At 32.1% G+C, this 144,179-nt stretch overlaps 8 protein-coding genes, 1 long non-coding RNA gene and 3 other non-coding genes across 18 annotated transcripts; 7 read left to right on the plus strand and 5 right to left on the minus strand.

Moving 5' to 3' along the window:
- Positions 1-69: 69 nt before the first annotated feature.
- LOC114167573 (WD repeat-containing protein 74) lies at positions 70-8,056 on the plus strand. 3 transcript variants are annotated; one of them, XM_028052672.1, is made up of 13 exons: positions 70-249; positions 727-900; positions 982-1,097; positions 2,463-2,492; positions 2,602-2,738; positions 3,374-3,553; positions 4,434-4,497; positions 4,626-4,733; positions 5,002-5,155; positions 6,142-6,231; positions 6,498-6,553; positions 7,032-7,089; positions 7,517-8,056. In XM_028052672.1, the coding sequence occupies exons 2-13, from the start codon at positions 819-821 to the stop codon at positions 7,783-7,785; spliced, it is 1,344 nt and encodes a 447-aa protein (XP_027908473.1). In that variant the 5' UTR covers positions 70-249; positions 727-818; the 3' UTR covers positions 7,786-8,056. The 3 variants fall into 3 exon arrangements, with proteins under 3 accessions (XP_027908473.1, XP_027908474.1, XP_027908475.1); XM_028052673.1 differs by having other exon boundaries at positions 730-900; XM_028052674.1 differs by having other exon boundaries at positions 761-900.
- Positions 8,057-28,934: 20,878 nt separating this feature from the next.
- LOC114166240 lies at positions 28,935-30,803 on the plus strand. Its single transcript, XM_028050945.1, has 3 exons — positions 28,935-29,303; positions 29,550-29,605; positions 29,816-30,803. Exons 1-3 carry the CDS (start codon positions 29,154-29,156, stop codon positions 30,423-30,425), a joined length of 816 nt encoding a protein of 271 aa, XP_027906746.1. The 5' UTR covers positions 28,935-29,153; the 3' UTR covers positions 30,426-30,803.
- A 2,270-nt stretch (positions 30,804-33,073) lies between these two features.
- TRNAA-UGC lies at positions 33,074-33,146 on the plus strand. Its single transcript has one exon. It is a non-coding gene; the product is annotated as a tRNA-Ala (tRNA).
- Positions 33,147-34,351: 1,205 nt separating this feature from the next.
- TRNAA-UGC lies at positions 34,352-34,424 on the plus strand. Its single transcript has one exon. It is a non-coding gene; the product is annotated as a tRNA-Ala (tRNA).
- Positions 34,425-34,752: 328 nt separating this feature from the next.
- TRNAA-UGC lies at positions 34,753-34,825 on the plus strand. Its single transcript has one exon. It is a non-coding gene; the product is annotated as a tRNA-Ala (tRNA).
- Positions 34,826-50,441: 15,616 nt separating this feature from the next.
- Positions 50,442-51,199, minus strand: LOC114167227 (E3 ubiquitin-protein ligase RHA1B-like). The gene has a single exon (XM_028052246.1). It carries the CDS (start codon positions 51,081-51,083, stop codon positions 50,571-50,573), a length of 513 nt encoding a protein of 170 aa, XP_027908047.1. The 5' UTR covers positions 51,084-51,199; the 3' UTR covers positions 50,442-50,570.
- A 10,217-nt stretch (positions 51,200-61,416) lies between these two features.
- LOC114167546 (E3 ubiquitin-protein ligase RHA1B-like) lies at positions 61,417-62,023 on the minus strand. The gene has a single exon (XM_028052648.1). It carries the CDS (start codon positions 61,965-61,967, stop codon positions 61,485-61,487), a length of 483 nt encoding a protein of 160 aa, XP_027908449.1. The 5' UTR covers positions 61,968-62,023; the 3' UTR covers positions 61,417-61,484.
- Positions 62,024-73,340: 11,317 nt separating this feature from the next.
- LOC114167064 (TMV resistance protein N-like) lies at positions 73,341-80,206 on the plus strand. 2 transcript variants are annotated; one of them, XM_028051987.1, is made up of 6 exons: positions 73,341-73,537; positions 76,311-76,758; positions 77,013-78,108; positions 78,203-78,484; positions 78,572-79,627; positions 79,733-80,206. In XM_028051987.1, exons 2-6 carry the CDS (start codon positions 76,472-76,474, stop codon positions 80,192-80,194), a joined length of 3,183 nt encoding a protein of 1,060 aa, XP_027907788.1. In that variant the 5' UTR covers positions 73,341-73,537; positions 76,311-76,471; the 3' UTR covers positions 80,195-80,206. The 2 variants fall into 2 exon arrangements, with proteins under 2 accessions (XP_027907788.1, XP_027907787.1); XM_028051986.1 differs by lacking the exon at positions 73,341-73,537 and adding an exon at positions 75,532-75,830.
- A 1,187-nt stretch (positions 80,207-81,393) lies between these two features.
- LOC114165582 (sporozoite surface protein 2-like) lies at positions 81,394-83,020 on the minus strand. Its single transcript, XM_028050169.1, has 2 exons — positions 82,768-83,020; positions 81,394-82,454 (listed from the first exon to the last, which is right to left on the minus strand). Exons 1-2 carry the CDS (start codon positions 83,018-83,020, stop codon positions 81,394-81,396), a joined length of 1,314 nt encoding a protein of 437 aa, XP_027905970.1.
- A 4,552-nt stretch (positions 83,021-87,572) lies between these two features.
- On the minus strand, positions 87,573-91,864 carry LOC114166109 (ferric reduction oxidase 2-like). Of its 2 annotated transcripts, none has more exons than XM_028050772.1 (8): positions 91,608-91,864; positions 91,419-91,521; positions 89,884-90,081; positions 89,509-89,743; positions 89,085-89,412; positions 88,753-88,996; positions 87,943-88,649; positions 87,573-87,856 (listed from the first exon to the last, which is right to left on the minus strand). In XM_028050772.1, the coding sequence occupies exons 1-8, from the start codon at positions 91,813-91,815 to the stop codon at positions 87,714-87,716; spliced, it is 2,166 nt and encodes a 721-aa protein (XP_027906573.1). In that variant the 5' UTR covers positions 91,816-91,864; the 3' UTR covers positions 87,573-87,713. The 2 variants fall into 2 exon arrangements, with proteins under 2 accessions (XP_027906573.1, XP_027906572.1); XM_028050771.1 differs by having other exon boundaries at positions 89,884-90,084.
- Positions 91,865-97,180: 5,316 nt separating this feature from the next.
- On the minus strand, positions 97,181-99,829 carry LOC114167423. Of its 3 annotated transcripts, none has more exons than XR_003600223.1 (4): positions 98,563-99,829; positions 97,998-98,430; positions 97,528-97,619; positions 97,181-97,360 (listed from the first exon to the last, which is right to left on the minus strand). It is a non-coding gene; the product is annotated as an uncharacterized LOC114167423 (long non-coding RNA). The 3 variants fall into 3 exon arrangements; XR_003600222.1 differs by having other exon boundaries at positions 97,998-98,083; positions 98,281-99,829; XR_003600221.1 differs by having other exon boundaries at positions 97,998-99,829.
- A 39,910-nt stretch (positions 99,830-139,739) lies between these two features.
- LOC114167301 (UDP-glucose flavonoid 3-O-glucosyltransferase 7-like) lies at positions 139,740-141,485 on the plus strand. The gene has a single exon (XM_028052356.1). It carries the CDS (start codon positions 139,850-139,852, stop codon positions 141,293-141,295), a length of 1,446 nt encoding a protein of 481 aa, XP_027908157.1. The 5' UTR covers positions 139,740-139,849; the 3' UTR covers positions 141,296-141,485.
- Positions 141,486-144,179: the final 2,694 nt, after the last annotated feature.

Genomic DNA, 144,179 nt, shown 5'->3' on the forward strand with positions numbered 1-144,179 from the left:
TAAAATTTTAAATGATAAATGACAAATTATATATAAACTAAACCATAAAAGATTAATAGTCTAAATAACCTCATAGAACAGTTTTTGTCCTCGCGCCTCTTATGGGTGGTGCTGTGTCATCTCCCTCCTTCTACTCCAAATAAACCCTAAATAAACCCTACGCCCATTTTCTACTCTCTTTCTACTATTTCTCTCAGTTTCTTCTTATCAATCATTCTTGTTTCCAAATCTCATCATTGCTTCTTAACAGTAAGTATATATATGATTTTCTATGTTTTTTATGTTATTATATGTTCCCTCTGTGGTTGGGCACTTCTCTCTGTTATTGCAATGTAACTATTGTATATGTATATGCCTAACTGGTTTTTCTTATAGTGAAATATTAATCATTTCTTATAATTTGTCATGTATGGTTTGCCTAACTGTTCTTTAGCTAAACTGCGTGTCTTCTATCACATCTACTACTGCATCTATTGGTTAAGTTAATTATCAGCAGGTTAATTGAACATTGGTTTTGTTTTTGATGTTTAGTTAAGTAAATAGATGATTTTGTTTTTGATGTTTAGTTTAGTAAATAGATGGTTTGTCTAGGTTTTGGAAGATACTTTTGAGAAGCCATTTGATGGGGGATTTTGCACTCTCCAAAGTATCAACTCAAAACTTTGTATCTTTCATGTTGAATGGATATTCACATAATTGTAATTGATACTCAATCTGTCTTTTCAGTAGGATAGTCACGCCTTGCTTTTATCTAATTAAGCTTAAGCTGCTGCCTTCAACGTTGCCCTTTTCGTCTCTACATTACTTGACTGTGAAAGATGCCTCGGACAACCACTCTGGAGTGTTCCGGTTGCCCTCCTCTGCGCGCTTTGACATTTGACTCACTTGGTCTCATCAAAGGTGTTGCCTTTTTCAAATGCCATTTTCTAAGTGTGCCACTGTCTTTTTCTTATCTTTTTTTGGTTTGGCTTGTGTTTTTAGTTGTGGAGGCCCGTGACAAGCAACGGGCAATTCCTCAGGTTGTAGAGAGATGGGGTGAACCTGAATCTTCCAAATGTGTGATGGCTGTTTCAATGATTGATCGCAACTCTCAACCTGTATGTATTGACAAAATGTTTTCTTTTTCTTTTTTCTGTTCTGAACATGTTTATTGTTTGAGTATTTATTTGTTTGTATTTCTTGTCTTCTAATCTACATGAAAATTGGGAAATGTAAACTAAGATTCATGCAGTCCTTAACTGTTGAATATAGTGGGAGTTGGGGTGAAATAGAGAGAAAGTGGGAGATAGGGTGAAATAGAGAGAAAGTGGGAGATAGGGTGAAATAGAGAAAGTAAGTGAGATAGGAGTAAATCATGTTATTGATACTGGTCGAATGTGTTATTTAGTACATGTGTTATGCAGAACAACATTCTCTCTAATTGAGGATTATTTCTTAGGAAAATGTTAATGGGTGTCACTTCCTAAATCCTGAAATACTAATTCCTATGATAACTACTTGTTTTGTAACAAGTGTTTCATGAACTCTTTTAACATGCAATGCATGAATTTCACATTAGCCTAATACAATATCATTCAAACCTTATTCATTATGTTGGTTGTTCCACATTGACTAGAGTTATGACCAAATTATCATATGTAAGTGGATGCTATCGCTACCTTACAAACCAGCTTTTGAGAAGTTGAGTTTAACTTAAAATTCCATTTTCTAGAAGGGTATTAGGCCTAACCTAGCAAAATTATTGGTCCTATCATGTCACCCGCTATTGGGCCACTATTGGACTACCCACAATATCTATTCTTGCACTTTGAGATGATCAATTATTGGCATGAGGGAGTGTGTTGGAGATCCCTTGTCAATTAGAGAAATGACCAAATTATCGTATGTAAAAGAATGCAAATTTCACCTTAAAAGCAAGTTTGATGAGATTGAATTAGGCTTAAAGTCTACCTTCCATAGTATTATGTCGGGTTTTGATTACATTGATCATTTCATGACATTCAATTCTACTAAAACCAAGTGTAAAGTAAAATCATTTAGAACGTCCTTTTTTGTTATTTCTTGTAGTATTTTAGACATTCCTTAGTCCAGTAAATCTATCTATTTTCCACCTGATCCACCCTTCTCTTCGAGTATACTATACTTCTTGCAATCACCAAATAAGTTTAGTTGAGTTGTCATCTTCTCCTTAATAGGTGCTGCTTGAACTTTCATTTAAATTCATTCATTCCTAATTTTGTTTTTGGAGTGTCAACTGCCAACTCACCTGCTTCAGCATTCTCATTTTTACAACATTTATCTTTACTTTTTTTGCACTCAAGTGCCCCGCATTAACTGCCCAATTACCATGTAACAGTATTGTGGTCTTCTATCTGTTTGGTAGGAGATTTCCTTTTATATGAAAGAAATGAAACCAAAAAATACAACTCTCATTTTTCACCCTATCATTTCTTGTATTGCAGTTATTAGCTGTAGCAAGGAAAAACAATGAGGTAAGTTGATTCAATGTCTATACTACTATTGATTGTTCTGGAAAAAAAGTTTTTTTTCAATGTTAGTTATTGAACATTTAGTGCTTGGCTCTTTATATTCATTCTACAGATTGAAGTTTTGAGCCCTGTGAATGGAGACATTCAGACCACAATTTCGGATGCGAGTGGTCTAGATGATCGCACCGAAGAGAATAACATTGTTGGTTTGCATTTATTTGGAAAACAAAACTCAGAATTAGATTCCAGGTATATAAATACTTGCTGTTTGACAGTTTATTTTAAGAACAGAACAAGAGAATGTGATAGGAGCTTAGTATCTTATATTTGAAGAAAATAAGAAATTGTCCTATGAATTCGACGGTTAACCTGCATAACTTTGAAGGTCTGCTTCTCCCAGTTCCTAAAGGCTTCAAGTATCTCACAAATGGCTGAGATTTCTCCTCTTAGGCAACATGAGTCGTTTCTTTTATGGACAATTGTCTGACTATTTGTGTAACTAAGTATTGGGGAACTACCATAACACTGAAGGCATTGGTTAGTTGATCAATTAGTTTTGGGTTTGGATTTCAGGCATTAGAATTCCTTGGGAAGACTTAATTCTTGACCCTTGATACTTGACAGGGTTGGAGTAGGGGATCCAATTCAGATTTTGTCACTTTCTTTGTGCTAATGTCCATATTATTAACCTGTATCTGTTAGTATTTCCATAAATATAAGTAGATCTTTAGTTTCCATGTACATGCACTCGTTCTTACATGTTTGAAATGAATTAATTTCTTGCATTATGCCCTTATGTATGTGTTATCATGTCTATGGGCTATCAGCAACTTGATTTTGTGTTTGTGTACTTCCTAAATTATTTGGATGTGGTGGTTGTTTAGGTATTGTACTCTACTTACATGCACAACTAAAGGAAATGCTAGCATAAGGTCCATTGAACTTGCTGATCCATCTACAAGATCTTCCTGTATTGACTCTCCAAAAACATGGAATGTATGCTCTGGTGGTAACATCTTGTGTTGCAAGGTGGACAGAGACGAGAACTTTGCTTTATTTGGAGGGTGAGTTTATTTTTCGTAAGTTTGGCAAATAAACTTAAAAGTTGGATTGAATACAAATGAGTATTAAACAGTTTGAATTCGGCTTTGATAATGAAACCTTTTTGTGAATATAAGTGATGAACAAAATACAAGACAAGTCACCAGGCATGGTAACAAATTGGAAACTAAAAAGATGAAAGGGTATTCAAATAACGAATTGTTCTTTTTTGAAGATCAGTCATAGGTATTTTCCTGAAATAATTTTTTCAAAGAAATTTCTTTTTCAAAAAAAAAAAAAAAATCCTCTTCTACACTGGCACAAACCCAGGATAAATCTGCAGCTTTATGGGCAAACCTACTTCATGTAATAAATTCTAAGCAAATTCTTCATAATAGATGACGTTTGACTCAACCAAATAGTAAAATGAAATAATCACTGCCTTTGGAGTTTGGTGCTTCTGAAATGTGTATTTTTCGGAAATAAAGACTTATGTGGCCTCTGCTATCCCTCCTACTTACTTTTGCTTAGTACAATCTATGGGCCATGTTTAAACTTGGGCCTGAAATATATGACCTCTTCACCTTGATTTGTTTGTGGATGCTAATTTCAAGTGGCATTAAGGACGGCGAGCATCCAGTTACCTAAATTTGTATGAAGTTGAATTTTTACGAGTTTGAGGAAGCCAACGAATCTTCAATAGCAGCTTTTATTATGGAAGGCTCATAAAGTGAGAACCTTAAAGAAATATTCAACCTTACTGCAGAAGCATTAATTATATAACATGAAAATGCGTACCTGTTAACATAATCCTTGAGAATCTAAACAAATTGCCACCAAAACAGAACTGTTATCTCTACATTTTTTGAGCTGAGAAATAATGAATAAGTACTTTGTCTGTAGGAAAGGTGTCGAAATTAACATTTGGGATATTAACAACCTCACTAAGATCTGGAATTCCAAACCTGTGAGTCATTACTTCAACCCTACTTTTCGTCTTTTTATTAATTATTAGCTTATCTTTCTCCAGTTTATCTTATACTGGTGCACAGTATTTTCAGTGCTTAATTTTATAAATTCTTTTAACCTATGCAGCCACCTAAGAATAACCTTGGTATATTTACACCTACTTGGTTCACATCTGCTGCATTTCTTACGAAAGATGACCATCGAAAATTTGTTGCTGGCACCAACAGCCATCAGGTAAAATTAATTAGTGGATTTGTCTCAAATTCTAAAATAAATGAAGAAATTTAATTTTCTATGTATAATAATCTAATAATGCATGGAATAATCTTCTTTGATATCCTTAAAGTTGTGCTAGATACTATATTAAACTACAAATTTTTCTTTTTCATAACTTTTTTCAATTCCGAAAGGGATAAATTCTTAGTTTCTGTTATTTTTTCCTCGAACACCCTCAGTAAGTTTTCTCATTACTCTTTATTTGCAATGCTGGTCTTTTGAATAGGTCCGCCTTTATGACATATCTGCTCAGAGGAGGCCTGTTCTCTCATTTGATTTTCGTGAGACACCAATCAAAGCACTGGCCGAGGATATAGATGGCCATTCAGTCTATGTAGGGAATGGATCTGGTGACATGGCTTCTTTTGATATACGCACAGGTATCACAAAATGGGAAACTTGTCATTTATTTTGGGCACTATTTACTTTATCAGCGTCTTGTTTATTCTTTATACAAAAATACTTTTTTCTTTTGGACAATGTTGTACATTAGTTATGTGTTGCCAACAATAGTTGGACCTTATTTCTTAAGAAATGCACCAAGCACTTCAAATAGCGGAGTTGTACACTTTTATCGCAATTGATATGAACATGAAATTTGTGATTTCCAAATGTTGGGCAGTTAATTAATTGCTTTAACATTTCCCACTTTAGTCCGTAAAACAAAGGGCAACATTGCTTCATGCTTATATTTACTTTTATTGAGGACAGAATTCAGTGAACTTTTAGTTTAGGTTAAGCATAAGATAATGAGGTATCTATATCATGACCAGTGCTTATATTTTTGGGATTCAGTTTAGGCTTGCGAAATGTCATTTTTATGCCTCGTGCAACCTCTGTGCTGGTGATTGTTTCTTCTTTAATTAGGTTTCTGTTACATGTTCCAAGAGAAGTGGTCTCTCAAAATGTGATTCCTTCATTTGGCCTAGTGGGTAGTCTATTCACATTGCAACTACGATATAGACTCCTGGTTGTCAAATGGTGCGACTGCATTAACTTAGCTTCAGTTTGATACGAACTTTGTATTATTTTGCTTCCGATGTCTTGGATATCACCTATTGTAGAAAAGTGGCAAAAACTTGCTTTGGTGACTGTGTAAAATCCTGTATAATAAGCTTTGTCATGGAGGGTAGATTTGATGGAGGTTAGCCTAATTGCTAGAGGCCATAGGAGACCGTGAAAATCTACACGTTAAATTATTAATAAGGATTTATAGGTCAATATTTGATCTACAGACATGTTTTATTGCATGGAACTGATCTTAATTAGTCAGCGAAGGAATGCTTGTTATTGCTGTTGTCTTTTTTGTTGACTGTTTTTTAATGAGTGCTATTTTAATTGTTTTTAACAAATAATTATATTGCAGGAAAAATGCTGGGAGGTTTTTCTGGAAAATGCTCTGGAAGCATCAAATCCATAGTCAGACACCCTGAGCTACCTATTGTAGCTTCATGTGGTGAGCGCTACTCTGTACTTTTCCATAATATTGCATTTTCTTTTAATTATGGGGAAGCTTCTCTGTTGCACTGTTTGGATCCCTAAAATTTGTTTACTTGTTTCTACAGTTGTTTTAGTTTTGCGGAACAAATTTATATATTACGACATACTATCTACCTTTTAGTAGCTGCTGCATCACCTTTTCTCTGGATGAAAAGTTTCTTGGTCTGGGAAAAATATATTAAGGTTCTGTTATCAATTCAGCTTCATGATCTTTCATTTCAGGACTGGACTGCTATTTACGCCTTTGGGATACAAAGACAAGACAGCTTCTTTCTGCTGTAGGTTTTATACTCTATTTCTTTGTCCATTGCACCATGCTATATAGTTCATGTTATTTGGATGTGTAGGTCTGGAAACTAAAATAGATTTATTGATGTGTCCATTTGAATTTCTAAACTATTTATTGGAATATAACGTGACCTTGTTATGAAGCCTATAAACTAAAGCCCATTAACCTGTCTTAAGATTAAACATATATATTCTAATAAGGACTGTTTTGTATTTCTTTTCACCTATTCATTTCTTTAAGGGTTGTGAGGGCCAGGAAAAAAGATGTTACATTGTGAAGAAACCCAGTTTTTTTATGGCTTTGAAATGGAAACCTGTCTACACTTTAAACTAGGATCTTCAATGGCTGTTAGAAATGTTTGTACTTATTTTCTGCTTATAATTGTAGGCATCTGTAAGTTTCTTTTTTTGAAGTAATTCTTTATTCATGTAGTCATAATCATTTATATAATTTCTTACTGGTTGCAGGTTTTCCTGAAGCAACATATTATGCATGTTCTTTTTGACTCCAAATTTGACCTTAAAGGTTAGTATTTCTCTTCTTTTTCAACATAGTGTTAGATGATCTTCATTGAAAGGAACATAGAAGAAAGACATCGGAGTTTAGTGTCACTGGTTCTTTATTCCTGGAGCAGTCCACTCACTAGTGTCACACCTTAGCATTAGTTTGATAAACCGCAAAAAAATTGGATCTGAAATAAACATTGGTTACGGGGATACAGATATTAGTATTCTCGGGACATTGTAAAATTATCTACTTGATAAGAGAGTCCTGTATAATTTAGTCATAGGGAATGAAATGGATTTGCTGTTGAATATTAGAAACAGTGACTAAAAACTCCCTTATTGTAGCATATGAAAGAAGCTTAAAATGGTAATCATGCTTCTAAATTTCGAATTAGTAAATATACAATGTTTTATATCTAATTTTTTGTAAGCAAATCCATGCTCAGGAGTGGATTCTTCGCTTCCTAGCAAGGAAAAAACTCAGACAGAGATGATACCAAGTGAGGAAGTTGAAGAGTTGCCTTTAAAAAGAAAAAAATCTTCCAGAAACAAAGAGCACACTGAAGATGGTAGTGAAAGAAAGAAAAAATCTAAACATAGTAAAGAGCGCAAGAAATCCGAAGGAAAAGATGAAGGTGAGAAGATTGGATCAAGAGATGAGCGAAGAAAGTCAAAATTGAAGAAAAAAAAGAGTAGCTCAATTTCAGAGTTGTGATTTGGATAGACCAAGATTAATTTGATACAAAGGTTTCAGTATTCTCTCTTTTCTTTTTCTTTTTGATCTTTTTGTTTCTTGTTCCATGTAGTTTATTCTTTTTGCCTACAAATTGATGCTTCAAATGCTCATACCATTTGCTGTGTTTACATGAGCAAAATGCATAGCTTCAAGTGTATCAGTATCTCTATTTCAAGACTTTGATAAGGTTTTCAAGTCTATTTTACCCATGGACCATGAAATTGGTGGTTACTTTGTTTGTACTATTTTAGTTAATGAGATAAATTATATATATATATATATATATATATATATATATATATATATATATATATTTCAAATTCACATTCTCAACATATAACTATTTTGTATCCTTTAAATGATTTTGAAGTGTTGCTTGTAAACTTAAAATGTTATGTTTTTTATTGTTTGGAATATCATTATAAAACAATTGAACTATTTTATCAATTCATTCTAATCTTAGTCCATAGCTATCCCTAGTGATAACACAACTCCTTTATTTTTTAAATGAACATCTATTTTATTTGCATTTCTAATATATGCCATTTATCCTTTTCTGTGAATTAAATAAAAGGTACTTATCTCTTCTATTTTATTTTAAATACTATGTTAACTAAAACTTAAATGAAAATTATGTAATTTAAATATAGTGAACATATACTAGTCTCTTAAAATTATTGATTACGTGTAAAAATTGTAATAGTTGTCGTTTCGTGTACGGATTTGTATACATGGTATATTGAATTATTAAGAAAATGACTATTCATATAGTAGGCACGCATATAGACCCTTTTTGCTAATATTACTAAGTAACGCATTTATTTCTAATTAAAAAAATGACATCATATGTTTTAATATATAATAATTAGACTTTTCAATTTGTTGTTTATAAAAATTCTTTAATTTTTCTATTTTAAAAGTTTGACTTCTGATTTTTATAATTTTATTTAGTATGGTATTTTGGAAATAAAATGTGTTATTTATTAAAAATATAAGTGTAAGGAGCGAGAAAATTGACATTTTAGAATTACTAGTGGTCGTAAAATGATGAGACTCGATTATTTTAATATTAAATTATCAATTATAAATAGAAAATCTTATAAATAAGTTTTATTATTTTAAAATATGTTATCTTTTTAGAAATAATAAATAATTTTTTTAAAGTTCATTGACTTTTCTCTGGGAGGTCTTCCTCTTTGTTAATCAGTTTGATGATTAGAGACTGCCTTAATGTTTAAAGTACCGAGTTTTACAAAGGTACCTGATCAAAATTTTAAATAGAATAAGTTGGTTTTCTGCCTTTCGTCTTGGTTCAGCCGATTTCGTCTTGCATGTAGAATTTTTTGAGTTTGCATGTGTTGTCTTTTTTCTTGGTTCAATATGTTTTTGTCTTGCATGTGGGCTTTTTTTGGCTTGTATGTGCTCTTTGAGGCATCAATATGGTCTTTGTTGATTAGTAATCATAATAATATGTCATGGTCATTTTTGTGATGTTTATGTATGTAGCATCATGTGGAACTAAAGGTGTTTTGGCTGTCTTAGAGTTGTGTCAAGTAAGGGAAGCTAGTCTGTGTTTATAATTTGGAGAACTTTGGTTGAATTGAAATATGCATGTTGATTGTTGTGATAATCTGGTTTTGGGTTCTTTTGAATTTAGTGTTGTGAAATGTGTTAGTATATGCTATCTTGTGTTGTGGTGAATATAATGAAATTGAGATTTTTTTTAATGAATTGTGATTTGATAATGAAATTGAATGAGAGAATTCTAAATTGAGCAATTAGCTTGATTGGTAATGAATGAAGCACCGAAGGTTGGAGATGTAGTGGCAACGGAAGTGGTTTGGTGAAGGTTCCTAAGAGGTTAGGTCAACTTAAGGAGGAGGGCTAGAGGAGACATCTAGGAGAATGCTTTAGCAATTTGGACTCTCAAAAATGCAAGTCATGGAGTGATCTCAACATGTATTTGTATTAACAATTCAAGAATAACCTTATAAAGATTGTGGAGTCTCTCATTTATAGTAGAGAGCATCTCCTAAAATGAAAATCAAATGCAAGATTAAATGGAATGCAAATGTAAGGTGGCCATGTGAAGTACATGTGTCTAGATCAAGATCCACAAAGCGAATCACATGATATGTGGCATGTGCTAAATGTGCAAGTCATGGCTAAGGCTAGATGCAAACTTGGTCTTGACTTTTGTAATTGGGCTTGAATGGCCAATTGCAAAAGCTAGATCAATTATGATTATGAACCAAAACTACTTCTAGTAATTTTACAATTTATTTTCAAAGCATGGCTTAAACAATTGGCCCAAAAATAGTCTAATCTAATGTCTTGACATGTCTCTTGTTATTGGGCCTTTGATTGGGTTTAGGCATTGAGGTGCATGTGGGTCATGGAATGGGCCTTGACATTGGCCCAAGCTATAAGCCTTAGGGGTGGATTCATCAATTAGTACCAATTATAAATTGTTTTGCATATATATGAACCAAAGAAGAAGTGAAAGGTGCCAGTTAGATTCAATGAATCAAGTAAGAATTTTCCCATTCAATTCTGATTATTGCAATGGTGTTGGTGTTAGGCGCCAACTTAATTTTCCAAGTCTGGGGAAGTTTCTCTCTAGGTCGTTGGGTGTCAGGTTTGCCATTGGGCGCCACTTTTACAAAAAGCCCTTGGACTGGTTTTCGTTGGGCGAGCTTATGCCTCCTTAGGTTAAATTAGAATCAGGGAGCTCCCTGACTCTCTGACGTTGGGCACAATCTCATTGTTGTTGGGTACCATTTCTATTCTATGAAATTTGTGGATTGTTTTTCATAATTGAATGATATTATTGGCCATATTGATGTATTTGGTTATTAAAGTGAAAAAAGTGGTATGAATGGATGGCTTGTAGGGTATTTTTAGGGAGGAAATCCCATTGAAGATGTTTCTTTAGTGTACACATTAATGTGGGTGTTCAGGGTTGAAGGTTATCCTGAAATTCTAATAACCATTCATACTCAGGAATAGTAAAATAAGTTATGTAGTGAGAGTTGTAGGAGGTTGTAGTTTAAAGGTTTTACCCAAATCATTGGCAATGCTTTACAGAGTAATCGAGGTCATCATAAGTGTAAAACTTCTCGAGATTTCACATTAATGCTTGTATGTATCCAGATAATTAAGTCTAGAATAGTTTGGTTGTATGTATGCTTTTGTATGATATTTGACTAACTCATTGCATTAAAGATGTATGTCGTGTTGTTTTATTTTCTTTGCAATGATCGCTTTATTAGTGTGAGCAGATGAAGTTACTAGTTTAGAGACATCTCTTATGGATGAGCATCCAACTATATGAGTCAACGGCGATATTGTATTATGTTTAGTATAGTTTCGAATAAAATCATAGTATTGTAGCTTGAAAATGTATATATCTGATATATTATTATAGTATTATCTTTTGGATTATTGTACTAATATACGTTATACATTTGTTTATCTGATCTAAATACTCATAATGAAATGTTTATTTTAGTAGTATTATACTATTAAAATGAAATGTTACATCAATTAATAATGTTACCTATTTTTTTGTGTTTATTGTCATGAATAAATCAATTATTTCCTAACTTTTATCTTATTTTATCTCAACTTTAGTGTGTTTTATATTATTTTATGTTTTAGTTGTCTTATGTTTATTTTGCCTCTATTAAGTGTGTTAAGTGAATAGAGAATAATCCTAATAGAAGAAAATAAACAAGAACTTGAGAAAAACTTATAAATGGTATACTCCTATTTTTTATTTTAAAAAACATTTTCATTTAGTTTCTATATATTTAAGTTTTAAAAATATTACACGTACTATAATATAATTCCCTTAAGAAGACATTGTTATTATCAATAATTAAGATTAATTAAATTTTAAATACCTTATAAATATAGGTATGTTTAACTAAATTTTTATTAGAAAAAATCATCATATTAAATTCTGAAAACTTTTTTTTTTTCATTTAAGTATTTTATTTTATTTTGGTGGTTAACGAGTCTAGTTTTCTCGTCTTCTACTTATTGATCAATATAATGATTTTTCTCATTAATCTTTTTCAACTTATCGATTAACTTATTATTGAATACGCAACAAGTTAGTTGACCATTGAATTGAAGGTAATTGGAAAGGAAATAAAGAAATTGATAAAAGAAAGAGAGACAAAAAGATAAAAATAATGATCTTGTCCGGTGGCGGACCTTTATTGGAGCAGGGGTGAGCCATGGCCCCCCTTAATTTTTTAATTTTGTTTATATTATATATATATATATATATATATATATATATATATATATATATATATATATATATATATATATAATTTTTTTAAATTTTTTTAAATTTTCAAATTATATGTAATATATAGTGAAATAGAAGTTTAATTTAGTATTTTTATTTATTTTAATATAACATTTAATATTAATAAATAATAAAATATAAAATCAAATATAATAAAAAATAAAAATATTTATTAACATATTTTTTATTTTTTCATTGTATTTTTAAGTTTTTCACAACTTATTATGATCTCACACTCTCACATCTTTTTTTTTTTATTTTGAAAAAAAAAACAGTTAAATATAAATTTGTTATTTTTGCTCTCATTTCTCATTTATTTATTTTTTTCATTTGTGAAAAAAAAAGGTAAATTTTTGATATCATCACTTGATAATTAAATATTTGTTTAATAGTTAACATTATTTTTTACCATATGAGTCTTATATTTTTTTTTTATGATTATGAGAGAAAAAAATGATTGTTCTATGTGTTTTTTTATAACTATCTTTTATTTGAAATTTGTTTGTCATTGATTTTTTCTTTTAGTGACTCTTAATTTTTCATTTTTTAATTAAATTATGATAAATTATTTTTTAATCTTAAACTTAAAAAAGAAATAGATATATTGATGAAGAATAAAAGAATGAATTTATTTGTTAAAAGTGGTAAAAAGAAAGTTATCCGTGACGATGAAAATAATTCAAATTCAATATTTTATCTTAACGTATCTTGAATCATGATACAAATGATTATATTGTTCAATTAGAGGAACATGTTTTATATTAATTATTTGGAAGGTGTTTATATTTACATTGAAAAAGAAATAGTTGACAATTTTAGTTTTAATTCAATTATTGATGAGTTCAAAAATCTGAAAGAACGAAGGACAATGCTTACGTGATTTCTTTTGTATGTACAATTATAGTAAATTATTTACTCGTTTTTATTTTAATTGTATTAGTTACACTAATTAAATATATAAATTTTGAATTTTGAATATATTATTTTGGCTCCCCCAAAATTATTGGTCAAGATCCGCCACTGATCTTGTCATCTAATTGATGACAAAAATCAAACAGAAAACATAATTAGATAAAACTAAAAATAAATTAAATATTTAATAAAACACAATTTTTAATAAATATATAATTAAAAATACTCAAATTTATAAATTACTTACCATTTAATTAAACCCAATAACTTGCTTATTTTGAAATTTGATATCCATACACATTCACTCATGATAACAACAACTACTTTAATAAATTAATAATCATAAAAAATTAAGAAAACATATATGTAGTTTAAGAGAATATAAAAAACTATAGAGAATGTTAATCGGTACCTCAAAATAGTAGTTGGTTTAATTAATTATAAAAATTTATAATTAATTATGATATTAAATAAATTTTGATGTAGTAATTATTAATACAGTTTTAATTTATTTAAATACAAAAATTTCATAAAAATTATACGGTTATAATTAATAATTTATTTGATGTATAAAAAAATATAAAATGATTAAATAATAAAATAATTTTAATGTTGTCGTAACATTTAAATAAATTATATTAAAAATATGACTGTTATAAAACTTTTTTATTAAAAAAATAGTATAAGATTCAAATAAAATTTAAAATTCTATATAATAATATTTATTGCTGTAATTAATAATTATTTGATACATAATGATAAATAATAAAATAATAAAATAATTTTAATATAGTTGTAACATATTTAAATAAAATTACATTAAAAATATAATTATTATAAAACGTTTTTTAAAAGAAATATAGTATAATAAGATTTAAATTATATAATAAATTTTATAATGAAATGACTAATTCAGTATCATATTAAATAATAAAAAATCATTAAATAATTTATTTTAACAAATTAATTTTTTATTTAATAATGTAAAGTGTTTTCTCAATCATAAGTTATCATTATTCAATGTTCTTTATTTTTATTTTTAACTTATTTTACTATTGATAATGATATGTTGATAATGAAATGTTAGTGAAAATATTTCTACAACTTTTCTTTATTAAATTCCAAATGTTATGATTTTATTACGTAATTAAAAATAAGATAGAAAGTTAAATAGAAGATGAATAAATTTGACGACTTTAAATTCTCTTATTTAATTAATTTAAAGTTATAATTATGTTAAAATTATTTTATTATTTTAAGGGTTTTTTATGCATCAAATAAATTATAAATAACGGTTATATCACAGTTATATAGACATTTTTGTCTTCTAAGTATACTAAATTATATTAATTATTATTGAGGTTAAAATTCATTTAATATAATAATTAATTATAAATTATTATAAACTTTAATACTTATTAGTTATATTTAATGACTGTTCTTAGAACACTAGTTAGCGTAACTCAAAGTATTATTGGTCCATTCTCAATGCTCTCCAAATATCATTTATTTATTTATTTTTTTGTAAATTATTAGGTGGTGTAAAATTTTAGTAATCCCAACTAATCTCGTCATTTCTTGGAACCAAGAAGGGTCATTAATATAACATTTAATTGAGTGTAGTATGACATGTAAATAAGTGTTATTAAGTAAAAAATATATATTGATAGAAAATCATAAATACTTTGTAAAGAATTTATGGATTTAGTATTTCATTGAATCCGGATTATATAGATGAACTTCTTTGTAAATACCAATTCATAAAAATTATTTCGTATTCACTTCTTTAAAATTTGATATTTCTTTTATAAAAAAAGTTAATGATATTTCTTTTATAAAAAAAATAATTATAGCCTTTTTTCTTTATAAAAATAATCATTATTTTCTTTATCCAAAAAGACCTTAGTATTTCTTTTCCAAATGATTTCCAAATGTGTTTTCTCAGTGATGCTATTTGTATAATCGACTATAATAAAATACAATAAAATACGTAAAAATTACACAAATCTTATTATAAAAATTCAAATTATTATAAAAAAAATCATATTTTATTTTTAAATTAAACCATATATCTATTTTGTCTCTACATTTTATAAAAATCACGTAATACAAAGTGTTTTTGACGTAGTGAACGTAATTTATAGTGGACTATGATACAACTATACAACTTTTATCTACAATTTGTTGAAAATAATATTTTATAGAACTTTGATAAAGAATATGAGGGTGCAGAATGAAATATATGGATGTGCAAGAAGAGCCTCTGGGAAATTATTCAGCATACCCATCACTCAACCATCAATTTCTGCTAACAACTTTTGACCTAATTTCCTCTCTTCAGATATGTATGGAGTGCAGTGAGAAAACATGGGGGTACAGGAGGAAATTCCTTCAATTTAGTTAATTTTTTTGCCAAGGAATCTTTACCCTTGGGCTTCTGTTGCAACAACTACCTTGGGTGAAGCCCATTTACAGCCCAGCCTGGTTTTTTTTGGACCAAAACTGTCAGACTTAATTTCTCTTTCATTGCCAATTCCTGGCAAATTAAGTGAGTGATAGAATTCGAACTATTTCCAAATCATATGTCAAAATTCAGAATACAAGATATCTGTTTTATTGAATTTTTTTTTTATATAATTAACAGTTTTTTATTTTAGGTTTAAAAAGAACAAATCGAAATCTACTAGTTAAAATATTAGTATTTTGTTTAGACTAAACTGGATAAAGAAATGGAGAAGAAATAAAGTGAAAAAGTATTTTATTGCATAACTAGAAATAAAATGAAAACATTAGAAAAAATCATCTTTACTTATTTAAATAAGTGGAACAAATAATAAGCCAATAATTTTATATTAATTTAAAATTATTTTAGTTCATTATATTGTTCTTAAGGTAAATGATTTATTGTTTGAAATTCAATTCCTTATATTTTTCATTTCTTTCTTAAAGACTTTTGTATAGATTTGCATTTGGCGCATTAAAGAGCTGTTTTTTTTTTCACTTTATTCTTCCATTTTCCTGCTCGTCCATTCTCTTTACCAAATAATAGTCAAATTTATTTACGTCATATTTTTTTTGGATAAAATAATTTGCATGTCATTTTTTTAATAAAACAATAAAAAAGTATAGTTTTTCAATTATAGTTTCACTTGAATTTTATTAACATCTATTAATTATTCTAATAAATATTAACGTCAATCTTATTTCATGTGAAATATCCGTAACCTAATATTAAAGATACGGATTAAGAATAATGATTAAGAATAATGAGTAATGCAATTTTATTTTTATAAAAGTTTATAGTTAATAAATTAATTTTGTCTTCAATAGGCATTAATGTATTTTTATTTTATTTAGAGGATAAATACGTTAATAAGTGTTATAAAATTGTAATATTCAAAACAAACAAGAAAAATGAATTTGAAAGAGTGACAAAAATCAATATGAAAAAAGGAAAAACTTTTCCATAAAAAATGCAATCTTTCCATCACAAGAATTTGGAAAAGGCAACAAACTTCAAAAAAAAATTCTTTTCAAGATTTAAAGATTGTACCTTTTAAATATTTGAAGCTTTCACATTTCAAATTTTCATTGAGAGACAAAAAAGTATTTTTCTTACTTCTTGATAAAGACGTTAGAAATACTAAAGTGATTGTTTTGTGTTTAGAAAACTATTGGAGGAATAAAAGACAAAATGTATTTTTATCCTTAGAAAATCTGTTATACAAATTTATACTATTTTTATTAGTATAGTTAATTATTTCACATTTCAAGATAAATGTAGTGAAATCAGATCATTAGTTATATAACAATGTCTTATTTTAATTAGAATAAGGTTAAAATATTTTATTGGTTCACGTTTTTGTACCAAAATCTCAAATAAGTCATAAAATTTTTTTAGTCACAATTAAGTTCATATTTTTGAAAATGCGTACCAATTAGATCCACTTTGTTAGTATGGTATTAACAATGTTAAGGATGTGTCACGTATCAGCTCCTATTTTTTAAAATTATATATATATATATATATATATATATATATATATATATATATATATATATATATATATATATATATATATATATATATATATATATATTTAAAATTATTCATGCCACGTGTCACGTTAGTATTGTGCCATGCGTCAAGTCAGTATGGTGACACATGTCAAGTCATTGTTTGAATATCAATTTGGTCCATATATTTGTTATTTTGATTCCATTTCGGTCCATAATTTTTTAAAAATTTTCTAATTTCATTCCTCCAAATTGAGACCAAATTTAACTTTTATATAAATGTTATAATGATATTTTTATTATATATTTTAACAATATTAAGTTTACTTAAATTTATATTTTACATTAAACTTTACTTATATTTTGTTTTAAAAATTTAAATATATTTATTTTAAATTGTTACAAAATTTTTTTAAATAATTTATATACAAATGTTAGAATTGGTTTAAAAATAACAATTTTATAAATTTATATATAATATTTTAAAATAAATAAATTGAGTTTAATGTAAAATTTAAATTTAAATAAACTTAATATTGTTAAAAATATGTCATAAAAATAGCACTTATAATAAAAATATCATTATGATATTTATATAAAAGTTAAATTTGATCTCAATTTGGAGGAGATAAAATTAAAAAAAAAAAAAAAACTGGAATGGAATCAAAAGAACAAATATATGGACCAAATTGAGATCCAGACAATTACTTGACACGTGTCACCATACTGACTTAACTCGTGGTACAATACTGACATGACACGTGGCATAAATAATTAAAAAAAAAAAACTAAAAAGTTACAAAAAATGAAGAGCTGACTAAGTATCACATCCTTAACATCATATAAACGGAATATACTTAATTGGTACACATTTTAAAAAATATGGACCTAATTGGAATTAAAAAAAAAAATGTTAAGACCTATTTGAGGTATTGGTACAAAAAATCTGGACTAATGAAGTATTTTAACCTTAGAATAATTAACTATTTCAAATTTCAACTTAAATGTACTGAAATCAATGATCATTAGTTATACATTAACCGATATCTTTAGGCTACTATTATATATTTTTCCTTAATATGGATTATGAAGTTGTGTATTTAATATAATTGAAAAAAAATGATTAGTCTTAACATTATAATTTTATGAGTTTTAGTACTCATTAAGAATAATTAATAAACGTTGAATTGTATAAAAGTTTACAATTAAATGTGACATTAGTCAGAAGATAAAGTGTCCATAAATATTATATAAGTATCATTTTAATTTATTTGATGCATAAAAAAGTTAAAAAATAATAAAATGATTTTAAAATAGTTATACCTTTAAAATAATTAAATAATAAAATTAGTGTCATCAAATTTAACGTCTCTCTGATATTGTTTAGTAAAATTTTATAATTAATTTTTTATTCACCTCTCAGTTTAATTTTCTATTTTATTTTTAATTACACAATTAAATCGTAACATTTTGGATTTAATAAATAAAACATAAAAAATATTTTCACAAACATACCATAACCAATGAGATAATCATAATCACTTCCAATAGTAAAATAAATTAAAAAAAAGGTTGAATAATGATAACCTCTAATTGATGAACTTTTTTGTATTATTAGATATAAAATTAATTTGTTAAAATAAATTTTTTTAATTATTTTTATATTATTTAATAAAAATATCATTACAAGTGAGAAAATCATTATCACCTACCATAGTAAAAACAAAGTTAAATAATGACAACATGTGATGGGAAGAAAATTTAATATTATTAAATATAAAATTAATTTGTTAAAATAAAATTATTTATATTATTTAATATGATACTAGTCATTTCCATTATAAAAATTATTGTATAAAATTCTAAGTTTAATTTTAATCTTATTGTACTATATTCCTTTAAACTAAATTAGTATTATAATATTCATATTTTTAATGTAATTTTATTTAAATATATTTCAACTACATTAAAATTATTTTATTATTTAATTGTTATATAACTTTTTGTATATATAAAATGAATTAACAATTATATACAATTTTATCCTCTGAATAAATTGAAATCATATTAATAAATATTAATATTAAAATTTATTTATTGTCACGGTTAACCGATTAAATGATTACTCACACATTGTCAAGTAGAATATCTATTGACGCAATTAATTACAACAAAAACCCAAAACTTTTGTTGTTTCTACACAGAAAACAAAAATGAAAAAAATACATGTGTCCATAAAAAAAAGAAAAAACACTCTCAATTAAGCTAATACTATATACACTCTTCTCTGTTTCACTAACACACTCCCCTCTCAATTTATTTTCCCTAAGTACCCCAAAATACCCCTTTGTCTTTTCCACATTTGCCATCATTTTCACTGTCTCCCACCCACCAAATATTCCTTTTCTTGTCTATGAACCCAAAAGGGTGAATAACACTTACAATAAAGGTGTCCACTTGGTCCAGCCCATAGGTGGCCTTGGCCCATGTGAATTAGGACAAAAAAAAACTCACATTAAAAAAAAATCTCCATCAAAGAAGTTCATAAAGGCAAAAATTTCACAAAAGTGTTGTAGGTCAGGATCAACCTATAGATTTTATCTTTAACATGAAAAATATATTATTTTTTAAAATATATTATTATCTATGGGACAAATCCGATGACCCGAACGGGTCCAATAACCCAAACAAAAAATAATGATCCGAACAGATTCAACGATCCTGACAAGCACGACGACTCGGAAGGACTTAACCACAAATACAACAAATACTTCTAATTCACAAAAATGCTTAAATGAGTATAAAATATGTGCAATATATATTATCTTAATTTTTTTAAATAGCGATAGGAAGATAAATGATAAAATGTATTTGGTAAATTAAGTCATGTTTGATACTCTCAAATTCTCTCTTTTAGTCTATTACTTGTTTCTTTTAAATCAAAATATATTTTTTTATTGTATTTTAGATTTTATATCTAAAGTAGCTAATCTATCGACACATTTATTGCTTTCATGAAAAAAATGTGCGAAACTTTAATTTAGTCATAAAGCATATCCTTATATTTCTAAAGTACCAAGATTTAAATAATACTAGAATTGTTAAAAGAATTAACAATTAGTATAAACTCATTTTTTAGTCACAAGGAAGCACTTCTTTCTAGTCACAAGGAAGCACTTCTGACAACAACCAACTCAATAGTCGTCAATATAGCACCTATGAGTTCAGTCTTCAGAACAATATCAATTTTAAGATAAAAAAAAAAAAAAAACTTATATTTTCATTTCTCTTTCCTCTAAACATACTGCACAAACCACAAAATCAATATATCCTTAAACAATATCATCTATATTACATTCTTAAAAACATCATTAATATTTATAAAATATGTTTTAATTATTAATTATACTAAAATAATTTAATATAAAAAGATAATCATTTTTTTTAATTTATTTAATTAAAAATATTAAATAATCAATTAAAAACTTTAAAAATACATATATAATCAAATTTATTTTATATATATATATATATATATATATATATATATATATATATATATATATATATAAGTAAAAAATATAAAAAATACCAATATATCTATATTCTGGATAATTTATAAAAGGGGTGATTTCTTTCTTATATTACCTGATCTATTTTTGAAAAGATTATGGATAAAATTAAATTGTATTTCGTGTATAGAACTGCATTACATCGAAATTACAATATTTTTAAGATTAAAATCTCTAATAATATTAACAACTTCGTATTACTTCAATACGAAGTCGTGTATTTCGTATACAATTTCTTCGTATTAAAAATAAATTCACTCCTTTTGAAAATTAACCCTATATTCTCCATTGACAACATGTCATGTCGTGATCTATGTATGTGATTCTTCGATGTGAACTCAGCACCATAAATTTGAGAAGTCCTCTCAACAAAAAATGGTTGGTTCAGTAAATATTAAATCTATATTTCATAAAAGTACGAGTTCCAAAATACTTTAGTTTTACGAGTTTGTAAGCCTTAAATTTATGTTTAATACTTAGGTTTTATGAGATTGGTTCATGACATAAAATTAAAATTCTGGATTTAAAATAAGATTCTATATCATAAAAATAAAATATTATTATGTTACTCTCACAAAAAAATATAGTTAACTCTAACATTAAATTAAATGAATTTTGATCTCAATAATTATTAATACAATTTTACTTTATTTAAATAACAATAAAAAAATGTATATAAATGTTATACAAATGTAATTAATAATTTATTATTCATTAAAAAATTTATCATCTTATCATCCACACATATTTAAAACAAACAAGGAAAACAATAATTTAAAGGAATGACAAAAAGTAATACATAAAAGGAAAAAAGATTTCATAAAAAAATATAATCTTTCCATCACAGAAGGATTTAGAAAATACTAGAAATTTCATAGAGATTGTTTTTTGCAAAAATAAAAAACGTACATTTCAAACATTCAAATCTTCACTTTTCAAACCTTTATATTTTAAGTTTCACCGTGAGATACTCTTTAAGCGTCGGAATTTTTTTTTTATTGTTTCTTAATAAAGATTGTGAAATTTTATAATGTTTATTTTGTGTTTAGAAAATGATTGTAAGAATAAAAAAACAAAAATATAATAATATTTTTGTCTTTAAAAATGTTATATAAATTTATATTATTTTAATCAGTCAAATTAATTATTTCATATTTCAACATAAATACAGTTGAATCAATAATCATTAATTATACCTTAAATAATGTTTTATTTTAATTAGTGGAGTTAATTATTCCAAACTTCAATATATTAATATAGTATCATATAAATATAATTAAATATTTCTTTAAAATCATTATTAGAATTTGATAATTATATCATATTCTAAATTAACCAAAAATCACATTAAAAATTATATTATTTTTAAATGGTAACAAAATATATTTCATGTTACTTAATTAGTTTATAAGAAGTATTTCATATCTTAATTAATAGATTAATTTGATTAAATTATTACTAATTTAGTATTTAACCTATAAGTTAAAGAAAGGAGTTTGGAATACTATACATCTTTTGATAATAGCAACAGTAATGTAAATTATTCATACAAATCACATTCATATAAATTTATATTTGTATGTATATATTGATCCAATTATATGGTTCTTTCAATTTAGTTTTAAAGTTGAAAATATATGATTCCTTAAAGTCAATGTGATTAAGTGGTTTTCATTTTGACATAAATAGAAAACATGTTTATTGAAAACATGTACATTGGAAACCAAAATGTATTTGGTCCAATGGTTGGAGTAATGCATGTGATTGGTGGAATTGTTGGTTTTTCCATGCTGCTATAAGAGAAAGTTTTGTGCTACACTTTAATAAACACATTCATTACCATTAAATTTCTTCTAAATTTTGTGTGATTCAAGAGTTCTCAGGAAACTAGTAAATTTGCTTTATGGGATTGTAAATACATTTATTGGAGAGAGGTATAGAGTGGTCCTCTTAAAATCAGTCTTGTCGTTTTTTTTTTTTTCAAGTACCAACTTCTTTTTACAAAAATATTATTTTTGGAAAAATAAAATTAGGGTTAATCGTGTCATTTGTAATGAAACAGCTATCTGATCATCATTTAATGTTTAATCTCAAATATGGTATATATATTTTGAAAATTGATGTTAAAGATCTTGTGATAACTAGAAATAATATGAATTTATATTATATAATATAAATGAGTATAAATATTATCTTACAATTGATATATAAAATTAATTTTAATTTAAAATTCATCTTTTCGAGATTAAATTTGATAAGCTATTAGTAAGGGAATATCTTTGAAGATTTTATTTCTTGTGTGGAAGATGCATCATCATACAGTACCTTCTGTTCAAAATTTTGCATGAAGAAATATTATCCCAATTAATTAAATACATTACAAGGAGTGTGGTTTTGAAGATGAAAGATTTTTAATTATATTATAACATATTTGAATAAGAAATTTAAAGAGGATAATTTATTTTTATAAAAAAACGAGATGTTTTTATGATAAAAAAATATGTTGTTAGATAAAATTCTTTAAATACAATTTAAATTTTAAAATTTAAAAAGAGTAATTAGGTTAATAAAAAATTAAATTTTACTTAAAAAAGTAAAAGTATAATTTTTTTCTATTTTTAAATTTAATTATTTTGTTTTCGGATTTTCTCTTCAACATTATTCAAATAGTTACTTTTTTAGTTAATATTAATTAATATTTTTCTTAATTATTGTTGATAAATTTTTTTTAGTTAAATTGTTAAGAATTTTTTTATTGTTGTTGTAAATCATTTTTATTTCTCACCCGATATTAGTGAGAGTTTTCTATATCAACATTGCAAAATCTATTTTCGATACGCGTAAACTAAATTTTTTATTCACATTTGTAATGGTTTTTCTTTTAAACCAATACAAACGTTAAAACATGGACAACTTTTTTAAACAAAAGAAAATATATAAATAACAAAATTTATTTGCTTTTTATTTATATATTTTTTTTTTATTATTTATTTAAATTCAAACATTAATATACTGTTATTGAAAATGTATCCTCGTTCATTTGAAATCATCAACTGATATACAACTTTGAAATAACTATAATAAAATTTAAAATGTTTGATTATAGAATAATTTATTATTGGTTGACGGTATAATTATTATTTTTTAATATGGTAATACATAATACCTATATTCTTCAATTTAATCTTCATTTTTTAAAAAATTTAACCAAACTAATAATAATTAAATAAAATAAAATAAAGAAAATAAGTGTTAATTATAAAAAAAACAAAAGAGATAAGTATGCATGTTAAAATTAGAAAAAAAAACTAATGTAAACACCATTTTTAAAAATCTTAAAAAATAATAATGTAATTTTTCATAAAATTTATTATTATGAAATATATATCGTAGCCATGATAAAAATATTTTAAAAAAATATCTCATTGTATTAGAAAACTTTTTCTGTATGTTGAGCGAAAAGAAAAAACTTTTTCTGTTATTGATTCAAAAGACATGACCACAAATTTGGACTTTGTGGCCCAATTTCAGTTTTATGCAAAAGCCACACGCACCGTAAGCGAGTGTCTCACATGTACTATATTGTTTTTCATTTTTCTTATAGATTTTTCCTTTTTTGCACCAAACTCGGGTTCATAACTAAATTTGACATGTGACAACACGTAAGTATGTACAGACACATTGACAAAAGTGTTTTAAAACAGCATAAAACTTTAAGAAAATAGATATACATATTTAAGTTACATAAAATTTAAGAATGCAGACTAAATATATTTAAAATTATAAATATTTTTTTAATAGTAAACTGAATTTGAAAAGATAAGAAATAAAATATTACTCACGTCCTCTCAAGGAACATTATTTATTTATATAATTGAAAATAAATTATTACCATGAAACAAACGTATTATACATGAAAGAAAAAAAAAGTATAAAATATGAATTTTTTCAATGAAAAAGTCACATGATTGATAAAAAAGATAAAATTAGTAATATATATAATATATTATGTCAAAATAATGTAGTGTTTGTTTTAAAATATTTATAGTAAATAAACTCACGTTACAAATATAAAGTGTTCGTTTGTAACATAGATGCAACAACATATACAGATCAAACAATGTACGCTTTTCAATTAATTTTTTTGGAAATAATTTATGTTTTTAGTAAACTATACATTTCTTTTGTCTATACTTGCAATATATTTATTTTAGAAACTAAAATCAAGATATCTGATATTGTAGCAGAACTTCAAGAAGAAACGAAGATAATTAATGTTCTCTTGCAATATCTTTCTTCTAATTGTTTACATAATACATTTTAAAACTGCAATCTTACTAATCAAAATAGTAAGATATAATATATCATATAAATTTATAATAAGTATTCTAAAAAATGATTTTTTTTACACGATAATTGATTTAGGAACAAAGCCAACCCCTTAATTAATTATCTTATACCTGTCATACTAATATATATAAACATTCTATGTTGACATTCAGTCTGTTTTTTTTTTCTCGAATTTGGACTTTTTCTTTATAATTTTTGTTGTTGTATTTTTTAAAATACATGGATGATCACAGATTTTAAAAATTTAAAACATATTAAAAATATTTTAATATTTAGTTAATACAATAGATTCTAATAGAGAATCTTGAATCTTCTTTCTCATGAAGATCTTCACCACTAGAATGAAAAAAAAAAAAATCAACAACAATGTAGTCATGATAGACAATAACATGAGTATTAATCAAAGAAAGATTGCAGACAGTATATGAGGGTGCATTATTGTGTGTATGTAATCGATGTTAAATATTCCCACGGTGATAGTGAGCTGAGAAGGCAGTTACAAGAATCTGTTTGATGTGTGGAATTTATGCATCCTGCACTGAGAATTGAAGGCATTGAATGTGATATATGATTTTATATGGTTCTCTCTTTGACCAATAGGTGCAGGATAGGTAGCTAGCTCCACTTTAGTGAATAAACAAGTAATCCCAGTAATCATTCTGTGATTGCAGTACAATGGTGATGTACTTTCTCTGAGAAACACTGACTTGTTGTGGCAGAAGAGTAAGATATATAGCAAGCCACAAGGACGAGTTCCTCTCTGAATCAGACACACTCAGGCATGCAAACAAGGATTATCAAAGATAGTCATTACTTGTCAGTTCTGAGAACAAGTGTTTACACACACCAGGATCAAAGTTTTACACCTTTTATGAATCAAAGTTATAAAGTTTAGTCTTTCAACATATACTCAAATCTTTTAATCTTATGTTAAGCAAGTGCTGGTTTCATCAAACACTACTTTGAGAAAGCACAAGGATAAAGAAGAAGGGTGTGTGGGTAAGAACACTATAATCTCAGAGAGCACATGTGTTGGCAGTCAAAGCAAATCAGTGTTGTTTTGCAAGCCAAGTTGAAGACTGAGGACTCTGCCATTGCCCTGCTACTTTTGCATCCATTTGGTAAGTGGGGTTTATAAAACAACAAACTCTTTGCCTCAGATTTTGGTTGCTACAAGATATGTTCAAACAATGCACTTCAAATCCCACTTTATCTCGCAGTTTTGGGCTAATGCAGATGAATTTCTTTTATGTAATAAGAACTATCGAAAAATTGTGATTATGTATTCCTTTTACTCATCGTTATACATCACAAGCAGAAAGTATAAACAAGCTACAAATTGTTCACAGATACAAGCATCAAACACCAATTTATGTGAGAAATATATTTACAACCATAGCCTCTCTTATATCTGACACCCAATACTCTTACTTTTATAAAAAAATGTTTTGTTTTATCCCCCTCAATTCATTGTGTTTATCTCTTCATATTCAAACATATATGTTTTGCTTCGAACATTGCATTTGTATATAGGTTATCTAGGTTTAGGGTTAAACTTGAAGCACATTATTTCCTTATGTTTTTAGGTTATATACCATACTTAGGGTTTGAAATTGCTTATTTTGAACCTTCATATTTCCTCGTCCATCATTGCTTCTGAATAAGATAAGACACAAAACGTGTTTATTTGTGTTATCTCTGTTGCAACGAGGAAACAAGAAAATAAAAATACTTATACATACAAACAATAGCAAATAGAGAAATTATCTGAGCTTAGAATAACTATAAATGTATATTTATTTACCTATAATTTTCGTGTTTAGCTTTGGGTGTTCATTTTACTATCAGCAATTTCTCAACTCATATTTAATCTGTAGAGTAAACCAGCACCCACATAAATTCAAACATTCAGTGAAACTCTGTTTTTTCTATTCGTGCATAGTATTTTCTGCAGCTATAAACAGAAACAACAGAGGTCGGATTTATGGAATTGTTGGTGTTTCTGTGGATGTTATCTGCTGCCACGAAGTTCATGAGATCCTAGAAATAGTGCCGACTGCTGAAGTGAACAGATTTCATGTTTTCTCTAGAACATCATTATTTTCATCATCATCGGTACAAGGAAAATTGCAAAAAATTGAGAATTGTACCTGGGAAATTGTGGAAATCTTCCCTAATATATAGGAAGGGAAAGTAAAAGAGCATATCCTATTCTGCGCATGTAAATTATGGTCAAAATAAAACAAACAGAGAAGAAACCCTGTTTCTTTAGATGGATAAATAGTGAGACCAGGCAGCACCAAGCCAGAAGTTATATATATAGTAAAAAACGATAACTAAAACACAGACAGGGACATCTCTGTGCCATTCCATAAACCAAAAACCAACACCTCTGCATCTTCAGTGTTGACATGCAGAACCATAATCAGACACAGAAATCAAACAAATTCAAGTGAATCGTATATGTTCTTAATTATTTTAGAACAGAAAACCTTAATCAGGTCAAGATTAGGGCTAATGAAACTCTGAGAGGTAATTATATGTAAGGTTGCACACATACGAACTTCTACGTGGAAGAGTTGCCATGTTTTTATTTTGGATCATGGAATTTCTTTGTTGTTTCTGAAATAAAGCATATTTTTTTGTTGTTACAGCGATCTCTTTCCAAATGTTGTCGTCATGATTGTTAAAATCACTTTATGAACTAAGCCAAATATACTATTCGGTATTAAAAGGGTATATTTTGTAGCTATGGAGAAAAAGAATGTGTATGATGAAGTAAGATGGTGTGTGATGCAGACACGTAGAAGGGTTTGTTGGAAGAACTAGAGTTATGGAATTTGTTTTTTGTTTTTTAATTATTGGGGGAGACTGAGGAAGAAAAGAGAGACAGAAAAAGAGATTAAAAAAAGTGTGTGCTTTCTATTATATTACTCTTTTTAGTCTTTACCCACACCTGCTGCACAAATTGGCTGCAACTCTTTTCATCTCGTGTGCCCCACAAAGTAGTGCTTATGTTTAGTCATTTTTACAGAAAAAGGATCAGATATATATACATATAGTGCCATACACTTGCAATGGCTCGGATCACACAGCTTGTGTGTAATAAATACTACTCCAGAGACAGACAACTGAAAAATGGTCCTTTTTTATAATTATTCTGTAATTAATTAATTAATTATTTATTTATTTTATTTAGTTTGTTTTAGTTCCAAGGCATGCTATAAAAGGTGAAAGCTTTGAATAAATTCACCAACTGTTTTAAATGTTTTGGGAAAAAGAAAGAAAAATGAGAAAGAGTGTAAAAAGATGGGTTAAATGGAGATAGGAAGGAGGGAAATGCGATAAAAGACATGTCCTATAATTGTGTGGGCAAGGGTCGAGGTTTCGGTGCCACGTATGTGGTGTTGCAATTGCGAAGATGAAGGTGTTTTGTTTTGGTATCAGATACCCAAAGTTTAAACTTTTTCATGCAGCTTAAGTCTATTAGTTTCGTTTTTTTTTTCTTTCCATCATCAGAACCGTTCATCCTTTTAGGCTAAAATGGGACCCTATCAAGTACAATGGTCCAGCCAATTTTCCTGTGGGCCAGTCTTGTTGGCCACTCCTACCGCACGCAGGGCTATGATTTCCTGCGTCTAACATACGCGCCTACATTTCTAACTCCCGAGAAAATTTGTATAATATATTAAAACACTTTTTCTTGGCTGTGAATGTGAATGCTATTGCGAACAAACACGTATATTAATGTATTAATGGGATTATCCATCCACATTTTGTTGATTGAGGGTGGATGGTTGGGGATGCAGGGGGTGCAACTGTGGGGTGTGTGTAGGTGATGAGTCCTAAAAAAGAAATAAATAAATAGGGTTTGGACAACGAAGAGTGACGTGGTTGTGGGTAGCGGCAGGGGTTCCTTTGGGGGAGTAAATAAAGGAAAAACCTAAGGGTAAAATGGTCAGAGGGAAAAAGAAACAGAAACATATGAATGGAAGGGGAAGCAAGACGAAGGAAAAACCCTGATTATCGTGGAGGTGAGGGAGAGAGTGAGATCTGTGAGAGAAGAGAAAGGAAAGAAGCAGTGTCGATGCCCATTCCATTCCTCTGAGATTGCAGAGAATCCATATATGTGTGTATCGTAAAGGTATCTATCGGGGTGAGAGAAAATCTGGGTGATGAGGATCCGCAAGAACGCGAAGCTTTCCCCTCTTCTGTTCTCGTCGTCGTGCAGTGTAGAAGGTGGTTCCGTTCCGGTGGAGACGCACGTGTGCCAGCTGAACCAGTCGCCATGGGATGTCATCCCCTTTCACTATGACTCCTTCCAGGTTAGTTACTCCCTCTCCCAATCTCTTCCTTCTATTCCTTTGCCTCCATTTTCCCTCTCCGTTTAGATCTATTTCCCGTTTAGGGTTTTCCTCTTCTTCCATTTCTTAGGGTTCCCCTTTCTTCACACACGCTAAATTCTCCTCCTTTTCTTCTTCTTCGCTTCTAACTCCCAATTAGGTTTATCTCTATCTCTATCTCTATCTCTCCCTCCTTTCTCACCATTCCCCTTTCTTCATTCTCTCCAGTTCGACCACGCCACCGCGCCAAACAACAATGCCCATTCCTTCGCCGCCGTTCAAAGGTACGCATGTAATCCCCACTCGGTTAGGGTTTTCTTTTTCATACACAAACTCAAATTCTCTATTTTTCTTACCAATTATTTATTTATTATTCCTCCTTGTTATCGTGGTCATGCATATGATTATCGGGGTGGTGTTAACCATTGTTGTTATTATTATTATTATTATTATCATTATCGTTATTATCGTTGTTATCGTGGTCGTCGTCACAGTGTTGATAATGATAACGATAACGCGCGTCTGGTGGTTGACGAGGATGATGATAATGATAAGGTGGTGGCGCGGCTGGATGCCACTGTGTTGAACCCTTGCCAAGGGATTGACGAGAAGGGTTGGGCATGTAAGAATGAAGCCAGACAAGGGCAATCATTCTGCGAGCAGCATTTGTCTTTGTCTCTGCTGGCTTCCTACACCAGTAAGAAATCGCAAGGTGGGACTCGCCGCGTGAAGACCCGGGGGGGCGCGGGGAAGAAGGCGGCGGGAACGGCTGCGGCCAGCTCGAACCCGTATGAATTCTACTACTATTCTGGATTCGGACCGTCGTGGGGGAAACGGAGAGGCGATAGGAACGGGGAAGGGAGCAAGAATAATGTGGTTGGGACTGAGAATTCGACGATGGCGGAGCCGGGTGGTGGCGGCGATGATAATGCGGGTGGCGGTGAGGTTGGTGGTGGGTCGGTTTCGGAGATGGAGAATGAGGGGATTATTGATTATGTGGAGGATGATGATGACGAAGAAGAGGTGGTGGTGATGGAGGATGATAGCGGGAAGAAGAGAACGAGGAAACCTGTGAAAGCAAGGTCGCTGAAATCCCTGATGTGAAGAAGAGCGAAGATTGGAGAGTGATATAGTAAGATCGAGGGTTGGGGTTGAATGTGTTTTGTGATTATCGTAATTTGTTCTTGTCTTTTTTATTATTTTTATTAGTATTATTTTGGGTGTTGTGTTGTTGGAATGGGATATTTAGGGTTATGAAAATAATGGTGCTAATTTTGGGTTCACATGAGGAGGAGGGGGAGTAGGGGTGAGGTTAGCCTTGCCAACATGAATGACGGTAGGGGTTTTTTTCCAGTGTGAATGAGGTGGACCGTAAAAACTGTGTGTGGGGTTGAAAGGAATGGGTGTTTTGGTAAATTGTGTTTTTTTAGTGTATTTTTATTTTTCACTTTAATATTTAATATAACTTAGCTTTATCCAGAAGGGGAGGATTGGACTTTATAAATTGGCAGTTATATCCATGCATAAATATACTGTGGGCCACTTTGCAGCATATTTTGAAAGTTACTTCTTTTCTCCGATTTAAAATATCTTTTTAATTCTTTTTCTGATACTCCTACCTACCCTTTTATTTTTCAAGTAATAATTATGATAATCATGAAAAAAAAATGAATTTTGGATAATGATTAATTTATTTTTTATTTAGACTCTTTCTATTAAAATATTGACGAAGATCTAAAGGATGAAAATGTAATTATCGAATTAAGATAATTAACCGATAAACTCAATAGATCGCATGTGCCCTGTTAGTGGTTTCTTTTAATACTGTCTAATATCTTCGCTAACTTTTTGCTTGCGAAACATGTTTAGTTTTAAGATATCATGTATAGTAAAAATCATATTTATTTAAAGTTAAAATTTATTGAAAACCTTTTATTTTGGAAGGAATTTCATGTTTTTTTAGAAAAAATAATCATATGTTAAATGTAATTTTTTTTAAGAAATTAGTTTTATTTTAATTTTTAATGTACCCATCGTATGGAAATTTATCTTTTGTATATGAGGTTAACGGTATGAATAAAGATTAAGATGACAATGTTTTAATATTACGCTAAGTACAAGTCAATAGTATTTTTCTATTAGCCAATTAAAATATATCTACCTCTTTCTTAATTTTAATAAAGATGTTATTAAATACTTCACACAATAATATTTGTTAGGAGGTGAAATGGAAATAAAAGTTTTAATATGTATTAAGTTGTTAATCAATGACTTTTTATTAAAATTCATACAAAAATATATTAAAATATGTAAAAATATGTATTTAAAATTTTCATAGGAAAAAAAATTATGTTTTAAATTAATCTAATGTTAATAAACCAGTTAGTATTTATTATTTAAATTATAAAACTTATAAAATAAATACCAAAAAACTAATTTAATTTTTTTTCCTATGCATAACATTTTTTTTATAAGCGATAAAGTGTAGTATAAGAAAGTATGATGAGAAGAATTTGTGGTTATCTGCTTTTGTCAGTTCAAATTGTGACACTTGGCCACCCTCCATTGCTAGGATCTGAACATAGCAATAACTTATGCACACGTTTATCACTTTTTCAATTTTGTCAAAATCAATTTGAATTAATTTTATTATTATTTTCAAGTTTTGTGACCTTATTTTATCCTTAAACTTTCAGTTTTCATATAATTTATAATCAATATTCCATTAATACTAAATCATCAAAATAGTTAAAATAGTGCACCATTTAACGACGGTGAAAATTGAAAAGACAACCTCAATAATCGGTTCATAAAGAAGTTACTCATTGCCTTGGTGAGCACACAAAGCAGGGAATGTGTGAGAAAGGAAGCATGACAAAAGTGTGATCAATTTGCAATTGCCAACAAATTCAATGACCAAAGCATTTACCTAAAAAACGGAGAAACCTTTGCTGCAAAACTTCCCGCATGAGATATTCTAAGAAAGGGTCGTTATTGTTGGCAACATTACTTAACATTTATAATGCAAGAGAATGATTTCATGATTTTGACCAAAGTTTTGTTCTCCAAATAAAAATAAAGAGGAAATAACAAAGAAATTAAAAAAAGAAGAGGAAAATTTGTTATAATAGAGGAACAAGAGCTCATAAAATACCTATTAAGTAAGAAAAGAAAGTTAAATATTGTTTGATATAGTATTATAAAATATGAGATAAAACTAAACCATGTAACATATATAATGTGAGACACTCGTAAGTTACCTATTATTGTGGTCTTTTTTTATTTTCTTATTCAATTAGTTTGCTACAATTATGTAGCATGCTCACTTTTGTTATATTATGCATGCAATCAGCAATACTATACACTCATATTACCATTTTCATTTTTGAGAATTCATCATTACCGATTAAAAACAAAAACAAAAACATGACACACTAATTATTCTTAACAATCCCTTTTGATGTAATTTTTATGGATTAGACATTCCTCATATATAACAAAGATATTAGTCTTTCAAATTACTAAATTTTAAAGATAAATGATATTTTTCTAGTGGATTGTATATTAATTTGAAAAAAAAAATATTTTGAATTTAATTATATACACGTATGTTATAAAAAAAAGAATTACCATATACAAATAATCATTTACTAGTGTTGCACATATTCAACTTTGAATTCTTGTTAAGAGTAGTATCAATAAATTCAAAACTGTAGAATCAACAATCAACGATTTTAAAGATGCCTTCCAAAGGGGATGTAGCTCAAATGGTAGAGCGCTCGCTTTGCATGCGAGAGGCACAGGGTTTGATCCCCTGCATCTCCATTTGTGTTTTGGTTTTAGCTTAACAAACATCTCGTCAAATATAGCTTCTTTTTTTCTTTTTGGTTTGACAAACATATCATCAAATGTAGTTTTCTTAATTTTGTTTTTTCTTTCACACTCAATAGCATTTTCAATGAAAACTATTAATCATGTTTCTAAAACTCTTTAAAACGAAGATTAACATACAACTAACATTTAGAAGAGTTTGGCCAAGCAGTCTCCGAGTGTGCATTGACTTGAACTCTGATGTGTGATTGAATTCTAAATGACCACGAGAGAAAAATTCACCTGCCCAGACTCTCTTACGCTCACCTTAGTAAGAGGTTTTGTGTGGGTATTTGTGAGTAAAACTTATTATGTGATAATTATAATCCTTTTGATAACATGTTTTTCTAGTATTTTTAGGCCTATGAATAATAATACATATTGATGATTTTGTTATTTCGAAATGGATTCTGCTTTTATTATATAATATACTATATCTATTGAATATTTTCTTTTCCTTATTTCATGGTGGTTAATTAACTATGTGAATCTTATAATCAAATCCTTCATTTGTTGGACCTTTATTTCAAGGTATACAAATATTAATAAATATGGGTCGGTTGGTACACACCCATATTAACACATTTTGAGTGTTTTCTGTGTAATTAATGGTGAGACTCTAGTAAGGTACGCATTATCATGATAATTTTTCTTTACTTATTCCATTGGTTAAGCTAAAATTATGTAGCATGTTGTTGATAACAAGTTTATGTGTGTGAACAATTCTAACTCACTTTTCTTATATTATTCATGCAATGAACAATACTATTTATAGTCTCACATTACATTTTTCATTTTTGAGACTTCAAAATTACAAATTTAAAAAAAATCATGGCAAAATAATTATCCTTAACAAGGCATTTTGTTGCAATTTCTACGGATAAGACATTCCTCATATATAACAAAGATATTAGTCTTTTAAATTACTAATTTTTAAAGATAAATGATATTTTTTAGTGGATTGTATATTAATTTGAAAAAAAAACATTAATTCTTTTGAATTTAATTATATACACGTATGTTATAAAAAAGAATTACCATATACAAATAATCATTTACTAGTGTTGAATATATTCAACCTCGAATTCTTATTAAGAGTAGTATCAATAAATTCAAAACCGCAGAATTAACAATCAACGATTTTAAAGATGCCTTCCAAAGGGGATGTAGCTCAAATGGTAGAGCGCTCGCTTTGCATGCGAGAGGCACAGGGTTCGATCCCCTGCATCTCCATTTGTGTTTTGGTTTTAGCTTAACAAACATCTCGTCAAATATAGCTTCTTTTTTTCTTTTTGGTTTGACAAACATATCGTCAAATGTAGTTTTCTTAATTTTGTTTTTTCTTTCACACTCAATAACATTTTCAATAAAGACTATTAATCATGTTTCTAAAACTCTTTAAAAACGAATATTAACATACAACTAACATTTAGAAGAGTTTGGCCAAGTAGTCTCCGAGTGTGCACTGACTTGAACTCTCATGTGTGATTGAATTCTAAATGACCACGAGAAGAAAATCCACCTGCCAGACTCTTTTACACTTTTAATGATGCCTTTCAAAGGGGATGTAGCTCAAATGGTAGAGCGCTCGCTTTGCATGCGAGAGGCACAAGGTTCGATCCCCTGCATCTCCATTTCTATTCTTGTTTTATCTTGACAAACATCTCGTCAAATGTAGTTTCTTATTTTCTTTTTGGTGTGACGAACATATCGTCAAATGTAGTTTTCTTCATTTTATTTCTTTCACACTCTATAGCATTTTCAATAAAAAATATTAATCATGTTTCTAAAACACTTTAAAAACGAAGATTAACATAGAACTAACATTTAGAAGAGTTTGGGAAAGCAGTCTCCGAGCGTGCATTGACTTGAACTCTGATGTGTGATCAGCACAAGAGGAAAATCCACCTGCCAAAACTCTCCTACGCTCACCTTAGTAAGAGGTTTTGTGATAATTATAATCCTTTTGATGACATATATTTCTAGTACTTTTAGGCTTATGAATAATAATACATATTATTGATTGTTTTGTTATTTCGAAATGGATTCAGCTTTTATTATACAATATATTATATCTATTGAATATTTTCTTTTCCTTATTTCATGGTGGTTAACTATATGAATCTTATACTCGAATCATTCACTTGTTTGGACCTTTATTTCAAGGTCTATAAATATTAATAAATATGGGTCGGTTGGTACACACACATATTAACACACTTGGAGTGTTTTTTATCTAATCAATGGTGAGACCCTAATAAGGTACATATTATCATGATATTTTTTCTTTTCTTATTCTATTGGTTATGCTATAATTATGTAGCAGGTTGTACTTGTTGACAACAAGTTTATTTGTGTGAATAATTCTAACTCATTTTCCTTATATTATTCTTGTAATGAGCAATACTATTTATATAGACTCAAATTATAGTTTTCATTTTTTTAGAAAAATAAGATTATTACATATAAGAACTAATATATTATTTTAAGATAACTACACAAAATCATTCTTATGTAAATAATAGAAACTTATTAGCTTAGAAAAAATAAATTTCAAGAGGATGTACAAATAAATGTTTTTTGTTCTAGAGTCTCACTTTACAAATAAGCTTTCTTTAAATTATCTATCATACACACTAATATTTTAAGTACTTTAAAATTTGATTCTCTCTTGCTTGCATAATTAACGTAGTTTACTTATATCTCATTGATAAGTTTGTTTCATTTGTCATTTTTGCATGGATACACTTCATTTTATAGACATCTTAAATTGGACTATTGTAACTTCATGATGTTGTTGTTTGTTTATGTGTCAATGTCTTTATAGAATCATGCTTGATTTTATGGTGACACCTTTTGTGAGAGCACTCAAAATATCATATAAAGGAAATATTTTACTTCTTTGCTATTTTGCCAACACCATATTGAACATGTAAACTCTTATGGTTGGTATAATTGGGTGTTGACACTATGTAAGAACATCTTTAAGATGCGTTTTTTGTCAACTAACATAACTTCTAGTCATTCTTACATTATTTTGATTTGTTTAATGTCGAGAGGTCACATTTAATCTTTTGAATGTCTTGTTAGAAACTCATCACTTGATATGTTATTATTAAAATATGGGTGTTTTAGGCATGATTTAATTTCAAATTAAAAGTTGGATCTTATCATATTAAAACTAGTTTATACCTAAACACATATATGAATGAATTGAATTGGGTATGCTATATCGACTTGGATGAGACTAGCCATACCTAAGATGATATGTTCGATAAGTTTGTGATTTATAGTATTAAGTTCAAGAACACATTTTTGAAAGAAGACACCCTTCATGGCTTGAATGACATAAATTGCATTATCATATTTTATTTTTTGTTTATTTTTATTTTTTATTGATATTTTATTATTATCTTTTTGGATATTTTAGGCTTTATTTAATAAATTTGGAGAAGATAAGTATTTGGTTTATATATGTAATATTTTGCAGATAAGTGAGAATATCAAAGAAATTAAGAAAAATATCAATAGAATTTAATTATCAAAGTTATTAGTAAGATGAGATATTGATAAAGTTAGTTACTCTAATACAAATTAATTACAAAGTTGCATGTCCAATCCAATTCGAAAATGAACAACCATTTTGGGAAATAAACACCCCTTTTGGGGTAGAGAGAGAAAAATAATTCTTTTAGGGAGAATGACACTTGACCTAAAAGGAGAAAATGTAGAGGTACATTTTAAAGGATGGAGGCATTCATCTTTATTCTTATTTTAGTATTCAGAATGTTAAAGATTATCTATCTCCCTTTCCCTTATTCACGGGATTGTGTGTAATGTATTCTTAACTCTTCTTGAATTCTACTATTAAATATAATTTTTTTTCATCACTCTTGTGTTCTATTCTTGTTTTAACTGCATATTCTAGATTGGTTGCATATGTGAGAGTACCTGCTGATTGAAATATAGTTTGGTAAACCTGATTAGGATAGAAGAACTAATATATTTCACATGCTAGACATAGATATGAAATATTTAGTCATTCATAACAACAAAATCTTGATAATTAATATGAACTTATAATAGAAATTGCTAGATATAGGGTTTTTATTATTCAAGTTTAAACTTGCCAGTAAGACACTACAACTTGTTTCAAATGTGTGAATGCTAGTGAAGAAATTAGAAGTATATTGTTTGGTGTTTTGTTTTGAATTGAATCATGAAACCCAATTCTAGTGAAGTCTTTTATCATATATTGTTGCATAACATATGTTTGACAAAAATACAAGAAGAGTTTTGTTTTTGTTTTTGTGAAATTTGTTGTTTAATTGAGTTCTGAATTACAAGAGTTGTAAACTATTGCACTAGTATTTTGGGAAACGATACTTGAACTTTCCATTTTATTACTTGTGCGATTTGGTAACTTTGGTAAACTAAGATATTGTTTTCATTGGTTAAAATTTTGTGGAACTTCATAAGCTTTCTGTAGTTGGTTAAATGTCATTTTAATTACACAATTTTATGATATATGCAAAGTTAAGTTTCGTACTATTTTTTAATACAAATTAACTTAAAGTTTAACATACCTATTAATTTGGGTGTTCAAAAAAAGGGTGCAGTTTTATGTTGTGTGTTTTTTGTGTGGGAATAATGTTGAATTTTTCTTTCATTTGTTCTTTCACTTTTCTATTACTTTGCAAACAGGAATGGTTGAAGAAAGTTTTTCTGGATTTGTAGCTTTTATCTTTGAATTTGGTTAAAGTAATTAAAGTGATTGTCATTACTACAATTATCTAGATGATTTGGAGAATAAGAAAACATAGTACATTTCGGATTCCAATTGCTTTTACTTTTACTACTTTTTAAATTAAAGAGTTGGTGTGTATGATTGAAAATAAATCTAACAAACATGAGTAATACTATCTCTGATTTTTTGTGTTGAAATTTTCAATATTCAAAAGGGAGGTAGGGTGGTTTCATTTATATATACAATATTTCGTCTCCTAATTAGCTTAAGGTGAATATTGATGGTGTAATCAGGGGTTGTCATAATTTAATTACATCTGTTGGTATTTTTAAAGAAAATCAGGGTGAATGTGTGGGTAGTTTTTTCGCTTTTTTTAGGGATGCAAAATTATATTTAAGCTAAGTTTGTGGGAGCCATTTATGCTTTAGAGGGAGGATTTTCGAAGGCTTTGGTTGGAGAACGATTTTACTTTAGTTTATCATGGTTTCTTGGATTGACGAGTGATTCCTTGGAATCTTGTAGGAAGATGACACGTGTTGCATTTTTGTAAGCATATATAATTCAAAATTTTTCATATTTTTCGTGAGGGGAATCATTATACTTTTGTTTATGGAAAATAATGTAAGTGGTTTAATGTTTTTTGCCTCTATGTATTTATTTAGATTATTTTTCATAATGTATATAATTTGTCTATGTTTATTGAGTGTAAAATGAGTTTGCTGTGATCCTCATGCTTTATATTAATTTTTTTATTCTAATAAATTTTCATGGGAGGACAAATAATTGGTGGATTTTGAGACATTATCATAGTTGAGATGTCAAAATTTATAATGATTCTTAACATAATTTATCTAAAATAGATAACAAAGGAGAAAATGATAAACATTTGATGAATTTTTTTTTCATACTTTTATGTAAGTAATGAGTGATTTTATCTACTTAAGAAAAAAATAGTATTTTTGACGGTGAAGGACTAGGATTTTTCTTAGAAAAAAAAGGTATAAATACACATTTGGTACCCAAACTTTTTCGGAAAGTTCAATTTGGTACCCAAACTTTTGGTTTGTTCAATTTAGTACCCCAATTTTTTAAAGAGATTCAATTTGGTCATCTCCGTTAAGTTGGAGTTAACACCGTGTCCGTACAGGACACGTGTCAAGCGATGAAATTTTTTATTTTTTTTTCAAAAAAAATAATTTTTTTTCAAAAAATTTTAAAAACTGCCACGTGTCAGTTTATCATCGTGCCACGTGGCAGCTTACAATCATGACACGTGGCAATGTAATAGTTGTTTTCAATTTAGTACCCCAATTTAAATTTTTGGTTCAATTTAGTACCCAATTTTTTAAAATCATCCAATTTCGTCATCTTCCATTTGAGACCAAATTAGTAAATAAGTTTAATTACAATCAATATATACATGTTACAATAACTTTTTCTAATATATACATCAAATCATTTCACCTAAATACTTAAATTATTTTATTTTTTACATTTTAACCTTTGTAATTTTTTATACATGAAATTTTTTACACTTGTACAAAATAAAATAATTTGAATATTTAGGTGTAGTGATTTGATGTATAAATTCAAAACAATTATTTTAACATGTTTATATAAGTTATAATTAAGCTTATCTACTAATTTGGTCTCAAATAGGAAAGGACGAAATTGGATCATTTTAAAAAATTTGGGTACTAAATTGAACCAAAAATTTAAATTAGGGCACTAAATTGAAAACAACTATTACACTGCCACATGTCATGATTGTAAGCTGCCACGTGGCACGATGATAAACTGACACGTGACAGTTTTTAAATTTTTTGAAAAAAAAATAATTTTTTTGAAAAAAAGTTAAAGAAAAGTAAAATTTTCATAGCTTGACACGTGTCCTGTACGGACACGGTGTTAACTCCAACTTAACGGAGATGACCAAATTGAATCTCTTTATAAAATTGGGTACCAAATTGAACATTCCTAAAATTCGGGTACCAAATTGAACTTTCCAAAAAAGTTTGGGTACCAAGTATTTATACCAAAAAATAAAGACAATCTTTAAAAAAATAATAATAATTAAATAGGTAGAAATTGTTTCTATTCTTATATAAAAAATAGTCAAAAGTTGAAAAGTTAAGGAAGTAGTTGTTAATTTCCATGATCAAAAGTCTCCCAAAACAAAACAAAAATACAAAAGTAATAAAAGAAAATATATAAGTGGTTTGACGAAAGTATTAACCAATTTTAGTTTTAATTTTAGTATAATTTACAAACTTTAGTTTCAGACAATACGATCACCATAGATAGTTTTTACACATAAGTCTTTGTTTGGTTCAGATCATTAAAATTGGTTACTCAATCAATGTGAGTTATTCATAATTTTTTGAGTAAAAAATATTTCCCCCACGAACAACTCTAGTAGCTTTATTAAATATCCCTTAATGAGTAATAAAATGTTTACAAACATATAAATTTATTATCAGTAATATTTACATGATTATATAAAGATATTACGTTCAAAGAAAAAGGATTTTTTTTTTCCAAAAAAATTGTAATTTATAAATTTTTAAACAACTCCTTTAAATGTTATCAATAAATATAAAAAAATAATCATTCAAAACATTTCATAAATAATATGAACTGATTTTATTAATTCAATATATATCTAACATCCTAATTTCAGTATCTTAAAATTAATAATAAAATTAATAAACTAGAATGTTTCATCTGAATATTTCATTATTCATTTATCATTGTTAGATAATTTTGTTTTTAGAAAAAAATAAATGATAAAATAATTATTAGAAAGAGAATATTAATCATGAAAAAATAATTTAAATTTTTCTATTTTATATATTTAAAGTTTTTTATTTAGACTTATAAAATTGAAATTATTTAAAAAATATTCTTAAAATTTATAATTTATTTGTATCAATATTTCAGTGTGCAATTTTAATTGCATTGTATTTTAAAATTAATTATTTTTATTTAAGTTTAGATTTCAAAGACTTCTTTTTAAATAATTTCATTTTAAATTAAGAAAAATAAAATAAAAATATCAACAAGCATAGATAGTCGCAAGTATATAAAAAAATTTGCAACTGTTTTTTCACATAAACCCAATAGTAATGGAACATACTTTTATAATTGGACAAGTTCTCATCTAATTACTAGAGGAACCTAAAATTTCACTTTGAAATAACTCAATACATACACTATGTTAATAAATATAACTTTTTACCACCCTAGTAATAGTCTAATTACATTATTCACTTACCTCTAATCACATATAAAACATTGATGTAACTCATTTAATTTCATGTAAAAATAAAAACATAATATAATAAAATATGTTGTAATAGATAACCTTTGCAGTTTTTATATAATAAAATATGTATTTTCTATTTTACTTAAACTTTCCTTTTCAAATTCGTAAAATATGTTGGTACAATGTTGTTTTATTTTGTAAGCAATTACCATAACAAATTGTCATTTAAATTTGTTTCCTGGAAACTATATGAATTGCTTATGTTCTGAATTTATAAGTTGCCTCCAATATATTTTGTTTACTTTTATTTCTAAATAATCTTAATACCATGTTAAAAACTATTAATAATTAATAAAACACTCTATTAAAATTTAAATTATTCATTATAGATTTAAAAGATGTAATTTTTGCTATCAACTTTGGTTTTTACATAGTACAAGACTACAAATATTAAAATAAAACTAAAAAAAACTGTGTATACGCAAAGATGTAAAATATATTTAAATCTAAATTGTTCTTACCAATTCAAACAAAATAAAATATTTATTTATGATATATCGATTATACTAATTAAAAGTCCTTCATTGAAAACGAAAAACACTTATACATTATGCAATATAACAAAATCATGTTATTTTCTTCTTCAAATAATATCTTTACTAGAAATGGTGGTTATTAAAATAAAATAAAATTATTTTTCATAATATGTTAGTAAATATGGCTTACAAAGTTGAATTAGATATTATTTATCTTGAATGTAAAAAATAATAAATTAATGCTTAGTTAAATAATATATTTAAAAAAGATACTATAATTATTTTAGTATAAATTATTTTTATTACTATGATTATCTTAATTAATATTTATGTTTTGTATTTTAACACTTAATAAATCATAAAATTAATAAAGAATATAAAAAAATTAAAAAAATGTTTTAACCTAAACATAACATAAGTCTACAAATCTTTTTAATGTAACCTTTTCATATATTACAAACAAGTTACAAAAGGTGAATAAAATATTTCTGTAAAATTGAAGAAAATTTTGAAAGCATTCAGTATAGCCAATTTTTCATCTATCTATCACATGCTTTTTGTGAAAAGATTTTATCAACCTATTGTGATTTTTGCAGAAGATTTCATAACATATTAATTTCTTTTTTTTTATAATTCTTACAAATTTCACAATTTGAATATTTAATTTGAGAAGTAAATGCACAATTACATGAGAAATTTAGATAGAATTATTTTCAAAGCATTATAATTAATTTCCAAAGTATGATTTTGTAAATTTTTAGTTCATTTATTTTCAAATAGTTTATCCTTCTCCTTGAATTACATTAAATAAATTATTATAATTTGAATATGTAACATTTCATTCAATAATATAATAGTACTAAATAAATATCATATCATTGATATTCACAAAACAGAGGAAAAGAAAGTATGACTATTCTACAAAAGATGTGATGAAAAGATTAGATAAATATATTAAAAAATAACATATGGTTCCTCGAAAGATTTAACAAAAAGGAAAAAAAAGTTGATGACTAGACTGCTGCATCCTCTCCTTCCTAATATGGATCAATTCTTGCTTGCTCACGTCAATTAAGATGGTAATTAAGAAAAAACAAAAGGACAAACCATAGGTTGAACAAACAAGGAGAACAAAAGAAAGGGTAAGCTACCTGAAAAAGAAGATAACATATATAAATTTAAAGCACAAAATCACTGAATATAAGTTAGATCTAAATACAAGTTAAATCAAATTCTTCTAGACTCAATTTATCCAAATACACGCACTTGATTAAATTTGTGAAGCTATGCATTTGTGGTGGTATTACACTACTCTACCGAACTCTCACACACAAGGTTAATCCATGTTACGGTTATAAGAATCTCGAGATCATTTTTATGACATGACCTATTGCCACTCTCACTACCTAACCATTCTCTTCTATATGAGTATGAATGATTAGTAGAGTTCAAGATATCTTAATAAGATGAAACAATTTTGTTTGATTTAATCCGAGTGAGTTGGGTTCTTAGTGGGCCGAGTCCAATATTGACCCATATCAAAATTTCCAATTCTTTTTTAAATTAACTCGGCCGAACTTGTGATAGGTAAGGTTGACTCGCAGGTTATAACCCATTTTGACATCTCTAGATATGATAGATAAAAAAAAAATATTTTGATAGATGAAAAAGTAAGATTACAAGTTTACTCTTATAATTAAAATTATTTAAAATAAAAAGTAATTAATTAAATTTAATTGAAAATAAAATATGAATAATTAGTTTTTAAATAAAAAATTAATTAGTGTAATTAATTTGAAATAAAATTTAATTGGTTAAAAATAATTTTAATTAAATATTAAAGTCTAATAAAATTATATTATTTTAATTAATTATTCACTACAAAAAATATCACATTCACTACATTAACTAACAACATTTGATCACTAAAATTAATTGTTAATGAGACATTTTCTTGCAATGATTATTATTGTTATTAATTTTATTAGTATTTTATTTAGATATTATATTATTTTTTCATTAATATGATTTTTAAATACTTTTTATTTCATTAGTATTATTATTATGCACAATAAAATAATAAAAAAATTAAGGATATCCTGAAAGAAACAAGTCATTCTCTTTTCATTTGTAGAAACAACAAACATGCTGAAACAAACCCGGGATTAAAGATGAGGAAATAATGTTCGCACTGTATTTGTTTATTTTCATTCATAGTCTAAAAAGCTAAATTTGTAAGTATTTGTATATTCTTAAAAGATTTCATAGCAAAAGGAAAATGAACTACTACATTCCATAATTAATAGGTCTAATAACCACCTCAATTAGGATATAAACCCTATTATATCAATACATGAAATAATCTAAGTATACAAACAATCACATTAAAAGTCAAAACTAATCAAAAGTATTACCTAATTAATGTCACAAATAATCCGAAAAGAATAATAATAGGAAGTGTTTATGAAAGTATATCACCAAATGCTTTCAAGTGATAATTATCCAAAAACTCATTACTAAAAACACTTTTTAATTCTTAATTCTTAAATATTATTTTTATCAGAATGAAAAATCAAATATCAAATACATATTAGATTTGTCATATATAATATATTTAATTTAAAAATGGGGATTATATGTCACTTTATAAAATCATATAATATAATTGAAATATACAGTATTTATTAATTTTTCCAATTTAATAATATTTTGCATATAACAAATATTGTTGATATAAATCTTAAATCTATTAAATGTAGTATATTTGTTATTGTTATCTTTAAACAATATGTATTCGAAATTCACTCAACCAGAAATAATATTAAAATGTTTCATTTAATAACTTTGACACAAAAATAAATTTATATATTACAAAATATCTTCACTTCAAATATATTTGTTATGTATAGTGAAAGATGAAAATGAACTAACAAGACTTTTACGTAAATATAATATAGAAAAGGCTTTTACCTAAATATGATTTATCCATTTCAAAATTTCAAAACTCAAATACCACCTACTAGGCAGGTGACAGGTTTCCTTTAAGTGTGAACTGTGTTCCTTCATTAAATTTAACTATTTCAAATGCTAATTTTTTTTTTTTATGAAATATTCTTAAATGAGCTAATTATCTATTACTCAAATGAGAACAAAGTTTTATGTTATAAAAATTTAAATCATGAGACTTAAAATGTCACAGAAGCAATGATAAAAATATAGACATTAGAGACAAGAAGATGGATCTCTGATTTGTTTATAAATAATATAATTTCAGACATGTCTTTCAAATAAAACTAAATTTACAATACTATTAATTAAAAACATATTTATATTTGTTTTTTGTTCTTATCATGATTTCTCTTTTGTGTCTGGAGAGATCCTTTGTTCTCATTGATGGAGACAAGAGGGTTCTGAAATTGATCTCCCCAAGAGATGAACCTTTTACACAGACAATGGTGAAAGGCAGAACCAGTAGATTTCATAGGGTGTAGTCACAATAATAATGCCTCAACCTCTCAAATTCAACTCTGTTCCTTTAAAACCCTACAATTATTATATCATTCAACTACTTCAAAAATAAAAATCTGTTTTTTACAATTAACCTCGTTCTTCAGATTCCAAGGCTAGGGTTCAGAGGTTGCTACTTTTTTCCCATTTACTTTCCTTGGGGAGTTCATAGTTCTAATCGGAATAGAGGGAGAAATATGGAAGAACAGTGTCAAACTTAACTGTCTTTGGGACAAAAACAACCTAATAAATTAAGAAATGCTCACATGATGTCTGTTTATTAAGCACATGATGTCTGCATACTAAGCACACTCGTCTAAAATGTTAGAATCTGCCATGACAGGACAAAACTTCAGCCTTGTACAGAAAACTACTGAAACCTACAACATGAACATTCACATGTTCAAAACTAAAATTACATACTAAAGGTGTGAGATATATGTGCATGAATCCTCCTCAAAATTCTCTCTTCATCCTACACTGAACAAAAAAAAAAGGTTTAGAACTTAATTGTAAATGGGATTTTAACTCAAAGATTCTTCATTTGAGTTTTCTCTTAACTCATACTTCACTTTCCAACACCATGAGTCCAAATTTGATCACATAACTGCAGGATTTTCGTTACATTCTTTATTTTCTCTCTTGCTGAATGATTTCTTTCCACATATGGAACCCAAACCGTTAGTGTCCTCTGTATTTCACAACAATATTTGATTGTAAAATGCTTTCTATCTCTGTTCTTGTTTTTGTCTGTAGTTTAAGGCTCAGTATCTATCAAATTGAGGATTCCAAAGTTAGGTTGTGGGAAATTCATTATTCCTCTGTCAAAATTCTCACCAAATAATTGTATAATGCAGATGAACATAAGAAAAGCATAATATAAGTTTTATGCATGATGGCAAATAGGAAAATGATAAGAATCCAAGTTTGAGTCAAAGTCCCACATTGATTAGAAATGAAAAAATGAAGCATCATAAAGACTCATAAATCTATTGCCTTACTGTTTTAGGTTGAAAGTGATGTCAATGTCTTATACGGTCAGACTCAGGTCTCATTGGTGTTGTATCTTCCCAATGAACTTTCTTCTTAGACCTAACAAGTGGTATCAGAACCAATAGTTAAAACTGGTTCAGACAAGTACAGGTCCCTATATCGAAATTCATCCGATAGTTCTACTTCGCTTAAAATTTATAGTTAGGTTGGTAAGAAGTGATTATGGTTTGTTAATTAATCATATTGAGTTGTGGAAGGAAAGAAAGAAAAGGGTTTTGAGATGGTAGTTTGGAGATAGCAAGTGTCGCTTTCTTTCAATTCATGCTGGCACTGGTAAACATCATCTTCGGTTTCAGCCAACATCACACTTCAAGTGTTGCTCATTTCTTCATAAAACTTACCCTTTTAAGTAGCATTAGGTAACATCAATCAGAAAGTTAACACTACAATATTCAACTAAAAGGCCCTGTGTAACAGGATTCAGGAGAAGAATATAACACCCAATAAAGTAAACAGATAGAGCATCTCTATTTTTTCTTCCCCATGTTCTATGTTTGCTATTTTAATAACATTTTAGGAAGTTAAAAGAGTTCTTATTGGCATATGAAATTTAAGTTTAACTCCTTAATTGATATGAGATTTTCATTACATTCCTTTTATGTCATGGAGTTTGGAAATATAGGATGCCTAATTGATTCAATCAACCAACTTGATTCAGATAAACGTGTAAATGATTCTGAAATTATTAGAACAAAACTGAATTTAAACTTCATAACCTCATAAAATTAGTTATATTTATAGATCATAAATAGTTTTTATCTATGATGTACGTGTATAGGATACGACACGTATTCGATACGTCGATATGTTTATTTTCAAAAATAATAGGATATGATACTTGATAGATACGTGATATATGAATATTGAAAAGTATACAATAGTATACAATAATTCTTACAAACAAATAAAGATATAATTGTTAATATGTGAATCCAAATTTTCTAATTAGAAACCAATTATTTTGGTAGTCAAAACATGATAGCTAATGTTAGTGACCAATTTAAAAATCAATTCATAATTGAAACTATTTTAATTATCAATTTAGAGAACAATTATAATTTTGTTTGAACTATTTTAGCTCTCAATTTAGTTATTATATAATGACTAATTATTTTTTCACTAAAATTGGTCACTATTCAAAGATTGTATTATATTGTACTAGGACTTTATAAATTAAATACTTCATTTATAAATATTGGTAAAGTATCACACACGATATGTGTTAGACACGTATACACGATCCAAGTTGAAGTATTGGTACATCATAAGTTTCTATCATCTCACGATATTATTTTATAATGTTCAATTCAAACTAATAGAGATGAATTAAATAATGAAAATTTTGTTATGAAATATGGAAAATCTAAATGTGAGTTTGAGTAATATATTAAATAAAAATAGAAAGTTGAGTACAATATAAAATAAAAATTTATAAATTTATTGTCTTAAAAAAGTTTTAAGTAGAAAGTTTTTGTTAAAAAGTTATATGAGTTAAATTCCCGGCTTATTAGTTTGTCTTTCCTCAAAGCATTTTCTAAATGTGTATAAATGGTATGTATTTTTTTTTTGACAGAGATTAACAATTTTAATCAATAAAATAAAAACTATTTTAGTGCTTATAGAAAAAGGTGTTTCATTTGATTTTGGTTTGGTTGACTTACTCATTTTAAAACAAAATATCATTATCCTATTTTTAATTTGGTTTTCAGGTGATTTTGAAGATATGTTTTTATAATTATAAATTTTTATGTTAGAGAATAATTTTATAGTTTTAGTCCTTCATATTTCTTGAATAGATTTCACTAAAAACTTAGTAGTTCTATTGTTTCGAATTAGCATCCAAAAGACATAAATTTTCACATTTCATCTTAACCTATGATTTTTTTTTATACCGTTGAATTTTGAAGTTTTGGTTAGCGAGTTTATCCAATTATAAGGGGTTTAGAATTGTCCGGAATATATCTTTTGGATCAAGTCCATAATAGGTACTGATCTTGTTGGGCTTGGGCTTGGACATTGATATTTTATCAGTCCAAAGCCCTGATGAAAGCCCAAGTTGATAGTGATACATACTTACTGTAATAAGAAGATTAAGATTTTTCTAGAAAACAATTTCAGTAATACTACCAGCATAATTCTGAAACTTCTCCTTTAAGAAGTCTAGAAAAAAAATTTAAACAAATTAAGAATCTTTTTAGTAAATAATTTCTACTGTTTGAAAGTTTGTTTAACTTCTCTGGTACTTATTTTTGACAGCTACTTTCAATTTTGAATTTTAACATTAAAATCTGCAGTACTTATTATTACTATTATTATTATTTACAAATTAATTGAGATATTTGTAGAACATTATGATACAAATATTTTATGTTAGTCCAGCTTCAACCCTACTATAATTAGGTCATGTCATGTCCTTGACACTAGAAGCACAAATGTCGAAACCAAAATTCTGTCTGGTAACTTGTACTAACATCGTAGTAAAAGCTGTCTCAATATAATGTTTAATTAATAAGGGATTTTACTTTATCGTCTGGAAGAAACAGAATCATGATATTTTGAAAATATAAATTAAATTAAATTAAATTCATTTGTCACATGATTCTTCTGTTACTCTTTTTTTTTTTTCACAGATGGCATTGTATTTATATTTATTTAAACTGAAAATAAGAGATTAATATACATTGAGACGCGTTTGGTTAGAAAGTTTAAAGTAGTGTAGAAAAAATAAATCTAACGTATTCATTCTATTATAGAAAATGATATCATAATTAAGGACACAGATATGAAAATATATTTTCTATAAATAAGTAATTAAATATAATCAATCATTTGGTTTCTTATTTTTTTTTATGAATAATATTGGTTTCTTCTAGATTGCCTTCGTTCTTTCTATCATTATTTTCCACAGAAATGGTTGCATAAACTGAATTTAACACTTTCTTCAACTACGTCACACTTAGAACTCTGACTATTCAGAGTGCAGAAAAATATATTAATTAATAGAACAATATCATTTGCACACGCCTGTTATTGCTAAAAACAATAAAAAATATTATCTATTAACCACTACTTTTCTATCTCTGAATATTAATTTGGATGTATTGAAAATTAAATAAATCTTAATTCTTCAAATGTAAAGCATAGGTGCAAAACTAACATTAGTTTTTATATATTTAATATATATATATATATATATATATATATATATAATTAGAAATTTTCTAGTTCTAACTTCAATGTTGTAATTACACAAGTATTGAACAAGAATTGAACAAGCTACATTTTGCTCTTCAAATCACACAAATATAAAAAAGAAGAAGAGAAGAATGTAGTTTGTATTGAAAGGGCTATAATTACTTTATAAGAACATAAGTAAAAGTTGTTTATACGAGTTTCTTGTAAATAAAAGTAATATTTTAACATGAATTTTTTAAGTTAAAAGAGTTTGTTATATATAAGTAAGAATTTATATATTGTGAGATTTATATTTTTCTATTATTTTTATTAATAAGGAGTTTTCCTAAGCAACTCATGTTGTAATTTTCCATTAAAGTAAGAGAAAAAGAAAAGTGAAAGCCACCAACTGCATGTCAAGTCCTTCTGAAAATTTATAAGCCGAAAGCTACTCCCTCCTTTTTAAAAAATTGTAATTAAGAAAGAGAAAAAAACTGTTTAGTCTTTTTACTATTTAAAAAGCATAGAAAATAAATTGTTTGTTCAAGCTACAAATAAACAAAAAGATTACTCTTAGATATATCTGTCTAAACCACTATCTATGGATATAGATATTTTCTAACACTTCCTCAAATCTAATGTTTACAATAACCAAACAAAAACTATGTAAAATATTCTAATTTAAAGAGACGTTTTGAAATTGAAAGCTATGCATGTAGAAAGCTTCCATATCATCATTCCTAAAAGATTGATATAAATTTGTATTAAAAAATTATGAAGCTTCAGAAAAGTATTAGGAATCAATATAGTATAATTAAAATAATAATTTAATCCTCTACTAACTACATGGTACAGAGATTATATTCAATAATACACGAGCCGCCACTATAGTAGTGGATGAAATTTCCATAACACCACTAATAATTAATAATTAATGATAATTATTATAGTAAGTGAAAAAGTGTGTGTATCCATTGCATTATGCAATGGTTCAAAATTTTCTTTTATTTTTTAGCTTTGTTATGTACAATTCACTTTCATGATTGATTATATAGAAATAAAAAGAGAGAAAAAAGAAAAGTTGAAGAAATCGAGAATCAGAAGGAAGAAGTGTAATCGGAGTAGAACTCGTTGATTCCAGAAGCAGCCCAGAGGCGTTGATTATAATCATCAAGCATGTCATCAGGCACAAAGGGGGTCCTACATAGAGGGCATGTTTTCTGATCGTGATCGATCCAACGGTCCACGCAGGCGCGGTGGAAAATGTGTTTGCAGTTCCGCATGCAGCGAATCTCCTCCTCCTCGGAGAACTCGAACAGACAGACGGCGCAGGCGCAGGAGTTTTCTCCGGACTCTCCGAACTTGGCGACGGGAAGGATATCCCGGATGAGTAGCGCCGACACGGAGGGAGGCCTGGAGACGGCGGCGGTTGCGGCGGTTGCGGCGGAGATGCGGGGGTCCGGCCATGCGACTTCAGTTTCGAGGAAGTCGGAGAGTCCGAGGAGGTGGAAGAGAAAGAACACGAAGTTTCGGAGGAGGCCGAGGAAAGCTAGTGTGTGAAGGAAGGGGTTGGGGAAGAAGACCTCGGCGTAACCCACCGGAAAACCCATCGGAGAAGAATATGTTGATGTCGGAGACGCGGTTTTTGTGTGTCTTTAGAGAGAGAGAGAAGTGAGGAACAGAAGCTTCGATATTGGGAAGCGAGTGTGGAATATATAATAGTGGCAGCTTCTTTATATTATTATTATATATAAATAAATAAAAGACTTCAAAATACGTTACCATAGTGCGTAGGGCAATTATTGAAAGGTCCCTTGCCAACTACGCGAATATAATCTAACTATCACATATTTATAGATTTCATTAATGATTTATTTTTTTAATAATTTTATTTACTTCATTTTAAAATAATGTTACTTTTTAATGGTATTTTTATTCGCCGTATTTACAGTTAAGATTCGAGTTTAGTCTTTAAATCATTTACAGTATGTGTTAATAAAGATACACTAGATTTGTTTAGCTCGGTACATTCTTAGAAAATAGAATAAAAGATTGATTTGATGAAATACTAATTGTTTGTTATACTCGCATAGATTGAGCATTTGTTATCAGAGGTTAATAAATGATGTTATATATTGTTTGTTGTAAATAAAATAAGTGTATAAAACAATTAAAAAGTGATAATTAAATTAAAATTATATATAAGTCTAATTAAATTAATTGTATAGTTAAGATGTGTGTAGGTTATGTTTGGCTAAGAAATAGGGGTTTGCAAGTAAAGAATTAGGGTGATGTTTTTGGACTTGAGCTGTGTTTGTTTTTTATGTGTGGCGAAAAAGAAATATAGTAAGGGTTGGACTACTTAGATGGTTTTATAAAATTAACTAAACATTCTTAAGTTTATTTTTACTAAATATATAATGAAAATTAGTTAACAAGTCTTGGAATGAATATTGTCGTTATATTCAACACGTTTGTGAGATTAATTATGGTAATCATGTAGTTTTGGTGTTTTGGGATAAATGTTGTTCTATGTCCATTATTGGTCATCTAACAAAGAAGTTATTGATAATTATGAAGAATTAATATTGAACTTAAATACTTTTTTTGTTTTTATTTCTATCGCATTTATTTAATTTAGTCTTTTTTAGGCATTCAAATAGGTCTAATTTTTGATAATTTTATTCATATTATGTGTCAGTTCCTTTTGTTTATTTTTTATTAATTTTAAAAGAATTATTCACATAACAATCTGTGTCAATATCACCGATACGTGTTATTTATTTTGACTCCATTTAATTCATGTATTCTTTATTTTTTTCAATTCAATGTCAATTTTTGTTAAAATATAACAATTTCGTTGTTTTTGAATTGAGATCAATATTTAATTTATTAATAATTGTTATACTAATATTTTAATTATAATTGAAATTTTTATTAATTATTTTTTAAATTCAATAATAAATTATCAAATTTAATTATAAATTGAATGTAATTTTAGATTAAATTATTAATTATTAATTATATAATAATTTTAGATTAAATTTTAATTGAAAATATTATTTAATTGTTTCAATTAGAGTCAATTGTTATTTAATTTTAAAATATTATTAAAATATAATTATTAAATGTTTTCTTCTAACAAGTATATTCTACATACACTAATATTTTTAAATTTAACATTTAAAAATATTACAAATATTAGAAATAAAAAAATACTAATATTTTTAAAATAATCATTTAAATTTAAAACATTTTAGATTTTAATATCTAAAACACAATAGATAAATTAAATGTTTTAAATTTAAATGTTAATTTTAGAAATATGAGTATATTTTTATAAAATATTTAATCATTATATTCTAATAATATTTTAAATAATTATAATCTATTTAACAATTGAATCTAATAATTATATTCAATTTACAATTAAATATAATAATTTATAATTTAATTTCAAAAATAATTAATATAAATGTCAAGTTTAATAAAAATATTAGTATAATATTTATATAAAATTAAATTTGGTCTTAATTTGGAAGGAACAAAATTGACCAATTTTAACAAAAATTAGGACTAAATTGAATAAAAATAACAAATATAAAGACTAATTAAACAAAAAGAAATTACACAACCATGACATGTGACATTGACATTCACATGTAGCACGATATGTGGACAATTTTTTTAAAATTTAAAAAAATAATAAAAGAAACAGAATTAGGACGGACATGCATTGTTTACAAACATCAACTATTTAAACACTGCTAGCAAAAATGACCAAATTGATACAAATTATCAAAAATTAAGATTTAATTAAACATTTAATAAAAAAGATTATCAAATTGAATAAAAATAACAACTAAAAGAGTATTTAAAATTTGTTATTTAGAAGAGATATATTAACGATACAACAACCTCTTATAATATATAGGGTTCCACCTATGCAACCTCCCAAATTTGAAGACATTTTTTACAAGTCTTTTATTTAAAGAAAAATTCATTTACTTGTCAACATATCATCGGAAAACCTTATTATGTATTGCCTCATGCTCAAGTCAATGCGAGGCAAGAAAGAGTCCTAAGGATCATGACCATGTGATCATTATGTAGGAATAATCTAACAATTGTGGAGGTGCGACATTTTTTTATTCATCCATCTGAAAAGAGAAGATCTCAAAATTTTCTTTTTAGTAAAATTATGTTTAATTATAATATTTCTCTGTTAAATTAATTATAAAATTATGTTTAAGAAATAAGGTCTCAATATTTTTTAATAATAATATACCTTTATTAAATATGTTTACTCAAAATACTTAAAAAAACTAGTACTAACATATCTCTATTACATTAATTATAATATTAAGTTTAAGAAAAGGAAAAAGCCTCATTTTTGTAGTAGTAATATACATGTATTAAACTAATTATACATTATATTTAAGAAAAAAAAAACTAAAACAAAATTTTAGTACTAAAATATTTCTATTAAATTAAATTTACGTTTGAGAATAACATTTAATTAAATTATTAATAGTGTATGTTAATTTTATTGACATTAAAAATTATATTTAAATAGTTAATTTTATTTCAAAAATTATAATTTTATTTTGGAAAAATATAATAATTATTTATTTCATTCTTTTATAATAAATTTTGATTATATATATTTTTTTATTTTGTGTGAATTTTATCACCTCTTTATCTTTCTTCAATTCCAAAGGTAGAGTTTTTGTATACCAATATTTTTATCCTCAATTCAGGTTATTATGTTTTTTCTTTATATTTATATTTATGTTGTTGTTTATATTCTATTTGTTGAATTTGTATTAGGATTATAAATGCATTTCTTTTTTTCAAAATTTTATTTTTAGATATTTTTTGATTTATTAATTTTAAGAGTTTTTTTCATATATTTAAACAAGAAACAAAATCTTTTCTACATAATAATTAATTAGGTTATGATTTAGCTTTTTATGAATAGCAAATAGATTAGAGCATAAGAATTAATAAACCACAAACATTACACATAAATAATTTGTTAGATTTTGATTTATTTTCAGAATTAAATATCTTAAGAATAAATTTTGAAAAATTATAAACCAGTTGATATTTTTAGTTATATAAAAACAATAAATTCTTTTTCAAATACATATAGAATAATGTTAATAATTTCATCATTTGTTTTCGTCCAAAAGAATTTGTCAAAGTTAAAGATAATAAAATTTATTTAAGATCGATAATGTTTCCAGAAAAATTAAACGAATCATCTTTATTATTTATTAAAAAATAAATATTAAATAAAATTAAATATGACAATTTAATAAAAAAATTGTATAAAAAAATATTTGAAAAATAAATTTTAAATAAAAGACCTTATCTTTTAAATTTGTTTTAGACTTCCAAAACTTACTCCTGATTAAAACTCAAATATCTTGGGAATGATTATTTCACCCTTTAAACTTAGAAACAATTTTCCTATAAAAAAAAAATCTCAAACTAACTAATATATACATCTAACGTATAATTATAAATACGAAACTAACTAAAACAAATATTTAACATAAACAAAATTTAATTCTATAACATTCTATTTAACAATTCTAAACCATTAAACAAAAACATTTCATATATGATCAAAGCACAACATAGAATACTAACGTATAAATCTCATATTACAGATATCCCTAAAATAAGATAATTTAGAGTATAATAGTATACATGATAATCTAAACCACCATAGAATTTTCAAGGAGACATCACTAAAACTCTTAAAGGCAATGACTAACAACAACATCATTTCTCCCCTGTACTTACCCTACTACCAAATCTTCAACTGCTCACACCATTCAAGTAATCATTGCAAAAGAAAAGAAACACAAGAAAATAAGACATAATAGAAAGGGTAAGCTAACATGTTTTAAAAGATCAAATAATTTAGAATACACTTATATAAAGCATATAAAATCTATCACTTTATTTCATGTAAAGACTCAAAACGATGATTCAATTATTTGGATACAAGCATTGATGTCGAGTCTTGGTAAGTTATGCACTTGTGGTGGCATCCGGTGCTCTACAGAACGATAGATATTACCACACACAAGTCACACAAGTTTAGTTTGTTAACACCTTTGGTAAAGGTAAAATCCCTAGACTAGGACATCCTGCTCCTCTCACCACATACCATATTCTTCTCTATTTGAGAATTTGAATGGTTATTAAAGTGTCATGATAACTTTCAAATGAACTCCCACATCAATGCTTACACCACTACAACCACTACCAATCCTCCTTGAATTATCATCAATCAATCTCAACTCTTCTGCATATAGAGAATCTCAATTACATCTCATATATCAATCATGTAATAGGCAATAATCCACATTTACCACAAAACATCAAAGTTTTAACATAGAAAATGACTACTAGATTCTGATATATTCGCTAAGTGAAAACTGTACAAATGCCCACTCGCTCAGCAACCAAATGACTTACTTAGGGAATTATTTACTGGAAATCACAGAGGTAAATTCCTCCAAAATTTGCTTAGCGAAGGTATTCTCGCTCCACGAATACAAAGTCAGTAAGCTCCTTGACTTTGTATTCGCTCAACAAGTCTGTATAATTTTATAGAATCTAATTCTGCATAATTGTGCCACTTTAGCCTAGTCTAAGCAGTCTAGTAGCTATTCCAACTACCAAAAACATGTCAAACTCAAAATTCAACACAACACCAGTACTATCTATCTGGTCTCAAATACAATACTAAAATATAAAAGATTCAAACTAAGCACAATCAGACCTAAAATAAAAAATATACACATCATATATTATACATATCATTAAACAAATAAAATGCACAGGCAAATCACAGTATCATCATACAATTTATTCAATCAACAACTCTATAATTCATAAATAATGTCATTATAACTTTCCTTTTACTTGTGAAACAACGCAGACAATCAAAGAGAGTATCAATCCCCTTTCAAACCTAACAAAGCCCACAACTCAACTTAGGAACAACAAGAACATGATCAGGGAATATCATCAAAACCATTGATCAGTGGAAAAGCACGAAGGAAACTCAGATGATACATGCGAGTTGAAATTTTTCACACGCACAGAAATCCAAACTAAATAAGAGCAAAAAAATCAACTTACTCTGTTTTAGAAATTAATCAGGCAGAATTAGAGGACTCGTCTCAAATGTCACTCTAACGGTCTCTGATCTTCAGACAAATAAACATATAAGTGAGAAATTTAGAGAGAATGGAGAAAGTTCTTGAGAAAATGTTTTTTTAGAAATTAAATGTTTATATCTAATGAATCTCGTTTATAGATTTTTATTTATACACTAATATTTTAACATTAAAATAATCAAATATTCATCATCTTAAACACTTTATGAATTATAGAGTACCAGTTTTTAAATTCTCACAAATTATCACTTAAAAGAATACATCCTTCAATTTCTTCTACGTAATTTAAAAAAATATTTATTTTATAAAAATTTTACTTGTATAATTAATAATTCCAAATAGTTTACACGACAATTGTAGCGTCCCAAATAAATGGATAAAAATCAATTTAAATAAAACGCCACATATAAAATATCCAGAGAGTATAGAAATTTGGAATATGACGTACACAGTACTCCAACATATTCATAACAAAAGGAAAAGGCTCCACAGGCCTAAACGAGGTACAAAAACTCGCCAAGAGCGAGAGAAACTACTACTACTACTATTAGGCTCTAAAAGTTGAGGCCCCCATAGTGAGCCTGATAGTCGTCTAAGATCTCATCAAACCGCAACATCTCTATTATTATTACCACTGCCAGAGGTTCTCACATCTGCTCACATTAACAAGGTTAATGATCATCGCAAAGGAAGAAACCACACACAGTCATACAAACAAGCAAGGGTAAGCTAGTGAAAAAGTTCTCATATCATACACTCAACATACAGTTTCATATACAAGTATAATTGGCATACATCCACATAAGAGGCACCAAACCATATAAGACACCAAAACTTGACCATCCGGATACGTTCAATGAGGCACCACCACGAGACAGTGGAATTACGTCCTAGCAGTGAGGCGTCACCACGAGGCCTTCGTGGAATTACGTCCTGGCCTTGAGGCACCACCATGATACTCGCGTGGAATTACGTCCTTATCTCGAGGCACCACCGTGAACTCCTCCTTAGAAGGGTCCACATAATTATGTCCAATAGATGAGACACCACCATGAGCTCTCACTACAAGAGTCATGGAATTACACCCTACTCACACATTGAATATGTTTCACCAACCAATCAGAAGTTCCCATAATACTAACATCATGTATAACAATCCCATCATGCAACTCATGCTTTCCAATTCATATAACATACAACAACATACCATTCCCACCGCAACCTCATATATCAATGATGGCATCATCCCTCAACCCACATAGTAAAGCATTTGGATCAAATAAGCAATCACACAGCAGTGCACCATTCAACAATAGTACCAAACTTACCCCACAGTCTCGCTCAGGCTAACAGATCCCGCTCAGGCGAGGAAGGTCCTCTCGCTCAGGCGAAACCCTTCTCACCTAGGCGAGAACGCAAAAGGGTGACAGTGGACTCTGCGAGGTCTCGCTCAGGCGAGCCCCTTCTCGCCTAAGCGAGATTGTACCTCGCTCAAAAATGAAGCCAAGTCGCCTGGGCGACCGCTCCCGCAGAAAGACTTAGGCGAGCCTCTATTAGTCTCGCTTAGGCGAGGCATGCTCGCTTGGGCGAGAAAACCAGTACCCGCCACTGTTCTCTCGAGTAACAGTCATCCACACACATCCAAACAGTTCAACATGCATTTTCAACCGATTATATTCACACACAAGTCGTTCAATCATCATATACTCATCAAACAAGCAGATTCTACCAAAAATATGGTAAGGTCTAGCTTCCCTTACTTGGAATTGGCTAGAACAGGGGTTTGACTCCAACAGTGGGATGCAACAGTACAAGGAAGGGATGGGCGAGCTAGAATAGAACCACGAAACAAGTCTTAACATAAACTTACAGCGAAACCCTAACTGAAAAAGTGAACAACGAAAGGAAAAAGGGCGTATGAGTCGTAGAGTACCTACGTGAATCAATAAGATGAACTGAGCTCGCTTGAATGAGATAGAGTAAACCCTAGCAGAGCTTCTGGGGAGAGGTTAGGGGCTTGACGACTGTGATTTCTGTGAATGAAGAGAATAGATTAGTCTAGGGCAGACTTAGGGTATGGTCCCCCTTTTTGGGCCAGCCCTAGGCCCAACCAACTTTGGGACAACCCTTAAGGATTTAGACAAAAATAACTGGGCCTTACAACAATATATATTAATTTTATATTTTTATGATAAACATTTAATCACATTTTTTTTCTCCATTTTAATAATGTCTTTGTACACAAGACATTTGGATTGAGGAACTAAAGAAAACTTCTTTATATTATACTAGAAAACACATGCTCCTACAAGTATGTTCACATTTTTTTAATGATAATAAACAATAATAAAATTATAATTATAAAAAATAATTATAAATATATTTTTTAATTTTATTTTAGATAATTATTTATTTATTTTGTATATAATATTTTATTATAAGTATTTATTTTAATTTAAAAAATTATTAAATTTACAAAAAAAATGAATTTAAAATTTTTTAAAATTTTAAAAAAATCATCTAAAGAATAAAATGGGTAAAATGTTATTTAATAGAAAGTTAACTTAAAACAAAAAAAATGTATAGAATCCTTTTCAAGTATGTATGATTTTTTAAATATGCATGATATTATATTAATAGATGATGATAATGTAATGTTTTTAAGTTAATATATAAAATAAAATTATATTTATTAAAATTAAAATTAAATATAGCAGAAAAAATGAGAAAATAATCATTAATAAATAGATAAAAAGAGAACGGTCAATTTTCAAAAATTTAATAAATAATTTTATTTTAAAAGGTAAATTATTATTTTAAAATGTGGATACAAAAAATAGATAAATAAAAAAAAATAATAAAAAATCTATAAGAAAACCCTTTGTTTTCTTTTTAGAACGAACCAAGAAGTTAGTAATTGTCTAACATAAATTGAGGTTTTTCTTCTTCTTTTTTTCTATATTTCTGGATCACCCTATTATTAGGGGTATATATTTCCAAAAGTATAATGGTGGTTGAAAATAAAAATACAAATTTAAGTCTTAAAAGTAAAAATGAAAAATTAAACTTTTTTTTTAATAATAGAGACTTAGAATAGAACTCTATTATTTTAAAAATTAAATTTTAGGCTTTAATACTTTTTTCGTCCTCATTTTCGTAGTGTTTGTTGCGGACGGTCCTCATTTTGACAAAATGTTTAAAATGGTCCTCATTTTTTACCAAATGTTTAAAATGGTTCTCATTTTCACAATTCATATTTTATTTGGTCATTTTCTGTGACGCCGTTTAAATCAGTAACGAAGCACTGTATAAGTGACATTGTTTGTATTACGTTGCATTGGGGTGTGTTACGTGTACTGTACATGTGTGGTAATTTAGAAACCATGCAGAACATCACAACAATTCAATCACAAACAAATCCCAAAATAGAATTACGAAAATCCTAACCCACGAGCAAACACAACCCAAAAAACCTTAAATCTACTTATCTGGTTGATGATGGTTAACTGGAAAATTGAAATGAAGAGCACGATTGCAATCCAACTCAAGCTCTAATTGCAAAATTTCCGCCAAATTGAAAAGTTAACATTAATCAGCCATCTGTACAGTACATGTAACACAACCCAATGCAACGTAATACAAACAGTGCCACACATCACAGAAAATGACCAAATAAAAAAAGAATTGCGAAAATGATGACCATTTTAAACATTCGGTCAACATGAGGACCATTTTAAACATTATGTCAAAATGAAGATCATCTGCAATAAACACTACGAAAATAAAGACGAAAAATATATTTAAGCCAATTTTATGAGTATTATATCTTTAAAAGATTCATATTTTATATATATATATATATATATATATATATATATATATATATTGGGAAATGAGAAGTTCTGTTTATGTAGTTAGTTAATAAAAGTTCTCAGAATATTTTATTCTCTGGAGTTGAAAGTCTCTTAGAAAATGTACATGTGATTGATTAATGAAAATATTTTAATTTTGTGTTCAATATATAATATAAGTCACTTTTGTGATCCATTATGCAATGCAAGAAATTTAACTGAAGCGTGAAAAAGGTGTTAAGAACTTTTTTATTTGAAAAATACAAGTATAACTCTAATCTTTATAAAAATAAAAATAAAAAAAAAGACACCACCAGCTTTTCCCAGTTCCTTTGATTCTGTATTTACTCTTTTTAGGTTTAATATATTATCATCTTACCAAATTTATTATTCAAGATTGTTTCAGCCTATAATAAAGTTTTATAATAAAGTTTTCAAAATAATGTACATTTTAGCACTAAAATTTTGTATTTATCATTGTCATATTTACCATTAGTTATTATATTTGCCATATTTACCATTAGTTATTATATTTGTCATATTTATGATTAGTTATTATATATCTTCTCCTTCTTATTCTTATATTCACTGCGATGTTTATTTTTATTCTCACATAATATACGTTTTAACTTATTAAAATACTTTTAGTTTATTAAATAATATATTAATTTTTTATTTCTTATTTTCATAATTCATTTCGTACAGAAATATTTCTTTAATTTTTTATTAATTATATAACTTTTCTCAAAAAATAGATTTATTTGTGTGCACTGCCGAATGCATGAATTACTAGTTCATAAATAACACAAGAAATAAATAAAATAAAATAAATTAATATGTCTTACTTTCTTGAACTTTTACAAAAGTTTAGAATTTTCTTCGTATAAAATATTTAAAATTTTTATTTATATTAAATTCAAAATACATCAAAATTTACAAAATAACACAAAACTATCATCTAACCTGGAAATAAATACAAACTCATACTTTCAGTATCGTGATTGGTTACAAAGGGAGTCCTACAAAGAGGACACGTTTTCTGACTGCTATTGATCCAACGGTCCACACAGGTGCGATGAAAAACATGGTTACAGTTCTGCATGCGCCGAATCTCCTCCTCCTCGGAGAACTGTGACAGACAGAACACGCAGATGCACGCGTTTTCTCCTGACTCTCCGAACAGGACCACAGGCAGGAGCTCCTTGATCACATGCGCCGATACTTCATGAGTTGTGGTGACCGCAGCAGCAGAGGTGGTGACGGAGGTGACGGTGGAAGTGGTGGCAGACGTAATTGCAGAGTGCTGATTTCGGAGGAAGTGGGAGAAGCCGAAGAGATTGAAGAAGAAGAATACAAGGTTTCGGAGGAGGCCGAGAATGTCCGAGAGAGAAATGAAGGGTTTTGGAAAGTATAACTGTGCACAACACGCAGGAAACCCCATTGGAGAAGAATGCGTAGCTATTCTTCCAACAAATATAAAAGGGCAGCATTTATAAGTGTAGCAGCAGCAGCTTTTATGTATGTGATATAGAAAAACGAAAACGCGGTTACACATGTCACAGTAATTAAATACACGCGTCAGGTTTCTATTGGTGAAGACCCAGTTACATGCAGTGGTTGAAATAAATGTTTTTAAGTTACCTAGTTCTTTAGAAATAAAAAAATTATTGTATATATAAATTAAAAAAAAAACAATTTTTATTATTTTGAATGAACATTAAAATAAGATTTGTATTTGAAGTCAGTGTTTTGTAAACCTCTTAAAGATGCTCTTTGTGGGAATTGTTGTGTAGTGGAAGGTTGCAGAGGTCTTATTGAAGAGAAAGTCATTTTTATGTTTTTGTCATTTTTTGTTTCATAATATGGAGATAGGTGGAAAAATCAAATAAAACAGGTCCTGTCTATTTGGTACAGTACTTGACACACACGTATGTATAATTTTTATGGAGTTGTTTTACGCATGTTGTATTGGCTGTGAATAATGTGAATAACAAATATGAGTTTGTGATGGTTGGATTTAAATACCTGCATCGAATCACATCCTTTGGTTTGAAAAAGGTGCAATAGCCATAGATGTTTTAGCTTTGGAGTAATATTACACTTTTGAAATTTGACATGATGTTCTTGACAATACATATGCTACAAGCGTAGAGAATCATTGAATGGTCAATTGAAAGGTCTTTCAAATAGTACCTTCCAATTCAAAAGGTTCATAGTCACATACAATGCTAAATAGTAATCACAAAACCTAAAGGTCTTCATCTTTCTTGTCAAAATATTTGATGCCAGGTAAAAAGGGGAAAAAATAGTGATCATATCTTTGATTATGAAGTGTATAAATAAAAGACGATTAAAGTGTATAAAAGTTGATTTTATTTATTTTTAATTCAAGTTGTATCATTTTTCAAATATTTTATTTGAATATGAAGTAAAATTTAATAATTTTAAATTATTAGCTGTTTATGTTTTTAAATTATTTTTCGATCCAAATAAATCCTTCTAAACTTTTTTTTTTCTTCATTGATTCTCATTTTATTATTAATCAATCAATTATTAATTATTGAGTATTATTCGGATAATAATGAAGTGAAATATGTGTGTATAATGAAGTGAAATGTGTGCTTATGTGTATTGTGTGTATGGGAATGGTGCGTGCACTTGAAGCGTGTGAGTGCGTGTCCATTTCAAGCGTGTGCACAACACATGTGTGTGTGTGTTAGTGTGAGTGTATGTGTATGTTTGTGCGTGTGAATGCGGGTGCGTAGCGTATGTGTATGTATGGGTGCATGTGCAGAGCATGTGTCGAGGTGGACATATGTGGATGGGTGCGTGTGTGTGCATGTGTTGTGTGTGTGATTATTTTAAAAATGAAATTATTCAAAATGATTCAATTTTCCTTCTTTTATAGACTGATGTTACCTCATCCTTATGTACTCTTTTGTCCATTGAAGAACACCGTCACAAGATTTAGTGTGTTTGTTTTTGTTGATGTCGTGTATGTAGACAAATGGATTTGCGAATAGATAAATTGTTTGTTTTAGTGGATTTGAGGGTGAGAATTTACGAGTGAGAGTCATATTTGTACCTTGCATTGTGTGGAGTTAAGCGAGGATTTCCTATGTTTATGATTGTGATCACAAAATTACCCTTCATCCTTTTCTTTTGTACTAAATTATTCATTACAGGTAAGATGTTACATGATGCCGCATAAGTACCAATTTTGTGATACTCGTATAGAACCAATATTCACATCAATTCCCAATTTAATATAATAATAATAATAATAATAATAATTATTATTATTATTATTATATTAAATTAATATATTTATTTTTTAGTTTAAAATCAATATATTAAAATTGAACTTTTTTAAGTATAAATAACAACTTGAATTTTTTTTAATATAAATTATGCCATTTATATTTCAATTTATATCACCTTTATTTTTAAAGATAAAATGGTAAACATTTAATTTTATTCATTAAAACATTCTTTTTAATCTATCATTTTCATCACATCATACACAAATTTCTTTTTCAAATCCACTTAAATTACATCATTTTTTTCTTAATCCAAACAATATCATAATGCTTTTGTTCTCTTAAATTCATCTTATCACTCTCTCCGATCTTTTCCTTACTCCACACTCACCTACTTAGAAATTGAATTTGCATTGAAAAGTTATTGCTTCACTTTCCCTATTTACTAAACTACGTCTTCCTTTTAGTCTTATCAAACTCAATTTTTAATTCATTGCACAATACTAACTTTAGTCATATAACACTTGATTACTACAATGTAGTTGACAACACAAGTCAAAGCAACACATAGATGGAACATCTAGGGTAATGTTTGAATGATAAGAGAAGAATCAAAAGAACTTTCATACAAAAACACACCTAATCACATGACTAATGAGTGTGCCATAAGAAAAGCACAAGTTTTTTTAGAGATTTAGTTATAATTCTTGTGATATATTTGCCTTGCCTATGGCTTTGTCTGAAAACTTTTTTTGTCTCTGTCAAACAGATAGTCATATAAATTATAGCTACAGGTGGAACATTCTATTAGCAAACTGTCACTGAATACTAAATTAAATTGAATAATGATTGTGTTTGTACTATCTCTCTTTTTTATTTGCTACAACAACTATGTGTTAAGGAGTCTAAATTATATAGCAATATAGTAAAAAAAGAGTAAAAGTAAATATTTTATTAACTAGAATATAATAAAAATTGGTATAGAATTATTTTTAATTAATTAGAAATCTTGGAATAAGATATATATTAAATGTTTGTAATCAGTGCTATTTATACAATGTGTGAGATAAAAGCAATAAAATATGTGAAAATAATAGCACTTGGCAATTCAAGCATCTTACATCACCTGATGGTTAATAATAAATATTCTGATGCATGAAAAAAAAAATTCTTAAGTCACCTCAGTGGATCACTGTGTTCCGATTGGTAGAAATAAAAAAATAATAATAAAAAAGTTGTAGTAAAATAATTGATGGCCATAATTCAGGTTGTTACTGCAAAAGGTAAAGCAAGAAAATGAAGAGAGAGATGGTGAAAGTGATGTTTTTGAATTGAGGGAAAGAGAATCTACTGTGAGATGAAAGTTTGAAGGACATTTGATTCATGTAATAGAATAAATTAGATTGAATATTAATATATTTAAAAAATATTTTGTAAAAAAATATATTTTGAAAAAAAATATCAAAATTTAAATTGATTAATTTAATTTAATTTATTATTAATTATTGTTTATATTTATATATTTAATTATTTATTATGTTAGAATAAAGGAATAAATGTTTTATTGTATTCTATTTAATTTTAATAGATTTTGTTTATTTGATTATGAAATTATTTTAAATAAAGTTTTGAGTTTTGAGGTGTTCTTTTTTTTATTGAACTTCTCTTTATTTTGCCACATACTTGATACTTTCGAGCTTTATATTATTAAAGCGGTAACTCCTAAGTTAAGTAATGTCTCAATAATATTCAAGTAAGATGTGTTTAACTTAAGTGATAATTGTAGGTTAAGCGAGAGATCAAAACAATTTTATCTCTGTAGAAGGATCACAAAAGCATTATATTTATTGCTTAATGTGACGGCTTTTTCTAAATGTGATATAGTCTAATTTTTAATTTAATTATTATTTTAAGATATAGTTAAATTATCCTTGAATCTTAACAATAAAAGTGTGTATGTTTTTTTATTTGAATTTGTCATTAAAATTAATTATCAATATTTTGATTATAAGAAATTTAATGTTTAAATTGATCACTTGTATGTGAAATAATATAAGAATTGATTTTAATTAGTTAAATATTGATATAAAATTGACTTATTAAAAATTATTATTACCATCGACTTTATTTTGTGTTCGTTTCAAGAGATTACCTGTTTATGAGGATGGATTAGAAAATGATTTGAGCGTTCATTTCAATACATATCAGAATGAGGAAAGGTGATTGTTTATGGGATGGAGTGATTTTTCAATTCTGCATTGTTTGAGCTGATTTGAGAGGATAGTTTAGGTAAATACCATTTTATCCTCAAATAAAAAAAGTCATGCTTTCACTTGGAATCAATTCATGAAAGACTCAAGGGAAGAGGGATATGATCCCTTCACTTGGAACCGATCCATGACGGCTTGGAATTAATCTACTAGACCTTGGGTCAAATCCACCATAGCTTGGAACCGATCCAGTGATAGAGGATCTAATTTCGACCTCTGCAAAACCAATCCATTACACCTTGTGAGAGTGGATCCAATCCTGCTTGTTTTGATCACACATGGATTACAAAAAGAAAAAAAATATATACATCATTTTCATTTTTATTAAAACATTAATTTTTATCTTAATTTTATTAAGGATAGTTTGGTAATTTTAATTTTATATATATTAAAATATTTTTTTTAATCTATCACATCAATCAAATCACTCATAAACTTTTACAGACTTTATTTCTAAATTCACTCACTATTATCTCTAAATTTCTTAATAAAAAAACAACACACAATTTACTCTCAAATCCACTTAAACCATCCGTTCTCTCCCTCAACCCTATCTACTCAACACATAAAAATTTTAAGCATAAAAAAAATCCTAATAGAAAGCTAAATAATAAGAGTGACCTCAAATTATTGTTGTGTTATCACAAATGATATCAAGTGTTTTGAATCTCAATTCTACAAAAATTACACTAATCTGTTAAACCTTTTTAAACTTTTTATAAAATAATAAAACACTAACCCGAGAAAGGAATTACACATAGTTTACTTTCAATTCATTTAGATTCATGAATCAAGTCTAAAAAATCAATTTAAATCGAGTTCTGAATTTGTTCTAGTACACCGAAAAAGAAATTCCACATTCACTAAAACATTTTGAAATTAATTTAAAAACTAATAGAACTCTTTTTAAAGTTGATACATAAACTATAATTTCATAGTAATCTCTATGATATAAACTTAAATTGTATAAAGTCTTAATTTTCACAATCCCTTCCACCATTTCAGATTTTACTAACAAGCTTCCACATTTTAGTTTTTACAAACAAGCGATTACGATTCATATCACACTGCTAAAAAATCTCATATTTTCTGTCAATTTTGTTTTGAAATTTTTTTCGTAGGAAATACTTAAAAATTTTGTTATGAAAATCTTTTTTTGCAAGAAATTACTACCAATTTTCTTGTAAAATATTTTGTATAAAACACTTTTCACAACAAATTTGATAGGAAATACTTGCAAATTTTATAATTTTGTAGAAAATAATTACTCACAAAGGAATTACTTGTCAATTAAATTTTTAGAAAAAGTAACAGAAAAAAATCTTTTCTTGCAAATTTGTTAAAAAAAATTGCAAGAAAAATCTCATGTAAAATGAGAATTTCTAGTAATGTCAAACACTTCATACCAGTTCCATCTCATGCCAAAATCACACCTCCAATATTGACAATCATATTTAATTCAAAACATTTACGATACAACACACAAAGCATCACTAAAATTGATCACATAACCTAAACATGCAATTATAAATCGTGCTTCCCAATTTTACAACTCAAATAAGTACATAAATTAAATCATACAATTTCAATTTTTCATCTCCAATCAATTACTTAAGTCATCAAAATGTACGATAGCAAAAGTTAGCTTCCCTCATCTTAGGCAAGGATGTTTTCTTCAAACAAGTATTTTTCTAAAACATCAAAACACACACGATCACCAGTTAAACAATGAAAATTTCAATTAGAATTCTAAGATTATCATTAGGATCTAAGAACAATAGAGAGTAACTAAAAGTCAAATATACAACATTAGAGTTTACATGCGACTCAAGACCTAAAATACCTAAAACAGAACAAAATAAGAATTTATATTATTTAATTTTATGATCGTTGAATTTTGTAGAACTTTTTAGTATGACCTCTAATCTTCAATCAAATAAAGATCTGAGTAAAAAACTCGAGAGGAAATGTTCCTAAAAAAGAATGATTTTTGTTATTAAAAAAAACACACACACATATATATATATATATATATAATCATTTTCTAAGTTTTCACACAATTATAATTAAAATTAACTGATAACACAACGCAAATAATAAATTTAAAATATAATATATACATTTTAACAAAAGTTATTAATTTTTTTACAATATAGACTTTAATTATAGAAATACATATTTGTCTTATGGCAATTTATCTTTCAAAAGAAAAAAAAGGTATTTTAAAAATTAAAAGCTAAAAATAACTAATTTTGGAACGACGAAATATAATTCCCTAAAACAAATAGGTGAGAGAAACTTGGCAAATTCTTGTAGGACCATGCTAAAAAGCCTGCACCTGTCTTACCTAATAGTGTTACACATTATTAGTAATTGAAAATTAAAATAACCACATTATAATTTTTGCAAAAATAATGCTATCAATACTACTGTGTTAATTGGTTATAATTTCAAATTAAATAGTTCTGTACTTTAAGCTCTTTTTAATATAATCTTCCTATTAAATCAATATAAACGGAATAAGCAAGAAAAGTTATTTCTTACAATAATATATTCTAGCCAACTTAAATTAATCAAAAGATTAAATATATTTTAGTACCTTCACTTTTATTAATTTTTAATCAAAATTTAAATTAGTTTACTTTTAAAAATTTAGTTCAATTTAATTCTCCAATTTTGGAAGTACATAAATTTAATACTTTCAACATTGATTAACATCTTCTCGACTCTACATTTCATTTTCCAATCACATTCTATTTCGATATCATTAATATTGATGCTTTATTTATATGGGAGTGGTAATAAAATTTAAAAAAAAAGTAAAAAAAATGAAATTGTTTAAATTAAATGAAAAATATAAAAAATTAATATATTTTTTATTGGTAATATTTTAACTTTATGATATTAAAAATATAGTTGATTTAATTTAAAAGTATATTTGATTATGTATTTAATTTCTACATAAAGATATCGTTTGTGAAAAAGGGTTTAATATCTTATTTTTCATGTTGTTTGATGATTATGGAATACGTTCTGCTTAACTTTCAATTTTTTCAATTTTTTTTTGTTACACCGATATTTTAATTTTGAAAAAATTAAAATAATTATTTTAATATTGAATATTAATAATTTAAATTATAATATTATTATATATTTATATTTTTGAGTTAATATAGTATAAAAAATCATTTTTAAATTATTTCAATTTTAATTTAATATTTAAGTGAAAAATAGAGATGTCAACTCAATCTGTCTTTACTGATTTGATGAATTAGACGGGACATACAAAAAGCAATTTGACATATAAAAAACTTTAATGTTTGTTTTGCTACCCTTACTTATTTGTAAATTGAATGAGTTTTCATAATAATTCACACCAAACAACTGATTTAGACTTTAATAATTTGAAGAAATTAAAAAAATAAAGGAGGACAAAATTTGCATGCAGAAGTGGTTTTTCCGTGGATGGAAACTTAGCCTACCCAAAATGGCACAAAGCACTGTGGGGAGTATGAAAAGAAAGATTGAGACAGAAGTGGGACTACTAGCACACCACGAATGGAGGGTGGGCCCAATTGAAGGAGGGTGGGCCAGGCCCACCGGAAAGTCCATGAAAGGTCCACAAAGGTAGGTGAACGGTGAAGGAGAGGAGACAGCAACAAAAATGGACGGTGGGTGATGAGAACCCTAGCCAACCAGCACAGCATCATGCGGTGCTGAGGAGGCCATGACATGATCCTCTTCATCAAAATGGAAGTGCCACAAGTACATACTACAAAATACTCATCTAAAAATAAAACGTATATGATTTTTTTTTTATTTCATATCAAAGAATTATGTTTTTTTTTATCTATTACTTTACATCCTTAAAGTTTATCGACATTAATTAAACTTACACTTTTTAATTATATCCTTTTCGATGCTTAAATTGAGATTATTTATAATTTACAATTCAACTAATTAAATAAATGATGAATTTTGAGATTACCAAGAAACCAATTTGCCTTTAAATAGAACCAACAATATCTAAGAATTGCACTTTTGATATGGAGCTAAATGAGATAATTTGGTGATTTGAAAGGGGTTTTTTGCTTTATGTCGTATATGAATATAAATAATATGAAAAATGAGTAATGGTGAACATGAATGAAATTGAAGGGACCCAATATGCAAACAAGGTGTTTGATATATGTCTCCCAAACTCACTTGCCATTAACATGCACACTCACATGCTGAGGTATTATTATCTTATCTTCTCTAAGAAGTGGGATACTACATCTTTGACTCTTCGTTTCGATCTTCCAAAAACTCATTTATTTTCTTTTTGTGGTTCTCATATCCTCTTTATTCTCCTCTTCTTAACTCTCTAGATCTCTCTTTTTTTCTTCATTTTGATTTATCTTGTTTTCCAATATCACCTTCATGTTGTTCATGTGCTTGGTTTAGTGTTTGTTGAGTTAGGGTTAGAAATATCAAAATGGATTTTAACCTGTGAGTCAATTCGACTCATCACAAGTTTAAGCTGGGTTGGGTTGAAAAAAATCCAATTTTTTCAAAAATAGGTTGAACTGAGTCGGCTCACTTAACTCATGAGTTAAACGAGTTTGAGTCGGGTTGAAGGTGGTTGACCCACTTAATCCACCAACATCTTTTTACAATTTTATTTTTATTTTTTTATAATTATTTAGTACTTCTAATTATATAGATTCAAAATTTCATATTTTTAAATGTTATAATTTTGCTTAATAATATTTGAATAGTTTAAATGTTTAATAATTTGTTTGTCATGTTATATCGTTACATATGTTGATACTTTAAAATTTAACTATTACCTTTATAATAATATTTCGAGAATTAGGTGAACATTTTTATTCCACTATAATAAAAAAATAAATTAAGTCAATTCACTCTCATTATAATGCAATAAATATATAAAATAAATTACAAAAAAAGAAAAAATATTTATAAACGAATCAACCCACTAATCCACTGACACGTGATGGATCGGATTAACTTACAAAATTTTGGCTCACAAAAAAAATGAGTCGCGTTAAACTGACTTTTTTTTAGCTCAGCTTGTGATGAACCAACTCGTATGAACCAAATCGACTTACTTTGACACCTCTACTCTACTGAGACTTCAAAATAATATTAGGATTTCCCCACACTTGATGTTGTCAAGTAATACATTTGTGAAAGATGATGAAGTGTCACCATGTTCATCATTTGCTTGTCCTCTGAGTATTAGAACCTTAATGACATGACACATTAAATGCTGAGGTAGATTGTTAAATGTTAAGTAAATATCAATGTGGTTATTTTGCTAGGTCATTGGTAGACATTGGTGGAGGTTTATATTATATGTCTTCTGAGTTCTTCATATCTTCATCAATGTTATGCAATGTTCAGTCCCTGACTATATTATTCATCAATAAATAATCGTAAAAAATCTTATAAAAAGAAGATAGATAAAGTTATTATTTTAAGAACAAAATTTTTCATATACACTATTTTTTATTCTTTTCAATCTAATACACATATTTTAACTAAATTTTCAAACCTTTTCTCTCTTTTTTATTCAAATTTTTTCTCTTCAAAATATGTTAAATAAGTGAAAAAATATAATCTCCATTAGAAGAGAGATAGATATATAAATATACATAAACTTGTTGACACAAAAATTAACAAGTATTTATAATGGGTTCATGTCTGATAGTTCTTGGTCTTATTCTTGTATTGGGCCGATCCTACTACATTTTTGACAATATTTTTCTGCACCTCCATATGTTAATTCCTGCACCCCCATGTTAAAAATTTTCCAATTTTACCTTTTCAGGATTATGAAATAAAACAAAAATGAATTCTAGTTATACAAATGACTAACTCTTAGATTGCACTATTTGAAACTTATTTAACTTTTGGATTGTATAATCTATAAATTATTTGGTTTTCATATTACATAATTCAATAATAATGTATAATTTAAAAATTTAGTTTTAATGAAAAAATAACTTCCAACTTAGCCATACATTTTGTTGAACTATGGCTAAGTTGAACCTTACAATGTGCATGGTTTCTAAGGCCTTTTAGGTTAACATGAATATTCAATGCCACTTGTCTTAAAATATTAATAGCCAAATCATAGTCTAATCTAAGTGTAAAGATAAGATATGTATCCCACAAAAGATGCACCAAAGTTGTATTGGGAAACGTCATTTTCCTCAAATTTAACTGAAGACAAGAGAATATTATTGGATTAATGATGTTTGGAAACAATGGTGAATGTGATGTTAATAGGATGGTTAAAATGGCAATGGGTGGTGATGGTGGTGGCCCTCTTAGTGCAATACAATGGATGACCATGATGATGATGATGATGATGACAAAGGGATAATGTTGATCACCATTATGGTATTAGTGATAGATGGGCATTTGAGCATTATTGGCATTTGGATGGTGTTAATGCTTCCCATCTTCTAATATGGTCATGTCATTGGTATTTGGCTATGTTAGATACACTATTGATGGTGAAGTGGAGAGAAGCAAAGTGATTTTCTTAATTTTTTTTTATAATTTGTGTTTATGGATAAAATGCTCATACCACCATCAATGTGTCTATCATATTATGTATAAATATATTTGACATTGCAAGAAATTATTATAATATTAAGAACATAGGACTTTACTCAGTATTAAGAACCATATATTGACAACTAGGTGTAACTTTCAAATTTTGCATCATTTGCAACCCATAATTTGTCGCTAGAGGATATGCATCTTTTATTCAAATAATGAATTGAAAATGAATTTATTTATACCATATTATCATCTGATGGTTAATTAAATTTGGACTTAAATATATATTTTTTCTTTAAATAAAAATTAAAATTAATTCGTTCTCAAAAATTTGAATCAATTATATTTTTTGGTTAATATCGAAGAAAAATAAGTTAAAATGTATAAAAAATTTATGTAAATACATTAAACGTTAAATAAACTTAAAAAATTATTAATAAATTAAATTAAACTAAATTTTTAAAGATAGATTAATATTAATTTTTACTATAAAAATTAAGAGACAAATAAATAGGTAGGGAGACAAAACGCTTGTTATAATAATAAAAATTTAAAACCTTCAAAATATCAACTATATAAGTTTAGAATTCAGATTTTAGAAATATGGACGTTATCTCTGCGGAGTTTTATGCGTAAATTATTATTTTAAAATATAATAGGCAAGATTATTATTACTTACCTGATTAATTTTATTTTTTCCCTCATATTTGAAACTACTTCTTTTCTCTCACTCTTTGATTTCTAATTCCCTCCCACAGACTACACAACGGTACTCCCTCGCCGCCGTGCCTGAGATCAGGGCCCCCACCTTCTTGAACGGATCAGCAACATTTAATAGAGCGGAGGTACTGTAAGTGAGAGGCGTGCCGTTGATTAGTGAATTCTTTGCGGCCGGTGTTCGCAAGGTTTGAAATTCGAAGGCCATTTCGATTCGCTCTAATATTATTCCACAATATAGATATATCGGTGTATATAATTTAGTTCTGTACTGAATTGATGAATGCTTCGGTGTTGCTTTGAAAATAAGTGTTTATTGTGATGATCTGGTACTGCTCTTGCCGTTCTTGAAATGAAAGAATGTTGGTTTCGCTTTGAGATTGTGGCAAGGGTTGCAGATAATATCATTTGTGAGGCTAAGTCTGTCGGACACAATTGAATCGCGGCTATAGGTTTTGACCTAGTATTAAGCCCTCAATCATAATCATTGGTATCAGAACCAAGGTTATGAATTCGATTCTGTGGGCAATGATTAAGGGGATATCGTTGCGAATTGTACTGTGAGGGAAATCAAGTGGGCCAAGTCACAAGTGTGGGATTCCTAATATGAGAATGATCGAGGGGAAAATTGTTGCATATGATATCAATCTTCCGATGACAAAAGTCAAGTGGGCGTTTTCTTTCTAGTATGTTTCAAATAAGTGGCTTGTTGAAGGATTTGTTATTTCTTCTCTGCTTAAGGTCATATGGAATCTTATATCTGTGTCCAATTGGATTGATTTTGACCATTGAGGGTTAATTAGACGGTCGATTGGATTTGAAACTAAAAGAGGATGTTATGCATCCCTTTAATTATATGATGTACCCAAAATGTGATCCAAATCCAAAGTATTGGAGAGTCTGGTGGCTTATCGGTGAATTGTTGACTCATCCATTTTAATTTACGATAACTTTTTAAGAACTGAAAAATAAAATAGGAAACTGTAAACCTCCCTGAAGGAGGCCATAGTTTTCCACAAATAAGGAGTTGGGTTCAAGTCAAACCCAAATGGTTTAAAATAGCTTTCAGAATAGTGAAACCTAAACTAGTTTGTTGAAATGCTTTCAGATATCAATGTCTAAAATAAACATGCTCTTGATTTGATGAAATGCTTTGTGAGTTTGGCGTGGATGCATCTTTACTACTCACTATGTGACAAGTCTTACTTTAAAAGGATCTTCTCTTTGTGGAATTAAGATTTTTCTCTTGTACTGCATTCATTGATGATTTTGCATTGTAAGATTGCTCTGTAATATATGCTTTAAATGTTACGGTTGATTTATGTACTCTCGAGTTTCAGCATTGCACACTGAGGATGAGAATTTGATATTTATATTCTGGGGAGGTGAGATATATGTTGAAATTCAATCATTTCATCCTAAAAATAACAGGTCATCGCTAAACATGAAAGTTCTACTATTAGTCAGCACTGTACTTTCTAGTTTTAAGGATTTAGCTTGATTGATTCAACCGTGTTATTTATTTTGTTGGGCAACTCCAATGATAAGAATTTCCAAATTCATGCAGACATGTCTTCATGAATCTTGATATGAACTTGATTAGGAGCTCGAATTACTTTGAAACAATATCCAAGTTGGTTGAGCAGTATTTGCTTTATACGAGATAATGACACCACTTTTATTTACTTGAATGTTCTTACCCTCAACAGAGGTTCTTCTTGTGATTAGGAAAGGAATATGAACCAACATCATTCGGCTATTTTCTTTTTTGTTTTAGAAGCCAGAAGCAGTCATTGGCTCAGAGTTTGATGTATACGGTATATTCTTGCCGTTTCATGGTGCTGGTTAAATTCCTTATATTTTGAATTGAAGGCTCTTTCTTGAGATGCATTAATTCGTGTAACAGGGCAGTATGATCTAAGAAACATTTGCTCAAATCTGGCATGTCAATTCGTGTTCTAGTGCAATTTTGACCTTTTCAATTCTACTACAAATTTGAAGAAAAGATAAAAGGAAATAATTTCTAACACGAGGTATTATTAATGGAGAGTGAAGAAAGAATGATGTGAATAAAAGAAACAGACGAAATCCTTTTATGAAAATTGAGAAAGACATGAAAAGCTGTTGTTTTTTACATACAATTTATTTACGATTTTTACGTTAATATTACTCATCTGATTTCTTTTTACTTTTTTATTATTTGGAAAAATATTATTATCGCTAGAGGCATGTTTTAGGTAATTGGGTAAAAATAAACGTTTCAAAATTAATGCTACCTTAAAATCGAATCTTGAATCACTATGGCAACACAATGCCTAGAACATGCAACACGTAAAAGACCAAGAAGGAATAGAGGAACAGAAGACGAAGAAAGATGCAACTGGGAATGGTTTGAATCTTGATACCTTGCTTCTCCACTCGGAATGACGCGATTCTGAAGGTTACTAATAGTGATGGGAATAAGGAGAATGAATTGCGAAGGTATAGAATGCAACTTGAAAGCAATGATGGAATATGAACATTAACTTTCCAAGCTGAAATAAATTCCAATCACCTTTGCTTGATCATCGAATTTTGTTCTTAGTGTAATAGTGCCACTTAGATCATCACACTAAGTCACTTTATTTATTTATGTTCACATACACATATATATTACGGAACATGGCTTTTTTGTAATGAGAATAGTACGAGAGAATCGGCATAATGGTAGTTGTGAAATAAAAGTAACATGAACCTTTTGATGACTTCTATTTTATTAAAGATAAAAAACACATCTTGCAGGGTGTTTCCTATGAAGACTTTAGTACCATGTTCACATTCTAAGGGTCAATTGGTCAACCCCCATCATTTCTTTGTTTCTACTTCACACACACATACATAAGAAAATAAAAGAAACAGAGCTTTAGCAGAATCAGCATCATTGCAGGGTTAGTGATATTTCAATGGGATCTACCAATGAAGCATCCTCTTCATGGTCGAACCATGTTTTCTTGAGTTTCAGGGGTGAGGACACACGCAGAGGTTTCACAGACCATCTTTTCGCTTCACTGGAGAGAAGGGGGATTAAAACTTTCAAGGATGATCATGATCTCGAGAGGGGCAAAGTTATATCAGTGGAACTCATGAAAGCCATCGAAGATTCCATGTTTGCACTCATCATTCTCTCACCCAACTATGCCTCTTCAACATGGTGTTTGGATGAACTTCAGAAGATTGTGGATTGCAAGAAAGAAGCTTTTCCAATCTTCCATGGCGTAGACCCCTCTGATGTGAGGCATCAAAGAGGGAGCTTTGCCAAGGCCTTCGAAGAGCATGAAGAGAAATTCAGAGAAGACAAAGAGAAGGTGGAAAGATGGAGACATGCCTTGAGACAAGTTGCAAGTTACTCTGGATGGGACTCCAAGGATCAGTATGATTTCTCATTCATCATCACTCAGTTTTATTTATTATTTTTGTGTTATTTAGATCAAATGATATGGTATCATCATTTTTCTAGAGGAATTCTAGAGGAATTAAACAAGGGAATTCTAGAGGAATTTTTTTATCACTTAACCTTGGATTTGCAAAATATAAAATGATAACCTCTTTTCTCTATTTATTGCTACACTACTTTATGACTATCGTTAAAATACAATTCTTCTTTTTGTCCTTCTCTAAATACAGGAGTGAAGCAACACTGATTGAAACAATTGTCGGACACATAGAGAAAAAAATAATTCCTAGACTTCCATGTTTCACAGATAATCTTGTCGGAATTGATTCACGGATGAAAGAAGTGATTTCACTCATGGGCATAGGGTTAAATGATATTCGCTTCATAGGAATATGGGGCATGGGAGGCATAGGTAAAACAACACTGGCTAGATTAGTCTATGAAAAAATCAAAGAGAAATTCAAGGTTTGTTGCTTTCTTGAAAACATCAGAGAGTTGTCTAAGACAAATGGCTTAGTTCACATTCAAAAGGAAATTCTTTCCCATCTTAATGTAAGAAGCAATGATTTTTATAATCTTTATGATGGGAAAAAGATAATAGCAAACTCTTTAAGCAACAAAAAGGTACTTCTTGTTCTTGATGATGTAAGTGACATAAGCCAATTGGAGAATTTAACTGGAAAGCGAGAATGGTTTGGTCCAGGAAGCAGACTAATAATCACAACTAGAGATAAGCACCTGCTAAAGACATATGGAGTGGATGTAACCTATAAGGCCAGAGGCTTAGCCCAAAATGAAGCCCTTCAGCTCTTTTGTTTGAAAGCATTTAAACAAGATCAACCTAAAAAAGAGTATTTGAATTTGTGCAAAGGAGTGGTTGAATATGCAAGAGGCCTTCCATTGGCACTTGAGGTATTGGGTTCCCATCTTTATGGAAGAACCTTTGAGGTTTGGCATAGTGCTTTAGAACAAATAAGAAGCTTTCCACACTCCAAAATCCAAGATACACTGAAAATAAGTTATGACAGTTTGGAACCTCTGGAGAAAAAAATGTTCCTAGATATTGCATGTTTCTTTGTAGGAATGGACATAGATGAAGTGATGAATATCTTGGAAAATTGTGGTGATCATCCCAGAATTGGAATTGACATTTTAACTGAAAGATCTTTGGTAACCCTTGATAGGGTGAGCAATAAGTTGGGGATGCATGATTTGCTACAAGAAATGGGTAGGAATATTGTATATCAAGAATCTCCAAATGACCCAGGGAAACGTAGTAGGTTGTGGTCTCAAAAGGATATTGATTATGTATTGACAAAAAACAAGGTAGGTTCTATTGACAAAAAAACAATGTTGTGGTCTTTAAGTCTCTGTTTCATCCCATGTCCCTAATTAAGTTATTTTCCATTTTGTTTTCTAGGGAACTGATGAAATTCGAGGCATTGTTCTGAACTTAGTTCAACCGTATGATTGTGAAGCACGCTGGAACACAGAATCCTTCTCCAAGATAAGTCAGCTAAGGTTTCTCAAGTTATGTGATGTGCAGCTTCCTCGTGGCCTCAGCTGCCTCCCGAGTGCACTAAACGTTGTACATTGGAGAGGATGTCCTCTGAAAACCCTGCCACTTAGTAATCAACTTGATGAAGTTGTTGACCTCAAATTGCCTCACAGCAGAATAGAACAACTTTGGCATGGGACAAAGGTAAAGACCATTTGTCAAGAGTTCTTTGTAAATGAATAAGTCAGAGAACTAATATAATCTTTTGTTTGCACTATTAATTTTTAACAGCTTCTAGACAAGCTAAAGTTCATCAATTTGAGCTTCTCAAAGAACCTGAAGCAATCCCCAGACTTTGTTGGGGTTCCAAATCTTGAATCATTGGTTCTTGAAGGTTGCACAAGTTTAACTGAGGTTCATCCATCCCTTGTACGCCACAAGAAACTTGTTAGTTTGAATTTAAAAGACTGTAAAAAGCTCAAAAGTCTTCCAAGTAAAATGGAGACGAGTTCCTTGAATGATTTAAATCTTTCTGGTTGTTCTCAATTTAAATGTCTTCCAGAGTTTGCTGAAAGCATGGAACATTTGTCAGTGCTTTCTTTAGAGGGGACTGCTATAACAAAGCTACCCACATCACTGGGATGTCTAACTGGCCTTTCTCATTTGGATATGAAGAATTGCAAGAATCTTGTTTGCATTCCAGATACCATTCATAAATTAAGATCTCTCATAGTTCTGAATGTTTCTGGCTGCTCAAAACTTAGTAGTTTGCCAGAGGGCTTAAAGGAAATCAAGTGCTTAGAGGAACTTAATGCAAGTGAAACTGCTATTCAAGAGCTACCTTCATTTGTATTTTATCTTGAAAACCTCAATGATATCTCATTTGCTGGGTGCAAAGGGCCTGTATCAAAATCGGCAAATGGATTTTTTCTCCCCTTTAAGTGGCTGTTTGGGAATCATCAAACTTCTATTGGATTTAGATTACCACCTTCAGCACTGAGTCTACCCTCTTTGAAGAGAATAAATTTAAGTTATTGCAATCTATCTGAAGAGTCATTCCCAGATGATTTTTATTGCTTATCTTCATTGGTGATTCTAGATCTCACTGGCAACAATTTTGTTAGCTTACCAAGTAGCATTTCCAAACTGGCAAGGCTTGAGCGTCTTATCTTAAACTACTGCAAAAAGCTTCAAAGGTTGCCAGAGCTTCCATCAAACATGCGAGGATTGGATGCAAGCAATTGCACTTCATTTGAGATTTCCAAATTCAATCCATCCAAACCATGTAGTCTTTTTGCATCACCTGCAAAATGGCATTTACCAAGACAGCTGAAAGGCGTTTTGGAGGTTTGCACCTTAGTTTTATCCACTTTCTAAAACTGTGTGTGTAACATATGATCATCCATTCTTGTTGCTTATTCAAAATTAATTATGTGTGTTACTAACATGCAGAAACTGCGTCTTCCCAGAGAAAGATTTGACATGCTTATCAGAGGGAGTGAAATTCCACCATGGTTTGCCCCTAATAAATGTGTTTCATTTGCAAAAATATCAGTCCCTCATAATTGCCCTATAAATGAATGGGTGGGATTTGCTTTGTGTTTCCTCTTAGTAAGTTATGTTGTCCCTCCTGATGTGTGCCATCATGAAGTTGATTGCTATTTCTTTGGACCTCATGGTAAGGTTTGTATCAGCTCCAGGTGTTTACCGCCCATGGAGCCATGCGATCCTCACCTTTATATTATCTATCTGTCCTTTGATGAATTGCGTGACATAATTTGTAAAGGCGGTGACTGCAGGGAAATTGAATTTGTACTGAAAACGTATTGTTGTCATTCACTTCAAATAGAGAGGTGTGGGAGTCGTTTGGTATGTAAACAAGATGTTGAAGATATTTATGGAAATGGTTTGTAGGTTTTATCCTAATTCATGTAGTTCTGATACAGACGGTGCTTGAAAATACTTTGATTACTTGAAATCAAGATCTCAGATAAATCAGTTGCAATTATGTGTCTTGTTATTTCTATAGAAACTTCTCATTCTTCGTATTTGTAGTTTGATGCAACAGCAAGTCTCAATTACAGATAAAATTTCAATGAAACAGTAACTTCAAACAATAAACTAGAATTGGGAACAAAGTTTGGGTAACTGAAATTTATTTCTGCAATCAACGTCTCAGAATTCAACAATTCAAAGTATAACCAGCAACACAATGAAATTCAAATGTCTATTAACCGCAAAATTATGATTTGCTCCTCTTCAATGCCATACCTGCATTGAAGCATAGAAGGTTGGTGATTGTGAGTAAAAGAGTGAGATTGAGAAAAGAAATAGGAAGGTCACGGGAAAATTTAGATAGAATAATCAGAGGAGAGGATTTTCATACTGCATAATCCCTTCTTAGAGGTGTCAATTCGGCCCAGCCTACAGGGTTAGGCCCTGACCCATGTGGGCTAGGGCCAAAAAAGCCCACATTGAAAAAAAGCCCTCAACAAAGAAGTCCACAGGGTCAAAAACCCTACAAAAGCCCTGTGGGCCAGGGCCAACCCATGGGCTTTCATCTTCCACATGAAAAATATATTCCTATCTGTGGGACAGGTCCAACGAACCGGACAAGCACGACGACCCAAATAGGTCGAACGACCCGGACCTAATCGATGACCTCAAATAGAACGACAACTCGAATGGGCCCGATGATCAAAAAAGGCCCAACGAACTGAACGAGCCCAACGATCCAGACAGGCCCGACGACATGGATGGGCCCGACGACCAGGACGGGCTCGACGACCCGGACGAGCCCGACGAACTGGACAGGCGCTATGACCCAAACAAGCTCGACGACCCAAACAGGCCCGACGACCCGTATGGATCTGATGACCCGGATGGGTCCTACAACCCAGACAGGCCCTATGACCCAGATGGGCCCGACGACATGGATAGGCCCGACAACCCAGGCGAGCCCGACGACCAAGACTGGCCATACAACCTAGACGGGCCCGACGACTAGAACGGGCCGAACCACCCAGACAAGCCCAACGATCTGAACGGGCCCGACGACCCAGATGGGCCAGACGATCCGAACGTGCCCAATGATCCAGACAGACCCAACGACCTCAATGTGCCCGACGACCCGTATGGACCCGATGACCTGGACGGGCCCTACGACCCAAACAAGCCCAATGATCCAAACGGGTCCGACGACACGTACGAGCCCGACAACCCGGACATGCATGACGACTTGGACGGGCCCGACAACCCGAACGAGCCCGACAACCCGGATTAGCCCAATGACCCGGACGGACCCGACGACCCGGACGGATTGACGACCCAGACGGGCCGGACGACCCGGACAAGCCGGACGGGCCGGACGACCCGGACGGGCCAACCAACCCAGACGGGCGTGATGACTTGGACGAGCCCGATGACAAGGACGAGCTTGATGACCCGAACGAATCCAACGGCTCGGATGGGCCCGACGACCAAAAAGGGCCCAATGACACGGATGGGTCTGACGACCTAATGACTCGAACGAGTCGGACGACCTGGATGGGCCCGGTGACCCGGACGGGCCCGACTACATGGACGAGCCTAATCTGATCGTTTGACCTGTTTGGATCATCGGGCCCATCTGGATGGTCGTGCTCGTCCAGGTCGTCGGGTTCGTTCGGGTCGTTGGGCTTGTCTGGATCATCAGGCTCGTCGGGGTCATTGGGCTCGTTCGGATCGTCAGACTTGTTTGGGTTGTGGGGCCCGTCCGGGTCGTCGAGCTCATCCGGGTCGTAGGGCTCATCCAAGTTGTCGGGCCCGTCCGAGTTGTCATGCTCGTCCAGGTCGTCGTGCCCTTCCGGGTCGTCAGGTCCGTACGTGTCTTCGAGCCCATATAGGTTGTCGGGCCTATCTGGGTCATAGGGCCCGTCCGGGTCGTCGGGTTCATACGGGTTGTCGGGTCCATACGGGTCGTCGGGCTCGTTCGGGTCGTTGGGCCTGTCTGGATCATTGGGCCCGTTCAGATCGTGAGGCTCGTTAGGTTCGTCGAGCCTGTTCGGATCGTTGGGCCCGTCCGGGTGGTTAGGCTCGTCCGGGTCGTCGAACCTGTCTAGGTCGTATGGTCCGTCTGGGTCATCGGGCCCGTCTGTTTCGTCGGGCTCATTTGGTTTGTCGGCCCTATCTGGGTCTTAGGACCCGTCCAGGTCGTCGGGTCCATACGGGTCATCGGGCTCGTCCAGGTCATCGTGCCCGTCAGGGTCGTCGGGTCTGTTTGGGTTGTCAGGCCTATATGGATCATCGGGCCCGTTCGGGTTGTTGGGCCCGTTTGAGTCGTCGGGCTCATTAGGACTGTGGGCTCATCTGGGGCCTTGAGCTTTTTTTTTGGCCGGGCTTTATGAAGAGTGGGCCAGGGCTGGCCCATGGGCTAGGGGCCAAATTGATACCTCTACCCCTCTACACGTAGTACTTCCATTTTGTATTCTCTTTCTGGGCTTTGTCACTTTTGCGCACGTCCTTCCCCACTTCATTTGTTGACACGTGGCCATTACGAATAACAACTTCATTCTCTTTATTTTTGCTAGCCTCATTGTTTGTTACATTACTACCCCCTATAAAAGCAACCTTGTCCTCAAGGTTGAAGTGTGGGTAAGCTCTTTTCATTTCCTTAGTTTGCTCCCACGAATTATCTTGCTCTAAGGCAGAATCCCATTGGACCAACACTTCAGAAACCAGTTTGCCATTTTTAGTTACCATTCGAGTGTCTAGTATTTTATGGGGCCTCATCACTAGACCAAATTCATTCGTTGTCAACAGTAAAGGAAAGTATGGTTGACTATGATCCCCCCAAAATGGTTTTAGCAACGAGACATGAAGCACAAGATATATTTTAGCAGATTCTGGTAGTAGAAGTTTATATGCCACAGTGCCAATCTTTTCAATAATTTCAAATGGTCCAAAATACCTCAAGCTCAACTTCTGATTCTTCCTTAAAACTATTGAATGTTGTCTATAGGGTTGTAATTTAACCAAGACCTTGTCCCCCACCTGCAACTTTACATCTCGTCGACGTTTATCAACCTGCAACTTCATATAATTTTGTGACTGGTGCAACTTTGCTTTAAGCTTAATTAAAAGCTCATCTACCGCTTGTAAAGACTCTCTGAGGTCGGTTGCATCATTAGTGTTATATTCATACCTCAATATAGCGGGTGGTGATTTTCAGTAATCTGCCTCTACAACTTCCTTCAACCACTCATGTAAAGGCTCAGACCATGCCATATGAAAAATTCTAGATAAGGCATCAGCTGGGATATTTTCCTTGCCAAGGGAATATCGAATTGTAAAATCATACCCCAAAAATTTGGGAAGCCATTGCTACTGCTCTGGCGTTTGAAAGCTTTTGGTCCAACAACTCCTTAAGGCTTTTCTGATCGATTTTAATAATGAATTTGTGGCCCTACAAGTAGTGTCGAAACTTAGCCAAGGATTCAGAGAGAATAAAATTCTCTAACATATGCGGATTGCCTTTGCATCTTTGCTGATAATTTCTTAGAAAAATAAGTAATGGGAACGTGGGATCTTGTCCGATTACCATCTGGGAAATCTGTCGTTGGTTGTAGGTGGGTCTATGCTATCATAGTTGGCCCTACTAGTACTGTTGACCGTCTCAAAGCTCGCCTTGTTGCCAAAGGTTACACACATATCTTTGGTTTGGATTATGGTGATACCTTTTCTCCAGTGGCCAAGATGGCCTCTGTTCGCTTATTCATTGCCATGGCTGCTCTTCGACAATGGCTTCTTCACCAACTTGATGTCAAAAATGCATTCCTAAATGGCGATTTGAATGAAGAAATTTATATGGAGCAACCTCCGGGTTTTGTTGCTCAGGGGGAGTCTTCTGGATTGGTATGTCCTCTTCACAAATTTTTATATGGCCTAAAGCAGTCTCCTCGGGCCTAGTTTGGAAAATTCATTAGTGTTCAATAATTTGGCATGTCTCACAGTGAAGTGGATCATTCAATTTTTTATCGTCACTCTAGTGCTGGATGTATCTACTTAATAGTATATGTTGATGACATTGTTCTCACATGAAGCGAAAACCTTGGCATCTCCCTCTTAAAGCAACATCTTTGTCGTCATTTTCAGACCAAAGATCTTGGAAAACTCAGGTATTTCTTGAGTATTGAAGTAGCACAATCCAATAGTGGTATTGTCATATCTCAGAGGAAATATGCATTGGATATTTTGGAGAAAACTGGGTTAATGAATTCTAAACCTGTAGAAACACCCATGGATCCTAATATTAAACTTTTACCTAAACAGGGGGAGCATTTCTTAGATCTTGAACAGTATAGACGATTAGTTGGAAAATTGAATTATCTTATTGTTACTCGTCCTGATATTTCCTTTGTTGTTAGCGTGGTGAGTCAATTCCTTAATTTCCCATGTGAAGAACATTGGAATGTAGTCATTCGCATATTAAAGTATATCAAAAGCTCTCCTGGAAAAGGTTTACTATATGATTCCAACCCTGATACAAAAGTTGTATGTTATTCGGATGCTGATTAGGCAGGATCTCCTTCCGACAGAAGATCTACTTTCGGATATTGTGTCTCGATTGATGGTAATTTGATCTCTTGGAAGAGTAAGAAACAAAGTGTTGTGGCAAGATCTACTGTAGAAGCAGAATAAAGAGCTATCACTTTAGCCACTTGTGAACTTGTTTGGCTTAAGCAATTGCTTCAAGAATTGCAATTTGGAGATGTCACTCAAATGACACTCATATGTGACAATCAGGCTGCTCTTCACATTACTTCTAATCCTGTCTTTCATGAGATGACCAAACACATTGAAATTGACTGTCACTTCATTCGAGAAAAAATCCTATCCGGGGACATCAAGATCGAGTTTGTCAACTTAAGTGACCAGTTAACAGATATTTTCACTAAGTCTCTTCGAGGATCTAGAATTGATTATCTTTGTAATAAGCTTGGTACATACGATTTGTATACACAAGCTTAAGGGGGAGTGTTAGATGATATAGTATTTTGTTTAGTAGTTGGGCTCAACCCATTATGTATTTCTTGGCTTGGCCCATTATCATTATAAATAAACTATCCTTGGTGTAGGGTTTACACAAGGGAGATTAATCCCAAAACCTCTTTTTTCATCTTATTTTACACCTACCATCACGTTAAAACTTGGGCATGTCTCCATTGAAATGTTCAAAAATTGTGTCACTCTTGATTGCAAAAAATTGTCTGAGCTTCCACCATCAATCAACACTTTAATTGGCATGGTACCAACATGCACCACAAATTTAATTGTTCTCACTCCTAAGTCTCCTTTTAAAGCATTAAGAGACAAATGGTGATCATTTGTGCCTACGACTTCAGAACCATTGGGTTGTACTTCTGCCATCACCACGGGGTCACCAATTTCTCTTCCACTAATTGTAAGAAATATAATTGGAGGTTGGGGCATTTGTGATTAAATGAGAATTTTTCATCACAAAAATAACATAAGCCTTTTTCACGTTTGAGTTGCATTTCTGTTGGGCTGATGCATTTAACATTAGGAGTTTTGAAAGGTGGTCCTGAAGGATTAGGTAATAATGATGGTAACATAGACTTTGTGGTAGGACTGGTGCTTGGAGGAGCCTTGTTAACCGCTGCAACACTAAAAGAGGTAACAAAAGAAGGGTAAGTATCTCGAGAAGTATGCGTCACAGGAGATGATTTATTTGGCTGATACTTATCTTCATAAAGCTTAGCCAAAGCCACTGCGCGCAATAATGTCAGTAGGGATAATGCCATCACATCCCTTTTAATATCCACCTTCAAACCACTGATGAAACAATTCAAAATGGCAGCCTCTCCTAATCCTTCAGATCTTTTAGCCAATGACATGAACTTCAAATAATATTCTGATACTGAACCTTGTTGATGCAACTTAAACAACTCTGACATGGAACAGTCAAAGGGAGAAGGCCCGAAGTGAGACTCTAAAGCTCGTGTAAGAGTTTCCCAAGTAGTCACGACATCTATTTTTTGGAGCATTTGAAACCAAGGAACCACATCCTTCTCAAAATGCATTGAGGCAATTTCAACACGATCAACATCGTGGGTGTTGTGATTATTGAAAAATTTGTCAGCTTTGACTATCCATTGTAGCACGGACGAAGTTCCATCGAAATGGGGAAACCCCAAAAAAATGTCTATGCTTGGTGAAATTGTTGTAATTGGAGAAACCCTCATCGTGGATCCTGAGTTCGCTGTACTTCCATGATTGTGCGCAGAACTCAATAACAATTGTTCCAAAGCTACTTTAATTTCTTCCATCGTCGATTCTTGTGCCTGAGTCTTCGCCTCCATTGATTTTGGAAGTTGGTCCACCATTACCGCTAAATGACAAATATCCTCCGCATCGGTACGAATTTCGGCCTGCATATCCTTCATTCTTGTGTTTTCCGCCAATGAAAGCACTAAATGCAACAGCCAATCTTAATCACAGATAAAATTTCAATGAAACAGTAACTTCAAACAATAAACCGGAATAGAGTTAGGGTAACTCTGAAATTTATTTCTGCAATCAACGTCTCAGAATTCAACAATTCAAAGTATAACTAGCAACACAATGAAATTCAAATGTCTATTAACCACAAAATTATGATTCGCTCCTCTTCAATGCCATACCTGCATTGAAGCATAGAAGGTTGGTGATTGTGAGTAATAGAATTAGATTGAGAAAGGACATAGGAAGGTCAGGGGAAAGTTTAGAGAGAATAATCAGAGGAGAGGATTTTCATACCGCATAATCCCCTCTACACGTAGTCCTTCCATTTTGTATTCTCTTTCTGGGTTCTATCACTTTTGTGCACGTCCTTTCCCTTTTCATTTGTTGACACGCGGCCATTACGAATAACAACTTCATTCTCTTTATTTTTGCTAGCCTCATTGTCTGTTACATTTGAACTCAACTTTTGTATGTTTTGTTGCAATGATCCACACTAATGAGGAATCAAGATATTAAAGGAAACTCCTTTCTTGAAATTGTTACTCATAGGAAGGCTTTAGCACGATATTTAGAGTTTCTGATATAGTTAGTGTTTCACAATTAGTATCGTTTTATCTATTGAAGGGATTGGTTAATGAGATGGTGTGATTTATTCAGTAACTTTTCATGTAATTACACGTGTCTTGATATTTGAATAGAAATTTCCCGTTATCCATATTTGTAGTTTGAACTCAGCTTTTGCATGTTTTGTGAATATGATCCACACTATTGAGGATCAAATATTATAATCTTGCTCATACGAAGGCGAAATTATTATTGACAACAGTTTTCACTCATTCAAAATATAAAACAACAGAATTAACAACTCCTTCAAGCTACTTCCAGAGATTGGTCACTCATTTTTACACCCCTTATAACAGTATGAGTAAAATCACCAGCTAAAGCTAATAGACTCAAAATGCAGATTCTCGGCTAAACCAGATGAGGAGCAAATGGCTGCAACCTCATGCCTCATTGTTTTGGGTCCTGAAGCAAGAACTCCCACACTTGACCCTTTGTGTTCAAATAGGATCCCTGTAAAAAGAAAAAAACAAACTGAGTGATTTCAAATCCATTCATGATTCCCTAAGACACAATTAAAGAAGTTGGAGGTGACTTACTTCTTAGGTCAGGTCTTACACCATAATGCACATTGGTGGCGTGAATAAGTGACTGATATGGAAGACTTTCCAGTTCTCTATCTACATTGTAAACCATGGAGTTTGGCGACACTGTTGGTGTAGACCCTTCCATGTTCTGAATCTGCTTTCCTTGTCTAGCATAATATTTCTTGTTCCAAAGAAAAGCAGCAGTACAAACACTTGCTATGGACACACATATTACTAGCATGTTAAGGAATGCATTCAAAGGGTAGGAGAATATTTGATTTGAGTTATGATCAATAGGGAAAATGTAGTAACGGGTAATGATCCCTATTAAGATAAGGAAAATGACGAAGGAGGATGAAATTATAGCACCAAGCCAGAGCCAACTGTTTGGACCTAATGTCGCGTGCACTGGTTCATCAGATGGATTTGGCTTGAACCATCTGATTTGAGGGTGAATAGGGTCATCTGCTTTAGGCTCCTTGTCCCTTGTGATGTAGGCCTCAATTTGCAATTCCAAATTAGAAATATCAGAAGGGGTGCCATTTATTGGGAGGATCAACTCTAGCATTGACAGAGAAGAAGAGTTCTTGAAGGCACAAATTAGGAAGACTTTCGGGGTTTTGCATTTGAATGCAGTGTTCAGATATATTAGCTCCCGAATGATGGATATAAAAGGTGTGATGCCACTTCCTCCACTCACCATCACAAGACTGTCATGCCTGATGGAGAAAAAACAAAAAATTATTATTACGTGAAAGTCAAAGAACTCATCTCTGATATAGCATTAGGTTTGAAGTTGTGTTTTGGTTCTAGGACACAAACCGTAGATAGTTGGTTGAAGCAGGTCCATAAGGACCTTCGACAGACACAGAAAGGTGATCTATGGTGGAAGGAGTTGAAAGCAACTGGTATAGCTTCTTGGTCCAAGGTCCTTCACTTTTAATAACAACACTTAGCTTGTCTCCCTCCAAATTACTATTAGAAGTAACAGTAAATGGATGCCACTGCAGCTTGGATATGCTTGGTACATTTATGAACATCACACTTGTGGGGTTATAAGTTAATTCTGCAAAAAAAAAAACATGTTACATTAAAAGTCTCAATAAATTAGAGGTGTGTTGAAGATACTGAGCTAGGATCATCATGTTAGTTACCATGGCCCTTGGAGAAGTTGAGTTCTACAGCTTCACAAGGCAAAACCCGAGCAGAAACCAGACGAACTTGGCGTCTTGATTGCAGAAACCTTAAGTAACGATCAACCATGAAGAGGTAGAAACCAGGGAGCATAATGAAGGTATAGGAAATGCCAACATGAAAGACGAAGAAGACTATGAAGAGGATGTAGAGGTGATGAGCGTAATAGAAGAGCTCAAAATATGTTCGCCTGATGCGGGGAATGGTTGCAATCCATAGCAGCAAACCAGAAAGTAAAGATATCTCTCCGGCCACAATTGATATATCGTTTTTCTTCCATTCCAGCATCTGCAACGAGAAAAAGCCATGGCCTCATCATCTTAGTACACACAATACTATAAAACAAAAAACAAAACATTAAATTCAGACATGTGATTAACTAACCGCAGACATGTGATTAATGATTGCCCAATGGATGATGAAGCTGAAACCGTGAGCAGTGAAGAGTAGCATGGCAATATGTCCAAGCCAAATATGGTACTTGATGCAACTCTCAGAAGTGAGGCCAAACAGTGGCAACAAGCTTGAACCACGAGCCACAGGAAAAAACATGAATGCCAGACACATGTTCCCAACAACACCAAGCATTAATCCAGCAGCGTCTAGCTTCTCTTCCCATCTATATCAGCAATAACAATCAGAATGCTCAATTTAGTTGTTAGATCCGTCAAATAAACTGGTTAAAATATACCAATATTTGTTAATGCACTTTTATGTATAGAAATCAAAGTCTAATCAATAGTGATAATAAAAGTTTACATTTTCTCGCCATCCTGTGCTGCTGATTCAGGGGTGATTCTTGCAAATTTGTTTCTTAAAGAAATTGCATAGGACCAGACTAGGAGTGCAATGAACATGAGAAAGAATGCAAACTCTGTGCCAGAGACAATGCCGAGAGGGCCTTTTATAAGCACTGGACGCTTCCATAGGGCTACCTCAAGTTTCTTTGAGTTGCTGCTGCTGATGATGATGCACAAAACATATATCCATGTGAAAAGTCAATTCTCAGAAATACAAGAGTAATAATACTTTGAAAAAAAGGTTATTTCACACCACGACCATTTAAAAACTCTTAGGTAAAATAATATTAAAAAAAGTTAACTTTTACATATTTAGAAGAAAGAGAAAATGAATAATAATAAGAAATAGTGTTAAATGTAGTAGAAGATGTATGGTGTCAAAATACCAGTGTCTCGATACTTTTACACCCAACATTTTTCTATATTTATTTAACACCGACTTTCATTATTTTTTCTTTCTTTTTTATTTCCTATACAAATACAGAGTTATTTTTTTTTATTTTATGCTTAGAATATGTTGTAAATGAATCTAATGTATATATAATGTATGTCAAATGTAAAGGTAAAATAGTTATAAAAAAAAACTTTATACTTGTATTGGAAAAAAAATAGTGAATGATATGTAAAAAATTTGGCTTTCAAAGTACTTATTTGGAACTATAATTATTTTGAGGCTTATTAAAGTATTTACTCACATCATTTTTCCAGAGTTGAAAAATTAAACATTTTGCTGAAATAAGTATCTATAAGATAAGAAAATAAGTATGTAAAATTAATTTAACTTTTTTTTTAATATTAAAATCAGTTTGTGAAGAAACTAAAAAAAGGAACTTCTTATAAATTAATTTATAAATAAGACATAAGTATTTTTTAACAAATAATTATTTATTATTTCTCATCATATAAGTATTAATATATATATATATATATATAAACAAAATAAGGCCTTGACTTTTGTTAGAAGAGAAACTTTTATCAGGTTAACCGTCAAAACTATAATAAAACTTAGGAAAATAATTTTTTAATTATTAAATTTTGACAATTTTCTCTTATAATTTTATGTGACATTTTTTAAGTGATTTTTTATTTTTTATTTTTAATATTCAAAAATCAATTAAAAGATGTCACCTCATATTATAAAAAAAATTGTCAAAATTGAGTAGTATTTAAAACTTATTCTGCTTATCTACCATCTTTAAGTGTTTTTAATGATTCTTTTTGTCTTTTCTGAAAATCATGTCATTTTTAGTACTTTTTTTATGTGTTAGTCAAATAAAACTCCAATTTGATAAAGTAAAAAAATATTATAGAAAATTTAATAATATTATAAAATGTCAGTTAGCTTAAAAAAGTTAGTATTTCCCTCACCTTGACAAATATAAAAGCACATCCGCAAACACTTTTTTAACAGAGATCAACAAACTGTGATGTTAATCTTACAATGAACCCTTTATCAAAAGATTATAATCAGAGTAAGTGGTGAAAAAATGGTACCTTTCCATGTTGGAGTCATTTGCTTTTTTGATTATGTGGAGGTAGACACACCCCAAAGTAGCTATGAGCAACATTGGGAATGTGTACATCAGAAGATAAGCACCTGCAATGAAAACATTACAAAGATTTATTTATCAGCATAAAATAATCAACCCTTTTGAAATTAATAATTGAGTATATTAACAACACCTTTTGAACCCAAATAAGTTGTATTGTTAGTCTTTGCTTTGTATATAGGAAGCCATCTTTGTCTAAAAGTATTTGTGGAAGACATTATCCATATGAAAATCCAACCCAAGAACAAAACCAGTACCAACAACCTTATTGCAAATTGAACCCTGTGAAATTTTGCTTGAGAGGGTGAACTCTTCACCTTCACCACAGTTTCTTGAGCCATTTTGATTTTGGGTGACAAAGAAAAGCAGAGACTGCAATGAAGAGAATCACAGTGGATGACCAATTTATAGTTCAAGAAATGGAATTGGTTTGATTTGACAATTATGCATAAATAAAAACATTAGGCATGAGACACCAACAGGGTAAAAACAAAAAAGCATGTTTCATGTCCCTTCTATGGGAATGTAGAAATTAATATAATTTTCCTGCATCATCCTCTGTGGACCCAACATCTCACATGAGAGGGTTGACATGAATTGAAGATGAATTGAAGGTCAACAACCATTTGAGTGCTATGAATAATGCCAGATAAGAAAAACTAGGGTTTCAACCCCTTTCTCATACACACACATAACCTTAAAAAAAAACTTCGATGAAAACAAAAGAAAAACTCCACACCCAAATGTTAAGATTACCGCTACAACAGACATCATTGGAAAAGATAGAGAAAGTTACTGACTTTAACGAAGATCTGTAATAGAATTCAATAGGGACAGCAACGTAAATTGCAACAAAAAATGCTTGGTGAATGTTCTGATCATTTATATGGTATTTGACACTATGGTCTGATCATTTAGATGAAAACAAAAGGAATGGTGAATGTTCAGAGACAGTGTTACCTTCAAAATGCAGAGCAAATAAACACAGATGAATTTGATAAATTTGGATTAAATGAGTTTTTGTTTTGACTATTGTGTGATAATAAGAACCATGTTCTTCATGATACGTGCCTGTTTGAAACCATTTTTGGAATTGGGAGTTTCTGAAGCCTGTGGGGGTGAAGTGTAAACAGTAAAAAGAACAGTAGTGGTAGTAACGGTTTTATTAGTCATGTAACAGTTTTATTCATAAAATGTTTGTTTGGTCCCTTTGTTACAAAAGAATAAAATAATATTAATTAGGCGTAAGAGTGAAGGGCTATTAACTTTTATTTAATACAAATTAAATCATTTGTCTAGATATTTTCATTTTCTTATAATAATAATAATATATAATACATTGCTGCTGATAATATATACTAGTTTTTGTAAATGGCAATAATCAATAATCAATGAGTGCTATGTAATAATTTATATATGAAAATACAATGTTTTTAAAAAATTATGAAGTGTAGAAATAAATTAAACAAACAATAAAAAACATACTGTTGTTATTTTGAGAAGCATTTTTGTTGTATTTCATTTTGTCTTTAATTGTTTATTTTTTTATCTGCAATAACAAACACAAAAAAGATCACTGATAGGAATGTTAAGCTATACTGAAAATATAATTTCTTTAAAAGACAATTATTTTTCTCCAATAGATAATAGAACATACAGTATTATATATTAATTGCATAAATATTCGTTTAACTTTTACTCACAAAAATATTTAACAATTAAATGTTCTTATAAAAATAATTACGATATTTGTGCTTAGTACTTTGTTTGTTAAACTACATCTAAATTTTACTTTTTACTTACATAAATTCATTTATCCATTTAAAAAAGATACTGTAAAAAATATATAAATTAATTAATAACTACTAATTTTAATAAAATACTAATAATAATACAAATAATTATTATTATTTCAATATAATTAATTTCTTTATATAATTTTCTTTAAATATATAATCATGTATACTTATAAATAGAATATTTAATAAAAAATTTAATAATATGAAAAAAAATTAAATAATTAATTGCAGTTATTTTTATAACAAATTAATTAAAAATAGATAATATTATTTTATAGTAATATTAAATATAATAATGAATTATATTATTAATAATATAATATATCAATTAATACTAAATTAAAGTTATGTTTAATATAATTATTATTATATTTGGAAAAACATTTATTTCCTACCTTTTTTTTCTTCCAGATTTTTTTATATATATAGAATTCATTAGTACGGTGTTTTGATGTTTTCGAGGAAGAAGTGTTCATTCAGACGTTATAGTTTAAAAAAAATCTAAAATTGTGTCTCCTTACTAATACATATAAGATAAGTAGATTTTTAGCTGGATTCCATGATTTGATCAATTGAGTTTTCAGTAACCCCTTTATAATATTTTTTTTTATTTTATATATATTTTTAATTGATTTTGGATCTCTTGGTTTGTCTGTTAGTAGTGGTAGAAGGATTGGTCTTATTATAAATATAATGATTGTCGGCGGAACAATAAGAATGATTGTAAACCTAATTTTTTTGGATTTAATAATGTTTAGATGAATTGTTTTACATGTTTAAGTATGCGTTTGATTTGAGTATTAAAAAGTTATTTTACACAGGGTACGTCGAATGGAACAATAAATTCGGCCTCCTTAATTTTAGTTATATAATAAGTTGTAATAAAAAAAATCACATATATTTAAGATGTATTTCTTAAAATATATAAAATGAGGGAAACTTATATTTATACAATATATGTAAATACAATATATTTAAAATATGCAATTGAATAATCTTATATAGAAAAAAATATTTATAATATCTTTTGTTTAAGAAAAATAATATAAAAATTGTAAACTCAGTAACGTAACAATAAATTTGAATATAAAAAAATAAAATATGAATACAAATAAATATATATATATGATAAAATATTAAAGAAATTATAAATTAATGTAGAAGCTTAGATTGATTTTCTAAAAGAATATCATAAATAATAAGATTTTTAATATAATAATTAACTTAAAGATTTCTTTACGTAAATATTTGTTTTTAGGAACCTAATATAATAAAAATTAAGTTTTTCAAGAAAGAAACAGACAGAAATTCTAAATTTTCTAAAAATTTATTTGATGTCAAAAAAATATATATTTGAAATCATAAAAAAAAAAAACTATTAATGTATTTTTTAAATCCTAATTTAATATAAATTTAATTTTTTGTTCAAATTTTAGAGAACTTTCTTAAGTGTTGTTTGAATGTAGCTACATTTTACCTAAAGACAAAATATTTTCCAAAATCTCGCCACAAAATATTTTTTGGCTTAAAATCATAATTATTTATTTTTTTGTCAATTTCTTTATGCTTTAATTTTGAAGTCCATATCTTTGAATGTATAACCAAAAATTGTAGAGAAAAGTTTTTTTTTTTATAAGAAATAATAAAATGAAACAAAATTATAACAAAAATAGGAAACAAAAATGATTGTAAATTCTCCTCTAGAATTTCTTCCACATACCATTACGGATATCTTATTGTTAACAATAAAAAAAGAATTTGTTTTTGAAGTGAAATTAATTAAACAATACTATGGTTTCAGTTTCCAAAACTTTTATTAAATATAAGACATATTCAATTAAAACTTCAAACTTGGCACATATCAGTATTTGGCAGTGTATTGAGTCCCACAAAGCATAATTGCTCACGTTGATAATTGATGCTCACATAATTGGAAGATGTGTGTTTGCAATGCATTATGACAAAAAAAACCTAAAATATTAATTGCTTTGTTCAAAGAAGAAAATGAAAAATTAATTGTTAGAAGAAAAAAAAATGATTTTGATGACTGAGAAGATAAGTATTGGAAAAAGAAGGTGAAAAGTTGGTGAAGGTAGTCTTGGAAAACAAAAAACTTTGTAGTAGTGACGTTGACACGCTGAATTAATTTTTTTGGGAAGATGGAAAGTAGATCTTTACTATTGAAGAAGATAGTTGAAATTATGCAAGAATTATTTTTATGACTTTTTTGAAGATGCAAAGTAGATTTCTATTACTTGGCTAGAAGGAAAATTGGATAACATCATTGAAACTTGATTTTTTATTTTGAAAGTTAGCAATATCAACTAAACTTTTACTAACATCATTGTCGCATATAGTATTTTGGATCTTACACAAAATGAGGAAGAAGAAATGTTGAAAGACAACAAACAACGAAAATAACACATTATGTATTTGTGGATTTGTGAAAGATAAAAAACAAATGCTAAGATGATAGATTTACCAAAAATAATAAATTTTATTATTTTAGGGATGTCCATCCAATACAAATATTTTGTAAAAAGAAAATTTTTATTGTTCATTGCATTCTAATGCTAAGACAAAGAAGTTTTACAACGTGAAAACTTTTTCATTGGCACTTTGACAACAAACTTTATCATTTGAGAATTTCAAAATGGGCATTTGGTCCCACAAAACTGTTGGTCTTCATAATAAATAATAATAATAATGCATTATAAATACGCACAATTTTCTTGTTTATTATGGATCTGCCTGTTGATATGCTTCAATGCATTAAGACCATAAAAAATGAATTGCTTCTAGTGACAATTAATGTTGTGTGAATTAATGCTTGGTGAGAATAAAATTAAAGCCCCAATTATTAATTAATTTTCATTATATTACTTTCATTAACAATGTTATTAATCATTAAGCAAAGCATTTCAAACACATATTTTCATAATCTGGAAAATTTAAAAAAAAAAATCACATTTTCCAATTACAACTTATTGTAAAGAACTTTGATGTGGATGCTAATTTGTTATACTCAACTTTGAAAAAGAAAAAAATCTATGCCTTCCTCCAAAGCATGAAGAAGGAATGAGTTAAGATAACAATTAAATGCGGACAACACTTACCAAGATGTGAGGGTTTGACATGTAGTTGGACTTTTCAGTTACCAATATAAATTGAAATTAGACTTTTGAATTATTGAAATACAAATTCAATTAATAATTTTAATAAAAAAATTAAAATAAAAATGCCTAAATAAAAATAAATAAAAGATTAAAATGTCACCAAATAATACAAAATACTAATTTCAAATCCTAAAAACAAACTTTTTAGTTTATTAAACTATCAAAAACTGAGTTTTGAATTTTGCCAAAATCAATTAAAGAAATAATTATCACTATATAAGTCAAACAAATTTGAAGCTCAATATTAATATTTAAATAATTATATAATAAAGATTAATTGATTATATAATAAAAATAAATCTTCAATCACCAATGACATTGATAAATATAAATATACGTTTATTTGTTAATCTTAAAATGTTTGCTATAAGTACTATTGGTTATTGTTATTAATTGTTACTATTATTATTATGATTATTAGTATACAAAAAATATTATTGAAAAAAATAAGTATGTCCTTTTAGTATTGAAAAAATATTTACTTTGCGCTATTTATAGTGATAATTTCTAATCTCAAATATTCTGTAGGATTCTAAAAGATTGAACATTATTTCGGATATACATCTCTATTGCATACATTATTACTTTGCATATATCATTATTGCATAAAAAAAAGTATTTACAGATAATTGAATTAAATTAAGTTAAATTGAATAATGTAATATATTATTATACATTATTATTAAATGGTAAATAACAAATGTCAAATATTAATAATTATATTTCTTATATTAAAATTAAAATAGCAAAATACAACTCATAAAATAATAATCCTAAATAATAAAAAATTGGTGTGAGAAGACACCACGAGAGAGCATTGACTGTTGCATGCTGCAGCCAAAAGGTGTGCGACAAGAAATCTGTTGTTATCTTTTCACACTTGAGTATGCTTTGGAAGATGCAAAAGTTACCTAAAACATAAAGAACAAAAGTTTTTCAACAATCCACGTATTTGAATCAGTCATAAAAAAATACTTTATACTTTAATTTCAATTTTAAAGTATCTTCGGTAATGCATAAGGAAAAAATATCAAAGTACTTATTTGACCAAAAAAGATTTTTATAGTCAAATACATACCTTTTCTTGTAAATGAACTGTAATGAAACCATCTTTAAATTTTGCAGCTAGTAAACTTGGTGTAGTGAGTGTCCATTGATATATCTATATGTCTACAAGAGATTTGGTAAAGAAGACGATGTAACAAATATATAATTATAAATGTAAAATAAATCCAATATTATTAAAGAAATGAAAAATGAAGAATTAAATAATTACATTTAAACTTATTAAATATACAAAAGGTACACTTAGTTATAATTAATTACCTTCAATGATAATAAGTAGTCTTAAACAGATGATCGATCCACCAAATTTAAAAATATGTTGAGGAATTAAAAATTTAAATCAAAATTGAAGAATAAAAACGTAAAAAAACAAACAACCAAATCTTAGAAAAGAAGAGAATATCATAATAAAAACGTAGAAAAAACAAACAACCAAATCTTAGAGAAGAAGAGAATATTAGCCAAAGTATGAAACTTGCGCACCTTTATTGTTGTCGTCAAAGAATGAAAGGTTAAAAGATTCAATCTTTACTATGTAGAAGAACGAAAATACGAACAACAAAGTAAATCTGAGAAAAAAAATACCAATCAAATAGATAAATGCAACAAAGTAAAGTAGATTTGAAAACAAAACATTTATCTAACAAAAAAATAGAACAAAAATAAGTAGATCTCAGACAAAAATATCCATAAAAAAGAAAAATAATAGAAAAAAAATAAGATCTGAGAAGATGGTAGAAGAACAACAAAAATTAGAAGTTGTTACCTTGTTTTAAGTACAATGAAGGTCCTAAAAAATCTCAAAGGAAAACATCAACAACAAAAAAAGTATATCTGAGAAGAACAAATCCATCCAACAGTAGATCTGAGAAAAAAATCTCGTCCCAACACATTTTGTCAACAAAGAAAAGTAAATCTGAAAAATCCACCGAACAAAAATAAGTAGATGTTACCGAAAAATATCCATGAAAAATAAAAATAATAAAAAACAAAGTAGATTTGAGAAGATGGTAGTAGATATGAGAAAACAAAAATTAGAAGTTGTTACCTTATTTTTAGTACGGTGAAGGTCCTCAAAAATCTCAGAGGAAAACATCAACAAAAAAGATATGAGAAGAAAAAATCCATCAAACAGTAGATCTGAGAAAAAAATCTCGACCCAACACATTTTGTCAACAAATAAAAGAAAATCTGAAAAAATTCACGAACAAAAATAAGTAGATCTTACAGAAAAATATCCACGAAAAACAAAAATAATAGAAAACAAAGTAGATCTGAGAAGATGGTAGAAGAACGAAAAAAAAAATTCTTGTTACTTTTTTTGTATTCGTCAAGTTGCTCAAGGCTCTTAGAGCAAAACATTACCAAAAGAAAGGTAGATCTGAGAAGAAAAAAATGCATCGAACAATATACATGGAAAAAGAAATCTGAGAGCAAATAAACCATTCAAAAGAGAAATAGATCTGAAAAAAAAAACTAAATCCAACAAATCTCGTAACAAAAGAAAAGTAGATCTGAAAGAAAAACATAGATGCACCAAAAAAATAAAACAAAAATAAGTAGATATCAGAGAAAAATATGCATCAAACAAAAAAATATAGAAAGAAACACAAGAAGGTAGAAGAAGAACAAAAATGAGAAGTGGTTACCTTTTTTTTAAGTCTCGTGAAGGTGCTCAAGAATATAAGAGGAAAAAATAACCAAAAGAAAAGTATATATGAGAAGAACAAATTCATCAAACAGTAGATCTGAGACAAAAACCTCGATACAACAAAGAAGATTAGTTAAATATGGTAGAAGAACGAAAAATCACAGAAAATGTTACCTTTTTTTGTGTTCTTCACGTTGCTCATGATTCTGAGAGCAAAACATCAATGCAACACAAAAATAAAACAAATACAAAGTAGATCTAAGAGCAAAATCGAGATCAAAACTCGAGATCCTGCAGAAAAGAACCAAAAAGATTATTTTTTGAGTAGATATGAATGTTTGAGTCAGAAAGATAGAGATGAAGTCTCGTAAAACAAATACAAAGTAGATCTAAGAGCAAAATCGAGATCAAAACTCGAGATCCAACATAAAAGAACCAAAAAGATTATTTTTTGAGTAGATCTGAATGTTTGAGTCAGAAAGACAAAGATGAAGTCTCCCCATGGTGTGGTGTTCTGTGTGAGTGAGAAAGAGAGAGATGAAGCTGAAGATTTGGTGTTCGCCATGGTGTGGTGTGTGGGTGATCCAGAGACAGATGAAGAAGTTGAGAGGTTTGAGAAAGAGAGAGAAGAAGCTCTGAAGAGGTTTGAGAAAGAGAGAGAAGACAATGAAAATGTTTGAAGAAGAGAGAGAAGAAGATGAAGGGGTTTGAGAAAGAGAGAAGTTTGAAAGAGATGATAGTGTGTGGGATACGGAGAGATGAAATATTTATTTTTGATTTATTTTTTAATCTTCAAAATTATGAGAAGATGACACGTAGGGATGGCAACGGGGCGGGGCGGGCACGAGTTTCGCTATCCCATACCCATCCCCGTAAAATAAATTCATCTCCATCCCCATACCCAAACTCAACGTGTATTAAACTTTTGACCCATCCCCATCCCCACCGGGTAACGGGTATAATCTCGTACCCATACCCATACCCATTTTCTTACTACTTCAATATCAATTTTAATTAATTTTATAAAATAATAAAAAATTTATGATAAAGGAAACATAATATTATCAAATATTCAATATTAAAATGATGATTGTTTCTTCGATATCAAATACTTTAAAATAAATTATAATTGTTTACATTTTATATAATAATACCAAATAAAATTTCATGAGAACTAAAACAATTATTAAATCTGCAAATATTAATGAAACATAATTGATAAAATTTAAAAATATTTTTTAAAAAATATTAAAGAAAAACAAATATTCAAATTAAAATATATTTTAAATGTTTGTTTACTTCAATATTTTAAATTCTAATAAATCTTTTTTTATACACTAATAAAAGTTATAATACATCATTTGATCAAAATGATACAAAGAACATAATTGATATTTTAAATTTTGTTTACTTCAATCTTTTAAATTCTAATAAATATCTTTTTTATACACTAATAAAAGTTATAATACATCATTTGATCAAAATGATACAAAGAACAAATAATAATCATAATAAAAGTTTAAAATAAATTATAATTGTTTACATTTTAGATTATAATACCAAATAAAGTTTAATGAGAACCAACACATTTATTAAATTTACAAACATTAATGAAACCTAGTTGATAATATTTAAAAATATTTTTTAAAAATATAAACGAAAAACAAATATTCGAATTAAAATATATTTTAAATGTTTGTTTACTTCAATCTTTTAAATTCTAATGAATCTCTTTTTTATACACTAATAAAAGTTATAATACATCATTTGATCAAAATGATACAAAGAACAAATAATAATCATAATAAAAGTTTAAAATAAATTATAATTGTTTACATTTTAGATTATAATACCAAATAAAGTTTCATGAGAACCAACACATTTATTAAATTTACAAACATTAATGAAACCTAGTTGATAATATTTAAAAATATTTTTTTAAAAATATAAACGAAAAACAAATATTCAAATTAAAATATATTTTAAATGTTTGTTTACTTTAATCTTTTAAATTCTAATGAATCTCTTTTTTATACACTACTAAAAGTTATAATACATCATTTGATCAAAATGATACAAAGAACAAATAATAATCATAATAAAAGTTTAAAATAAATTATAATTATTTACATTTTAGATTATAATACCAAATAAAATTTCATGAGAACCAACACATTTATTAAATTTGCAAACATTAATGAAACCTAGTTGATAAAATTTAAAAATATTTTTTAAAAAATATAAAAGGAAACAAATATTAAAATTAAAATATATTTTAAATGTTTGTTTACTTCAATCTTTTAAATTCTAATGAATCTCTTTTTTATACACTAATAAAATTTCTAATACATTACTTAATCAAAATGATACCAAGAACAAATAATAATCATAATAATAAAATTTTAACATAGATCTTGTATCTTTTGAACTTCAATTATGTTGGATGGTGATAAAAGAATATTAATGACAATTACATTAAATTTTTATATTGTAGTAAATAAAAGTTATTTATATAATTATAGTGAAAATATTACAGTATGATTGATAATGAGTTAAAAAATAAAAAATAATTAAATAAAATATATCGAAATAGTATTTTACATAATGAAAATAAACAAGAAATAAAAATATTAAAAAATTAACAAATGTTTACAAACAATTTGAGAGACTATTAAAAGAAATCGCACAAAGAAAAACAAATGTATAATTAAGGGTATGATAAGTTGAAAAATATCTTAGAGATCTAAGAAAACTTTTTAAATATCAACATATATATTCAGTAGTTGAGAAGTAACAAAAAATGTTTTAGTGAAATAAAAAAGTTATTCAAATGAAACAAAAACTAATAATAAGAATAATAAGTAAATGATTTTTTTTTATATTACCTAATAAACGGAATGTTTGTGCTATTAAATACTTAAATTGAGAGTATTAAACATTTTCATGTGAAAGAAAAATATACATTAAATAAAAATATTAAAAAATAATAGAAATATTCAAATGTGAGACATAAAAAATTTTAATTAACATACATATTTTGAACATAATTACATAAAGATTATGATAAGATGAAAAATATAATTGAAATGCAAATGAGTTTCATGACAAACCAAATAATTAGAATAAATAAAAAATAATATATATATATGTGGTTATTTAATTAATTAGGAATATTAATTTAAACGGGGATGGATAATATGGCGGGGATATGTATATCCCCATACCCATCCCCATACCCAATTGAAAAAGTTGGGGATTCCCCATACCCATACCCAGTCAATGCGGGGATTCCCCGTCAAAACGGGGACGGGTTCGGACAATACCCACGGGGACGAGTTTATTTGCCATCCATCTCTAATGACACGTAAACATATTTTCCTGTTGTAGAAAGAAAATTTTGAATTCATCTGTTTCAGAAATATTAAAATATTAAAAACTTTGCCATTTGTTAGTTCACATTTGTATATAGATATAGATATATATAATACATTGTTTTAGTATTAACTGAATGAATTGATTGTGCACATTCATTTAAAATTTACATTAATAAATAGTAATATAAATATCTTAATATCTTTTATTGATCTCCCTCTTGCTGTATGGAAACTATTAAATAAAAAGAAGTAAACTTATTTGTTAAGAAAGTTGTATAAAATCATTATAAAAACTATGAAAACACGTCTTATGTGACATCCCATTTTAAATAGAGTAATCTACTAAAAATTAAGCATCACATAATTATAATGTAAGAGAGCACATATCATGAAGCATATATGTACTGACTATTACAGTTATCCATAGTATACTTGGAATAAAAGCTTAGGCACACCACAATTGCCATAAAAAGGACACAAGGGTACTATTGTTTTACAAAAGATTGCTTATAGAGCAAGGAATCTAAATAAACAAGAGTTCTTGAAAAAGTGGCTCAACAGTGAGCCATAACCCAGACTAAGGGGACCACTCTACATAGCAGCATCTTCACCATCCTGAGTTCTACCAAGGGTTTCCACATCTGCTTACACCAATAAATTGGTGATCATTGCAAAAGAGAAAGCAAAGCAAGGAACAGACAAAAATGAAAGGGTAAGCTAGAGTAAAATATTTTAACATGTTATCAAGCAACCAAATGATAAAACAGGTTATAATCAAACAAAGCAGTAGGCACCCAAATCATGTGAAAGCAAACAATTGCAAGACTTTATGACTCAATATCCGGATCATACTCTTGATATAGAATTCTAAAGAAAGTATGCACCTGTGTTGGTTTCTAAACTCTGCAGAGTTTAGACGCAAGGGGTTATCACCCAACCACACACAGGGTTAATCCTCTAATGTCTTAGGCCCAATATGTCCCAAGACTAGGACCTCCTGCCACTCTCACCACATAAATCATTCTGCTCTATGTGAGCGTGAACGATTATTAGAGTTTAGGATACCTTCCTTTATCTAGACATCTCCTATATCAAGGTATACACTAACTACCATTACCAAGAGTTTCCCTTGAAACTCTTTTACCAACAAATTTCCACATGCCATCTCAAGAATTCAATTTTCATGCCATTCCACCACCAACCACAAAACAAGTCATGCTTTCCATACCAACATTTTCATTATCAATCTCATTAAAGCATACAAACAGGCATGATCATCTATATTGAGTAAGGGAAAATTAAAGAAAACCATCATGAAACAAACAACAGTCAACACAGCGTCTCCTACCCGAGTTTCATAGGAATGACTAAAAAAAAAACATGTATTATCATTGAAAATCTGACATTTGTTTTAAACTTACAAATATATAAATAGTTTTAATAATATTTGACAGTAGCATATAAAATTAAAACTCATTGTTAAACTTGCATGTGAAAGACTTTGAACAAATTATGTTAAATTGGTAATTGGTAATTAATACATTTAAAAATAAACATTTTTCTTTTATAATAATGAGAATAAAAATTATTGTCATTTATTCTTATACAAGGATCAAAGATATTGGTATTCTAAAATGTAACAAAATAATTAAAATTTCATTAGAAAACTAAAAGAATATTTATTATTTATTATATATATATATATATATATATATATATATATTTGACCTTTACTAGGAGTGGAAAGACATTACTAATTATGAGATGAAGGAAAAAGTAACAGGTCTGAAAATCAATACATGTATGGATTCATGATAACACTTGCAACAAAATAATGTCTTTTACAACAGTGTATTCTGTTCTCATCAAACTAGTTTACTCTGGTGAAAATAGTTACATATATAATAATTTAAAAATTATTTAACCAAAATATAATTTACCCAGAAGGGAATACTCCTCACATTTATACTTTTATCTAGATTTTCAATTTTTACAAAACATAAAATGTACTCGATGCAATATGAAAATTATCAAGGGACATGCCATTTTTAATGTAAGCATCAACACCTTAAATTATTTTCTACAAATCCTGCACAGGGGAAATTTTCAATAAAAGAATAATTAAACAAGATATCAATTCACAAATGCTTAAAAAAAAAAATTTTACTTAGTTCATACTTCAACATAAACCCAAGTCTTCAGAGATTGAGACCAAAGGCAAACTATTTTCATGAATAAAATCTCAACAAATAAATAAAAGTATCTAATGTCAATGATTCAATGCGGGCAACAATCAACATCTAAAATTTCAACCAAGGAAACTATGTACAGAAAATAACATACCCTTAAAAGAATAAATATTAAATACAGTCAGATATTATACCAATAAAAGTACAGAAATGATGCACCTTGTCCAGCAACAGTTAAATTACAAGGTGCTTTCTGTCACATAAATCTGATGCCTATATAGAAAGCATAATAACTTTAAAAAAACATAAACTCTAGCTTCCCTTACCTCGAATGGAGCTAAACGTTCTTAAAGGACTCTTGGTGGAAGAGAACCAGGACCAAGAACAGCTTAATGAGTTAAAAACAAACGCACGAGCACGAAAAAGAACTTAGATTTGATAGAGATTAAGGTAGGACCAGAACTTAGGAGCTGAAAACAAAAGGAAGCAAGGGAAGGAATCAACTTACGTGGTAGAAAGATGTTTCAACTATGAAAATCAAGGAACTTGTTCAAGCCCTAGCAGAGCTTTCTGCTTCAGCACAAGAGACACAAAGAGGACTATTTTCTGTAAAAGTGGCAGAATGAAGGGTAAGTGACTGTGAGGGGGGTCTTTGGAGGTCCAAAGTGGGCTGAACTTAGATCCTTAAATGGCTAGACCCAACCCCTCTTTAGGACAGAGTTTAAAATAGAAAAAGGGGTCTCACATCTTATGTGCGTCATTTTTTTTGGTAGGATAATAAAAAAATTAAAATTATAAAATAGATATAAATAATTTCTAAAATTTGATTATATATAGTTTTTATTTATTTTATAGATGATGTATATTTAATTTAAAAAATAATTAAATTTAAGAAAAATGGTTAAATAGAAAAATAGTTAAAATTTAAAAATATTACTTAAGGACAAAATTGAAAAAAATATAAACATAAAAAAGATAAATCATCTATTTATAATAGTATAGATTATAAAATTAAATATAAATATTTTTTAATAATTTTATTGTAAATATTTTTATTTTATTTTATAGGTAATTCTATAATTAAAAAATACGAAGCGTGAAAAACGGTTATATAAAAAAAGAATGATTAAATTTAAAAAATCATAAAAAAATAGTACAGGTTTTTATTTTCTTTCTACAAAATCTATTTTAATGTTAATAAAACCAGACATTAAATTATTAGTGGATTACAGTTTATGAAGTCTGTCTGAATCTCTGTTATAAATATATTTTAAGAAAACAATCAAGATATTTAATGGTTAACTTTTATTTAAAGTAAAGTGCGATTTATCTTGATCTTAAATTATTAATTATATTTAAATTTTCTTCCTAGGCTAAAACTTTATATCTTAGAATTATTTAAATTTTATTTCTATTTTTTTTTAAATGCTATCTAATTATTCCAGAAAACTTATTATTATCATTTTCGAACATGCTTTTTCTCCTAAATAGTATACTATTTACATTTTCTTCTAAAATTAAAAACATATGAAATAAATTATGTATATACTTACAGCTAAACATTTGTTTAATAGTATTTTACAAATTATATATATTTAGTTTTCGTCTTCTCATATATCGTTCACAAAAGAAAATCTATTTTGTTTTATTCTTAACTAGTATTTTGGTTTGTAGATTATAGGGGACAAATGTAATATGTAAATAACTACTCTTCTAGATTTAAATAAAAAAATACCCATCTTTTACTTTTGCTTTATCGAAAAATTATTTAATCTCATTAAAATTTATCACATTCAATTTTTTTCTCTAGAGTAACTTTTATTTATTATGTATATCTATTAGAGGTTATAAGTCTAAGACTTAAAAGTTATAAAACTTTCTTATTAGAGGCTATATGAACAAAAAAATAAATTTCAAAACGCGGCTCTTATATTCAAGTAAAAACTGAAAAAGAAAATGTATGGTATAATGAGATTATTAATATATTAGGAACTCACTTTTCAAAAAAATAAATAAATTAATGTGAGTCTTACTCTTGAATTCGAGTTAAAATTATGAAAAGAAAAATTAAAAATAATGTAATATACTGAGACTTGTTAACTCCGGAATTAGAATTCTGGACATTGCCTAAGAATTTAATGTTAAAAAAAGAGGAGAAAAAAAATCTTTAAATAAAATTTTAATTAAGAGAAAAATACTTTTAGGATGATATCATTAATTAGGATAAAAATAATTGAAAATTATTTGTACTAGAATCCAATTGTTTTCTTCTAATAGAGTGTATTCATCATATATATATATATATATATATATATATATATATATATATATATATAATAATAATAATAATAATAATAATAATTAAGCATAATAATAAAACTCTTTTAAAATTTAGTTTCTGGTCAAAATAGAATATTGAGTATTTTTATTCCATGCATTAATTACTTAATTGTTTTGCATTTATTGTTCTGTTTAGAATATGGACTATTTTTTATTGAATTCTTAATTGTTATGATATGAAATAGAATTATTAGTACTCACCTTCTGTAAATTGTCTATATAGTCTAATAAATTATTATTTAATCTGAGGTTATGAAATGGCTTTTTGTGAAAACTTTTAAGATAGGTATAATACATTGTTTTTATTTTATTTTTATAATATTTATGGTATTATACATTAATTTATATGTCTGTATCTTTAAATTTCTTTTACCCTTTTCCTAACTTTTAAATTTTCGTATTATTTACGACGTCGCTGTTAATGTCTTTTAATAGCTGGTGTAATAATAAGTAAGAATTTCTTTTGTTATGTATTTATAAGGTTTTTATTCTTTAACAGATAAGTTAAAAAAAGTTAAAAATTAAATGATTTATTATCATCTTATAATCTTATAAAAAAATTGTTATAAATTATTGATGATATATTATAGAAAATATTTAATTGATAGCCTATTTAATAATACTCTAATTTATTTTATGAGTTAATCTTAATTATACACTGATAACCTTTCTTTTAGTTTAAAAAAAAAAAAATTGTAAAATTATTAACAGATCCATAGCATGAATAAATATAGTTTATGTTAATTTTGTAAAGTTTTAGTTACTCGTCTTTAGTACTGTTTTCCAAATTATATATAACTAATAATTACTATTCTTAATTGTTACTATTCATCAAAGAAATTTTATAAATATAATAATGAATGTAGAATATAGATATAACATTTTTTGTATGATAACTTTTAAAAGGTCACTAACAAAGTTACACACCTCATAACATCATTGATTGTGATTTATTGACACTAAAGAAATATGATGAAGAAAAGCAAGTAAATTATATATGCAAAAAAAAAAAAGGTTGATGTAAATGATTATGTATGATAAAATGATATCTTTGTTGCATTTATTTTAAACAATTTCTACTTGCTAATTTCTCAAACACGATATGGTGAAAGCCATGAACCATGCATATGGTGAAAGCCATGAACCATGCATCTTTGATGACTTCACCTCCGTTCTCAGAATCATGTTTCTTATTTTTTTATTTTTCCTGAGAAAACAACTTGTTAGAAAATTTAGTATCAAAATCAAGATTGAAGTTAATCATATCTATATAGCCAAAATATTAATAATTTTGTACACACAAAATAGAAAGTTGGAAGAATCCTTCTTTGATTTTCATGGCTTCTTCACATTTTTTTTTGGTATGATTTCTCTCTCTTGTTCTATTAGTTGCACTCTTATTGTGGTTTGATGCTATTAAACTTATCTTCACGTATACATTTGAGGTTGGATTACTTAATTTTTTATCATGCATAAGATGTTTATTTCATGAAGTCAACCATAATATAGTAATATATCTAAAACTTTGCTGCTTCTTTTTTTTTTCCCAAGTGTTTGATAAAATTATTCAAAATCTAAAAAAACATGTTTGCTTTATGAAAACTTATATATGCATAATAGATATAAGGTAGAGAGTGAATTTGTTCTCTTTGTAAGGATAAAGAGGGCTCATTCAACATATTTTCTTTTTGAACGTCAAACTTTATATATTTTTGGTTTAGGCTGCAAGTTATTTTTTTTTTCCGATTTGTAGTAATTGTTTATGGATTATTTAATTGTTTTCGTTGAGTTTGTCTGGTTGTAGCTCATTCGATTAGCGGTTAGAATTTATACTATTTGAACAATTTGGAGGATGAAAAAAATTATGACATGTTTCAACTAAGTATTTCATTGTAAATTGTAGTACACACTCTTAGAAGATATGTAAAGTTAACAAACAATTCTTTTGTGAAGAATATGAATAATATTTTATAGATTTTAATATCTTTTGATATAACAACTAGACCGAGAAGAAATACCTATCATATATAATGTTTTAGTACACCCAATAGTCATATATTGTTTACGAATTGAGATCAAACGCAATTTAAATACTATTTCCTTTCTTTATCTTTTTATATATCTTTTAAGGATAAAATCGTGACGGAACTTCACACTCCAAAACGGACAATACCTTGAAAATGCTATGTTGGATGGACTTGTGCCAGATCAGATGTTTTTTGTTTTATTTAAGTTGTTTACACCGTTAAATACATATATTAATAATTTCTCAAAATTTTCGGGGGTGTAAAATTATTTATTTATTGATATTTTCATGAGGTTGTTTTTAGACGTGTTTCTCAAATGTTCTCCGATTTTAGGGAACAAGAAATTATTATACGAATAAGTTGACTTTTTATGATTACAAAATAAAATTCTATTATAAATGGTATGATATTATGTCATGTAAGATTCCTCTCAACAAACTTATTTTCTATATTTAGACATGTTTAACTTATTTGTACATAAGTTTGGTTTAATTCTCATATTTTTCATTTTCCTTTTTTAATAATATTTTTTATATGATGACAAATAATTAGTGTAATTTTTTAATAATGTAATAAATTCTCTTTAAAAATAAGTATAATTTATTTTTCTAGTACCAAACACTCCTATTTTTTAATGTTACGTCTTTTGCAAATTGTTGCTCTTGAATAAATTTATTAGAAGAATTATCGGTAGTATATTCATATATATATATATATATATATATATATTAGAGTTGTCTCCTATTTCTTAGATATACAATTTGGAATTACAAATTTAATTTTGACAATATTAACATGAATGAAAGAATTATCATGACGAGTGTTATTATTCCAATAAGATAGTCTATTAGTATGATTTTGACATCTTATCTATACTTTAAAGTTTATTAATCATTTGTCATCACATAAAAATTTACTAAAAAATAAAACAAAAAATACATAAGCATAAGGAACCACACTAAACTCATAATAAAAATTATACTTCAGGAAGCAAAGATAAACTATATCTATTATAAAAAAAATCTAAACAAATAGATGGAGATAAAATATTAAACAACTTATATTGTTATCTATGAATTAAAGGTAAATTAGTTAATTTATCAGTACAATGATTTCCTTCACAAAAAAACATGAAAAACTTTGAAGTGCGTATGACAGAGAAGAATCACTCTCTAACCAAAATTTTTGAAAAATCCTCTATCTAAACATGCTTGAAAGCATAAATAATCATCATAAACTTAATATAAATAGAATTTTGAGTGTTACGGAAAAAAATGTTTATCAGATTATTCATATAAAGTGTTTCTACAAATTTGAGGTTGAACCAAAACAAATATATTAGTCTAATTAAGTTGGATTAGGACAAAGAAATTAATTAAAAAATAATAAAGATACTATTAATATTTATTTTAAAAAATTAAAGAAAAAATTATTTCGGAGCCAAATTTCATATGGAAAAGTCTATTAGAAGGAAGGTAGTAATGTCCTAAAACATATATTTATTTTATATTTTAATTTAATTAATTTTACGACAGCTAAATTGAAAATACATCTATCGAATACTTAAATAATTAAATTTCAACGCAATTTTAATTAATTTTTGTATGAATTACAAAGATTGAAGTTATTTAAATTAATTTTGTATATACTTGTAATGACGATCATATTGAAATGCACCTGACATAGCTATTACTAGATATTTATTTAATAAATTATAAATATTTTTATAATTTAGATATATGGATGTTTTATAAGTTATTATTTGAATATATACAAAATAAGAAAAGATTGGTTAAGAAATGAAAATGTCATCATCTTATAGGGTAGCATCTGTATACAATAAATCAAATAAAATTGTAAAAGGTCGAGAGAACATGAGATTAAGAATCAAGGCCCAAATTCTAGAAAAAAAAAAAAACTTTCTTTTGTGTACTTCAACTTTTAACTATTTTTCATGAGTTTCAAAATAATTATTCTATCATTTATAAAGGTGAATATTGGATTATCTCCCGTTATATTTTTGTACTGTTTTATATATATATATATATATATATATATATATATATATATATATATATATATTCAAGTATAACGGTCATGTGGTTTAATGACGAGTTGTTTATATATTTTTCTCTCTTGAATTTCTGTTCCTATATCATATGGTATCAGGGGTTATATCAAGACTCTGAGAATAAAACATATATATTCCAATCTTTCTAATCTTATATTGAGTGTTGCAAAATTACGAGTCAGCCGAGAATGATGTTTCATATTGTGATGTGGTTTCTTGAGTGAAACAAGAAGATACAAGAACCTCTAAGTTTGATAAAAAAGAAATGGTTGGAATGGGTGGAATGATATAGAAAAAAGATATTTGATGATTGGAGGATTAAGATGCTAGCCATCTTTGGCTTCCAAGATTCTGCAGAAGTGGTTGCCGATGAGCTGTCAGAACTGGGGTCGAAGATCACTGATGAAGAAAAGAAAAATTACAAGGTTCAGTAGAAGCTTGATAGCAAGGAACACTTCCTCATATATCAATGTGAGTCCCAAATCTTTAACAAAATCTTAAAAGCAGCCATCGCCAAAGAAGAATGGGGAATTTTGGTCAAGACCTATGATGATGGTAATAAAATCCAGAAGGTAAGACTCCAAATTCTACTACGATTGTTTGAATTTCTGACTATGGAAGACAGTGAAACCACATCAGATTATTTTGATAAAATTCAAGAACGTGTTCTTTGGCGATCTTGGGATCTTGTTGAGATAACATCTCATATCAGCATGTTATGGACAAGATTATGAGAACTTTACCTCCAAGATTTGATCATGTAGTTGTTGAAATTGAAGAAACAAAAGATCTATAAACCATGGAGATCGAAGAGTTGCAACATTTGCTTGAAGTGCATGATTACAGGATAAATGACAGAAGACACATCCAAGGACAAGCTCTCCAAGCAAGGTCTGGTTATAAAGGGAAGAATAAAGGGGGAAAGAAAAGGCATAAACAAAAACTTGATCACAAGTCTAATGATTCTGGCGACTCTACAACGGCTAAAGATTAGAAGGGAATTCTTCTTCCAGTGGAAGGAAGGAGTGGAAGTTTGATAAAAAGGTAATGTGTTATAATTGCAAAAAATTTGGTCATTTTGCTCGACATTTCTAGGATGGATAGGGAGTAAAGAATTTGTTTTTTCAAAGACACGCAAAGAGTTACCTTCCATAGTCATCATTAACCCTTTCTGCAATAGTTGACCCAAGCTTAAGAGATTTGTGTTCAAACCTGTACATACAACACATCTTCGATAATGACATCTCTGCCATCATAATCTTTTAACACCATATGTCCATTGCCCTTAGCAATCAAGTTGTTATCATCTGCAAAGTGAATCCTTCCATGAGCTGCCTCATTTATACGAGCAAAGAATAAACCGAAAAACGAAACAAATCTAGCATAAGACGGTAATTCTGATTTGGAAGCGATAATGTTGATGGCTCAAACTGGCACTGATGTTGTTTGGACTCAGGATGTTCAACACATATGACTAGTAGAAAAGACTAGTTTGTTCGTATAAATGAGGCAGCTCATGGAAGGATTCACTTTGCAGATGATAACAACTTGATTGCTAAGGGCAATGGACAAATGGTGTTAAAAGATTATGATAGCAGAGATATCATTATTGAAGATGTGTTGTATGTACCAGGTTTGAACACAAATCTCTTTGATGATTATGAAGGGTTAATGACATTGCATTATGAAGATTATTAAGCTCATTATGAAGATTATGATAGCCTGGGTCAACTATTGCAGAAAAGGGTTAATGATGATTATGAAGGGTAACTTTTTGAGTGTCTTTGATCCGAACAGAAGGTTAGTGATACATGCTAACTTGTCTCAAAACATGACATTTCGGGTCAGAATGAGCATTTTGAAAGATCAGTGTTTTGCCAGTGCAGTGAATAGAAATGAATGGCTTTTGCATCTTAGATCTAGAAATTTGAACTTTAGAGATTTACATCAGCTCAACAAACGAAATATGGTGTTTTGATTGCCTAATGTACTGCTTCCAGATGAATTGTGTAAGGAGTGTATTCAGTGCAAACAGACAAAGGGAAAATTTTGTAAATTTTTACCCTAAAAGTCAACTGAAAAGTTGAAAGTCATCCATTCAGACATTTATGGGCTAATATAGGTTGAAACCCCTGGTGGAAATAGATATTTCATCACATTCATTGATGATGTGACTAGGAAAATGAGGGCTTATATGCTAAAAAGAAAGTGACTCTTTGGATGTGCTTAAAAGGTTTAAATGGCTTGCTAAGAAACAAAGTGGACACAATGTTCAAGTGTTGAGAACTGATGGAGAAGGGGAATACACATAATGGTACACTGGATGTTAAAGGGATATTTTTGCATGAGGTAACACCCTTATACATGCCATAACATAATGGTACTGCTGAAAGGAGAAACAAAACTCTCCTAAACATGGTACACTGCATGTTAAAAAGTAAAAATCTTCCAAATTTCTTGTGGGGAGAAGTTGTCTCAATAACAACTCATGTTGTTAATAGGCGTCCAACAAAGAGGCTTGAAGGGATAACCTCTGAGGAAGCTTGAATCGAGACCAAACTAGATGTCACACACATGAGAATAGTTGGCTCTCTTTGTTTCCAGCATGTTCTAGATCAGCTGAGGAAGAAGTTGGATGATATACAGATTCCATTAATCCTCATTGGATATCACTCAATGAGTGGTTATAAGTTGTTTGATGTTGTAAACTGCAAAGTCTTAAACAACATAGATGTTGTAGTTGATCAGACACCCTGTTGGAACTGGAAAAAGTCTAAAGTGTTTGCACAGCCCAGCATTGTGCTGGAAGTGGAGCCTACAGTGGAAAATATAGACTAAGAAAGTGTGCCAAGTAATTTTACAAATCAGACTCTTAGGAGATTGAGCAAAGCTTCCCAATTACCTTTTCATTTGTGTGATTATGAGATGTTTGGTGATTCTGCAGTTACTTCTAAGGGAAACTTGGTGCATTTTGCAATAATGGCCGAGGCTGAACCCATAGAGTTCAATGATGCAATCATAGATGAAAAATGGTTGAAGGCAATGTGTGAAGAAATTGATTCAATAAAAAGGAATCACACTTGGGAATTGGTAGATCTTCCCTTGAACAAGAAACCTATAACATTGAAGTGGATTTACCAAGTAAAAGTGAATCTAAGAGGAGAAATTGTGAGGCACAAGTCCAAACTTGTGGCAAAGGGATATCTACAGAAAGCTGGAGTTGATTACAGTGAAATTTATGCTCCAGTAGCAAACAGTTCGCATTAGGTGTCACTTGCAACATGCGAAATTTGTCTATGCAATAATTGGATGTAAAATCGACTTTCTTGAATGGTCCTCTAAAGGAGGATGTGTATGTGAAGTAGCCACGATTTTGTGAACAAAGGTCAAGAACACAATGTGTACAAGTTAAAAGAGGCTTTGTATGTCCTTAAGTAAACTTCAAGAGCTTAGAATCAAAGGATTGGTTTTCTAAGTCAAATAGGCTTTGAAAAGTGTGTGAATGAACATGGTGTATTATATGTTAAGCATGTTTACAACAACCTGAGGCTAGAGAAGTTAATTGTGCGTTTATACGTAGATGCTCTGCTACTTGTCACAGGAAGCAGTGCAGCGTTGATAACTCAATTCAAATATCAAATGTCAAGTGAGTTTGAAATGAGTGATCTTGAAGAACTCAATTACTTCTTAGGCATTGAATTCACTCGTACAGAACATGGCACCATAATGCATCAAACAAAATATGCACAGGATCTACTGTCCCGATTTGAAATGCATCACAGCAATAATGTTGCCACACCAGTTAAAGTGGATTTGAGATTGCAGAAAGAGACAAATGAAGAGCCTGTTGATCCTACCCTCTATTGCAAGATTGTGGGAAGCTTGAGATACTCGTGTAGCACAAGACCAGACCTGAATTTTGGTGTTAGTCTCATTAGCAAATTTATGTAAGAGACAATCTCACATGAGTGTTGCAAAAAGGAAGGAACCGACAAAGCACAACAATGTTTGGTACTCTGTTTCCCATGAGAAAGTCTACAGATGTTGTTGGAATGACTTGATACTATTATTCAGACTGGTATGGTGACAAAGATGACAAAAGAACACTATAGGGTACATATTTTTCTATGAAAGAGCACCAATCTCGTGGAGCTCAACAAAAAAACCAGTTGTAGCGCTTTCATCATGTGAAGCAGAATAGGAGCCTCTAAAGTTGCATGTCAAGTAGCCTGGCTCGGTTCTTTAAAGAAGGAACTCAATGTTGACTTATCTGTTGGATCATCTGCATAAAACATAAATTAGAAGAGTACCAAACAATGATTTGTCCGAAACATTAAATTATAAAAAATTGAAATATATAAATAAACCTTAAACCTTTGTCAGAAACTTAGAAACCTTTAAAGTCATTAGTTGTGGGAGTTTAAAAAGCTTGGTAGCATGCACAGTGTCTTTCTCCAATCTGATATGTTTGAAAGTAGAAGATTATAATAGTTTGTCATATTTGTTCACATCCTCAACCGCCAAAAGTTTGGGACAACTAAAAAGAATGGAGATAAAAACTTGTTATTCAATTGAAGAAATAGTGTCTAAGGAGGATGGAGAGGAATCAGATGAGGATGAGATAATGTTTTTGCAGCTCAGTTTTTTGAATCTTGAATCTTTATTTGAGCTCAGAAGATTCTATAAAGGGAGTTTAAGTTTTCCATCCTTGGAAGAATTGTCAGTAATAGATTGCCACCAGATGATAACTTTATGTCCAGGTACGCTAAAGGCAGACAGATTGTCTCAAGTAACAATTGATTACGAAAATATTCTATTGGAAACTGATATCACCTCTACAATTCAGAAGACATTTCTGGAAAAGGTACGTGTTTAATATTTCACTTTCTGATATTTGAAAATCTACTTCTTTATGTTATTATCTTAATAATTTAATTAAATATATTACTATAATATTTATTTATTAAAATTTAACTTGTCATTTGATTGTTTTAAGAAAAAAGTTCATTATTAGTTTATTTACATTTAATAAATTTTATTTAACATTGTTATGTTCTTTTAATATTGATAACAAATAAACTCGTCGGTATTGTCCGAATATGTATTGACTAAGTATAAGTATGGAAAGGCTCGACGACCCGGACGAGTCTGACGATCTAGATGCGCCCGATGATCTAGGTAGGCCCAACGACCTGAACAGGATCGTTGATTCATATGGGCTCAACGACACAAACGAACCCGACGACCCAGATGGGCCCTACAAAACAGAAAGGATGGACAATAGGGACGAGCCCAACGACCTGGACTAGCTCAAAGACCCGAACGAGGCCGACGAAACGGACGAAACGGACGACCGAATGACCCGACGACCCAAACGGGCCTTATGGCCGAACGAGACCGAGACCCGGACGGGCCCGATGACACGGACGGAACCTACGATACGAACGAGCCTTATGACACAGACGGACCCGACGACCTGGACGTGCCCAACGATCCGGACGGGCTCGATGATCCAGATAGGCTTAACGACCCGAATGTGCTTGACGACACGGATGAGCTCGACGACCGAACGAGCCCTACAACTAGGATGGTCCTAACGACCCGGATGGGCCCGAACACGCGGACAGGCTTGAAGATCGACATGAGCTAGACGACCCGGAGGGAACCAATGACCGAACAAACCCAACGACATAGACATGCCTGACGACACGGACGAACGCTAAGACACAAACGGGCCCGAGGACCTTCACAGGCCTGACGACTTGGACAGGCCTGATGACTCAAACGGGCCCAATGATCCAGCTAGGCCCAACAACCCGAACGAGCCCGATGACCAGGACGGGCCCAACTACACGGACGTACCTGAGGACTGGGATGGGCCCTATAAAATAGACAGGATGGACAACAAGGATGGGCCCGATGACCTAGACATTCTTGACGACTCGGAAAGGCTCGACGACCCGGACGGAACTGACGACTGGACGGCCCGATGACCCAGATGAGGTCAACGACCAGGATAGCCTTACGACCTGGACGACCCTACAATCCGGACGGGCGCGACGACCTGGACGGGGCCCACGATCCGGACGGGCCTGATGATCCAGTTAGGCCCGATGATCCAAATTGGCCCATAGACCTGGACAGGCCCGACGACACGGATGGACCCAACGACCCAAATGGGCCCTACAAAATAGACAGACCCGATAAGCCGGACGAGCCCGACGACCAAGACGTGTTGGACGTCCGCTTCAACCAGGACGATCATGACGACCTGGATGGGCCCGACAAAACAGATAGGCCCGATGACCCAGATAGGCCCAACGACCCGGATGAGCCCAACGACCTGAACGGGCCCTACAACTAGGATGGTCCTGACGACCCGTATGGACCCGATAACATGGACATGCCCGACGACCGAGACAGGCTCGACGACCAGGAGGGAACCGATGACCGGACAGACCCAACGACACGAACAGGCCCGACGACCTGGACGAGCGCTAAGACAAAAAGGAGACCAACGACCTGTACAAGCTCGACGACACGGACGGGTCTGACGATTCGGACGAGCCCAATGATCCAACTAGGCCCAACAACATGAACGAGTCCGATGACCGGGATGGGCCCAATGGCACGGACAAACCCGACGACTCGAATGGGCCCTACAAAACAGAAAGGACGGACAATAGGGACGTGCTCGACGACCCAGACTAGCTCGAAGACCCAAACAAGGCCGACGACCCGGACGAAACAGACGACCGAACGAGACGGAGACCCAGATGGGCCTGACGACATGAACGGAACCTACGATACGACAAGCCTTACGACACAGACGGGCCCGATGATCCAAATAGGCTCCACGACCCAAATGAGCCCACGATTGAGACGGGCTAGATGACCCGAAGGGAATTGATGATCAGACAGGCCCAACGACACGAACAGGCCCGACGACACGGACGAGCGCTAAGACACAAACGGGCCCGATGACTTATATAGGCCCAACGACCGAGACAGGCTCGACGACCTGGAGCGAACCAATGATCTAGCTAGGCCCAACAACCCGAACGAGCCCGATGACTTGGACGGGCCCGACTACACGGACGTACCCGAGGACTGGGATGGGCCCTACAAAACAGACAGGACGGACAACAGAGACGGGCCTGACGACCCAGACATGCTTGACGACTCGAACAGGCTCGATGACTCGGACATTACTGACGACCGAATGACCCGATGACCCAGACGAGGTTGACGACCAGGACGGGCCGTATGACCCGAACGACCCTACAACACATTTGGGTTGACGACCTGGACGGGACCCACGATCCGGACGGGCCTAATGATCCAGATAGGCCCAACGACCCAAATGGGCCCTACAAAATAGACATCCGACAAGCCGGACCGGCCCGACGACCGAGACGTGCTAGACGACACAGACAGACTCGACGACCCGAATGGGCCCTACAAAACAGACAGGGTGGACAACAAGGACGGGCCCCACGAACCGAATGGAATCGACGACCGAATGGCCTAGACGGGCTCAACGATAAGGACGGGCCTTACGATCCAGACGAGTCTTACGACATAGACGAGCTCAACGACCTAGACGAGCCCAACGATCCGGACAAGCCTGATGATCTATATAGGCCCAACGACCTCAATGGGCCAGACGACCCGGATGAGCCCGAGGACTTGAACGGGCGCTTCAATCAGGACTGTCATGATGACCAAATGACCATACGACCCATATGGGCCTGACGATAAGGACGGGCCCTACGATCCAGACGGTTCTTACAACACGGATGAGCCCAACGACCTGGACGGGCCCAACGATCCAGACGAGCCCGATTATCTATCTAGGCCCAACGACCTCAATGGGCCCGATGATCCAGATGAGCCTGACGACCCGAACGAGCGCTTCAACCTGAACGGTCATGACGACTCGGATGGGTCTGACAAAACAGACAAGCCCGACGACTAAGACAAGCTCGACGACCAGGAAGGAACCAAGGACTAGACGGGCCCAACGACACGGACGGGACCAACGATCTATCTAGGCCCAACGACCTCAATGGGCTCGATGACCCGATTGAGCCCGTCGACCCGAACGGGCGCTTCAACCCGGATGGGTTCGACAAAAATGACAGGCCAGACGACCGAGAAAGGCTCGACGACCAGGAAGGAACCAATGACCGGACGGGCCCAACGACACGGACGGGCCCGACGAACCGAACGAGAGCTAAGACTAAGACGGGCAGGACGACTTGGACAGGCCCGATGATCTAAGTAGGCAAAACGACTCGAACATGCTCGATGAACCTGATGGGCCCAACGACACGGACGGATCCGACGACCCGAATGGGCCCTACAAAACAGAAAAGACGGACAACAGGGACAGGTCCGACGACCCGGATAGGCTTGACGATTCAGACTGGCTCGACGACCCGGACTACACTGACGACCGGACGGCCCGATGACACAGACGAGGTCGAAGATCAAGACACGCCCTACGACCTGGACGACCCTACAACACAGACAGGCATGACGACCTGGATGAACCGCACGTCCCAAACGTGCCTGATGATCCAGATAGGCCCAACGACCCAAATTGGCCCGTAGATCTAGATAGGCCCGACGACACAGATGGACCCAACGACCCAAATAGGCCCTACAAAACAGACAGACCCGATAAGCCAGACGGGCCCGACGACTGAGACGTGCTAGACAACACAGACAGACCCGACGACCCGGATGGGACCTACAAAACAGACAGCACGAACAAAAGGTATGGGTCCGACGACCCGGACGTAACAGACGACCGGACGGCCCGACGACCCAGACAGGCCGACGACAAGGACGGGCCTTACGATCCAGACGGGTCTTACGACACAAACGATCTCGACAACTAGGACGGGCCCAGCGATCCGGACGGACCCAGCGATCCGGACGGACCCGATGATCTATATAGGCCCAACGACCACAATGGGCCCGACGACCCGGATGAGCCCGACGACTCGAACAGGCGCTTCAACCACGATGGTCATGACGACTCGGATGGGCCCGATAAAACAGACAGGCTCGACGACTAGGAAGGAACCTACGACTGGTCGGGCCCAACAACATAAATGGGCCCAATGAACCGAACGAGAGTTAAGACTAAGATGGGCATGACGACTTGGACAGGCCTGACGTCTGGAACAAGCATGACGACCCGGACGTGCTCGATGATTTAGGTAGGCAAAACGACTCGAACAGGCTCGATGACCCAGATGGGCCCAATGACACGGACGGACTCTACGACCCGAATGGGCCGTACAAAACAGAAAAGACGGACAATAGGGATAGGGCTGACGACCCGGACTAGCTCGAAATCCCGGACAAGGCCGATGACTTGGACGAAACCGATGACCGAACGACATGACAACCCGGACGGGCTTTACGATCGAATGAGACTGAGACCTGGACGAACCCAATGACATGGACGAAACTTATGACACGAACGAGCCTTATGACACAGACGGGCTCGACGACCTGGACGTGCCTAACGATCCGGACGAGCCCGATGATCCAGATAAGCCCAACAACACGAATGGGACAAACGACCCGGATGAGCCCGATGACACGTACAGGCTTTACAACCAGGATGGTTTTAACGACGCAGATGGGCCCGAAAACACGGACAAACTCAACGACCGAGACAGGATCGACGACCCGGAGGGAACCAACGACCGGACGGGACCAAAGACATGAATGAGCCCGACGAACCAAATGAGCACTAAGACACAAACGGGCTCGACGACCCGAACGGGCGTGACGACTCGGACGGGCCCAATGATCCAGCTAGGCCCAACAACCCGAACGAGCCAGATGACTCGAGCGGGCCCAATGACACGAAAAGACCCGACGATTGGGATGGGCCCTACAAAATAGACAGGTTGGATAACAAGGACGACCACGACGACTCAAACAGGCTCGACGACTCGTATGGGCTCGACGACCTTGACGTGCCCAACGATCCGGACGGACCCGATGATCCAGATAGGCATAACGACCCGAATGTGCCTGACGACCTGGATGAGCTCGACGATCGAACGAGCCCTACAATTAGGATGGTCTTAACGACCCGGATGGTCCCGAACACGCGGACAGGCTTGACGATCGACATGGGCTAGACGACCCAGAGGGAACCGATAACCGGACAAGCCCAACGACACGAACATGCCCGACGACACGGACGAGCGCTAAGACACAGACGGGCCTGAGGACTTTCACAGGCCCTACGACCTGGACAGACTTGACGACTCAAACGGGCCCAATGATCCAACTAGGCCCAACAACTTGAATGAGAGCCTTACGACACCGACAAGCTCGACAACCAGGAAGAAACCAACTACCGAAAGGGCCCGACGAACCAAACCAGAGCTAAGACTAAGACGGTCAGGACGACTTGGACAAGCCCGACGACCCGAACGGGCCTAACGACCCGGGCATGCTCGATGATCTAGGTAGGCAAAACAACTCGAACAGGCTCGATGACCCAAATTAACCCAACAACACAGACGGACCCGGAATGGGCCCTAGAAAACAAAAAAGATGGACAAAAGGGAGAGGCCCGATGATTCAGACAGGCTTGATGACTCGGACATGCTTGACGACCTAGACGAAACTGACGACACGATGACCCAGACGAGCTCGACGACCAGGACGTGCCCTACGACTCAGACGACCCTACAACACATAAGGGCGCGACGAGCTGGATGAGCCCCACGATCTGAACGAGCTTGATGATCCAGATAGGCCCAATGACCCAAATGGGCACTATCAAATAGACAAACATGATAAGCCGGACGGGCCCGACGACCGAGATTTACTATAAGGCACGGACGGACCTGACGATCCGGATGGGCCCTACAAGACAGACATCAGGGACGGTCTCGACGTCCCGGACGGCCCAACGACCCAAACGGGCTTGACGACAAGGACGGGCCTTACGATCCAGATGGGTCTCACGACCCAAACGAGCTCGACGACCCAGACGGGCCCAACGATCCGGACATGCTCAATGATCTATATAAGGCCAACGACCTGAAGGAACGCTTCAACCAGGACGGTCATGACGACCCGGATGGGCTCGACAAAACAGACAGGCTCTACGACCAGGAAGGACCCAACAACACGAACGAGCTCGACAAATCGAACGAGAGCTATGACTATGACGGGCAGGACGACTTGGACAGGCCCGACGTCCCGAACGGGCCTAACGAGCTCGATGATCTAGGTAGGCGAAACGACTCGAATGACGACCTGGACTATCTTGATAACCCAGAAGGGGCCATGACCTTGACGGAATCGACGACCGAACGACTTGATGACCAAGATGGGCCTGACGACGAACGAGACCGAGACCCAGACGGACCCGACAACACGGACGGAACTTATGACATGAACGAGCCTTACGACACAGACGAGCTAAACGACCTGGGCGAGCCCGATGATCCAAATAGGCCCATAGACACGAATGGGCCTGACGACCCGGATGAGCCCGACGACACGAACGGGACCTAGAACAAGGATGGTCCTGACGACACGGATTGGCCCGACAACACGCACAAGGCTAACGACCGAACGAGAGCTAAGACTAAGACAGGCAGGACTACGTGGACAGGCCCGACGACCCGAACGGGCCTGACGAGCCGGACATGCTCGATGATCAAGGTACGTGAAATGACTCAAACAGGCTCGATTAACCTGATGGGCCCACCGACACGGACGACCTGAATACGCCCGATGATCTAGATAGGCCCTACGACCCAGAAAAAATCAACGATCGGACGATCCGACGACCCAGACGAGCCCGACAAGAAGGACGGGCCTTACGATCCAGACGAGTCTTACGACACAAACGAGCTCGACAACCCGGATGAGCCCGACGACCCGGGACGGTCATGACGACCCGGATGGGCCCGACAAAACAGACAAGCTCGACGATCGAGACAGGCTCGACGGCTACAAAGGAACCGACGAACAAACGGGCCAAACGACACGAACGAGCCTGACGAACCGAACGAGAGCTAAGACTAAGACGGGCAGTACGACTTGGAAATGCCTGACGACTCGAACGGGCCTAACGATCCGGACATGCTCGATGATCTAGGTAGGCAAAATGACTCGAACAGGCTCGTTGAACCTGATGGGCCCAACGACACGAACGGACCCGACGACCCGAATGGGCCCTACAAAACAGAAAAGACGAACAATAGGGATAATTCTGATGACCCAGACAGGCATGACGATTCAGACAAGCTCGACGACCCGAATTGAACTAACGACCGAACGGCCCGAAGACCTAGATGAGGTCGACGACAAGGACGCGCCCTACGACCCGGATGGGCACGACGACCTGGACGGGCCCCACGTTCCAGATGGGCCTGATGACTCGAATGGGCCCTACAAAACAGACAACACAAATAACAGGGACGGGCCGAACGGCACGGACAGAACCGACGACCCGACGACCCAGCTGGGCCCAATCTATTCTACTGGGCTTTGATGCACTTCCTCAAGTCTTGTTGATTTCTTTGGCCCGTGAAAATAATGTGACAAGCCCACCGTGAAAATAATGTGACAAGCCCACCGTGAAAATAATGTGACAAGCCCATTAGATTTGTGTCCATCTATTGGGAGGCCCATTTGAATCTTCTTCATCATACTTCTTGTTATTGGGCCTTTTAATGGGCTTGGGCTTGGGCTTGAAGATGCAATTGGGCTTGGTGGGGTCACATCATAGGTAGGCGAAATGACTCGAACAGGCTCGATGACCCAGATGGGCCCAACGACACGGGCGGACCCTACGACCCGAATGGGCCCTACAAAACAGAAAATTTGGACAACAGGGATGGGGTCGACGACCCGAACTAGCTCGAAAACTTGGACGGGTTCGATGACCTGGACGAAACCGACAACCGAACGACCTGACGACCAAGACGGGCCTTACGACCGAACAAGACCGAGACTCGGATGGACCCCACGACACGGACAGAGCTTACGACACGAACGAGCCTTACGACACAGACGGGCTTGACGACCTGGACGTGCCTAACGATCCGGACAAGCCCAATGATCCAGATAGGCCCAACGACACCAATGGGACCGATGACCCGGATGAGCCCAACGACCCGAACGAGCCTTACAACCAGGATGGTCCTAACGATGCGGATGGGCCCAACAACAAGGATAGCCTGACGACTGAGACAGGCTCGACGACTCGGAAGGAACCAACAATCGGACAGCCCAACCACACGGACGGTACCAACGAACCGAACGAGCTCTAAGACAGAAACGGGTCCGACGACAGGGATGGGCCATACAAGACAGACAGGTCGGACAAAAAGGACAAGCTCGATGACTCGGACGGACTCGAAGACTAAGACGGGCTCGACGACTCAGATCGGCTCGACGACCCGGACGAAACCAAGGACCGAACGACACGACAACCCATACGGGCCCAACGACAAGGACGAGCTCTACGACCTAGACGGGCCTTACGACACAGATAGGCTCGATGACCCGGACGGGGCTAACGATCCGGACACGCCCGATTAATCTAGATAAGCCCCACGACCCGAATGGGCCCGACGACCCAGATGAGCCCGACGATCCGAACGGGCCCGACAAAATGGATAGGACCAACGAATGAGAAGGGCTTGACGACCAGGAAGAAATCGACGATCGGACGGACCGAACGACACAGACGGGCCCGACGAACTGAACGGGCGCTAAGACATAGATGGGCACTACGACTTGGAAAGGCTCCACGACCCGGACGAGCCTGACAACCCAGATGGGCCCGGTGATCTAGGAAGGCCCAACTACCCAAACAGGATCGTTGACCCAGATGGGCCCGACGACCTAGATGGGCCCTACAAAACAGAAAGGACAGACAATAGGGATGGGCCCGACGACCCGGACGGGGCCGACGAAACGGACAGAACCGACGACCGAATGACCCGACGACCCAGAGGGGCCTTACGACCGAACGAGACCGAGACCCGGACATGCTCGACGACACAAATGATACCTACGATACGAACGAGCCTTATGACACACATGGGCCCGATGACCTGGACGTGCCCAACGATCCGGACAGACCCGATGATCCAGATAGGCTTAACAATCTGAATGTGCCTGACGACCGGAATGAGCCCGATGACCCGAACGGGCCCTAAAATTAGGAGTGTCCTAACGACCTGGATGGGCCCGACAACACGGACAGGCTTGACGATCGACACAGGCTAGACGACCCGGAGGGAACCGATGAGCGGACATGCCCAACAACACGGACATGTCTGACGACACGGAGGAGCGCTAAGACACAAATGGGCTCGAGGACCTACATAGGCCCGATGACCTGGACAAGCCTGACAACTCAAACGGGCCCAATGATCCAGCTAGGCCCAACAACCCGAACGAACCCGATGACGAGCCCGACGACCCAGACATGCTCGACGATCGAGACATGCTAGACGTCCACTTCAACCAGGACCGTCATGACAACCCGGATGGGTCCGACAAAACAAATAGGCCAAATGACCGAGACAGGCTCGACAGCCAGGAAGGAACCAACGACCGGACGAGCCCAATGACACGGACGGTACCGACGAACCGAACGAGAGCTAAGACTAAGACGGGCAGGACGACTTGGCCAGGCCCGACGACCCGAACGGGCATGACGACCCAGACATGCTCGATGATCTAGGTAGGCAAAACGATAAGAATAGGCTCGATGACCCAGATGGGCCCAACGACACGGACGAACCCGACGACCCGAATGGACCCTATAAAACATAAAAGACAGACAACAGGGACAGGCCCGATGACCCAGACAAGCTTGACGACTCGGGCATGCTCGACGACCTGGACGAAACTGACGACCGGACGGCCAGATGACCCAGACAAGTTCGACGATCAGGACGGGCCTTACGACCCGGACGACCCTACAGCACAAAAGGGCGCGACAACCTGGACGGGCCTGATGATCCAGGTAGGCCCAACGACCCAAATTGGCACGTAGACACGGACAGGCCCGACGACACGGACGGACCTGACGACCCATATGGACCCTACAAAACAGACAGACCCGATAAGCCGGACGGGCCCAACGACCGAGACGTGTTAGACGACATGGACGGACCTCACGACCCAAATGGGCCCTACAAAACAAATAGTAGGGACAATAGGGACAGTCTCGATGACCTGGACGGAACCAAAGAGTGGACGGCCCAACGACTCAAACGAGCTCAACGACAAGGACGGGCCTTACGATCCAGACGGGTCTTACGACACATACGAGCTCGACGATCTGGACGGGTCCAACGATCCAGACAAGCTCGATAGGCCCAACGACCTGAATAGGCCCGACGACTCAAACGAACGCTTCAACCAGGACGGTTATGACGACCCGAATGGGCCCGAAAAAACAGACAGGCTCGACAACCAGGAAGGAATCAACGACCGGATGGGCCCAACGACACGGACGAGCTCGACGAACCGAACGAGAGCTACGACTAAGACGGGCAGGACGACTTGGACAAGCCCGACGTCCCGAACGGGCTTGATAAGCCGGACGTGCTCGATGATCTGGGTAGGCTAAACAACTCGAATGGGCCCTACAAAAAATAAAAGACAGACAACAAGGATGGGCCCGACGACCCGGACTAGCTCGAAAACCCGGACGAGGCCGATGACCTAGACGGAATCGACAACCGAACGACCGAATGACCCAAACGGGCCTTACGATCGAACAAGCCCTACAACTAGGATGGTCCTGACGACGCGGACGGGCTTGACAACACGGACATGCCCGACGACCGAGATGGGCTCTACGACCTGGAAGAAATCGATGATCGGACAGGCCCAAAACCACGGACAAGCCCGACGACCCGGTCGAGCACTAGGACACAAACGGGCTCGACGACCTATAGAGGCCCGACGACCCAAACCGGCCTGACGACCCAAACGGGCCTAATGATCCAGCTAGGCCCAACAACCCGAACGAGGCCGATGACCTGTACGGACCCGACGACACAGACGTACTTAGTGACTGGGATGCGCCTTACAAAATAGACAGGACGAACAATAAGGACGGGCCCGATGACTCGGACGGGCTTGACGACTCAGACGGGCTTGACGACTCGGACAGGCTTGACGACTTAGACGTGCTGGATGACCCAGACGGAACCGACGACCGGACGACCCAGATGAGCCCTTTAACCAGGACGGTCATGATGACCCGGATGGGTCGGACAAAATTGACAGGCTCGACGAATGATATGGGCTCGACGATCAGGAAGGAACCAACGACCGGACGGGCCCAACGAAATGGACGGGCCCGACGAACTAAACGAGCGTTAAGACACACATGGGCACGTCGACTTGGACAGGCTCAACAACCCGGATGGGCCTGACGACCCAAACGAGCACGATGATCTAGCTAGGCCAAACGACTCGAACAAGCTCGATGACCCAGATGGGCCCAACGACAAGGACGGACCTGACGACCCAGATGGGCCCTACCAAAAAAAAGAGAAGGGACAATAGGGACGGGCCCGACGACCTGGAATAGCTCGAAGACCCGAACGGAACTGACGACCGGACGTCCCGACGACCCAGACGGGCCCGACGATTTGGACAGACCCAACGAACGAGCCTGATGATTCAGATAGGCCCAACCACCTGAATTGGCTCGTAGACGCGGACATGCCCTACGACACGGACGGACCCGACGACCCGTAGGGGCCCTACAAAACAGATAAGACGGACAACAAGGAAAGGCCCGATAACCAAGACGGGTTTGATGATCCGGACGGGTTCGACGACCAAACGAAATCAACGACCAGACGACCCAGACGGGCTCGACAACAACGACGGGCCCTACGGCCCTAATCGACCTTACGACACAGACGAGCCAGACGACTTGGACGGACTCAACGATCCGGACGGGCCGGATGGTCTAGATAGGCCCAACGACCCAAATTTGCTCGACGACCCGGATGAGCCCGATGACCCGAACGGGCCCTACAACCAGGACAGTCATGACAACCCGGATGGGCCCGACAACACGAACATGCCCGTCGACTGAGATAGGCTCGATGACCCAGAGGGAACCGAAGACCGGACAGGCCCAAGGATAAGACAGGCCCGACGAACTAGACGAGCGCTAAGACACAAACAGGCCCGACGACCTGGACCGGCCTAACGACCAGGACGGGCCCGATGATCCAAGTAGGCCCAACGACCTGAACATGCTCGTTGACCCAAACGGGCCCAACGACCCGGATGGGCCTTGCAAAATAGACAGGACGGACAACAAGGACAGGCCTGACGGATGGGCTCCACAACCTGGACGGGTCCTATGACCCGTACGGAACCGACGATCGAACGGCTATACGACCCAAACAGGTGCAACGACAAGGACGGTCCATACGACCCGGACGGGGCCTACGACACAGACGGGCCCGACGATCTTGACGTGCCTAACGACTCAGACGGGCCCGATGACCCAAACAACCCGATGACCTAGACAGGCCCGATGACCTGGACAAACTCGACGAAACGGACAAACCCGACGACCTGGATGGGCCTTACAAAACAGATAGGCCCGACAACACGGACGTGCTCAACTACCCACACGAGCTCGATGACTTGGACGGACCCGATTGTGTCATAGGGCCCTTCTATGTTGTAGGGCCTGTCCTGATCGTCGAGCCGTCACAATCGTCGAGCCCGTCCGGATCGTCGGGCCTGTCTTGGTTGTCAAGCCCGTTCGGGTCGTCGAACCCGTTCGTGTCGTTGGGCCTATCTGGATCATCGGCCCCATTCGAGTCGTCGTTGTTGTCGAGGTCGTTAGGCAGGTCCGAGTCATTCGACCTATTCGGGTCGTCGTGCTTGTTCGGTTCCTTGGGCATGTCCCACAGATAGTAATATATTTTAAAAAATAATATATTTTTCATGTGGAAGATGTAAGCCCAAGGGTTAGCCCTGGTTCACAAGGCTTTTGTAGGATTTTTGGCCCTGTGGGCTTCTTTGATGGAGCCTTTTTTCAATGTGGGATTTTTTTGTCCTAGTCCACATGGGCCAGGGTCAAGCCCGGTGGGCTGGGCCAAATTGACACCTCTAGGGAGCATGGTGGCAAGTAGAGGATGGAAGGCGTCGGGCCAAGGCCGAGGTCGAAAGCAAAAAATTGCGAAAGGAATCCACAAAATCGCGCCAAGACCTAGAAAAGTCACTTCGCCAACATGAACAATTGCGAAAATGCAATGCTGAGTTGTACACTTGGATGAGAAATCATGATAATTTCTATGACCACACTATTGTGAGAAGAAACCTAGACCAAGAAGAGGGGCACCCCTTGGCTAGGGTAATCATGGAAGAGGTAAATGTTAACAAAGAGGGCGATCCAAAGGCTCACCTTAAAGCCTTTTGGGAGCAAATGTTAATTTTTGGAGGAAGTGATGCCACTCGCTGCAAGATGTTTATAGGGATGTTGTTGGGCACGATTTTGAAATGGTTCAGTAAAATTCTCAGTGCGTTAGTGAACTCATTCGCAATTTTCTTGTAGATCTTCTTAGAATGATTTGTTATCAATCGTCCTAAACAACTACAAACAACATACATGTTTGATATAAAGTAACAGCCAGAGGAATCCCTGAAATATGTCCTCAATAGGTTTTGTGATATAAGCATGTGACTCACCAATCCAAGCGAGGAAATGCTGGTATAGGGGTTTTTGTCAAGGGACTGCGTGCAAACCTCTTCAACAAGTCATTGATCAAATCCCTCATGACAATATTGGCAAAAGTAAGAGGTTGGGCAGTAGTACACATCAAGACCGAGGAAGCAATGCAAAGGAAGAAGTTAAAATAGTTCCTCAACAAGTTTTTTGATATAAGCATGTGACTCACCAATCCAAGCGAGGAAATACTGGTAGAGGGTTTTTTTTCATTTGGATTTTTATTTGATCGTCTTGGTTGGACTTTTTTTCATCATGACTTAAAGATAGGCGCGTATTTTCTCATCGAGAAAGCATGCGATTAAACAAAGCATCATTTACTATATATCTCATCCACAATATTTTAAAGATGTTCCAGAATTTATTGTCAAAGGATTAAACAAGTTATAAAGCAAAACACAAACATATCCTATAAGTCAATGATGTCAATCAGCTACCCATCCACTACTTTTTTAGTAATGTCTGCTTCAGAGACGTCAACAGTTGGGCAAAGGATCTTGACCTGGTCCAGAGCTAGTTGAAATCCCTGCTTGAAGGTAGAACAAAGTTGGTCGGTTAGCTCCTCCTTCTCGCCTTCCAAGGCGGTACATCGGGTCGATAGATCGCTCACCTGGACCTCGTAAGTTTGAACCTTAGGGGCTAGCTCCTCCACTTTGACTTTTAAAGCTGGTAATTCTATCTCTTTGTCTTTTAAAGCTTGTTGAGACTTAGCAAACTCAGTCAACTAAGATCGGAGCTAAGTAATTTCTTTGTTAGCCTTCTCTAAGTCTGCCATGGCTTTCAACTCATTTTCCTCTAACGACTCTAAACGACTTATAAGGAAAAGTGAGGGGGCCTATGCCTGGTGCAAACAACGCAAGAGCCATTCATGCACTGAAACCAAGCTACGGTTCGAAAGAACCAGATCATTTGCAGTCGAGTAATTGTTAGTTCGATCGTGCACCAAATCTGCAAATCCCTAATCCCAAAAACTCCTCTTCAAAGCAGCATAATCTTCCACCCTAATGACTTCAGTGGAAGAAGGTCAGTCATTAGAATCTGAGGATTCTGAGGCAACATGATCACCTCCTTTGTGTCCCACTTTTCTTCTTTTTAACCTTGGATCGCTTTGTGTGGTCTCATGATCACTCTCTAAGATCACCTTCGAGGGTAAGCTACGAGCTCGAGAACTCGTCCCGACCTTTACACCCTGCTGCTTGATCCGACGAAGCACCTTTTGGGATAGGGCCATCTGACTTTCTGCCATTAGGAAATAAAATGGCCAATGCGTCACATAAAAGTAGTATGTAAAAAGAAAATAAGGTTAGTTAGTTGTATACCAATGAACAAATTTAAGTCCACTTCGCGATACTCGAGCTCTAAGATATTACGAATGTAAAAAATGACCTCTAAATCTTCCAGAACATGATAGCTTTTTTGCTCGGTAGGAATTAAATCTTCTATAGTCGAGCACTCTACGGGGTTGGGTGCCTTGTCCAATACAAAGGACAACCCTCTAGCAAGGTCGGATTATGGGTGGGTGCTAGGATTTTTCACGAAAGCACCTTTAAAAGCCTTTGTAAGAGGATTGGAACAAGGTAAAGAGACCTCGACCACTAACACCACTCAAGGAGGCCCAAAGCTGTCGGGACGAGCTACTTTTTAGTTCAAAAAAATAGAGAAACATAGCGGGAGTAGGTTGGATTCCTAGACCATCACACAGAATATGAAAGGTACGAATAAAGACCTAACTATTAGGGTGAAGTTGGGTTAGGGCCACGTTTAACAAAGTCATTAATCCCTTCTCGAACGCATTAAAGGGAATTCAAAACCATGTCGCTCAAATAGAGTGGCATATATAAAGGTGAACGTTTGCAGAGGAGGGAGAATACCATCCCTACACATAGGCTCATCCAGCTCACACGTCCCGACTTCCACGTCTTTTTCATAATTTTTACACAAGGCTTGCCTACCGCTAAAAACTTTTATTCTTTTTCTCGGTACACAGATTGATGGTCTTCCTTTTCAGGTTTAAGGGAGCCCAATGATACTAAGGGTCGTAAGAGGTCATCTCAATTGGACTAGTCGGTCAGCTGAGAGGAAGAGATTAGAAATAGCAAAATCCTAGTCGATTTACTAGCCAAGAAGTTTTAGCAGTCAACGCAGGAATGTCAATACATCTGAAACAAGAAAAAGAAAACCCAGGGAAGAAACACTTCAACTTTTGCAAAACACTAGTTCACAAAACCACATTCACATCAGTCCAAGGAAAACAATGCCATGAATCACTCAATAAAATGCTCTGATTCTTTAAAGAACATTAAAACCATATTCAAACATTTCCCCCAAAATCCTTAATGACAAAGCAATCAAGCAATATCACAACTAAACTCGCGTTGCATTCAAAAGGTCTTCAAAAACCCTTAGACCCATAGGTGAATCAATACCAGAAACCAGCAATCAAGTGAAAAATGATACAAAGCCAATCACGAACAAGAGGAAGTAGATAAAGCTATATAATGAAAAAAAGTATCGAGGGCAAGATAAACAAAGACAAGAGAAAAGGCACAAGTAAAAGAACGAAAGAAAATGGAGCACACATGACTCATGATCGAAGAGAAAAAGAGAAGCCAAAGCAACGCGAGAAAAGAGCAAGCCAATAGTAGCGCAACGTTCTTGTAAGAAAATGAGGAGTTTTTTAATAAACCAGCTTGGTAACTTCCAGGAGGAAGAGGAACAGTTACCTAGATTTCAAATAGCAGTCGTTGATGATCAAAGTTTAGATACCTGATGGTTGACGCATGGATGGGTTAGCTGCGACCTAAGAAATGCTGTTAGGTGTGGAAATCACCCAACAGACACGCGACGCGTATCAAAAAAGCAAAAGGCATGACAACATAACCGAGTTTGTAAGCCGGAGGTGACAACCCTTAGTTGTGCTAACACAAAGGGTTGATGGGTTGTGTACCATCTAGCAACAGATGTCAGAATCCGACCTAATATTTGTGGATCGACCTCGGATAACCCCCCAGGTCAGAATTGGTAACTACCGTTAATGAAGTTTAAATACATCAGGATACGGCCCATCAAGGAGTCGCAATCGAATAAAGCCTAAAAAAGGACAAGTAAGAGGAGAAGCTCATGTACTCCAAGATATAAGAAGGATGGGGCATAAAAGAATAGGGGGCAATTACTTGAAATCTGGCAAGATTGGAATCACGCAGATTGTGCTATATATACATGATATCTAGCACAGGAGAAAGGATCTCTTTTTTCTGGATGATGAGAAACACTTCACTTTCTCAAATTTGGGAAGAAAGAAGAAGATTTTTGTTCTTGGTCTTTATCCAAGAGTCGAGGTCAGAATATATATATATATATATATATATATATATATATATATATATATATATATATATATATATATATATATATTCTGGTACAATAGTTTAGTGAGAAGAGTTGTTTCTGTATTTTCCTTCCTTGATGTTCTGTTACTATATGCAAATCTTCTAAAACAAAGTTTTCTTCAAGTTCCAAAACAGGATTTTAGATTGTCTATTCTTAAACAATTTAGAAGTATTAAATCATTTATGTGAGAGCTAAAGCGAAACCCTTTACTTTATGAGTTACATATAATTTTTATGAGACTTATTTTTTAGGCCTTTTCTTTTGTATTTGGGGGTCGATTTACATTGAATTTGTAACAAAGGGTTCGTGTAAATATTTTTTTGAAACAGGGTAAGTTATCAGGGTGGGGGACGACATTAAAGGTGAAGTTGTCCTCTACCCAGTCAATTTCTTTTTTTTTCCAAAAAACAAAATCATCGTATAGGAGTTTGGTTTCTGTTCATGTGAACAGTGAAGTCGTCATCTATGACGACGACTTCACTTTTACGTTTTTTTTTATTGGAACAATAAGTGGTAAAAATAAAAAATTTAGAGGGTAAAAATAAAAAAATAAATTGGAATAAAAATAAAAATAAACATTAATATATTTTAGGTTTAATTATGCCTTTGGTCCCCATTTTGGAGTCAAAATCTCGAAATGGTATCCAAATTTTTAAAAGTCTCAAGTTGGTTCCCTTTTTTGTTAAAACGTCTCACGTTTGCCCTTTCCATTAAGTCAAGATTGACGCCGTTAGAGGGAGTGACACGTGTCAGTTCTTCGATTTTTTGAATTTTTTTTTTGAATTTTTTAAAAAAATCAAAAAAATTGCCATGTGTCAAGCTGTCATTGTGCCATGTGGCAGTGACCGAGTGACGTGGCAGTGACAATGACACGTGTCAGTATTACGCCAAGTGTCATTTCCTTAGTCTCAATTTGGTCCCTTTATTTTAATTTGTCTCAATTTAGTCCCAATTTTTTGTAAAAATTAACAATTTTGTCCCTCTTCAAATTGAAACAAAAATTAATTTTATATAAATGTTATACAAATATTTTTATTAAATTTGATATTTTTATTCAAATTAATATTTTTATTATATATTTTTAACATACTAAGTTTATTTAAAATTATGTTTCACATTCAACTTTACTTCAAATTGTTTTCAAATTTTAAATTTATATGTGTTTTATTGTTACATGAACTAGTTAATTTATGAATTTATTTCTATTAACATTATTTTCTATTAACAATTTTTAAACCATTTTAAATAAAGTTCAATGTAAATCCATGCTTTAAAAAATTTGGTTAAAAGTAGTATAAATCTCTTATATAAATTAAACTTAGGTCACACTTACATAATCTCCATTTAATAAATTTCTCTAAAAACAAAACCATCAATTGATATTTAGCCTACAATGTTGACTGCTTCAACTTACTTTTATAATATTTTAACACAGTTCTTTTAAATTTAAATTAGAACTATAGTATAAGCATTACATACAATTTATTTGTATATATACAACTAAAATTTGCAATAAACAAATATTTCTCTTTATGATTGATTTACAACAAACAATCTAAATTGTCATATAAAATTTTTCGAATAGTTGTCATTTTTTTAAAATATTAAAATTAAATTTGTAGATTGAAATAGATGGTGATTAAACGGGTTGTGGAAAACCGTAGTAATTTTCCATACTTGGGTTGGCTCAGTTGACCGATCCATTAGCTAAAGTTATAAACCAAATATATAAATAAATTCCACCATCATGCATGATATCTAGGGATGTCAACGGGGCGGGTAGGGTACGGGTAGTAGCTCCCCCGTACTTTACCCGTTGAATAAATATTCGCCCCGTACCCGTATCCATATCCGTCGGGTATCCGTTATGCGGGTACCCGTCTATTTTTTTCATATCCATGGGTATCCACGGGTACCCGCGAGTATTTACAAAAATATTTTAAAAAATAAATATTTAACCATAATTAGTGCTTAGATTAACCAGTCCCTTTTCTCCGATTGATTCTTAAAAAACAAACAAATAAAAAATCACTACCAATTTATATTGTAGTTTATTTTTGAATAAAATATTAAAGAAATTACTAACTTTATAAGTTTCATGTTTGTCCAATTTTAATATAGAAGAGCCTCAAAACATAAGAAGTTCAGTAAAAAATTCTAACAATCACTTAATTAAAATATCTAAGTAAAAGTGTTAATTTCATTACCTCCATAACCAGTCTTAGAGACACATCAATGCCTCCACAGTATATGGAAGTAATTTACTCATTTGTGGGGTAAGAATCTGACCACCATTATTAAATGAAGACTTATAATATTTTTTACTAATATATATATATATATATATATATATATATATTAAGGGTAAAGTTTAGCGGGTACGGGTATCCACGGGTACGGATACTATGATACCCGTACCCACCCCATTAACATGCGGGTATCAAAAATACCCATACCCGTGGGTAGCGGGTATCCATTTTTAATATCAATTTCCTACCCGTTGCGGGTTTTATCCACGGATACCCGCGGGTACGGATTTTTTTGACATCCCTGATGATATCCCTAAGGAGCTAAGGTACCCATAATTCACCTTTTAAAGTTCAATTTCTAATTTGGTAACAACTTTTAAACCATTTTAAATAAAGTTCAATGTAAATATTAATTAAATGAACTTAATTTGGTTAAAAATATTTACTTGAAATATCAATTTTGATGGAAATATTTGTGTACATTTATATAAAAATTAAATTTGATTTCAATTTGGAGAGGGACAAAATTGCTAATTTTTACAAAAATTGGGACTAAATTGAGACAAATTAAAATAAAGGCTTAATTATCATTTTGGTCCCCTAATTTATTGGGTTGGTTCACTTTGGTCCCCTTATTATTTTTAGGTTCAATTTGGTCCTCTAATTCTTTAAAAGGTTCAATTTGGTCTCTGCCGTTAAGTCAACTTTAACACCGTCTCCGTACATGTCACGTGTCATTTTGTGGAATTTTCAAAATTTTTTTTATATTTTTTTTAAAAACAAATTAAACTGTCACGTGTCACCTTATGGTTGTGACACGTGTCATCCTATGGTTGTGACACGTGTTACTTTGAGATTTTTTATTTAAAAAATGTACTACCACGTGGCAGGTCACGATTGTGCCACGTGTCAAACTAACATTGGTTGTTTTCAATTTAGTCCCTCTATTTACAATTTTGATTCAATTTAATCCCCCAATTTTTTAAGATGATTCAATTTTGTCCTCTCTAATTTGATACCAAATTAGTAATTAAGCTTAATTACAACTTATATATACATATTAAAATAATTTTTATTATATTTATAGATTAAATTACTCCATCTAACTATTCAAATTTTTTTTTTACATGTATAGAAACTTTCAAGTGTAAAAAATTACAAGTGAAAAATATAACAAATGAAATAACATGAGTATTTAGGGAGTGATTTGATGTATAAATGGTAAAAAATTATTTAAACGTGAATGTATAAATTATAATTAAGCTTAATTATTAATTTGGTCTCAAATTGGAGAGAACAAAATTAAATCATTTTAAAAAATTGGGGGACTAAATTGAATCAAAATTGTAAATAGAGGGACTAAATTGAAAACAACCAATGATAGTTTGACACGTGGCACAATCGTGACCTGCCACGTGTCACAACCATAAGGTGACACGTGGCAGTATAAATTTTTTTAAAAGAAAATTTAAAAAAATTAAAAAGAAAATTAAAAAGAAAAATAAAAAAAAATTTGAAAATTCCACAAAATGACACGTGGCATGTACGAAGACGGTGTTAAAGTTGACTTAACGGCAGGGACCAAATTGAACCTTTTAAAGAATTAGAGGACCAAATTGAACCTAAAAATAATAAGGGGACCAAAATGAACCAACCCAACAAATTAGGGGACCAAAATGATAATTAAGCCTAAAATAAAGGGATCAAATTGAGACTAAGGAAATGACACCTGGCGTAATACTGACACGTGTCACTGTCACTGCCACGTGGCACGATGACAGCTTGACACGTGACAATTTTTGATTTTTTTAAAAAATTTTAAAAAATAAAAATAAAAATAAAAAAAATTCAAAAAAAATAATAATAAAAAAATTCAAAAAATCGAGGAACTGACACGTGGCACTTTCTCTAACGGCGTCAATCTTGACTTAACGGAAAGGGCAAACGTGAGACGTTTTAACAAAAAAGGGGACCAACTTGAGACTTTTAAAAATTTGGGTACCATTTTGAGATTTTGACTCCAAAATGGGGACTAAAGGCATAGTTAAACCTATATTTTAACATTGATTAAAAATTAAAATACAACAATTAAGTTAGTAGAAATTAGTAAGACATTCATCTATGTCCTTCAGTTTCACATGTAGGTCGTTAGTCATTTATTGCTTTATCTAATTTTCTAGTTAATTTTTATTATGTCATTTTTATTATGTCATTTTTGTTATCTAATATATTTTGTTAAATTAATTTATTGTACCAATAAAAAATAATTAAAAAAATATATAATCTCTACTGTTAACAAAATTTTGTAAAAAAAAAACATATAAAAACTGCAAGGTTAAAAAAGCTGAGAAGTGAAAAATTTGAAAAACAAAATATAATCTATAATGTTAAAAAAAAAAAAAACTAGAAGTGAAGTCGTTATATAAGACGACGACTTCACTGTTCACAATAACAGAAATTGTCCTCTACTACGACGACTTTGCTTTTTACAAAAAAAAAAATAAGAAATTGGTTCGGTGAAGGATGATTTCACTTTTAATGTCGTCCTCCCCATGGCGACTTAATCTAATTTTGCAATAAAATTTTTAACGGACCTATTTTACAAATTTATAGCCAAAACGATCCCAAAATTAAAAAAAAAAGCCTATTTTTTAAGTTCAGCCTTATTTTCTGTGTTGCTAGATGTAATCATACACCACCTCTTGATTTTGGGAGGATTGATGGGATAACAAAAAAAAAAAAAGGTCTAATGTACTCTTATTCGTTTTGTGCAATTAATTGTAATATATATATTGTTGTGGTGAAACTCTTCAAGAATTATTTAAAGGAAAATTTTATGTAACCCAAGGTTTTTAATGCATAAAAAAAAACTAGTTGTTGAAATTGATTAGTTTTCTTTTTCTTTATGACTTCTTCAACTGCAGGCTTTGCATTTCATGAAATTGGTTATCCCATACAAATTAGCAGGACTTGATCACCAATGGCCACATTTTCTAAGAATTTACATTGATGTAACGTTATATTTTAGAACGTGTTTAGAGTAAAATCCAAATGCAACCTAACATGTTATAAACTTTAATAAAATGATGAGTTCTTTTTTATAGTAGATGTCACTGTTCAAAAATAAAGAAACCCACGAGATCCACGAATGTTATATTATATTATTGTAACATGAGAATAATGTAACCAGATAAGGATAAGTACGCACAAAACCTATCACATATACTTTAAAGGAAAATGTTTTTGGGACATTAGATGGAACACATTACAACTCATTTTTAGGTACAATTTTAATCATTAAAATATTAACTTGTGTAGTTTAAAAGAAATAAAAATTAAAAAATAAAATAATAGATATGAAAAAATGTGTAAAAATTTGTTAGATATTAAAATAATACTACCTGCTTTAAAACGTACGTTTCCTGAGACACAAACCTTTTGTTTGGAAACACAACAACACATTTACTGTTGAATCTTATGCCAACTTATTTTTGTAAAAGTTTTATACAAGCACACAAATTTATACGCCTCCCACATTTTTTTTACATCGTTGATTTTGACAAATAATTTTAAAATCAAAATAATATAATCAAATTAAAAGTAATTTGAATGTTTAGATTTTGTATAAAAGTGGAGGTCATTTTTTTTAGCGTAAGAAATAGGTAATTATACTCTTTCACTGTACTTGCACTTAAATAAATACTATACAATAACTATACTTTCTTTAATTACCAATAACATTTTACTTCTATAAAATAAAACTTAAAAATGATAAATCTGACTGTGGTGAAAGAGTTGGGAGCCACTTTACAAGCTTTCCAAGTGTGCCTTAATAATTTAAACTAAAAATAATTTAAATATTTTTTTCCGAGCTACTTTAAGACTTCCAAAACTTACAATCTCTCACCTATGTAACTAGTAATCGATTTTCAAATCAAGATAAGACACCTTGAGAGGAAAGTGCAGAGAATAGTATTTAAACATAAAATAATACTTTTATTTTAAAATATCTAATAATATAAAATGAATTAGCTTAAAAAAAGTATAAATGTTGATTTTTCTATTAGGTATTGAAAAGGAGTAGATCAAAAATTTTCCAATATACTATGAATCTTACATGCTCATGCAGTTCACGGGTTCTAATTTTTCCTATTAAATATGTGAGAAGCGTGGCACTCGCTGAGCGGAAGTCATCACATAAAAAGCCACTAACACCACTCACTCTTCATCATCATCGGAAAGAGCAGAGAAGAAGAAACAATGGAGACACCACGACCATTGAAAATCTACTTCCTTCCGTTCTTCGCACAAGGCCATCAAATCCCTCTGGTTCAGCTCGCACGCTTGGTCGCCTCACGTGGACAGCACGTCACAATCGTCACCACTCCCGGCAACGCCGAACTCTTTCAGAAAACCATCGACGACGACATAGCCTCCGGCCACCACATCCGCGTCCACCTCATCAAATTCCCCAACACCCGTGTGGGTCTACCGGAAGGCGTAGAAAATCTGGTTTCAGCCACCACCAGCACCACCGCCGCAAAAATCCACATGGCGGCGCACTTCATCCAGCCTCAGATCGAAGCTGTCCTGAAAGAGTCCCCTCCCGATGTCTTCATCCCCGACATCCTCTTCACCTGGAGCAAGAACCTGTCCAAGACTCTTCAAATCCCGAGGCTCGTCTTCAACCCTATATCCATCTTCGACGTGTGCATGATTCAGGCCATTAAAACCCACCCCGAAGCCTTTCTCTCCGATTCCGCGCCCTACCATATCCCCGGTCTCCCTCACCCTCTCACTCTCCCGGTGAAACCCTCGCCGGGTTTCGCAGCGCTCACGGAGTCTCTTCTCGAAGGGGAAGAGGACAGTCATGGAGTCATCGTGAACAGTTTCGCTGAACTCGACGCGGAGTACACTCAGCATTACGAAAACCTCACAGGAAGAAAAGTGTGGCATGTCGGCCCCAGCTCCCTGATGGTGGAACAAATCGTTAAGAAACCCGCCATTGTGAGCGAGATCAGACACGAGTGTCTCACGTGGCTTGACTCAAAGGAACGGGACTCGGTTCTCTATGTTTGCTTCGGAAGCCTCGTTCTTCTTTCGGACAAGCAGCTTTATGAATTGGCCACCGGCCTGGATGCCTCCGGGCACTCTTTCATCTGGGTGGTTCACCGGAAAAACAAAGAAGGAGAAGAAGAAGAAGAAGAAAAGTGGTTGCCAGAAGGGTTTGAGGAGAAGATAGAGAAAGAGAAGAGAGGGATGCTGATAAAGGGATGGGCGCCGCAGCCTCTGATCTTGAACCACCCTGCTGTGGGAGGGTTTCTGACGCACTGTGGGTGGAACGCGGTGGCGGAGGCGATCAGTGCTGGGATTCCGATGGTGACGATGCCGGGGTTTAGTGATCAGTACTACAATGAGAAGCTTATAACGGAGGTGCACGGGTTTGGGGTGGAGGTAGGTGCGGCGGAGTGGAGCATATCGCCGTACGACGGGAAGAAGGAGGTGTTGAGAGGGGAGAGAATAGAGAAGGCTGTGAAGAGGTTGATGGATAGAGGAGAAGAAGGTGGGAAGATAAGGAAGAAGGCGAAGGAAATGCAGGAAAAAGCTTGGAGAGCTGTTCAAGAAGGTGGATCTTCACACAACAGTCTCACTGCTCTCGTTGATTACCTCAAAGCTCTCATCCCAAACAGGGTAACAGCTACCTAATACTCTTTTCTTCCTTCTTCTCTCTTCATAAACCAATAAAAATCAGAAGCCATAAGCGCTTATGAAGCTTTTAGCCCTAGTTCAAATATGGCTTTCAAAGTTTTGAAAATGGTTTAATATCACCGCGTTGTATCAAATTTATGATTACAGTGTTTTTTTTACTAAAGCAATTAATTTCTTTTTTATATTACCGATCTGAATTCGCATATAAAAAATTAAGGATAAAATTAAGTTGTGTCTCGTATAGACGACTAAATTTTAAAAAAGTTATATAAAATGTACAAGTCCTATATGTTATTGAAAAATTTAATCGTAAAAATATCTAAAGCCAAGTCATATTTCACGTTGACAATTTCATTACGACTTCATTTTAATGAAGTCGTACACATAAAACACGATTTATTTTATCTGTAACAATTTAAAACGAACCCAAACCAAACCCAAATCGATAATATAAAAAAGAGAATAATCCGTTTTCTAAAAAAAGCCGTCCTTCTAAAACCGTCATCATCCAATGTTTGAGACAGGACAACACTTTATATATATATATATATATATATATATATATATATATATATATATATATAATAAAGTGGTTGTCATATTATTTATATTTTATTTTAGCATGAGGGTTTGATTAAAGTAATATATGATGATGGACTGTGGTAGTATGTGTAATTTATTTTAATATTTCTTTCGTTTAATGAAAACTACCTTGGAATCTACGTCCAATTAAATATTAAACAGATCATTTATTTATATAGTTATTAATTGATTATCATATTTCATATCTCATCACGAAGCTATCTCACAAACCTTATTATAATTTAGTGTTTCCATATTACTTTGAATTAATACGTAATTTATATGATTACATAATTAAAGTTTATAAACATTTTCGATAAATATGTAAATTACAAAAAGTATAGATAAATATTTATTACATCCCTAAAAACATATATATTTTCTGCCAATTTTTTTTTTAAATTTTTTTCTTAAAAAAACATTTGTAACTTTTGTTAAGAATAATAGTTTGCAATAATTTTCTATCAATTTCTTTGTAAAATATTTTATATTAATTTTATAATTTTGTAGAAAATAATTATCCACAAAAAAAATTACCTGTTAATTAAAAATTGTAGAAAAAATAACAAAAATAAATTTTTTTCTTACAAAATTTTATAATAAATTTGTAAGAAAAATCTCATAAAATATAAAAAAATTTAATAGTGTTAATATTTAATTGAAGAATTAGATAATATTTATCTAAGTTAACATAACTCCATAAACAAAATTTAATTTATTATTGGATTAGTGTATTAGTGTATTATAATATATCAAATTTAACTTGTATTATTTTCAATTCGTACAGTAGTCATTATTATCCATTGGATTGCCCAGTAAGCGTATTTATACTCTTTAATTTGTTTATTTACACATAAACAAACATTTAAACATTATAGTGACCATGACTACAAATTGGCTATGAAGGAAGGCTAAAATGGGCACGTAATAACGATTTTTAAACCGTTATTATTTCAATTGTCGTTAAAAATTCAAATAAATGACACAGTTTTTAGAGTCTCAACAAAATATAAAGCAACAACGGTCATTGTGCAAAACAAGAAAAAAAATTAATTAAATAAATGACGACGATTATTGTAAAAAATCGTCATTAAAAGTGTAAATGACACAATTGCTATAAAGAATTGTAGTCAAAAGTCAAACCATGATAATTGTTTTAAAGAACCTTTATCAGAAGTGTGATTTGTTTTTTTTAAATTTCATATTTATTTTTTTGAAAGCCACGATTCCTGTATAAATTTTCAGAACTCATTTTGCAACCATTCAAGACAATCGTTCACCATATGTAAACAAAGTTTAATAAAAATAGTTCTAATGAGTTAACAAAATACTCACAACACATTTGAATCAAGCAAATATTTCTAAATACTCACAACATAATATAAATCACTAAGTAAAATACATTTTAAAATTAAATACTATCTTTAATTTTAAAAAAATATAAAATATTATAATATCTAACTTGGAATGTAGATACGAGGAAATGAAGAATCGCAGAGGGAAGATCATTGGAACGGAGAGTACCAGAGAAAAAAATCGGAGCCACACGCAACAAACTTAACGGGCAAGAAAGAATTACCAGCGAATGAAACCACAAGTGATGTAGAGACCACTAGCATAATCGCGAACGCGAACCCCACCATCAACGCGTGAATGAGGACCTCAATAGTGAACCTTAGTAGCAACGTTAATGTAATAATAATATAGGGATGCAAATATGTAATAATAATGTAATTTAAAACTTAATTATTCTGATGGTCCCCACTTTAGTGGAAGTGTATCAATTTAGTCCCCGCTTTTAAAAAAGTTTCAATTGCATCCAAATTTTTGAAAAAAGTATCTCAATTAGGTCCCTTTCAAAAAAACTTATTAACAACGTTAACGACATGCCACATGCCAATCATGAGTTTTTTTTTTTTTATTTTGCAAAAAAATTGTCACCAAATGTCATGTCCCTGGTATGACACGTGCCATTATCAATGCCACATGACAGGACCATGTCATGTGTTAGTCTCGATGTCAAGTGTCATTGTCTTGATTCCCTATATATGTCTTTTTAATTCAAATTAATTCCTACACATGTCTCTTTGATTCAATTTTGTCTAAATTCTTTTCAAAATAGAGTAATATTGTCTCTCTATAATTTTACACCAAATTTATTATTTATATAAGTGTTATACTTATATTTTTTTTATTAAAACTAACTTTTTAACATATTATATTATTGTATATTATTAACCCATGTTTTGTTAATGATGACTTTTACCACTAAATTTTAATACAAATATCAATACTTAAT

The sequence above is a fragment of the Vigna unguiculata genome, chromosome 10, assembly GCF_004118075.2.
Source record: "Vigna unguiculata cultivar IT97K-499-35 chromosome 10, ASM411807v1, whole genome shotgun sequence".
NCBI classification, from domain to species: Eukaryota; Viridiplantae; Streptophyta; class Magnoliopsida; order Fabales; family Fabaceae; genus Vigna; species Vigna unguiculata.

What these genes read in the sequence shown, in the direction of transcription:
- LOC114165582 (XM_028050169.1), bottom strand. Translation starts at nt 83,020, where the DNA reads ATGGTAACTAAAAATGGCAAACTGGTTTCTGAAGTGTTGGTCCAATGG. An exon ending in GGGGAAGGACGTGCGCAAAA is followed by an intron (nt 82,455 to 82,767) that starts GTGACAAAGCCC and finishes ACGGGTCCTAAG; the next exon opens with ACCCAGATAGGGCCGACAAA.
- LOC114167573 (XM_028052672.1), top strand. Translation starts at nt 819, where the DNA reads ATGCCTCGGACAACCACTCTGGAGTGTTCCGGTTGCCCTCCTCTGCGC. An exon ending in CTGGCACCAACAGCCATCAG is followed by an intron (nt 4,734 to 5,001) that starts GTAAAATTAATT and finishes TCTTTTGAATAG; the next exon opens with GTCCGCCTTTATGACATATC. An exon ending in CTCCAAATTTGACCTTAAAG is followed by an intron (nt 7,090 to 7,516) that starts GTTAGTATTTCT and finishes ATCCATGCTCAG; the next exon opens with GAGTGGATTCTTCGCTTCCT.
- LOC114166240 (XM_028050945.1), top strand. Translation starts at nt 29,154, where the DNA reads ATGAGGATCCGCAAGAACGCGAAGCTTTCCCCTCTTCTGTTCTCGTCG. An exon ending in TTCACTATGACTCCTTCCAG is followed by an intron (nt 29,304 to 29,549) that starts GTTAGTTACTCC and finishes CATTCTCTCCAG; the next exon opens with TTCGACCACGCCACCGCGCC. An exon ending in TCCTTCGCCGCCGTTCAAAG is followed by an intron (nt 29,606 to 29,815) that starts GTACGCATGTAA and finishes TCGTCGTCACAG; the next exon opens with TGTTGATAATGATAACGATA.
- LOC114166109 (XM_028050771.1), bottom strand. Translation starts at nt 91,815, where the DNA reads ATGGCTCAAGAAACTGTGGTGAAGGTGAAGAGTTCACCCTCTCAAGCA. An exon ending in AACTTATTTGGGTTCAAAAG is followed by an intron (nt 91,522 to 91,607) that starts GTGTTGTTAATA and finishes TTTTCATTGCAG; the next exon opens with GTGCTTATCTTCTGATGTAC. An exon ending in GCTTCAACCAACTATCTACG is followed by an intron (nt 88,650 to 88,752) that starts GTTTGTGTCCTA and finishes TTTCTCCATCAG; the next exon opens with GCATGACAGTCTTGTGATGG.
- LOC114167227 (XM_028052246.1), bottom strand. Translation starts at nt 51,083, where the DNA reads ATGGGTTTTCCGGTGGGTTACGCCGAGGTCTTCTTCCCCAACCCCTTC.
- LOC114167546 (XM_028052648.1), bottom strand. Translation starts at nt 61,967, where the DNA reads ATGGGGTTTCCTGCGTGTTGTGCACAGTTATACTTTCCAAAACCCTTC.
- LOC114167064 (XM_028051986.1), top strand. Translation starts at nt 75,803, where the DNA reads ATGGGAATAAGGAGAATGAATTGCGAAG. An exon ending in AAGGAGAATGAATTGCGAAG is followed by an intron (nt 75,831 to 76,310) that starts GTATAGAATGCA and finishes CTACCAATGAAG; the next exon opens with CATCCTCTTCATGGTCGAAC. An exon ending in AGCTGAAAGGCGTTTTGGAG is followed by an intron (nt 79,628 to 79,732) that starts GTTTGCACCTTA and finishes ACTAACATGCAG; the next exon opens with AAACTGCGTCTTCCCAGAGA.
- LOC114167301 (XM_028052356.1), top strand. Translation starts at nt 139,850, where the DNA reads ATGGAGACACCACGACCATTGAAAATCTACTTCCTTCCGTTCTTCGCA.